The sequence below is a fragment of the Strix aluco genome, chromosome 6 (genome assembly GCF_031877795.1).
Source record: "Strix aluco isolate bStrAlu1 chromosome 6, bStrAlu1.hap1, whole genome shotgun sequence".
In the NCBI taxonomy this organism is placed as follows: Eukaryota; Metazoa; Chordata; class Aves; order Strigiformes; family Strigidae; genus Strix; species Strix aluco.
Window position 1 is genome coordinate 24221897 of NC_133936.1, and position 144179 is coordinate 24366075.

The 144179-nt window shown below is 42.0% G+C and overlaps 2 protein-coding genes across 5 annotated transcripts; both read left to right on the top strand.

The window, feature by feature from the left end:
• Window positions 1-420: 420 nt before the first annotated feature.
• On the top strand, window positions 421-92685 carry MAP3K20 (mitogen-activated protein kinase kinase kinase 20). Of its 3 annotated transcripts, XM_074829134.1 has the most exons (20): window positions 421-637; window positions 7184-7373; window positions 31085-31172; window positions 35438-35539; window positions 36335-36400; window positions 37380-37408; window positions 37522-37659; window positions 43697-43783; window positions 47355-47429; window positions 52815-52921; window positions 59126-59261; window positions 70674-70718; window positions 71656-71686; window positions 71806-71945; window positions 72702-72764; window positions 73731-73823; window positions 84926-85042; window positions 86548-86622; window positions 87671-87821; window positions 91698-92685. In XM_074829134.1, the coding sequence occupies exons 2-20, from the start codon at window positions 7215-7217 to the stop codon at window positions 92375-92377; spliced, it is 2382 nt and encodes a 793-aa protein (XP_074685235.1). In that variant the 5' UTR covers window positions 421-637; window positions 7184-7214; the 3' UTR covers window positions 92378-92685. The 3 variants fall into 3 exon arrangements, with proteins under 3 accessions (XP_074685235.1, XP_074685234.1, XP_074685236.1); XM_074829133.1 differs by lacking the exon at window positions 73731-73823 and having other exon boundaries at window positions 506-637; XM_074829135.1 differs by lacking the exons at window positions 70674-70718; window positions 71656-71686; window positions 71806-71945; ... (4 more) ...; window positions 87671-87821; window positions 91698-92685 and adding an exon at window positions 63603-68653 and having other exon boundaries at window positions 506-637.
• A 10184-nt stretch (window positions 92686-102869) lies between these two features.
• Window positions 102870-112884, top strand: CDCA7 (cell division cycle associated 7). Of its 2 annotated transcripts, none has more exons than XM_074829137.1 (10): window positions 102870-103014; window positions 104627-104752; window positions 105159-105269; window positions 106762-107013; window positions 107454-107531; window positions 108279-108467; window positions 108889-109029; window positions 109530-109679; window positions 110266-110402; window positions 110718-112884. In XM_074829137.1, the coding sequence occupies exons 1-10, from the start codon at window positions 102907-102909 to the stop codon at window positions 110746-110748; spliced, it is 1323 nt and encodes a 440-aa protein (XP_074685238.1). In that variant the 5' UTR covers window positions 102870-102906; the 3' UTR covers window positions 110749-112884. The 2 variants fall into 2 exon arrangements, with proteins under 2 accessions (XP_074685238.1, XP_074685239.1); XM_074829138.1 differs by lacking the exon at window positions 102870-103014 and adding an exon at window positions 103904-104134.
• Window positions 112885-144179: the final 31295 nt, after the last annotated feature.

Here is a 144179-nt window from a genome sequence, read left to right on the forward strand (position 1 = left end):
AGAAGGCTCTTCCTAAATTTGGCACGGCTGACCGACAAGCACACACCCTGCCTCAGTCGAAGCCCGTCTTCTCTGGTCAGCCCAAACTGCCCAGAGAGCCAACGGTCCCTCCAGCTCACCTCACGGCAGCCCCACCACGGCGGCCCCACCATGGCGGCCGACACGGCGGGTGAGGGGCGCGTAGGCCGTGAGGGGCCCGGTGCCCCGTTACTCATCAACGCGACGGGGACAAGGGTGGTGGGCACGCGGCCTTCCTTGCCCGCCGCCTCACGCACCCTCCCTCGGCCGGGGCGGGGGCGGGGGCCGCGGCCGCGCTGGTACCGGCCGCCGCCAGGCCTGACGCCTCGTCGCCCCACACGCCGCCGGCACCGCGCCCCCTACCGGCGGGGCGGCCGCGCTGCCCGCTCCCCTGAGGCGGCGGCGGCGGCCTCGCCTCCCCCGCGGGGCTCGGCGCAGAGCGCGGGGTGGCGCCGCTGCGAGGCGGCGCGGGGGCGGCGGCGGCGGCTCCGGCTCCCCGGCACCAACCGGAAGCGCGGCGGACGGAGCGGGAGACGCGGTCGCGCCGGTTCCAGCATTCTTCGGCGGCTCCGGGATCGGCGCCGCTCGAGTCCCGCCAGCCCGGAGTCCCTCGGGGAAGGTGAGGAGGGTGAGGCGCCCCCCGCCACGCCCGGGCTGGGGAGGGGGCGGCGGTACGGTCGGTGCGTGTTCGGCCCGGCGGCGGGAGGCGGCGGGCAAGCCGGCGGGGCGCAGCGCGGCCGGAGAGCGCGGCCGGGCCGTGGGTGTCCCCGCCGGGTTTGACGTTTGCCACCCGCTGAAGCAACTTTGAAAGTCCTTGCGGGGGAGGCGCTCCGCCGCCCCGGCGCACGGCCTGACCTTGCCCCGCCGCGGGGAGCGGCCAGTCCCCCCGGGAGGCGGCGGCGCCCACGCGCGGTGGGGCGGGGGTCCCGCGGGCGCCGCTGGGGGCCGGGAGATGGGCCGGGCCCGGTGGTGTCCGCCGAGGGGCGGCCGGCGGGGCGGGGAGCGGAGCGGCGGCTGTGCGGGACGGCCCCGTGCGGGAAAGGCGCTGCCAGCGGTTGTCGTCCGTGGGGCTTGGCCGCGGGACGTGGAGAGCGGGGCCGGGGGCCGCTGTCCGCGCACCCCCCCCCGCCCCTCAGACGGTGTTTCAAACATGTTAGATTTATGTGCACCTGCTGCGGTTTTCTGTTGTTTTGAGCATAAAATCCCTCAGGTTGGGCTTTGAAGCGGGACTTTCCTTCCCCTCCGTTCTTTCCTTTTCCTCCTCAGTTTTTAAGTGAACTGGCATTCGGGTTTTTTTGCTGTGTTCACTCAAGTTAGTTCCTTTCCACCAGTATGCCTTTTTTTTTTTTTTTTTTTTAGCACGTGTGTGTGTGAACCATCCATTACCCCTCTATCCAGCATGCTTTGCTGTGAGTTTTAGCGACAGAGCCATCGGGAAAGCCATGGATCATTACTTTTTTTAAATTCCAGAAGCAGAAATAATTTGAAAGCACTGGATTAACTGGGTCACTGCCTGAAAACATCATAGCTTTCTGCTGGAGCCATGCAGTTAGATGTTTTCAGGACTTTGCCCTGAAATTGTAAGTCCTTGGAAGCCTACTTGTTTTATCTATCAATAATGTGCTTTGCATACCGGTGGTATTGTGAGAATACTGGTAACCCTGGAGAGCCCGGCTCACGGACAGGGGAGAAGGCAGAAATGCTGACAAAACCAAGGCCCAGATCCTGCAGTCGTGCCCATGCAAGGACCGAGCAGCTCTACGGGCCGGGCTGTAGGTTTAGCTGCCTTGTCTTTCTTGAGTGTTGTTGTGTGCATACTCCTGACAGACATCACTGACAAGGTATAATGTAAGCGAAGTGAACAGTTTAGGGTTTCTCCAAGATAAAATGTTTTCTATTTAAAGTGAAGCCTTTAAACCCATCAGTCTGCCATTGACACAGCTTGGGTCAAAAATAGTTCTTTTCCTGAAGTACTCAAACTGTTTAGGCTGAGTTGAGCTCTTTTTCCGTAGCACTGATGGTTATATAAATTCAAATAAAATTAGAAATGTTATTAATGGAAGTTATACAGAATTCTTAGGTTCTGACAAAGGACAGGCTCAAATGTTGTTGCTTCTGTAGCTAAGGTAGGCAGAGCCATGCCTCCAGTCTCACCGTCTGCAGGGCTGCTGCTCAGTCTAATTAAGAAAGTTTAGGAATTGTAGGGGTTGTTGACTTTATTGTAACTCATTGGGAGATTAGAAGATTAGGTTATATTTAATTTGGAGTTGTGCTTGGAGTTTGTTTGCATCTTATCCATCGGTAGTTCATGATATGATTAAAGAATCCTTTATTTATAAAAACTTCTTTCTGCAGAATCTCTTGTAGCTTGATATCACTGTAACTCCTGGTTTTTGTTTAGACAAGACAGTGGTTAACCATGTTTTGACATTTGAGGGTTGGTTTTTTTTTTGTTGGGTGCTTTTTTTTTTATTAAAAAACAGGCTAAATAAATATGCTGCTGCAAAAATCCAGGTTGATATGCTGAAGGACTGTAGGCCATACTGGATACAAAGGATGATTTGGATCTAAAAATGGATGGTCAAAGATCCTGAAAGCAAATGGACTGTTTTGCCAAATAAGGAAACTTGGCACATTCTGCTGTGTATTTTAAGATAGCACAAGTGTAGTGTGCTACTACTTTATTGGCAATATGTTGGCAGGGGGCCTTCCTGAAAGAAGCACTGAATCTGCTTCGTGGAACCACACAGTGAAATGAGGGCAGTGAGTTGCGCGGTTGTTACCTTTAATAAATTACAAAGGGTTTTCCTGAAGTAATTGAATATTTAAGCAGCGTCAGGTGCATGTGCAAGATGAGAGATGCAATTTTCAGTTCAGCAGCCACGCACTAAGCAAAATATGAGTTGCAGTTACTGTGCAATTTGTGCTAAATTCTTTCCTGCCTCCTGTCTCTGACATGCAAGTCCCTTAGTGGAAGCCCTTGGTGCTCTGGGAGCAGTAGCTGAATGACAGTGGTAGGGCCTTCTGGCTTGTCCATGGAATAAGCAGAGATTTGGGCTTGGTGGCACTTCCCTCACTGTGCAGGCTGTTTTGGGGGAGCTGGGAGGTACAAATGCATGTGTCGGGTTCTTTGAGTGTGGCTGTGCTCCGATGCAGGGCAGGGCAGCCTGCAGTGCTGTTGGTTTGCAACCCATCTGCCTGGCTGCTTGGGGGTCCCCTCACTGTGGGGGTCTGGGGGGAGCAGCAGGTGTGGGACCTCAGCAGGATCCTGGGGAGGGACCCCCGGCGCAGGTTACTTGCCTAAAGTGCTGTAATCACACCAAACCAGTGATGGTGGATGGTTTCCTACAGCGAGCACTTATTACTGTACTGAACTGAGCTAGTTGTGGATTAGTAGCTTGCTGCAAAGTGACTCTGTGTAATAGAGTCCTGACATGTTAAATACTAATGTTAAATAATAACTTGACATTAAATACTGCCAAATGCAGCTCAGATCTGTTTCTTTTTGGTGTGAAATGAACAGCTTCTAATAGCATGCTCAAATAAGTTACTATGAGGGGAAAAAACCAATACAGGAGAAAATGGAGATGTTGTTGTAAGATTACAAGCTCATGTTAACCATTAGAAATAAAACAGAAAAAGGAGAGAGTTCTTTTTTTCCCCCAAAAAAGAACCCATAGGAATAATTGAAATAAACGGCAATTGAATTCTTTCTCAAAATACCTGTCATTCACTGTTTCTGAACTGTCATGTTTTCATTTCATCAACGACAACCAGCAAAGTCAGTTCACATCATGTTCCCCACTGCTACATGACAATAGTGGTTAAACACCTGAAACTGTGTTAGTGGGGAAGGGCGGTGCTGACACCAAACCTTCCTTATGCTGTGTGCCTGTGCGCGGGGGGATCGCCGTAATGCCCCCGGCCCCAAGCGTGGAGATGCCGTTGCAGAGGACTGCTCTCCTGACCACAGAAGTGTAAGATGCGAAGCAGTGCTGCACGTTGTTGGAATGATGCACTTGTTTTGGATGCAAGTGTAAGACTGTGGAGTTTAATGAAATACTTGATTTAATTTTTTTTTCCTTAACCAATGGTATAAACTCAGATTGAGTATCTTCTAAAACAGGATGACAAGTTAATAACTGTGTACGGATTTGTCACATGCAGTTGTTACTCTAAACAGTTGTTTTCTCAAACATAACAAAGAGATTGATTTGTCTAATTGAGGATTAACTACCTTGCATCCAAAAACATGGAGTAATGTTTAAACAGGTCTGTTCTTTCATCTAGGAGAAAACTATATACCTAACTTAGGACGTAATTAATTACAGATCTTTAAATAAAGTGTCCCATGTAAATCTCCCCTACTTTCTCTGGAAGAACCTGATACAAACCAATGAATCATTCTTTAAATTATATTACTTTACTGTATGGTGGTGCCTATAGCATCTGCAGCTGATTGACTGCTGTAGATAAATTTGAAATTGTGACAGTGTTAAAAGATGAACAGTAGCTTCTACAAATGCTTGTGTGCCGGGCAGTGCATTGTGATTATGTAAATATTTAGGTAAAGTTTTAAGCAGCAAGAAGGACACATCAGAAAAGTACTCGCTTGTATTTATGAAGTGTCTGGTGTGCATGATGTAGCATCTTGAAAAATCATGTGCTGTCTTTCTGTGAAATCTTGGAATAACATTTTGTTCTATGTTAGCATAACTTTCAGAAGTCAAATAATTTACTTGTTTATACAGATGATTTGGTTCTTCTGGGTGGACAATCATTTAAAATAATTTGACAGCTCTTCAGAACTATTGAATTCAGATAATGAAGGCCAGAAATACTTGTTTCCTGTGATGTATGCTGCTTTTTGCTTGGTTTTCTGTTCCTTCTGCCATCCCAACTGCAGCCATCTGTTATCAGCTGTTCACACTTTCCTGTTAAATTTATGGTCCAGTCGGTGCGTATGCTTTTGCCTATGAGTAACATTACTCTTCTGAATAATTCTGTTGTCAGTAAGGAGATTATTCATTGGAACATAATTATCCACGTGCATAAACGTGTGCAGGGCTGTGGCCTTAAATTGTGAGGTCTCTGGGTTGGGAGGCTGACCTGTTTTATTTGTCTATAAAGTGTCACATACGCTTGAGACACTGTGTACACAGCATTAACTTGGAGCAACTGCCGGAGTAAATGAGGCAAATGAGCTTTTGCTGAAGGCCTGCTAATTAAGCATCACTGGCAAAGAAGTAAGAAGTTGAAACTAGCTTTGCTACCCTCCTGATTTGCAGGAGTGACCAATTTCTTTTCCCTTGATCTTTCTCTAAATAAAATGTGTGCCGGCCAGTGCAAAAGATGACTCAGGGATGGCAGGAAATCTAACAACAACAGCAACAAGGTTAAAACAAGAACAAAAGGTCAGCAGAAGAGTTTAGGCACTTGTATCTGGGAAGGAGCCAGGAGAGTATTGGAAGAATGGACCTTTATTTCATGTCCCATGGGCAACCCCTCCTCTGACTCGCACAGCTGGGGAAGGAGCATTCGTGTTCCCTCATCAAGAGCTTTGCAGGCTGGTTGTCAGCAAAAAGCGTGTGTGAAGCCTGCTCTCTTCTAAACGTGACGCCTTCTGTAAACATAGTACAGTTGTCATGGTGCGGTCAGCGCTTGCCTTTACCCTTACAGGTGGTGAAGAGATGTAAAATTAAGCAGACAGTTTCAGAAAAGGCTCTATGTTATCTTGTGCAATATGTAGAAAAATGTTGGTATCTTCATCTCTCATTTGGAGAATAGCTGCAACCAAATAGTGCCGGAAATTTCTGGTCAAATGATACCTCAAAATTTTAATCAGATTAGCTGCACAATCAGGGAAGCTGGGGAGGAAATTATGTCTTTGTGTTTGTTACAGAAGGGACTGGGATAAAGGGGTTTTGGCAGTTGGCAGTGCTAGGTGTATTACAGGTGCACGTCCCAGCCCCGGACAACACATAATGTGTTGATTCCATCTCAAAAAGCACTATGGATTGGAGGCTCCCAGGAGACACAGTACCTTTAGGTACTGTAGTTAGACCAGTATAATTGGAGGTGTAATTTTCACCAGCAACCCCAAATCTCTCTGTCTTTTTTGGGTTTGTTTTATTCAAACCCATCTCTTTCATTTTGTGCTGGTAAATTTGCTTTCATTAGCTGCAAGTATAGTAACTTTTGCTGGTAATAAAAACTACTTTGTCTAACCTGGTGCGTCTGAAATGATCCCTCAGCAGGCTTGCAGATGGTTCTGGAGGATGCTGTGTCCTGCAGTCCTGTTAAGGATCTGAGGCTTCCTGATCTTACACCTTTAAAAAAAGAAACCTAAAATTAGTCATTGTTCATGCATTTAGGTGATAATGTTTCTTGAAATTCGCTACAGGCGTAAGCTTTATCGCTGTGAAATCTCCGGGAAGGATGTTCTGTTCCCCTGGCCACAGACATGGGATCATCTCTTGAAACTGCCGACACCAACCTTGGCACAGGCTGCAGAATTTCACATCTTGTAACCTAGATGAATTACCATGTACTTGTGCTTTGTCATAACATGCGAACAGAACTGAGTCACTTGGGAAGAGATGTTTAGCGTGGCCAGGTTTTTCCACATCCTTGCGCGAAGCACTCCTACCTCGCCCCATGCGCCGGCAGCGCACGCGGTTCGTGCCGAGGCACTGCTGCCCACCTGGCGGAGGGCTGCCTACCTGGCCGGGGCGGCACACACCTTGTGCGCGGCCGTCGCGGTAGCAGAGCCAGCGTGCCTGGCATGCCTGAGCTCCTAGGCAAGGTCGGAGCCGGGAGCATGCTTCCCGTCCATTGGCATGCTTCGCTCGCATCGGGGAAGGCAGCAATGCCCCTGCCTTTTGCAGAGCTGCTTCCAAGGTGTTTGGGAAATGTCAGTATTGCTCTGAGGAATATTTTTAGTCATTTCTGTCTCCCAGCTGCTCCTAATAGCTCATGCAAATTTTGCAAACGTTTGCACAGCCTGTTGGGAGTGTGAGTTCCCAGGATCTCTTTTTCCTCTGCCCCACGGATTTTACTGTAGCGTGTTTGTGGCAACTGGTTCTGGTTTTGGGGTCTCTGAGCATGGGTAAGAAAGCCCATAAATCTGTGGAGCATGTGTTAATGAAAGCTTTTCTCTTCACAGGTTTTGCTGTGGTATATTTTGTCATTATGAGATGTCGTCTACCAGTGCTTCATTTGTGCAAATTAGATTTGATGACTTGCAGTTTTTTGAGAACTGCGGTGGAGGGAGTTTCGGGAGTGTCTACCGAGCCCGATGGATTTCTCAGGACAAGGAGGTGGCTGTAAAGAAGCTGCTCAAAATAGAAAAAGAGGTAAGAATTTACTTTTCATTCACTTTGCTGTGGAAACAAGGACAGAAATTCTTTTCTAGTGTCTTCCATCCTCTAGCTAATTGAAGCAAACTGCCTTGGGCTTTTTGTTTGTTTAATTACAAAGCCCTGTAACTGGATGGTGTTACAATAAGGACATACGGAGGGGGCCCCAACTTATGGTGTCTCTGATTTAAAGCATTATTGTTTTATTGTTTACTGTCCTTCCCCACTTTTCTTGTTTAGCAGCTCCTCTGTGCCCTGGCCCTGAGGAGGATGAGAACTAGCTGCACCCGTGGAGCTAGTGATTTCCCTTTGATACTGCTGGGCATGTTGCTAGATAGGAAGAGGTAGTGTTCACTGTCTTTGCCTGCTTCTGTTTTCTCCTCTTTACATCTGGTCTCTTAAGCTCTGTGGTTCGTGTCTGTATGTTCACTGTAGACTTAGCATGTGTTGCTCAGTGTTGTCTCTTCCCTGCTTGTGGCAGGTTTTGATCTGCAGCTCCACCAGCTTTGTGATAGTCATAGCCACACTTCGGCTTGGTCTCATCTTGTAGCGAGGTTTAAGCCTAACCGTTCTACCAGTCACCTTCCCTTGCAGTGTCCTGTGCACCTGGAAAGGCAGACAGGTTCTTGGCAATCCTATGGGAAAAGACAGAATTAACTTACTGCACCTTTACCAGGTTGGAGGTTTTTTTAAAAAAAGATTTTCAGGTAAACCTAAAAATCCCCTTCACCCTCAGCTTTTGTACAGTTCCAGCCGAGACACAGTGTATACAGTTGACACAGTGCTCCAGTCTGCCTGCTGGTCACCACCGCTGATGCAGCAGTGAGGACACACCAGTGTAGTGATGGACAGCACAGTCACTGGACTGCTGTTCCAGCATGACTATATCTAACTTGTATAGAATATCATCAGAGTATTTTAGGAAGACAGTTATAAGTTGGAGGACAGCAGAGCTGGACTAGGGATAATGCTTAGTACACCAAAGTTCATCCACTGCTGTAGAAACTGAGTTAGAGTGATTACGACATGCTTAGTGATGTAACAAGCATGTTTGATCATGATTAAGCAAGTTGCTGTCTAAAATAATGTGTAAGGATCTCATGATTTTTCCAGGATGGTTGCAGATGTACACCTTCTGTCCAATGTCAGTTTGTACTGTTCTCTTTGTTTCTACTATTTGTTAATATCAAAAGATATACAAAGACAAGTAAAATTGGTGCTATGCAGTATCAGTAATGCGCTCCTCAAAAGTCAACTGGCTGGCAGATCTCAGTAGTGCTCAGTGAAGTTTGTTTATTGAATAGGTGTGTTTCTGGTGGGATTACACAGGAGTCTGCTAGACGCGGGCTAATTACTTCAAGCATTCTTGAAAGAAAATTTAAAAACAATATTACTACATCTTGTGATGGCATAAACCTTAGTGGAATGGGAAATGATGGAGAAAGTAGGACAGTCATATGTATTGCTTGACACAGTTGGACCATTTGACAAAAATATTTTTTTTAAAACAGCCAAATACAATGTTCAGCTTGTAGTAATGAGGAACACAGGTTGTGCACTAGGAAGAGGAAACTGTATGCTGGAAAGAATTTAGTATATTTTAAGGGTTTATTTAGGGCTTAACGAAGACTTGCAACTCATTAAGAGCTCATATCATGGTGCTGCTAGGCAAATGAGGTTAATGTCCTTGCATATCTAAATGAGGATCAGGTCATTTGTAAGAACCAGCTGTGCTTTATCTGTGGCCCTGGGGTGTCCTGGTTTCAGTGAGTGGTGGGGGTTTTTTGGTAGCGGGGTGGGGGTGGGGCTACAGTGGTGGCCCCCAGTGACAAGCTTCTCAAAGCTCCCCCAGGTCCAAGTCAGACCCACCTTTGCACCAAGGCCGTGCCAGTGAGCTGTGCCTCTGTGATAATGTATTTCAGAAGAGGAACCTGGGAGGGTCTGTGGGAGTTGTGAGGAAGACACCTATGCAAACACTGAGGTCAGTGGGAGGAAGGCGGGGAGGTGTGCCGGAGCAGAGACTCCGCTGTATTCTGTGGTGAGAAGGGGCAGTGAGCGGCTGCATGGTACTCAGTTGCTCAAACCATGACACGGGGAAGTAGGTGTTAGGCAGTAGGTGCAGACCTGGTTCTGTTGTGTTTAAAAGAATGTAACTGAACTGGAGGGGCAGCCCAAGGGGGCTGCAAAACACACTCAAAGAGTGGAAAGTAGGGGGGCTGTGGGGGAGTGTGTGTTGGAAGGGGTTGATGGGCATCATCCATCAGGATGAGTTGACAGAAGGGGAGCAGGTGCCTTCCACCACAAAACTGTTTCTTGTCCTTCAGGCTGGTCATCATTTGCACCTTAAACTATTAAGACTGGTTATAGTTGGGAGCAGCTTGGTGTGGGCATCTTCTCTTGAAAGTTTTCTGGGGAGGCAGAAGAGAGGCAAGTGGTGAAACCTTAATTAAGTCTAGCAAGTTTTGGTCCGTCAAAAACCCTAGAGAATTAAAAAAAAGAGCTTGTTTACAAAAATTGCATTTTCATATGGAGAAAATGCTGGGTTTGTTTAATCTAGTGCAAAAAGTTACTACAAGAACAAATGGTTGGGATCTGAAACTAGACAAATTAGAAGGGGAAATAAAGCACAGATTATAAGGAGTGAGGATGAGTAATGCTTGGAGCAGACTACAAATCGAAGGAGTGAAGACCGAGAACCCTTTCTATCTCTTCATGTCTTCACATTGAGATGTCTTTTTAGACAATTGTTTCTGTCAAGTTGTTGAGCTCAACACAAGAGTGGCTTGCTGAAGTATAGTGGCTTGTGATGTACCAGAGGCCAACCTTGGTGGCCTAAAGGTCTCTTCTGACCCTAATGGCTGTCAGTCCGTTTACATATGTAATACATTTATCTGTCGTGATGACAATAATGAACGTCTGTGACGGAACTGTGCTGAAAGTCATGGTGAATCAATGGCTTTTCTGATAGCAATAGAAAAATAACTTGCTGTAATTGTATATTTCTGTATTTAGTAGATATTTGGATGGTTTGCATTTAGTCCAGAAAACTAATTATTACTCTTTCTGGTTTGTTTGGAAGGAAGTGTCCTTTTAACTCCATGACTGATTGTCTTGTATTTCTGTTAACTGTTGCCAATAACCCGTAACAACTGATTAAAGGGGAAACAGAGGAGAGTTGGGAAAAGCTTGCTCAGAGGAATTTCATGCTAGCTGAATCCAAGGGCACAAGCCAAGTCAATGGAGCTGTGGTATCATTCTGCAAATATGTTGTATCTGTGTTTCATTTTATTAAACAAGCCAATCAAAACCAGCAAAGATCTTGAAGGCTTTATATTAGCCAAGTGGCTAACAAATTCTAATGTGTGAAACAAAGCTATTTTTGTTCCAGTATATACAGCATATTATACTAAAATATGTGCTCAGAAAAACTTCCAAGTACTTGGAATGGTGTTGCTCAGACAGATTTCTTGAAAACTCTGTAAAATTTGAGAAATGGGAAGACCTCTGCAAGGCACTAGCTTTTTATAGACAGGTAGTAAAATATGACTGTGTGGAAAGAGGTGTGTGTTTATGTGAATAAAATACAGCTAAATAGATGTGCTGAGAAAAATAAGTACACTGAAAGGCCTTGATTAGGATATCAGATCTGAAAGTCTGGACAAGACTTCTACTGATTAAGCAAACCATAAAAGTGTGTCTTGAGTGATTAAATAACAGCAAAACCAAAATTAAATTCCCATTTTACTATCTAGTACAAGCACTTCAGCAGTTTTAGGTTTTAAGCAAGGAACAGGAGTTCCTTGTGAATTGTTTTATGGAAAATCAAACTATCGGCATGATGTTTATGATGCATATGGGGGGAGTAGAAATGCCTCCTGTACACTTGCTCCTTTTGCCCTAAGTGATAATCATGTGCACTCATTGAAGAAAATTGCACACCTATTACTCAGGAATTTATTTGGTATTTTTGTGAACAATTTATATGAATTATTGGATAAGCCCATAATTTGGCTCCCACTGAAATGGATGGGAGAGATTGGGCCCGAAGGCCTTATTCTGCAAATTGCTAGCAGTTCTTTTGACTCTATTATCTTGAGCAGATAACTGCTGGAGTGAAATCTTACAAACGTTGTTTTATGCCTTGCCATGTTAGCTTTTCACTGAATAGCACTCACCTCCTTCAATTGTCTGTACATCTCTGAAGTTCCCCCGTTATTTGTCACTGCTTTTGAAGGCTGTGCTTTTGGTGGCTGTTTTTTGGCAGCTGGCATCTGATCTGGAGTGTGGTTCTTCAGCGAGACATTTGTTCTGCTGGAATTTTACCTGAAATTTGCATTTAATTTTAATGTCACTGCTCTTTGGAAATACTCCATGATCTGTCTCCATACTATTGATGGACAGCAGTATTGCATCTGCTTTGCTTGTTTCAGCTGTTAGAACCATGGTACTTAGGTACAAGATCATTTGGTTTCATGCAGTACAGCTGTTCCTGGATTCCTTCAAAGTGATGGCAGTGGTCTGTGCAAACTGTAGGAGAATAGCGGAAAAAACCCCAATAAAATGTAACTGTAATCTTACTGGGAAATACTTCTGGTGAACTAACAGAACTAACTTGTGGATAAAAGATGTTAAATTGAGTAGGGTTAACCGTGCATGCTTTGTTCAGTCATGTCTGTGCAATGCATCTGAGTTTTATGAGACTCAAAAATAAAAACATGTTTTTACTAGTTTAGATGCTGTATTGCTGGAATTCTGACTACCATGGAAATTAATTTTACATTGTCAGGTTTTCTTGTATGTAATACATGTGCAATAAGCTTTAGGGGATCTTTTAATGCTTCATAAAACTCTTCCTATGGAATATAATGCAGCTTGTTCACTTTTTTGATTTTATGATCCACTTCTGGAAGGGACTGTCCAGAAAACATGGATTGTGTCTGTACCTTCCAAAGGGGATGAGTTAAGTATAACCACATGCATGTCACTGGACTTACCTCACTCATGTTTGTAGTCCTAAAGGAGAGCATGTGGTAATTTTAATGTGAGTCATAAGAGTAAGGACTGGGAATGACTTTCAAGAGTAACAAGAGAAAAACAACAGAGTAAAATAGAGCAAACCAAACCAAACCAAACTGAAATTGATACTTAGCCCTGACAGGACTAAAAATAGTAGATGTTCTTTTTGCTTGTGGTTTATAGCTGGTGTGGGTGCTTGGGTGCCAGCTTGGAATGAATCTCCACACTGGAACTTGACTGTAATGAAGGGCAATTTTGATGGTTTTTTATTATTTTATTAGCTCCTTCTAGGAGCTCCTACTTCCTTACCCCTCTCATGTCTGAGTCAGCAAGTATTGAGAATGATTCAAGGTAACATCTGCCAGGAAATGTCTGGATTTACCTGGTTCCAGCTCAGAGCCAGGGGAAAACAAACCCTGTGTTTCCAACCTGTGGTCCTTTGATGCAGGTGCTATTGCTAATGAATGGTGAGAGAGGGCTTAGAGTGTGTGCTATATAAAGGAGTCAAATACATGGACTTTTCAGAGACACCTGCGCCTATACTGGAAAAATCATAGAGTTCAGAAAAAAAGAAAGGTTGTATGTCCCTAGAGTAAGTCATCTCATGGGAACTCTTCCAGTCCTATATTCATTTAAAGAAATCCTGCTGTATCTTGCTAATAGCTAAAAGAAAACACTGGATTTATTATACCAGAGCGATGGCTTTGCTTCTGTTCTACAGAGTGGTTATTTTGCAGGGTTTTCTGCTTCTTTTTTATATTTTGGTAAAGGAAATGGCTTAGAGCACTCTTCTTGGTGCTGATTAGGGTATTCCCAAAAGGTATCAAGAGGATACGCGGTACCCTTTCTAAACTGTGGAAGTTGTCAAAATGGGTTCAGATACTCCAGCTGTTGTATATTCTGTATCTTGCAGAATAAATTGTTTTGGATAGGACAGACTTCTGCAATAAATCTCTGATTGCTTTTGAGTTTGCCCTTCTCTTGGCTTTCATTCAAGGGATATTTTTTGGAAGACCTTATTTTATAAATGATTGTCATGTTTTCAGGTGTCAAGAAAGTCACTCCCTTAGATTTTCTTAGTGAGTGCTCTGGATAAGACTGTATTGTAACTGTTGAGAGGCATATGTATTGTAACCAAAACTATATCAAAACTCCATTGGCATTTGGGAAATATCAGTATAATGAAAGATGATGTAGCATTGCCAGAATACAATTATTCTTGGGAACAACAGGCTTTAGTTTCATTTTGTCTGTTCTAAGAAGAAACTTCATTCTCTGCATCTCTGCTCCCCAAAATGATCTCAGAAACGTAGCAATCCAGGCACAGAAATGTATTTGTCTGTATTTTGCTACATTTTATTGTAGTGGATTTTTTTACTTGTGTATTTAAACATTTTTATACCAAGTTTTTCATTAGATGAGTAATGTCTTTCAGAGTTGCTTCATATAAATAATGAGTATTTGTAGTACGAGTTGTGTGGCTTACTGAGGTTTTCTGACCAGCTTAATTTGAGTTTCTTACACAGGCTTGTGCATACACGTTCTTTTAAATCAAGCCAATTTCGGCTTAATTTGATTTAGACATCAGCTTCAATAAAACTGGCATGTCAGGGACCAGACTGGCAATTTGTGACTTCAAAAGGTATTTTGGGTCACTTGAGACATAGTGACTGTCAGCATTGACATCTTAGCTTACAATAAATGAAGAGCGATTTCACAAGTGCTAGGAATCTGGCTGTAGCTGTATTTAAGAAGTTGCCCTATTATTTTTTTTTTTTTTTTTTTTTTTTTTTGGCTAAACCACCAGACTTTGTACTGAAATTGTAAAAGGTTAAGAGCGCATGTTCTGTTGACTGGTGGGCAACTTTGAACAGTTACTACATAAAAAAACTTAATAAACAGGTAAATTAATAAGCTAAGATGCACCAGATCTGTCTGTTTCTTCCTTTTGCTTGACTCTTGATTTCCCTGAACTTTGTCAGTGTGAAGTAAAATTACCTTGTGTGTACTGCTGGTCAAGAATACATGTGCAGTTGCCATAGCTTTGTTAAGGCACAGGATTTTACCATGAACCAGATGCTTGGATTAGGAATATCTCTGCGAGGTTTGGACCCTTTTACCTCAATTATGTTTAATTTTGTTTTTTCAGAAGGTACAACATCTGCAGATGAACCAGTTTCCTACAAATTATGAATAAATGTTGTTTAGAATAGGGAGAAAATCTGTCTCTGTTGATTATATAGAAAGCACTCATGCTTTTTGCTATCCACAATATGCAGCCTCTTAGGATATTATTAAATATTCTTTAGTTTCATAATTAGTTTAATTCCACTGTATATTGTCTTAAAAATTATGTCAATCTGCTACAAATTTGTGTTCGACAGTGGATTGCTCCAGTTGCCAGTAGATACTTGGCCACAATTGAGGGTATTTTTCCTTTTTTTTTTTAAAAAAAAAATTTTGTGCTAGATATGTTTTTCCCTTTTCTGTTTTCTTTTTGTTTGGGCTCAGTTGTTATTTATAATTTGGTGGAGAGGTTGTGTTGCTTATTTCTCCATGCCAGCAACCCTTGACATCGAATGTGAGCTCTTTTGTTTCCCCTCCCACGACATTCTCTGACCTTGAGCTTCTGTTGAAGTGATCAACTGCAAAATGGTATTTTTGGATGTTTAAGCTGTCCTGAAGCTTTGCTGTAGAAGTCTCATGGATATGGAAGAGGTCCTTTTCTCTCAAGGTGTGGTGGTTTAGGCTGTTGCAAGCAATTGAGGGTTGATCCAAGTTAGTCTTGGCTGTACATTTGTCTAACTATATAGTTTTCTTAAGGTTACAGCAGGTGAGATCTAGTGGTAACTTTAGAGTATGGTAAGTGATTGCACGTTTAAGTCTTGAGTGCTTGAGGGAGAGCTGACAATTTAAATGTCTGTCACCCACATTGAAATCTGTTGGTGCTGCAGTCCCTGGGGACTCTAATTAAATAATTTATACTCACTGCAGCATATAGAATGACAAATTTTTGTTTCTTACAATACCGGAGTTGCTGTTGAGGTGTGTGGAAGTATTATTTAAATCTAAAGTTTCTGGCTTGTTGCACTCCTATGTGATGGTTCAGATGAAGTCAGGGATCTGTGCTGGAGTTGATGTGATCTGAGTCTGGGACCGTCAGTCTCCTAGAGGCCATTTTTTACAGGCGTATTCAAAGCTGAGCATGGGGTCCAGAGTCTTTGGTTGGGGACCCCAAACTACTTGCCACGCACATGGTAGCAATGGAATTTTGAACAATATGTTTTGTCCTCTTAAGAAGGCAATAAAACACTTGATAGGACTAGACATGCCCTCCTTTACTTGCCTTTTTTCTCCCCCCCCCCTTAATTTTTGACCCTTTTGTGTAAGGGTCTGAGGCGCAAGATTTCATTAAAAACAAAGTTGAAGAAAAAAATATAAAAATAGATATCCTAACTTTAAGGGAAGCATCAAAATCAATCTTTTTCATTGTAATGATACAACTAAGACTGTAAAAGTTATTTCACATTTACCTATTGCCACTTATTAAGGTGCTGATAGAGAAAGTTTCCTTTTTAAGAGGACAATGTAAACAGTCACAAGGAAACATTCAGACCTGTTTATGTTAGCTGGAGGCTGCAGAGGAGCCAAGAGAACAGCTTCAGCATTAACTCTTTTTCTCATACTCAGTTAATTGCACTAACATGATGGGGAGATGTGGCCAGTAAGGGCAGATATAGAACTGCTCTTCTAATCCAGCTGCCTCCAAACTGCCCTGTTTGTCTTTTTTAATGTGTTTCATTTGTTGCAGTTCAGCTACTGGGGAAGAATCCTATTTGCAAATCCAGGTTCATTTATTAGATGAATGTTTAGTGAATCTACGTTCTGCATAACTCTTATTTAGGAAAGCCAGCGCCACTGGGAAACTGGGTGACTCAAGTAACAGTGGCCGTTTCTGGGCCTCCTCGGTCCCCTCTGCAGCTCGGCTGCCTGATGGCCCGAGAGTGGGGCAGCCTCTTGCACACTCAGGAGGGGCCCCCCTACGACTGCACCTCCTTGGAGAAGTAGTGCCTGGCCCCTGGATGTCACTGAAAGGGGACAGCAACACATGTCTTCCACTTTTTTTCTTCTGCCTTTGGTTGCTCAATTGTTTTACTCCAAAACTTCTGAAAATTGAGGTTCCTTATGGCTAAATGTTGTAAGCAGCAGAGAGAAAAAAATCACGTTGTGATACCCACCTGACCACATAGCTGTGAGTTTTGTGTGTCAGGCATGTGAGTTTCCAGTAGCTACATCAAAAATAAGCATGGTTTGTAAAAACCCTTGAGCTGCTGTAGGACAAGTGAGGAAGCTATTGGTAGACACAAGAAGACAATATGCAGTTGCTTTGTACAAAGTTCGTTTTCAGAAGGTGGAAAAAACAAAAGACGGGCAGGCAGGCTGGGCGGGTGTCGGCTTTTCCATGAAAGCTGAGGCTCTCTGCAAATTTTTGTCTGGCAGGGGCAAGATAGGAGAGGCAAGTAGGTGGTTGTTCTGGAAACTTATTAAAATAATCTAGTTGCTGCACCCTTGAGTGAGTGAGTAACATTTTCCAAGAGAATATCTTTTCCTCTTCCTTGGAAGAATCGCAGAGCAGAGAAAATGTAGTGCGTGCCTGTGTGCAGTTAGAGGGCGAAAAGCACAGAAATCACTTTTTGTCTAATCATATAGTAACCTGAATTTTAGTAATGTCAGATGCATTTGAGTCAGTCCTGTCAAAGATGATGACTGATACGTAGTGATTGGTGGTTTTCCTTTTTGGTGAACTGTGTACTTTTAATCTCCCAAACCAAGGACAAAGCTTTTAACTTTGACCTCTTTGCGATGTGTCTGTGTATACTGAGGTGCTGCATGTGATGTAAGTATGTAGCAACAGATGGCTGAAAATCACATTGCCTTGCTAGTACCCCCTGTAAGAGTTTGCGAGGGCCCTAAAGGCAAGTACAAGATCTAGAACCCCACTCATTAGGACCGTGCATTTTGGAGTTCTGCTCTTAACTTTTGCTTTTTCGGTTGTTTATGTATTTTTCCAAAGTCTGTATTGTAAAGTCTTCTCTCAAAGCCAGTGTCTCATCTGCCCTGTGCAGAAGTTGGCAGTAATGTGGTTTCTGGCACTGTGTCCCCAAGTGGTTTACTCTTTTCCTGTTGCAAACCACTTCCCTGTTAGCACTGCAATTCTGGAAGGAGTCCTGCGATTTTTCACTGACTGGGAATAAAGCTTGGCCCTCCCAGGGTAAACAAGTATACTGTTGTTACTTAATAAATTTGAAATCTGCAGTATGAAACTTCCTGCCTTTTCTTTACTGTGTTTCTGTGCTATACTGTGAGAAGGGAGATATTCCCTGCCTGTTACAGCTGTTACAGAGACGAATGTAGAGTAACAGTACTAACAGGGTGCCTGGCTCAAGAAATTCAGGGCAAGTGACACTTGATTCTGTAATGACACTGGCATCAGCTGTTAGTTCTAGTGACATGGTTGTTGCCTTGAAACTGTGACCTGAGTTCCCTTTTTGGGAAGGAAAAAACCTGCAGATCCATTTCAAAGACTAGGGCAGCTGCTTTGTTTGTCTTTTAAAATCTGTATTTCTGCCTTTTTGCTTGGTCAGTGTTTAGAACCATTAAAAAAGTAAACGTGACATGGGGACTGAGATCCTGCAGCTAGAGCTCCTTTATGATTACATATTCAGCCACAACCGTACAAAGGAAAATGAGAGTCCCTTTTCCTTTATGTACCATATTTCAGTTTTCCCTTAGGTTTAAATTGGCATTTTGGACTATGTTCGCTGGAGCCACTGAAGAGCTTATCAGAAAAGGAAGGAAACAGAGGGAGGGAAAGAAAGATTTCCAAATGACAACCTTTTGAATAGTCCGAGTTCAATCCCTAAAACAAAAAGTGGAATCTTTTTTTTTCTAAATAATGTGCTCTACAGTCTTACCTCTCATCTTGAGAAACATGAAAGAGCAAGTAAAAGAGATGACCCAAATCACAGAGTTCCTTTGAAAGAAGAAATTCAGCTGTTTTGAACACTTACAATCAAAGGAAGTGGTTTCCCTAATTACATGAACTATGTGAAAGCTCTCAGAATAGCTCTTCCACCCCAGGATTCCTTGCACTTTAGAAGTTTGCATAAAAGCTCACATGGAGAATCAGATGCAAAGTGTTTGATTCAAATTTTATTAGGCAGAAGTGAGCATACATTCGTATCTCTGGGTTTGACAGCTGGTTGGGTTTGGACCACAATCCTGGGTTTGATGGATTTCAGTCCTGTACTTTAAAATCTTTCACTCTTCAGGTTCTCCAGTGAGACAGCCCTTTCAAGGGAAAAAGTGGAAATGAAAAAAATGGAGAAGGGATAGAGGGGTCCCTTTGTGAGCTTTCAGTTGAGGATTCTTCACCTGATTAGGCTGTTCATCATTGTGAAAATCCATCCCTGTATACAGCTGTTAAAAGAATGAGGTATTTTACTTCCTCTCATTTTAAAGAAGCTGTATATTTGGAAGAATTGTGATTTGAATTCTACAACTTCAGTATTATTCTAGCACCACCATTTACTTCAACCCATCAAAATTCTGAATTGAGTAGAGACTTTGAACAAAAGAGCAGTATTTTCAGAAGGCTATTATACCTTGTGCTTTCTTTTTATTCATACACAATAATAAAGGTATGTTAGTCTAAACTAAACAGTGAGGACATGAAAAGACGCAGGACACTTTTAAAGGCTTAAGATCTCTGTTCCTCAAGATTTCCTTTTCAGAAAAAAGAGTTTTGCTTTTTTTGTAGTTTGGGAGTAATGGGAGTGAGGAATGGAGAACTTGAAGCACTAGCAAGATCATTTTTGAATGTAGGCACCTAACATTAGAGATGCGTCATTGAAATGCTTGGTTTTCTCAAAATTTTGGCGAAGTAGAGTATGATTTTATTTTTGCTTTGTAGGAAATGTCTTTATTTCTCATACAGTTCCTGGGCCCTGGATCCAGCTTGTGAGCTCAGCTCATTGTAGAGAACATTGCCAATCTAATCTATCACACTCGAAGCATAAATGAAACAGTAATTGTGCAAGACTACGGGCATTGCTAGAATAGGAAGAGATGCAAATTCTTTCTGCTGCGCTCAGATTCAGACTGGAATTGTCATTAGCTGCAGCACAATGCCTTCTCTTCAGCTTTTCAGGTACAGCCCATGGCAGAGCGGTTTTGTTGGTATGCTGCATGACCTGAGCCCAGTCCTGAAGTTCCTGTGCGCTCATGTAATACAGCGTTCCTGCTTCCTCTTTGCCGTTTCATTTATTGCAGGTCCTCAGGAAGCACAGTGCAGGGTGATAGAGGAAGTAGTGCAAGTCAATTGTTTTGTAATCACAAAATAGATGATCTCCATTTTATAACTGGCCTTTTAAATGTTTTTAATTCCCCATTGGGGTATGTATGTGATGTTCCTCATATTTATTTTTGATGTGTCTGGTATTTTTCTAATAAAATGATGAAAGAGAAAATTCAAATTAAGTCTGAAGGTGCCAATTACTGGTGTAGAAGTAGAAACTCACAAACAGAGAAATGTCAAAGCTGAATGTGGTTGCAAGATGTTCTTTCCCTTCACATGTTTGCCCTAAACTGTGGTTATGTTGTGGAGCATTATTGCTGTACTGTTATTTTTGCTTTCAACTGTCTTCTCTTTACCACTTTTTCTACATCCGTATTCTTTTAGAAATTTTTGTCTGTTCATGTGTGTGAGAGAGAGCAGTTCTCAGAAACATTTTTGTACATGTTGGAGAATGAGAATTAATGGCATGCATGATGCTGTGATTTTTCCATGTTTCCAACTCTCCTTAGAAGAAATGCTCCTGGTTTACATGTACTCTGTTACACCAAACCACTGCAAAGGTATTGGAGCAGGTCTCAGGCTTCACATTCTTAGTTTGGCTCATTATTCAGTTTTTTTCTTTCTGGTGGGTTTGAACTGCAGAGCCAAGGTTGCAGCACAGACATGAGTAGAGATTACGGTACCTCTGGTCATTCTGTCGTAACTTTGGGGAAGGAACTGGCTTGGAATTGCCTTTTGGTTGGAGAAGAGCAGTGACAAAGTCAGACTTTTGGCTTAATTTGCTATCCTGTGGTGGTACAAAAACTGTGTGAGTTTTCTGCTCCTTGTAAGTCTGCTGTTCGTGAAACTCAAAGCCACCACCTTCATAGGATACCAGGTCACTCTCTGATTAGTCTGTGTCACTCTTCTAGATAGGTTTTTCTAGATTTCCACTTTCTACAGAGTTCAGAAATACTGGTATTCAAGTTATTGTTTTTTAAACAATATATTTTGAGGCTGACCACTTGTATTCTTACATAGATATGATGTCAACATAATTTATAAATAAAGATTTTCTTTTCTGAAACCATTTTTTTTATAACAAGGATTACAAATTAAATAGTTGCTATTGACATATGTAAGCAGATAGCTATAAAGAAGTCTAGATAAGGAGTTCTGCATGCAAGAAATTAAAGAGAAGAAGAGGAAAAACTGAAGTTACTTGTCAGAAACATATGGTACAGTAATACTAATAAATGTGTTTTTATAACACTAAAACCAATTTTTAAATATTGCTAGTTTTCCTCTAAGGTTTTTATCTTAGCCATTGTTTTATTTGAAAATTTTTAGTCTTAATGGAAAAAGATTGAGCTACCGTGAGGTAGCCTGAAGAATCCCAAGAAAAAATAAACAGTGGATCTATGTTGCATAAAGCTAAAAGCTTGAAATTTCAGGAGTTTTGTCTAGTTTCATTTTTTGACCATTGCTACCCAGTAGGGGTAGCATTTGAGCCAAGTTTCTAAGTGAAATACAATTTTCAATCTTTGACAAAGAAGAGTAACTATTCTGAAAGGCAGGTAAGGAATTTATGTCCTGAAACTTGAGTTTTGCTGGGAATGGAGACTGATCCATAGTGGTCTAGGTGGTAGTGCGGACATAGCCAGAGAGCTCCTGTGAATTCTGTTGTTCTGGCTATTGCTTGATGGCATAGTCCTGGCTGAAGGGCAGTCCTACTTAGTTGGAGAAGATACAAGTCAGATTTTGGTGGACTTGGGAGTCCTGTGTTCCCAGAGACTCTTCTTGGCAACCTCAGCAAGGTGGAAGGGAGATCTGGCTGTAATGTGAGGAAGGATGCTCACTGCTTACATCATGGTAAAGAGAAAGAAGACTTGGTAAGTCAGAGACAGCTTGCTGCACTGGTTTCAGGAAGGAACGTGATCTGTCACTAACACATGGTAAAACCAAAACTGGAAGCAGATTCATGGTGAAAACTTCACCATGGTTCACGGTGGATTATTTGGACCTTTGCACATAAAACCATGGTGTGCATCATGCAGATAATGCATTCAGCTAATGCACGGCAGTCAGAGATTCAGATTATGGTGACAACTCATTTTCTTGAAAACCCCGGATTTTGTGATCTTGTGTGATGGCATAGGTAAATGTGGCATGAAAAATGCTTCTCATCCATGGAGGACTCTCAGGATGCTCCAGCGGAAGAACATCTGTAGTTGGCAGCTGCTTTCTCTCCTTTCTTTTGTGCCAGCTGGTCATAGCCAGAATTTCTGTGCTCAAAGTTTTGTGTCTTTTTTAAGTGGGTGGTCTCTGGGTAGGGAGCAATACTTTGCTTTTCTTCAGGGCAGGTAATTTTTGAGTTATAATCGGAGAAAGCCTTCTACAGAGCTCTGATAGCCTGTGTGGAATGCAAAACCCTACATGGTCCCCAAGCTGTTGTTGTTAACATATAACAGGAAGGCAACACATCTTGTGATGTGCTGTTTTCATGAGGGTGGGCTCAGCCTGTCTGGTTGAGGAACATTTTCTGGAAGTATACTAATCACTGGATTTCCAATAAGAGGGATTGCCATCAAGTGCTGTCCCTATTGTTAGCTACAGTAGGTTGGGTTTATCTCCTCTAAGACAGGCTTAAAGTGAGTGCTCATCAAGAACATGATGATTTTTCTCCTTGGTTAAATTACAATTTTCGTGATCAAGTTTGAGAAAATACTTCAGTGGAAAGATCATAGCTGCTTTAGAGATGTGGATCAGGATCCATGAGTATAGCTGCTGCTGCCTCTGTTGGAGTCTGTGCTAATAGTTCAGCAAAAGCGGCTGGATAATGAGATTAGACTTGTTCTTCTGAGTTATCTAGATTCATTACTGATGCTCTACAGACCTCAGAAAAATCACTGCTGTAGCTGGAGGACATGGCCTTTCTCTAGATACCATTTCTTTGACATTATTTTCTGTTGCTCCTAACCACTGCAAGAGACGCCTTGCGAGGGGATTGGTTTTGCGCATCACTGTTGTACTCAAATGTCTTTCCAACAAGGTGCTCATGAGACTTACAGTGACTTTGATCTCAGAAATAATTTCCTTGGATATTTTTCCATTTGTTGGGTCTGGAAAGTTTAAGGTGTTGCATATTAGCCATGATACCTGCTCACCTGTGGAGTGAGCAGGGAGTCAGAAAGTTTCACATTTTGTCATTCCCTTATATTTTAGAGATGTTGTGAGTTTTGTTGCTGTACTCTATAGTCAAAAGATGTTTGTGTTCAAAATGATTGGGAGTAAATCGGAAAATTTCACAATGTTGAGAAAAGAAATGATGATTGCTGAAAATAAAGTGCTCTGGGGGAGCTCAGGTATTTCAAACCTGCTGTTTAGTCCACTCATCTATTGTTTCTATTCAATTGCTGGTATTGCTTTGCAGCTGGAGGCAGTTTCTTACTCTCAATCTGCCTGAATGAAATATTTATAATATTGCATGATATTGCCCATTTCTAAGCTCTTTCACCATTACAAATACATAGTTTGTGTTTTGAAGGGGTTTACTAACTCTGAATAACACTAGTGAAATCCAAACTACTCCTCTTGTTCTTGGCAGATCTCCTTTATCAGGTATCTTAATATTAAATGCTGATATAATCTCAAGCTGTATGCTACAGAACATGATGCTCCTGTGGGATGTGTTTGGACATTGTGGATTTCAAGTTGAAATCTCTGTGAAAATGACTTACTTGTCTATGATCTTTGTACTGTTTTTTGCCTTTTGGTAAATGGCAGTGTAGTTTTAACTCAAAATGTTGTTTTCAAGCTTATTAAACCTTCTGTAGGGATTTTCTGCGGAAAGTGCACTTGCTTAGTTTTATCCTAAATGCTGCAGCTTCTGTTAACTTCCTCTTCTCTCACTCGTGACAAGATTTTTACCCCCATTATGAGAAAGACCAACACCATGATCCTGCAATTGCTGTGTTACTGCTGTGTGGGCTCCATGTGGTTATCGTACTGGGCCGATGTATGTCAGTGGCAGGATCGATCCAGTTAGCTTGATCTAACTCCCTCTTACTGCATAAGGCAGAGGGTTTGCTGCCACATCACAAGGGCAAATCTCCCTGTGATTTGTGGAGGGACCAGCCTGCTTTCCATGAGCTGAGCAAGCCTTTGCAGTGTTTTGATGGGCTTGTTCTGAATTCACCAGATAGTACTTCTAATCCCATAGCCTTCAAATTATCCTTAAAACTGCCAAGTTATGTGCAAAGGTTGCTATAAAAAAATTACAGTAGAGTATAAAACTCGGTTTTCTTTTCAAATGGTCAATATCCAATACATTTTACTACTAACATGCCCTACGGTGTTCTTTATCTCCAAAAATGCTCATACACATCTGCTACTGCATGATGCAAATGAAATATTTTAAAGTAAATTACGTAAGATGGAGCGAACCTGTAACAGCACATAATAAATTTAAGTCCATTTTCCTTCAGCATGATACGTTATGACAGTTCAACAGAATTGACGTATCTTTTTTTTCTCTTTCTTCAAGATTGCAACCTAAAAGTCACTACAAGGTATTTAAAATGTGTGTTTCTACCACTTTATTTCAAAAAATGAGATTGTGTGGTGATATAAAACAGTGGATTTAAAATACTAAGATAATTATATAGCAGTGAGTATTTATTAGTTTCCTTTATATTTCTACTTTTAATCTCTGGGATTTGTAACAGTATAGGACATAATTTTGAATGCAAATTTGATGCTTTGAAATATTTGCTCAAAGTGCTTTTAAGTACCTGTTTTGTATGTCATTGTAGGTGTACTTATGAGAATTTAATTCTGTTATTTACAGAAGTGCTGGTGGCATCAATCTGAGAATGTAATTGAACTCTTCAGTGTGGTTTATGAAACAGTTTCCCTATAACTGAATATATACGGCTGTCTTCTAAGACATAACAAATGCTGACAGAGTTTTAACTTGTTAATGGGCTATAGAAAATAACTTTTTATATGGGATAAGTTATCCTTGAAATGACTACTAAAACAGAACAGCTTTAAGTGATACGCAACTGTAGTTTTAAGAACTGTGATTGCCTTTTGAAAGAGGTGGTAACGCATTTGTGCTGGGAGAGCACCCACAGCATTCATCAAAGCACGTGGTAATTCTGCTTATTTGCAGTTAAAAGATCTCACTGAGGATTCATTGGCTTTGCCATGTTGGTGTGGTTTTTCTTTTGCATTGTTAATATCAAAGACAGTTTAATAGGTTTAACAAACATTCCCTGAACTGGATAATCAGTGTGCTTTGTTTATTGTTAGTTTTCTTCTTGGGGACCCCAAAGCACAAAACCTTTGTGTTTTGTTTTTTTTCTTACAAAACTTTGAGAACAGACAAAACAGTAGGCAAAGTCCTCAATTTTTATTTTGTATCTGCTTGATTTTCATTTTAATGTTTGAAACTGTAATAATTGTGTAACTTCCCACCTGTATAATCCTTATTAGTAGTTTTTTATTTCTAAAATTCTTTAAATATCCCTTTATTTATTGCATATTGAGAGGATCATTTGTTAGCAATGATAAAATGGTAGTTGTCTAAGACTATGGCATGTTAATAAAGAAAGAGCTAAATTACATAAACTGTTTCCATATCCTGCTCATTAAGAATTGTATTCAGTTTAACTTTCAGGAGGACAGCATCAAGGAAGTAGTAAAAATTACCTGCTGTGGGTAATTTTTGGCTTCTATCAAAACGGTAACCATTTAAAAAGAATCATCATGTGGCTGTATAACATTTATGTTAAAGCATATAATACATAAATATCTTGTGAAAAAGTGTGCAGATTTTTTTTGGCTTAATGATTTGTTAGCATTATGTTAAAAAAAAAAATCCTAAGCCTGTAGGATTCTAAGATGTGTATTTTACTAGTGTTTTGTAGCTGAACTGTAGCTTTAGATGCTGATTGTCTTAGTATTGCATCTGTGAAATGTTTTGGGTTTGTTTACCTAGTGAAACTAGTGTATTATGAGAGACATCATCCCTGATTAGACATCAGTGAATTCACAGGAGAGCATTCCTGAGACACTGAAAATGAACGCAGACTGTATTTTTGAGCAGGCATCTGGAAGTAAAGGTTTGGGATTGATTTGTGTTAGCATTCTATATCTTTTTTTGTATGTGGTTGTCACTAATAGAACAATTTTAATAAAACATCAGCGGGCCTGTTCCAGCTGCCCTTTTATTAGACTGTAAAACCCCCTGAGAGTAGCTAAGTTGCAGCTCTCACAAGAACATGAAAAGGTCAAAGCCTTTGAAATGCTACAAGACTTAGGGAAAAAAAATATTTTCAAAGCTGCCTTAAATGTGTCTAAATATCTCCTTAATAAACATGGCAAATGTTTCTTTGGAAAAGTAAATAAACTATTGCACAGTGTAATAATAAATATTACAAGGCAGTTAAGGAAGTTGTGTTAATTGGATTCCTTAGGTAGCTAACCACATCTAATCCTGTAATTTTGCATGGAGCGAAGGTGCCTCTTGCTGTGCAATTAACTGATTTATTAACAGGAGAGTCAGTTGGCTGCTGGCTGACCCGATGGTCTCACAAGGGGCTGCAGCTATTTCCCATGCTAATCCTAAACCAGCGTGCTCAGACCAAGGTGGAATGATGGCAGTACTTTTTCCTTTCTAGCCAGCTGCTCCAAAGGCACCTGGAAGAAATGGTAGTTAAGTTGCTTGTGGGCCCAGTTTGCCTGGACTCAAGCAAAAAAGTCTTGATACTGAAAAAACTGCAAACAGATGTTCTTTTGCAGATCCAGCTGTGCTGCTGGAATAGGCTGCTAGCCCAAACCCTTGATCACTTTTCTTGACTACAAATGTGAGCGTAACAACTTCCTAGAGTATTTCCAGGGAGAACCAGAGTAACTAAAATATGCTGAGTCGTTTGGTTTTTTCTAACTTTAGCTGCCTTGGGATAGGGAGCTCTAACAAGAGCAGCTGCGACTGGTGTGAGTAGCTGGCAGGCAACAACACAGCTGTATGCAAAGTGCCTCCGTCCACATCCTTACTGCCTTTGCGGCTGCAATTAAAGATCTGACGACAGGGCCTTGTCTGTGTTCCCAAGTAATGCCAGCTCAGCATCAGGTGGCCATTACCCACATCTGCAGTCAGCACCGACCTTGAAGATCTCATCAGAGCTAAGCTGTGTTTGCTGCTCTTGCTGCACTGGCACAGGACGGAGCAAAAGCAAGCTAGGACTTGTGTCATCCCAGTGAGCTGAGGCTTGTGCTGCTCATAACGAGACCACACTGTCCAGGTAGCTTGCTTTGACTCCATCTGCTGCTGGCCACACTTCAATCTGTTTTGGTGGTTTCTGTCCAGTAATTGCTGAACACAGACAAGGCCTAGAGGAGGACCCTGGTTTTACCTGCTGAAAATACCAAAGATGCAATTATTCATGCATAGTTGTTTGTACTAGAAAGTTAAGAGCAGTACTAGCAGGTCCAGAGGCAGCTGTAGGGTGATGTCAGTCATAGATGATGTAATTGACATTTTCTTATATGTCAATAAGCAGAGATTAAACAGGCATAAAAATAAATTACCCCTTAAGCACTGTGATCCACACCATGGTTCATAGGACACAATTAGTTTGTACGGTGAGGGATTACCTGAGTTCCTAAGTCTTATACTGTAGTTGTCTTATGAATTGGGTTTGATTTACAGTAAGGTTACAGGAGCTGGTAAGTGAAAATTAAATTAAAATGTTTTCAGTGTAATTTGCTCTGACCTTGTATTTTGTGATAGTGGTTGAATTAGGTAAACAGTGGATTAGGTTTGTTCAGACTTCTAAATCCCTTTGTGCTCAAGGAATGGCATCTAGTCTGTAACTCCCTTCAGCAGGGCTTGAGAGAGGGACATAATTTCACCCATACCTGTGGTGTACGTACAGGGTGAACGGCTTCAACATGGTTTGATGATAAGTGCCAGGCTGTGACCAAGCTTATCATGAGACTAAGCATAATATTCCACTCTATTGCAGTCACCTTGTGTGTCTGTGTCTGTTATGTCCAAGGTGTTTGTATTTATGTGTTTGGGTTGTGTCTTTCCTTCAGCTGAGCTCCCTTTAGTTCTGCTTTGATCCAACACTAAAAAAAAAATAATAAAATCCTGTCTTTCACACAAAAAAAAAGTAATGTAATGAAGTAATTGAAGACTTGTTACTTGTTATCACCATGGCTTTAGGAAGGAAATTGATGCTCATTTAAGTTGCATAGGATAGATAGCAGCTTTACTGAGGGAAGTGTGTCATGCCCAGGCCAGTGAGGGCTGGCTTCTTCAGAGGCAGGATTTTCTTCCAAGCATTTAGGCATTTTGGATTTAAGCATGAGTTTGATGCTTGAAGGTGATTCTAAATATTCTTGTAAGTGCCTAAGAGACCTTTGAAATACTGGTCTTTAACTTTGTAATTTGCTATCTGAAAGTCAGTTTTCTATTGAAATATGGCACCTTCTTGTCAAAAAAAAGTACAAAAGCTTCAAAGATGTGGATTGACTTGCATCTTGTTCTCACTGTAAGGAATAAGTGTCTTTAAATTGGCTAATAGAGTTCACAGCTGATCTACAGCAACTGAAAAGAGCAAAACATGAAAGGAATAGTCTAGAATCGCTAGTGCTAACAACAGCAGAGTGATTAAAAGTGTTTAGAAAGGATTTCTTTCAGAAGTAATGGTCCTTAGAAAGAGGTGGCAATTTTTCCCCCCCAGTTCTTAATTTGGGATATCTGTGGGCAATTAGTAGGTGCCTTTCCTTATTCTTAGATGGAAGCTTGCCTTGGTGTCTGTTAAATTGCAGTTTAGAGTATGAACATCAGTGTGAAGATGATGGTATTAGCTATGGTCAACACAGCATTTCTTCATACTCCTGGAATGTGATCTTAGTGTGTAATACACTGTAAATAAGATAATCTTAGAAAATAATTATTTCTGAATCTCCAAATACTAAAAGCACTGAGTGTCAGTATGCCTGTGGCAGTAAAGGACTCGTCTCTTGGCCTGGTGCTCTTATCTTGCTTGTTGTCCATTTCATGGCAGCACTGGGTGATTGGTAGGCCTGGGTTTGCTGGTGCTGCAGCACAGCCCCTCCTGTTGTCGCATGACTCTGATGGGCTTTTACAGCAGCATCTTGTGTGAGACAGTGGGCAGTCACTGGGTTCTGCACATTGCTATGGTGGAATAGGGAAGTATGGCACTTGGATGTGTTCATCATGTGGCATTTTTAATCATTCTTAAAAAAGATTCATGTAGGACTACTCCTGTAGCCGGGACCTAAATACATTATGCCATGGGAAAGTTAAATGTGAGACCAGTTGATTTAATTCTAATGATGTGTTGAGGTACATGTATTGTAAACATCAGCAGATGGTGTGCACAGTGTTTGAAGATATGGATTTTTAAGTATTGTACAAGAGGTTTTATTCCACTCCTCTTGACCGAGGTGTTAAAGAAAAGATGGTCTAGATAGCTTGTCTAATGTTTGTGGCCTGGTATTCCTGTCTCATTTCTAACAATATTCAGTAGGCAGTCAAGGTGTATTAGGTCTCCTGGTTATCTGTCAGTAATGCTGCTAGGAATTAGAGGACATTCACCAATTTAATACTTCCTAAAGAAGACAGAAACATAATGCAAGAGTTCTTGAAATATCGGGGTCTTGGGTTTGCTAGCCCATGGAGATGGAGTTTTGAATGAGTAGGCTGTCATCTGCATCCTCCAGGCTACTGAAGGAGGTTGGAGGCACCGCTTGTGAAACGGGCAGTGCTGCTGCTGCTAGAGTCCCCTGCCTTGGGAGGCTGGTGGCACTGCAGCTGGACGGCAGAGCTGCTTCTGCTGACAGATCCCTCGCTGATCTGACAGATCCCTTCTTGGATCCCTTGACTAGCAGTAGGAGTGTTTCTGTTTACCTGCAGGTGAGTCTTCCCACATTTGCTTAGATAGCTGCTAATTAAATTGTTTTGTGGACTAGTAGGTGAGTCAGTTTGCAGTATGATTTGCTGAAAACAGCATACACTTAAAAATTACTTTTCTGGTATTGTGAAAAAAGATTACTCACTTCATGGTAACACTGTTTCCCTTGCTGAGCAGGCTAAGCAGTATGAAGAACTAGTGCGACCCAAGTTAAGTTCAGTTCAAAGCTGTAGTTAAAGCTTTAATTGAATATGTGTAAATGTCGGTGCATTAGCTAAAGGTGAAGGTCTTAATTCAAAACTGTGTTGAAGTTACTCAGAAAAGGCTTTAAATAACAACTGAAAAAATTGAGCCATCTGATGCATTTATCTGTAATCATGCAGTTATGCAAATGTAGCAAGTCTCATCTCCAGGTAAACAGCAACACTCCTACGGCCAGTCAAGGGATCCGAGAAGGGATCTGTTGCATCAGATACTTTTGATAAGTTCAGAGGAATTAATTGTGATTTTGTTCATGCTCTTGACTGGTACTGAGTTAACATAATCTCAAAGTGGATTGCTGTAGAGAAAAATATATAGCTGTATTTGCATAATATGTATATTTGTGTAAAAATATGTCTAAAATCTCTCGAGTATTTTAATATACTACAGAGGTGAAACTGTTGAGAGGCCTTGAAGGAGATATCTGACCTTTTTTCTCAGAAATTGCAGGGACTGTATATCTTCGTTTCTGTGACTACGTTCTCATTGTCTTGCATTCTCTTCCTCAAACCTAGAAGCATTGTTCAAGTGGAGTTTGAAGGTTTTGTATATTCTTCCAGAATTTCCAAACATCTGCAGTCTATCCTGAGGAACAGTTTCAACTGCACTGCTGGCCATTTGACAATCCCAAGCATGCTTGCTGTGCATATTCAATCAGACTCTACAGCGCATGCCTGGAGACTCCACGTTTCCAGTAAACATTGGATGGAGCTGTGTGTGCATGGTATGCTCTAACAGCCTGAAGCGCTGGACTTGCTGAACCCATAGTACTTTGTGCATAAACACAAATTCTGGATAGGACTGCTGCAACTCTGCCAAAAATCCCAGCTCTTTCTTTGAACAAAGTTTTCCAAGGCCTTCAGTTTTTCCAAAGACTTAGCTTTTACATCTGTGCCTTGGCCATGAGAGAAGAGTCTGGAAATTTTAATTTTTTTTTTCCCAAACATACAAAGCATTCATCTGCCAAACTCTTACAAGGTTTACAAATGTCAAGCATTTGTGAACAGTCTTTCTTAGATACGTGTGTGTGTGTGTTTATATATGACATTATATATATGTATATACCTGCTTGGGTATAAAATAAACTGTCATAGTAAATGCTCCATTCTTAATTGTCTAACTTGTTTGCTTGTTTTCAACAGGCAGAAATACTCAGTGTGCTCAGTCACAAAAACATCATTCAGTTCTACGGAGCTGTCATTGAACCTCCAAATTATGGCATAGTTACAGGTAAGGATTTTTGTCTGACCTTTGTCTTGATTGTGTAAAATGTTACAAGGTATTAGCTTTGCCCCATTTCAGTGTTTTGCTCATTGTTCTGCTCTTCTTTGGATGTCAGAGAGCTCGGCGCCACCTGCCTCAATGTAAATGGGAGTGCTGGAGGTGGGAACCAGGCTGGGAGCGTGGCTGGTAGCAGCACAGAGGCAGTTGGAGCTTGGGGCCTTCTTAACACACAAACTCAGCACTCCTTTAAATAGAAGCTTTCACTGTGTTCTCTTACCCTGTTCTGTGAATTGCTTTTCCATTTTAACTGATGTGTGACAGAAGTAGAGGTTTTCCTGATACGAAGTTCTGGCAAGGTCTGTGAAAAGGGAAGGCTGAGAGTCTGCTCAGAGCAAAGCTGCACTGTGAATTCTGCCTGTATTGAAAATAGGAGAATCTGCATTGGGAACTTCCCAGCTGTGGAAAGAGCTTGAAATAGAGTCAAGGCTTTATTAGACACCATAAGACAATTCCCTTTATTTATTGGAAACTAGGTTTCATTCGTTCTGGCATTCCTAGAATTATGTGGAGGTTAGGTTTTGTGGTTTTGTTGGTTTTCTTTTTTCTCTTTTTTTTCTATCACCACTTTAATCTTCCTTTGCTTATCTTGGGAGTTGGTCCAGATACAAAATTGCATTGCAGGTACTGTAATTTCTCTTTCCTGTATGGGAGAAACTAGGTAAGATAGTAGTAGAAAATAAACCCAAAGCAAAGAAATCTCCAATCTGCTGAAACAAATGTTTGGACAGGTAAAAACCATGAAAGCGTGGATTAGGAAGCTTGTTTTGGCATGTCTGTAACACACCAAAAAGTTTGATGCGAAGAGTAGTCTTTGCATGTGGCACAGTCTAATACCAGTTTGCAACGCTGCTGTTCAGGTTTTTATTGGTTCTCAGATGGTGAACAGAACCTGTGAAAATTGTTATTTCTACCTGTCGTTTTAGACGTCTGATTATCACGGTAGATGGCAGTGTAATCCGGTGGGAGCGCATCTGAGATAGAGTACTGTTCAGAGCATGGGAAGCCTTACTTGTAGCACTATCAGCCTACTGGAGGTCACGGTGTTGCAACCAGTACTGCAGAGGTGCATGGGGATGACCACAGCCTGCACCACTCAGAGGATGCACTGGTGATAGCATACAGACAGGAACCTGAATACCTTCTTGAAGCAATAAAAATAATAGAAAGCTAATAAGTAATGTAATCCTACTGTAATTTATAACATAAGTGTAGTAAGTGTAAACCAGCAAGCAGAGCAACAGAGGAGATGTGTAATCAACTCAGGATGGTGTCTGGATCAGAAAGTCCTCAGTTTGATCTCACAAAAGGTCAGTATTTGGAGGATATCTGACCTACTTGCTAGTCAGAGGACAGACAGCAGCTAAAGTTGTTCATTATGTCATCAGGAATGGGGACTCTAACCATCTGTGAGAAAGAGACTACACTGTAGTCCAGTCACTTGGGGAGCTCTGATTCCACCCTGGCTAAAGAAAAAAGCTTTTTTTTAACAAACTACATTGGTTCTCCCTGCAACTTCCAAGGAATCTGGAGTCCTGTGGTTTGGAAGGGAAGCAAGGCTTTATTTCCCCACACCATTTTCAAATGAGAGAATGGCTACTGGGAAAATAAATGTTAATTGCTCTGGAATTTAGAGGGATTTTCACTCTGTGATCTTCTGGATGGCCTTCAGTGTTGCAGACTTAATCCTGTGTTTAGTCAGAGATCCATTTCTTATTGAGGGAAAAATCCCAAAGAAGAAGTAATCCTGAGAAACTAATGTTTCTTCAGAGTGATGGAGGTGAGGGCATTCAGCCAAGCATGGGCATGTGCTGAGCATTAGCTGCACATAACATCTTATGTGGGATCGTGAAACAGTTCTCTGAGAAAGGCTACATCTGCAGTCAAAACACGTTTCCTTGCTGGGATGTATGTCAGTGTTATAACTGATCATCCCGCCCAGCAAGCTGCTAACGTGGATCACATCGTTCTAGATGTCACTGGCTGTCTCTTGTCAACAGCGGTCTCAATGTCTAGCTTTCAGATCTGGTTTTTGACCACAGCTGCCTCCTTCCAAAACGTTCTCAGAGCTTGTGCCCCCGTCTGCACAGAAATGTATGGTATTCCACAGCCCAGCACAGGGTGGGTCCACTCAGGCATTCAGAGCTTTTCTTTCTAAAGCAAATACCTCCTTTCCATTATTAACAGAAAATTATCCTCGTGATATGATTTCCAAATCCATAAGCTCCTAGTAAAATCCTGTGGCACAATAAATACGTAAAAGAAATACTAAAGGATCAAGCTTTGTTGGTTGAAGCTTGCTTGCCTCCATTCACACAGAGTGGCAAAGGGCTCGGGGTGCTGAGTTGTCCCTGACCCTGGTGGATCAAATTATGCATTGTAAAGGCACGCAAAGTGTGCAGCCAACCTATTCCTGAAGAATCCATTTATAAGACAGATGATGACATCATGGGTAAAAAAAGCTTATGTTTTAATTCAGGAAATGTGCAGGTCAGCGGCTTACTCCTCTTTCGGTGACATCAGAAACACTTCTGTCTCCTGCAGAGGCTCCTTTCAGCGGGAGGTCCCACAGTAATGATCCAAAACTAACTTGCCACTTGAGTGTTTACTTTCAAGGGACTTCCTATTTTCTCGCTCTTTAATTTAGCGCTGGAATCTTCTCATATGGCCTACCTTGTTCTAGGCAGCAGATTCAGTCTTGTCCCAGAGTTTTCTTTCCCATGCAGCAATCTCCCAGTGGTTCTGATTTCCTTGGTGAGGAGCGATGTTTATTTTTTATGCATTTAGCCTATCATGTATCATTCATTGATTAATATTATTATTAACAACAATTAGCATATATTTGATGTACTCTTAGAGGAAATGATTTTGTGGCTGCTTTGAAATGGCTGAAATTAAGCATTTCAATTGTATACCGGCTGGTTTGCCACCTTAGGTATGAACATTTTGGGAGTCTTGTAAGTAGATTTTAACTTCTGCCCAAGAAGCACACTGAATAGCCTTGGAAGAGAAGGACGAAAGACCTGAAGTTGCTCCTTGCATCCTCCCGGTCTTTGTGCTACTTGGGCTACACTGGGTGGCATGCGCCCACTGTGTCTTGGCAACCAGACAGAAGAAAATGTATCAGCTCCTTCAACTCATGAATCTCCTGTTGTGTTTTTGGTGAAACATGAATCAATACTAAAAAAGCATCAAACTTATGTAATAAATACTGAGCAGAGGAGCTGCAGTCTGTAGACTGCTGAACGTGCCTGCAGCACATGGAAGTCAGGCCTGCTTACCTCAGGATTAGACCTCTAGTTTCATCCTTCTGTTTTTTTCATGAACAAATTATTTGATCTGCTACTTGGTTCCTTCATGGGGAAATAGGAAAAGAAAATTTTAATTTCCCTTTCTACTTGCAAACCCTTTCTTCCTAACAGAACATTATACATTTATGATCTGGTTATACTTTTAAAAAAAAAAAATTATCCTTTGTTATGGGATATCATTTATACACGGTACTGGTCACCAGTGTGGAATATCCTCTGTCTTTGGAAACAGTAAGAAGGATCTTATACCACCAAGCTCATTCGTTAACAGCTCCTCTGATCAGGAGCAGCAAAAGCACTGTTTAAATATGTAAGAATTTCAGTTTATATAGAAGTGGCACTGTGGAGGTTTCAGTTGTCTCCAGTTTCACACCTAAATGTGTGTAGGTGTAACTAGCTTGTTATTCCAGCTCTCAGACCCACGAGCACTGACAGTCGGACTGGGTTCCATCTGCCACACTTGCGAATACCAATGGGTGAAACAAGCCCTTGTTTGTACCCATATAATCCTGCTGTGGATTTCTGTAGGTGTAGTTGAGAGAGGAAAAAGGTTTGTTCATTCTGAACAAGGAGCATCCAAAAACCTTTACTCTGGAATTTGAACTGCTTTGCCTGAGCTTTCTTGATGCCAGACCTTTCTAATGTCTTTCCATTTTAATGCCTGTTGTTATATATGATTTTACTTTTTTTTTTTTACCCTTAACAGTAATTATGTCTGTGTTGGGATAATCAGAACAAACTGCCACTCCCTTACTACACTACTAATGATATTAGCTGCTGAACCCAAATTCTTTGTCATTAAGCCAGAGATTTTGGAGCTGGCAGAGTTTCCATTAGATCTTTCAGTTTAGGTGCAATGTTTTAAAATGTCATGTGAGTTTGTTTGTTGTTGTTTTTTAACAGAGTATGCTTCTGCTGGCTCACTGTTTGATTACATTAATAGTAACAAAAGTGAAGAGATGGATATGGATCATATCATGACCTGGGCAACTGACATAGCTAAAGGTAAGCAAGACGAGCGGTGCGTTACTATCCTACATGGCCAGCACAGTGTACAGCTGGAGATGCTTTTCCTATGAAGTCAGGAAAGCCTTCCTATGCTTCCTTATTCAAATTGTAAAAAACCCAAAAAAACCCCCCAAAAAAACCCAAAAACAAAAAACCCAAACATAAAAAAAGCAAACCCCATTCACTGGGCTTTTTAATATGTTCCTTAGTTGTTATGAATCCAAAATAATTTCTGGAATGAAAATTACTTCTGTAAGCCAGTTTTACTTCTGGTTTGCCCCTAAGTCCCAAGAGAATAATTTTGCTGATGTAGAGTAATTATGAGGTAAAGTGCATAATTATCCTTACATTTGGTTTCAATTGAGACATTTAAGGAAGCTAAGGGCTTATTCTCAGCAAACATACTGAAATTCTTCATATAATAATGCAGAACAAGCTGTTTTGTCATTTGTGTTCTCTGTGACCCTGCAAGAATTACTGTAAACTAATGAATGAACAGTAAATTCATATCTTGGCTTTCCTGTGTAGACAACACCTTAGAGAAGATAACTGTGACATTAAAAAGCATTAACATACCCATATAGATGCTCTGAGAGATATATAATCTTTGCTTAGTGTTTTTCACTCAAAGCAAATTATGGGAAGCTTTGCTTCTCCTGCAGCATGTCAATATGGCATATAGGTATGCCAACTCATAATGAGGACAGTTAATGGGAACCAGAAAACATGACTGCTGATATGTGATGACCACACTCAGCCTGCCTAACTGGATTGTTCCCTTGCTTTGTGTAGGAATGCACTATTTACACATGGAAGCTCCAGTCAAAGTAATCCACAGGGATCTGAAGTCCAGGAATGGTAAAGTAGCAAAACATTGAAATGCTCTGCATTTGCTGTTGCCTGTTAATGTAGTGTTTTAAATCTGTACCTGAGCTTTCTGAACATGCAGAACTAACACACACCTTGGCTGTCATCAAGCTGCATTAGAAGTTGTTGAGGCACAGAAGAACCTGTTCCCTCCTCCCCACCCTGAGCCTGTCTGTGCTTTGTTACAGTCCCTGGCATCATTTTAGAGCACTGTGGAGGGCTCTTTGAAGTTGTGTCTTGCTGACCATGATTGTGCCCATCTTACCAGCTGTCAGACATTGCCTGGACACTCCTCACTCCTTTTTTTCTGTTTGGAAAGGTTGAGGTCCAGGAAAGGCTGGCAGACACCAGACACAATAGACTGGATAAGGCCTATTATTTGTTACCTGAAAATCTTGTCTTTACTGTGGCCTGTTTTGAGTTTTGACAGGTATTCATGCTTTTGAGTAATATGCACTCAGTGTGGAGCTGCACTGGTTAGTCTGTACTTGGCAGTTGACCATTTATGAAACTTGCTGAACACTGCCTTTTAACTGAAACTTTCACTACTAATAGTGGGATAGGAGGGACACAGATTTTAATAATGCACGTGGGGAGATAATAGTTAAGAAGAGTCTAGATCTCACCTCAGTTGTAAGTTTTCTCCTTTTATTAATAAATCTTTCAGAGAGCTTCTTGTTAAGCCTAACTACATTGGGGAGAACGGAATTTATCTGTATTTTAGATGTAGTTGTGTTGCTACGTTTGAATTCAGTAAGGCCTGAAGGGTTTTGCATTTGTTCAGAGGCTTGCAGGTATTTAGCAGATGTTGTCTAAAGCTTCTGGAAGAAAACAGGACAGTCCTGCATGTGTGCCTGTTCAGGTGCTAGCTCACTATAGGATCATTTTTCTTGATTAAATGCAAAGCCTTTGCTGTGAAAATGTATTCTGTTTATTTTTGATATCAATCTTGTAACTTTTTTTTTTTCAGTTGTTATAGCTGCTGATGGTGTGTTAAAGGTATGAACACTTTAATTATTTGCAGAGAGATGCTGCTGCTTGACTCAATGTTTTGATGCCTAATGAATGAGGTTGATACTCTAATTTGTTTATTTTTTATTTATTTTTGCTAGATCTGTGATTTTGGTGCCTCGAGGTTTCACTCCCATACAACACACATGTCATTGGTGGGCACTTTTCCATGGATGGCCCCAGAAGTTATCCAAAGTCTCCCAGTGTCTGAAACATGTGACACATACTCGTACGGAGTGGTGAGTGCCTCTCATTTCCCCGTGCATAGTAGCAGATCTCTAGTGTGACAGAATTCATGTGATGCAGGAACAACAATTCTAAATAAGGACAACAAAAAATAACGACACTTTTTTTCAAGACTGACCCATAATTTATAATTACATGCTTGAAAATGATAGGAAGAAGTGTCTTGCATGTTTAGTAAGATCCTTATCTGATTAGATTAGCAGCATGCCAGTGTGGGAAGCACATGCTTTACGACAAGTATTCAGCATATGTCCAAAGGCTTTCGGGAGCTGATGAACAATCTGCATCATGAATCGCTGCTTGCATTTTTTCATGGAATGGAAGAGAAAAAGGTTGTGTTGTAACAGGTGTATAACAGGATGAACTGATTAAGATTCCACTTCCCATAAAATGGGCTGTCACTGGTTTTATTTTGAAAAGTAAGCCACTTCTACTCCATGCTTAATTGTTTAAAAGACCCTGCTATCATTAGTTGTGAGAATAGAGACTGTACCTCTTGTGGAGGTAGAGGCCCCATCTGAAAATATAGAAGAGGCCAGCGTGGCTTTGCCATTTTTCTGAAGGGGGAACAATCAGTTATAGTTCATCAGAATGTCAGGTTTGCAGGTACACTGATGTGAATTATTTCACTCTGTCTACAGTTAAACTCTAATTTGGTTTTGCTCTGCAATATAAAATAAGCTAGGAATAGCCCTACTGGTCAGACCAGTTGTGTGCCTAAGTCCCATAGCATTTCCCATAGCCCCATGGCAGAGAACAGTAATGAATACTTTGGGGGCAAAAGGAAAAGGACGTGGGATTGTACTTTTCCTGCATATCTGTGTATTAACCAGTTTTGGTTTTGGATTCAACAGTGGGTGGCAGAATGATGAATTGTTTTAATGCCTGTCAAGTATTGCCTCTTTCTATTTGAGGGGTGGGAGGAGATAGATGTGAGGGAGACATTATGGTTTTAAGCTAGCACCTATCCACAGCTAAGCTGATGTCCCAATGGAAGATGACTTAACGTTTTGCCAAACAGTTGTTTATAGTGGAAAAAAAAAAAAAAATGAGAGATGATGTGGCATCACCAATGAAAGGTTGAAGGTTTGCAAGGAGGGAGAAAAAGCCTGTATTGGCAGATTCAAAATCCTTGCTTGCTTAACTGAACTAGGTCACAAACAGAACATAAACTAACAAATGTAAATGATAATGTAAACTGTTACTGAAAGCAATCACATATTATCCACCGAAGGGAAACATTCCAGTTTCAAAACAAAGCAAAAATGTTAGAGGAGAAATTCCAAACATGGTCTTATAGCTCAAACTGCTTATTGTCATCTTGGTGCAAACTGACTGTAAGTAACGTTCTAAAACTGGGAGAAGGTAAGAAATTGTTTAATGTCTTATCATGTCAAGTATTACCAGAGGCTTGGGAACAGTATGTCACACGTAGTTTATTTTTCTTTGTCCAAAAAGTAAAGCTCCTTTGACAGTTCTGTGCTTGGAAGTAAAACTCAACTACCCTCCATATGAAAACAGTTCAGTGTTACTAGAATATTTTAATGTGCTTATGGGTGTATAGTGCTACTTTAGTATGCCTAATAATATTTGACCCACATTTTTTAATATATTGGTTTTGAGCTAATTTGTTCTACTGTGGGTAGAAGCTTATGAATTCATAAGCACTTAGGAATGAATTAGTCTTTTTATAACTTCAGTCTTGGAACACCATTGTTTTCAGAGGAGATACAGGGGTGGAAATGAAGAATGGCGGTGGCCCAAGTTCTCTGTTGATGAAATAATGGGGTTATACCAGCAAGAAATTGTCCGAATATAACACTGAAAGTTGGAATCTTCCTATAATGTGTTGGACTATCACAGAATTAGCTAGGCGACTGAAAACAACAAAAAAAAAAAAATCTTAGAAAGGGTATTTTTGTCTGTTCAAATGATAATCATCTATAAAAACAAAATTTAAAGAATCCCTTTTCAAAGTGTAACACTTGCCAGCAGCTTTTGTGCTAGAGACAAATCTGCTTTTCTTTACTTAAAGTCCTGTTAACAAAGAACAGAATCCTTTCAAATGTAAACTAGTAAGATGCTAGGAACAGATACTCTGTTTGCAGTATTTGTCGCCTTCCCCATGGTTTTCTTTAATTTCTTTTTTCCGGACTGGCTTTTCTTTCTACAAACCAGGCTGTGATTTTAAATATTCTGCTTAAGATGTGCGAGAGTGTTTTTCCATGAAGTGTCAGTCTTTCTGCAACCTTATAGGTCTGAGTTGCTCCTCAGCTGAAATGAATTTTCCTCTTTGTGAACAGTTGCATACATGTTTATAGCTAATGTTACATTAGTTTGTCCTGCTCTTCATGGATGGTTAAACAGGTCCATGTATTCTCTTTGAGATATATAGTAAATAATTTATAATACTGCCATGAAATGCTAAAACTAAATGTTGCAGGAGATTTATTACAACACAAAGACAGATCTTGCACTTTCCTTCAGCCGTGCTGTGATTCTCTTTTCTCATCCATTTCCAAATCCATACTCTAAACAACAGATACCAAGTGTTACAAGTGATCAACGCAGAAATTGACTTGCATGTCATTGTGTGTGTTGCTCAAAAATGATTCCTTGCGTCTCTTCCAGATATGGAAGTGTATGTGGAATGAAAATGTTCACTCTAAAAGCTGTTTTGAAATCATGAAGATATATGCTCAGAATATGTTATGCTGACAAAATTGTTTGTAGTGCACTGTAGCCTGTGTTTGTGTAAGAGTATCAATTAATAATCAGTTTAATCATAGAAAGCTTATGCAATGTAGCTGAATTATTTTAACACTTAACAAAAAAGTAAAACCATTAATTTGCTATTGGTAGCATAGAGACTGCCATTAAATGTAGCAGCTGTTAAGCTCCTAGCAATAGTTCATACATTGCTTTAGCTATGAGAACATACGTTATTTATAGAGGGAATGTTGGCCAGCTCTAGGGGTTATCCCTTACTCTTTTTGAAAAGAATTATGAGATCTTTAACTTCCGCTTGGATCAATGCAGAGAAGGCTGACCTAATTTTCATGCCTAAGAGTGCGACACTTTTTGCTCGTGCTGTACTTCTGCTAATTGTGGCTCCTGACCGTCATCTGTGAACACTTGAACATTTCTTTTTTTCAGTGAAGATGTTCAGAGTGTTTGCTTTTTCTCACATTACTAATTTGGATGTTCCCTATCCTATGTGGCACTTTGAATCTTTGTTGGCTTTGCACTGTGGGGAGGATGGGGGGGGTTTGTGATTTGGGTTTTTTTCATTTTGGTGGTTGTCACATAGTTGAGAGGATAAGAATTGAAATGCACAGCTGAGCTGACAGAAGTAAGTGTGTGAGCTTTTTCTGAAGACCATGTAATTTTTATTCTCAGCTTCATGTATAGGATGAACATTCATACATTTATCTTTCCTTTCTGTTTCTCTGTATGCAAAGAGAGCCCAACATCTTCAGTGCCTACAGCTTTCAAACCACTACATTAAATGATCTTGCTTTGTTTTCCATCAGTGTCTAGCTTGGCTGTTTTTCTGTGAGCACCTGCTGTCTGTTATCACAGAGATATGATGTATCAGAAAAGCAGGTGATCCTCACCATCAGAGATGGGAGGGGAAGTGAACCATGTCAGTATTGATTAAATTACACCAGAAATGGAGGATAGATTGATTTCCATACGAGGTGAGCTGGGGAGCCAGTTCTGAAAATGAAGAGTGTATCTTGCAATAGAAGCCCGAGTAAGTCAGGTTGAGGTGCTTTTTCTGCTGCTGAATGACCCTGGGGACAGGAAGAGACAAATGGGAATGCAGAAGATACCCATTTGCTGCTTTTTAAAAGACTGATAATGCAATCATTCACCTTAGCTGATGATTCAGGGTAGCTAATTCGTGAGATGGGGTTGAAGCTCCTATAAAACTGAAGATAGACATGTGACCGTTGGAAAGACAGGCTTTATCTCTACACCATTGGCCTGAGCATGAAATTTCTATTGTTGTTAGAACATTTTCAAAACCTGTGTAAATTAATACAAGGATTTCTGACATCCCACTTTTCTATCTTTTACTTTCTTCTGCTATTAGTAAAAAAAAAAAAGACATTAAGAAAACATCTTTGTATTGTGTCAGATTGCTGTTTTTCTCTTGAACTGTGTGCAGTCTTGAGGTGTTTTAAGCTAGCACTGTTGGTTTAGGAAGGCAGTGATCCATACAGACAGTGGAAATAAACACTAAAGGTGTCATGATGAAGGAATTCAGTGCAAAATGTTCTGCAGAAACTTATGTGCATGAATGAAACAAGACAACCGTTACAATTTATAGTCTTCTGAAAGGAAGGTAGAGCAGTAGTTTTCCTGCTCAAGGCTCTTGGAGACATTTAACATGTATTTCGTTATGTTCTTTACTTGAAAGATGTATTTAGATACTGATGTGCAAACTTGAGTTTCTTTGTGGTTTCATGGTACAGCCATACACATGAGGTGGTTCTGCAAGGCTGCTCTAGCTGCATGTTTGATTTGGTCCAGAGGCTTTTGTTTTAAACTGGCTGTTTTGTACACTGCTTTATCTGAAGTACCTGGGACTGCTAAATTATTTCCTTCTCTCACAGTTAAATTTCCTTCTCGATCTAGAGAAGTGATAATTGGAATTACAAATTGAGGTGCCTTTTTTTTTTTTCCTTCTAAAAGGAATGAATTGAGGAAAACAGGAGAGTTGAATACCTTTATGATAGCTTTCCCCATATATTTCTTAGGAAAACTGTCCTTTTACATATTTTTTTCCAAGATGCCCTTACCTTTACTAATCAGTCTTCTGACTCAAGCAGAATTATTTAAATAGGTCTATTGATGGAGTACCCTTGTCACTTGATTAAAGGCCCAACTCTGCTTCAGTGCATTTTTTCTGCTTGAGCAGCATCTGCCAATATTCTCGCATTTTCTTTCTAATTACCTTCACAGCTGGCCAGAATCCATTCAAAATGATGAAGCTGGAATAAGCCTGGGTGCTAACCCAAATAGTGAGGATATATAGAGACTTGCATAAGGATCTTAATGCATTTGGTCAGATCCTACATAAATTATGTCTTTTTTTTGTTGATATGCTTGGTCTATGAGCAGCAGCAGAAGTTTGGATGTAGATATTTGTAGCAAGATATGTATATGAAGATTCTGATTTAAGAAAAAAAAAAGAAAAAAAAAGAGATACATACAAGTGAAGGTACAAAATGCCTGTTAATTTGGTTGAACTCCAATGTGTATTCCCAATAGCAGAAAAGCAAGTTGGATTCATTGACTTGAAGCCTTTTTGTTGATGCCAAACTCTTTTCTACAGAGAAGCTTAGAGTCTCGGGTACTATGTTACCAAAATGCTAAAAGTATGTGAAATTAGGAGATCTTTCTATATCTTAGGACAGTGTGTCTATAAGATATTGAGGAGAACAGAGTAATTTTCTGTATGGTGTATATTGTTTAGTTTAACATAATCACATACTTGGAGATAAGCAATTACAGTTTTGCTTGCACAATTATATTTAATATGTTCATAGGCATATCACAGGAGCAAAATACCTTTTGGATCATATTCTGACTACTGAGAAGCACTAGTTGCAATCATATAGAAATATTTTTAAATGCAAAATGACTACAAAGCAAGGATGTGTCTAGTTGGGACTGAGAAGGAGAGGAGGAGTTCATTGTCTTCCCAAGTCTCAACTGCCAAATGTGAACTTTATAGTGTACAAAGAAAGCAAAAAGCATTTACCATGGCTCTAGCAAAATTGCAGGCATTAGACCCCACACAACCCAGTTTTTCATCTGGGCTTTTCTGTAGAGGAAAAAGCAGAAACATTCAAATTAATTTAGTGATAGGATCTTGCACACAAACACTGGTCCAAGTTCCTGCAAATGGAAACTGGTTGCCTGATAATTGGATACAGAATAGTGCTGTATCAAGGTTTAATAACGTATTTAAAATACAAAGTACAGAAATAAAAATTCTTTTCTTTTTCTCTGTTCCAGGTTCTCTGGGAGATGCTAACAAGGGAGGTCCCCTTTAAAGGCTTGGAAGGATTACAAGTAGCTTGGCTTGTAGTGGAAAAAAACGAGGTAAGACTACGTTTCTACATTCAGGTACATAGATCAGAAAACAGTATTGGGGTTTTGCAAAAGACTTTTTCATCTTCTTCAAATTGAAAGTAAGTTCACGCGTATGGAAAGATTAGCAGTAGGAGCTAACACAAAGGGTCAAAGTGATGTTATTCCTCATGAATGGACCCTTTACATCTAATTGTTGCAGCTTCACGTCGTGATGCTGTAGATCAAAAATTGTACAAGTACTGTACTAGTTTCTCAGTCTCAATTGTAAAACCTAGGGGTTTGTTCTTAGTGATGAAAGAAGCCATTGCGTCCAAGGTAGGGGAACAGTTTAACTCCATCTCCTGCGTTTAGGACATCTTTTTACTGGCCGGGAGTTGATATATCTGTAAGAGACCTTCAGCTACTTCAACTTAACTCTCCCAGCAGGAGTCACTATAGTACAAGAAACTGCCGCTTAGATGAAAATTTCAAAAATAAAAGAAGAAAAAATAGTTTTAAAAAAAGAGAGAAATTACAGTTTTGCCACCTACGTTCAACACTACATTGAAGATGAGCTCCTCACTGGTATCGGCAAGGCTGTGGCATAGCTGCAAGCCTCCTCATGCAGAGTCTTTCCATTTCAAAAGCACTTCAGTGGTGTAAACACCGTTTGTACAGTGTCCCCAGCCTCGCTTTTCTTCTTCTCACAAATTGAGGCTTTCAGTTAGTTGGACATGTGAGCGTATATCTGAACGCATAGTCCCTTGATATCAAAGACAGTAACTACATTTAAAAAACATTTAAAGTTGTGACTGTACCACACACAGACAAGCATGGAAATCCTCCACAAAGATGAAACCTCCTCTATCTAGACACAGCGGAAGCTTGGGAAACGTTACAATGGCGAGGCAGTGGCTGTACAATACAGATTCCTATTATTCTACATAAACTGTTTCTCAAAATGCTTCAGAGTTAAACAGAGGAGTTAGGTTTCCTCCTCTTAGTTTAATATTTTTTGTTGGTGTTTTTTTTCCCCTCTCTTTTTAACTTCTATTTGAGGACTGGATTAATTCCAGTGAGTGATACTTTGATACACCGATTAGTTGGAAATGCTACACTAACAGCATGAAGGTTAAGACTGTGGTCTTCTACAGTGTTTATCAGAGCAGGAGGCACAATGAGACTCTTTCTCATAGTTTAGGAAAAGCCTCATACATCAGTTTGAAAGAGGAACCATAAAGCCTTCCATCAACAGTATTTCTTTCCTCTGACTCCATGTGCAGTTTTATGTAAGGGGTGCAGAGTGGCATTGGGAGTGTTGTAAAGAGATGTAGTCATATGCTGAAAGATGTCAGAGGGTACAACACACATTTCTCTACAGTCTTCCACAGCAAGAAACTATGTAAAATACAGTATGAACAAAATGTGTACATGACAACTATTTGACTCATGGCTGAAGAAACCCAAGGGGTGACATGTTCAGAGCCAGCTGTTTGCCTGCCAGATACCACTAGCCTGTTGCTACCATCTTCTTTGGAAGGGTGCCAGGGTGCTTAGAGGGCATTAACACTTGCTTACATAGTTTTTACTTTTTCTGGCCATGACTTAGGGAACATGCCCAGCATAAGCCTTGTAAAGTCAGCTTGTGCTAGTTTTCTGCATAGTTTCTATGTCCCAAAGCAAGTGTGAGGTTCAGGTTTTGCTCTCAGTTCAATCTGTTAGCATCAGTGGAGTTGCATGGTTCCAGTTCACAACAGAATTGAATCACTGTTGAGCAAGTCCTTCATTTTTTGCGCTGAAAATCTCTTGTGCGTGGGACTGAGGCCAAAGCGTAATTGTGTTGGGTGAAAAATCCCCCTTTGCAAAGCCTGAGCCCAACAATTGAAGTGGATTTTAATGATTCTGTATGGGTCGTCTTTGACACTCTGCAGAATTTCACAGTATTATTTTTATTCTGATAGAGTTTCTATATTATTTTTTTTTAATCCAGAAAATCAAAACACAATAGTTCAGATTATGCTAGGTGTGATCTCATAATAAATTACCACTGAGAAATGTCATATTTATTATAATACAACACTTCTGGAACCTGGTATGTCTATAATACAGGACAGATAACACTCTGCACAAGTGAGACACATTTGCAACTGATTGCAACTGATTTTCCAGCTCCTGGAACAGAGAGGGTTACAGACAAATACTGTAGCAAGACCAGCCAGTGTATTTTTAGGCTAATGACTCAACCAGAGATCAAGCACCAGTACAATTTGTTTATGCATTGTACAAATTTCTGTGTATTTCTTGCACAGAAAGCTTCGTACCTTAAAGTATTAGATTATTTTAATAATCCTACTCCTGTTTATCTCATGTTTCCAGTTTTCATGGTGTTCACATGCTTATACAGCAGAATTTCCTAACTCGGACTTCGGCTGCTGTGGCTTGTAAGGCTTTGCAGGTCATGTTGCAGTAATATAATGGTACAATTTGAGACAACTTGCTCTGCTTTGCTTCTGAAATGCCAGGAGTGGGACAGATCAAAGGGTCTTCCTGACAGATTTGTCTGAACAGGGCTGTAATACCTGGTTCTCACCTGTTACAGGACAGGGAACCCTTTTTCTAGCTTGACCCCTCTTATATTTGAACCCATTTTCACCGAGGAACTGTTTTTTATCTACTTTTTTTTTTTTTTGTATAAAACATCTGAAGTCAGTTAACTGCCTTAGCAAGAGCAGAAGGATCTCCTTATATGTGTAATGTTGTTGGGATGCACATTTAATCTCAACTGGAGAGGCTTTGGTATCCGTGTATGTGTGTGTATGTGAGAATGGATTTGCTTTTAGGCTTTCCAGTGGGGAGGCAGAGTCTTTAAACTAAAAGTCCTCTAAGACTGACTGAAGGAATCTTTGTATGGTTTAAAACTCTCAGCAAAGGAAACCAAGTAAGCTTCAAACTAATTCTGTGTAGCCAGTGGTCCTGGCTATAACCAGCAGCTCCTTGTCTTCAGTCATCAGGAAATATTTATATGAGTTCACTGTGCTCTGTGAGTGCTCTCTGAGATCTGCATGTCCTCATTAATCCTTCTGACCACAGGCTCATGAAACGTCTCTTGTGTCATGTAGAGCTTCACTTAACTCTTTTTAACTCACTTACTGTAACCTATATTTCAGCCATATGTTTTATCAGAAGTGGTTATAGTATTGTACAGCTGGATCGCTTGTGTGGGAGAAAGGAATTAAGGCAGGCTGTACATTACACCTATCTTGACAAGCATCTTAGAATACCATGCAGTAACCTTCACAAACTATTATGTTTTAGTATTAAAAGTTGTTTGCCTCGTTTTTACTTCCTTGTCTCTGAGCTTTCTTAAGCAACTCCATTTGTGCATTTGATCCATTCCTTCTATTAATTAATTTGTACATCTTGCTAGTGTTAACAGTTTTGATTTTTCTTTTTAATATGTCAATCATCAGTTTTTATATTGTATTTAAAAGAAAGAAGAGTCTGGTTTATTTCTTTTAATTACATTGCTTTTATAAGAAATCTATTATTAGCAGCTTAAAGGGAAATGCTTCCAATAACTGGTACATTCTCTCTCCTTTAGAGATTAACCATTCCAAGCAGTTGTCCCAGAAGTTTTGCAGAGCTGATGCACCAATGTTGGGATGCTGATTCAAAGGTAATGGAATTTGTGTTTGATTTCTACCACCCCCCCTGCCTTGTTTTGCTAAGTATGTCAGTGTTTTTTTGGGGTACATTTCCCAGCTAACACCATTGCTGCATGCTAGTAGACACATTTCTTCACAAAGATAGCTGAGGCTGTCTTTTTTTTAATGTGTTTACATACTTACATCTAAATGTCTCTCCTTATTCAAGAGTTACTATGCTACTTACCTGACTACTCAAGACAATGAGTATTTACAAGCCTGTAAATAGGGTGAGATGGCAAGAATGTAGCCATTTTGGAGCACGTGAAAAATTGTTTTTTTCTGTTTTCTTTCAGTAGTTAATAGTTGATCTTTCTTGGATGTATGTGAGCATCACGTATGAAATATCTATTTCAAGGTCTGACTTTGATGTCTTCTGTGTGTTGAAAACATGTAAAAAATAAGTTAAACCATAAAATGTGGGTAGGAACAGCAGCAACATACTGTAAATTGATGTTAAACCTTTCCTAATCTTTTCCCTTAGGACTTCGATGAGCTTTATAATGATTATACTGTAATAATATAATAATCAAAGTACTGTAATATACTGTTTAACCATGAAAACAGAGTAAAAATGCAAGTTAAAGAGGCAAACCATTGTCACTATTAATCTGCCTCTACGAGAATAAACTAAAAAGGAAATTAAAGAGAGTGTTTACTCCATAAAAGCTTTTGTAGATTATGGGAGTTACCTTCTTTAAATTGATTCTGCTACCATCCTGTTGTACATAAAACTGGCTGGAAAGAGCCTGTGGGCATGCTAGCTTTATTACCAAGTATTAGCATTCATTTCCTTTGCCTATGAAGGTATTTGAGAGAGGGAAGGATGGATAAGAAAAGGAATTATGCTCTTTTTTTCTAAGTCAAGGCACCAGCAAGAACTTTGTTCCTTTCAATTCAGAAGAAAGTTAGTTACTACTTCAGAGAGACTAAGTTTAATCCCAGGGTGAATTATAGCACTTAGGTGCTCTAAAGCTAGAATTTATCACCAGAGAGTAGCCATAGAAGAGCAATATGGGAAAGGAGATTTCCCTTCTTGGTTCGGTTTTTTTTTAAGCAAGGAGTTGCTTTCCTGCAGAATGGATCTGGAAGCCTGACATCCATCATCAGTGTGTGGTTTCCACATGAACACCCATTTAAATGACGTTCGCCTACTATCTCCCTCTTTATCCTCTCCACAGAAGGGAGGGGAGAAAAATGCCTTGGGTCTTTGAATCTACAAGTATACTGTTTAAGTTCTAGGTTAGTAATTACTGAAGAGCACTTTCCAGTGGTAACTACGTATCTTCAATAACTACTCCCGAGCTTCAGCATCGCCACCAAATGCCACAGGACAAGAATTATTTGAGCTTCTTTTCTGTAATTGCAAGACATACTATATCAGCTTGCTGTCTGGCGTCCAGAAGGCTGTTGCTGTTTTTCAAGGAGAGGGCTGGATCTGCATGTTATAAAAGAGGGATGTCCAACCATCAGGCCGAGTTCCGTCTGTGCAAGCAATTCACCTGGGTTTAGGCTGGTTCTGGGAGCACTGTGCCCAGAGGCATCTGATGTGTGCGAAGAGTGAATCTCATGTTAGTCAGGTTTTTCTGACAGTCTGCTCTTTGCTACTCTTTTCATGCAGCTTCTCTTCTGTTAGGCAATTATAAATACATTGTTCACATGACTGAAATGGAGTAATCTCTGGTCATAGTTTGGGCATGTGACTGACTTAGTCACGTGTTGGGAAAGGATCTCTACTTAAAGCTTTCAAAATGCCTTGACAAAAGGCTGTGTGGCCTGCATGAGCCAAAAGATGGAGCACACTCCTCTAAAATACTGTTCTGTGTAACATTACCTTTTCACCAGGATTAGCTTTAGAAAATCAGATAGTCGATGCATGAACAAGTTACTGGAGGTCAAGCGGGGTGAGCTTGAGGATGGCAGCTGCTCAAAAGCAATTGCTAATGTGCATACTTCTAGCCTGCAGAAAGCACAAGATATCTGTAGGTGGCTTACCCCTGAGGAAAGAGGGATGTGCATTTACAGTGGGGCTAAGGAATACATTTGGAGAGCTGCCGCAGAGCAGCTGGAGCGTCAAACACTGCTCACACTGTAACTTCCTCATGTGAACAGAGTTATCAACGTTGCTTTGAATTTTTAAGAATTTCTTCATATGTGGAGAAAAATGTCCGTAGTGCATTGCTCCACCTGATATTTGTAATGGTAGTCTTTATACTGTTTAAACTGTGCTGGTTGAAACAGTCTCCAGTAGGTTCAAAGCATTTTACTAAAATTTTTATTACTAATTTTTTTAAGTCAGTAATTATTAAAGAACAATCTCTGTGGTAACTAAGTATCTTAAATAACTACTACCACATGTTAAAATCCCTAACAAACAAGCTGCTTTTGCTTGGGTACTAGATAATTGTACAAACAAGGTTGCTCATCACTAATGCCTTTGTTTACTAGGGATACTTGTTTTTGAAACACAGGTGAGTAGTTCCTTCTCATTTCATCTGTTCCTTCAATTTATGCCCACTTTGACATCAAAGATGTTTATAAATTACTGAATATTTTAATGGAAATCAGAAACCTGGGAGCAGAGCAGCAGCAATAAAGGAAGGCCATATGGATTAAATATCCTGGTTTTATGCAGACCTGTTTAGTAAGAAATACTGAGTGGAAGGAAACAGTGAAAACATTAGCCAGAATTATTTCTAGAGGGCCATATATTTTAAAGATTTTTGTATGAGGCAGCACAGATATAAAGGGAAACAATTTTCAAAGGCGACTCATGCCATGATATTTTAAGAATCTCTTGTAAGGAATGACTTGAGATGCCTGACTTTCTAGAAAGTGCTAAGCAGTCATCCACCAAAAATAAGACTTTTTTTAAAAAAAGCTTCTCAGCTTGGGCTTCCAGTTTCAACAATTACTTCTTGCCAGTTTTAACCAAGGTATCAGCCTGCACTTAGAATGCATTTATTAAATCTGAAATTATCCTCGCCTAGGGGGAGGAAACCAACAAAACCCACATGGCAGTGTAGGCTTGTGTCTTCCTGTCAGCTTCGCCTCCAGGGAAAGCTGGTACCTGTAAACTTGTCAGTACTGTGTGACTGTGCATTTGTTCCAGCTCTAGTTGCACAACTCAACAGCTCCTTTGCCTACAGCGTAGGACCCAGAGTGTGCATAGCTGCTCCTCCCAAATCAGTCAGTTGGTGCTTTCACCTGCCCTTTGTAAAAGCCCTGTTCTCTGTCATTATCTTCCCTCAAGTTAATCCAGGCAGGCCTGACGGTAGTGTTGACTGTGCTCGCTTAGTGCCAGCCCTGCCCTATACTTCCCAGTACCCCCGAGAAAAGAGCAAGCAAAACTCATTGAAGTGTTTTGTAAAAGAACCCTAATTAAGCCATAAAATATTCTAATTATCGCAGCATGGGGGGTGTTTGCCCTTCATCTCTTCCTGAAACTAGAGTTAGTTCAGTAAAGGCACATTACGCACCTACCAGTACATTGGACAGTACATAGCAGCTGCAGTACCCTGGTGTATTGGTGGGGAGACACAGTCTCTTGTCTGGCAGCTTCCTCACCATTTGGGAAGCTCTTGAATCACCTCAACAGTTCATACCCACCAGAGTGGTTACAAGTGCTGCAGCTGTAGGAATAAGAAGGGTGTGAGGCCTGTTGGAAGGTTCTCCTTCCCCAAAACTGTACCAGTTTGGTGCCAGTTGTCCGTCCGGGTTGGTGCCAGTGATTAATTTTGTGCTCTGTACCCCCAGCATGGCACACTCCCTGACCAGCAAGGTCTGTGCTCTTCCAGGGTATGTTCAGAGGGTCCGCTCAGCCATGGCAGGTCCAGAAGCACCGTCCATGTAGGGGCACAACTGCTGCCTCCCCCAGCCCCCCCATAAATGCAGGGGCACTCTGCTGGGTTTCCACGCTGGGACTAGATTAACCAGTGCAAGTGATGTGCTGCTGAATAGGCACCTGCTGCCATGCTGCTCACTGCGCCCAGGTTGCTGCTCCATGGACGCTGGGCTGGGGGCCAAACCGCATAAACACGTTGTGGCTGGGGCAAGCACTGTCTGTTGCAGAGAAAATCTGCATAGCTGATCCAACTGCCCGTTGCCTGAAATCATGGAGATGGACAAAAAAATGACAGGCAAAGCCTCCAGTTACAGCCAAATAGTGCAGCATTATAGTATAAGAGAGCTTGTCTTTTTTTTTTTTTTTGTTACGCATTTGACACTTTTTCATGCTGTTTGACATTTAAAATAAAGAAATTGTCTTTCTTTTATAATGTGGAAATCACTTGGATCTTCCTGGGAGAGACACCTCAGCATTGTTCCTAATTGTTTTTGTGCTCCCAAATTAAAATGCACGTTTTAATTGCGGCATCTGTAATTTTAGCAGAAATGGTATAATTACAGGCGCGATAGAGAGAGAATGTGCATCATCCCTTTATTATGTATCTACATTTTGTTTCAACCTTTTGTCTCAACCTTGTCTGGGGTCTGTCAAACAGACTAACAGAGTCAGCATGCTTTCAAGAAACACATTTAACTGTGACTTTTTCAGTTACTATCCTACCTCATAGCTTCATTTTGGGACTAAGGGGGAAGTAGAAAATACAGAGAAGTTTTAACTGCTCTCTGTGACTAGTGAGCACAGTGGGTGCTGGATGGAGAGCCGTGGAACAGCAAGTTCAGTAAATGAGCCCAAGACAGAAAACCACAGACACTGCTGACATGAGCTCGGCTGCCAGGCGAGACAACCTTGTTTAGCCTCCACCTTCACTTCTTCCCTGGATGCTCCTGAGGTAGCTAAGCAAGAGGTTTTTCTGGAAAGTCTGTCCTTCTCTGCAACAAGGAAACTGCAGCCAGAAATCCATTTTTGATGGGCAGCTAAATAGCTTGTTCACACATTAAAGAGTTTGGGTTACTACCTGTAAAAGGCCAGCTGTCTAATTACCAGTTGCTAATGGGTCCGGCCTTCTCTTTTGGGCAGTATTTTCCTTCTTAGCCTGAGAAAAACTTTAGAGTTAAGAATCTGATGGTTATTGATGCTGCTAATGTTGTTTAATGCTCTTAAACCAAAAGGTGTTACTGTTAGATACTGGATACTAAGCTAAGGCTTGAGTCATACTAGCTTATGTGACTCTTCCCAAACTTACTTTTTCTTCAATGGGAAGAACAAAAAAACCCCCATTTACAAATTTACAGTCCTCTTGTAGGATGCTGTGTTCAGAAAGCAGCATCCCAATTCCTCTTGCTTGCAGTCTTTCAGTTGAAAAATTCCTGCAAATAATTTTACACAGTAGTACTTGTATATGAATGAAAATGCTATGTTTTGTTTTGATTTGTTTTGGGTTTGTCTTCAGAAAAGGCCATCTTTCAAGCAGATCATTTCAATCCTGGAATCTATGTCAAATGACAGCAGCCTTCCAGACCAGTGTAACTCATTCCTGCATAACAAGGCAGAGTGGAGGTAAGTTTCCTTCCTCCCAAGATGAAATGATGTGGTTTTCCTTTGAAATGGTGTGAGTCCATATTCTTTTCAGAAAGACATCAGACTCCAGTAATATATTGGTAGAAAATATCTGTGCTTGAGGTATTTTTAGAACATAACTTACCTTGTTTTTCAGGAATGCCTAGAATGTTGTGAAACTTGTATTAGGAGCCAATACACTTAGCTGTACCCTATATTTATTATTAAAGTGGTTTAGGTATCATGGTATTTATGGTTTTGTGATTCACATCTTAAAACTTTAAAACCCATTAACGTGTTTTCAGTCAATAGTGTGAGGGCGAAACAACTCAGGTATATGTATGTTTGCTGCAATTTTCATAGAAAGTGTATAGGCATATGTTTATAGCTAAAAAAAAGATAAAGGGCATAAAAAATAACTTGTAAAATCAAGCCTCCGTTTGTCTTCACTTGTGTTCTGTCATTTTTTGTGTATTCTCTCCTTTGTATTTACTTCTGTGTCTACACATTGAGCATATGCCAGGGTTAGCCCTGTTTTTGCATAGTGCGCCGGCACTACTTGAGCATATGATTCACCTGTTGCTGATTGTAATTTTTATTCATAAGTGATTATAAATGACGATGAGATTTGAGACAAGCTTATTACATGACACAGTTTTACAGTGAAAGTTTCAGCCTATTTTCTGTACGTGCCAAAACTTCAAAAACCTGTCCCCGAAGCTTAGTTGCCAGTTAGAAAGCTTGCTGCTTCGCAGTACATCCCGCTCTTTGAAAAAGAAAATTGAAGACAGATCTGCATAGGCAGAAGATTTTTACCAGACGATCGTGCTTCAGTCTATATTAAGAAGCGTTGGCCCTGCTCCAGGTAAGCTGGGAGCAGAAACAGGGGAAGATTCCCTGCCTGCAGTCAGCGCAGGAATCGAAGAAACGCAGAGCAGGGCTGGCTGGAGGATGGGGAAGGGCCCGCGGCAATGAGGCTGGTATCAAAAGCAGCAGCCCGCCTTTCCTCCGCGGGCTCCCGGGGAAAAAGCACGGCGCCCGGCGGGAACCGGGCGAGTGGGAGAAGTGAGCTGGCGGTGGGGCGCTCCCCCGGTCACATGGCGGGAGTATAAATAGCCCGTTCCGGGGCCGGCCCCGCTCCTGCCCTGACTCAGCAGCGCGGCGGCTGCAGCCCCGCGGCCTCGGGACCGGCGGCGGCGGCGCGCCACCTCCTGGCGACAGCGCCGACCTGCGCCTCACCGCCACCGGGCGGGACGGGACGGGACGGGACGGGACGGGACGGGACGGGGCGCCGGGCCGCGCGCTCCCCCGCGGCCTCGCTCCCCCGCGGCCGGCGCTGCGAGGTTCCCCCGGAGCAGCCCGTTGCGGTGTGTGCGGTGTTCCCTCTTGCCCTACCCGGCTCTCCAATACTTGTTGATGACTTCATCCGCGGCGGTGCTCTTACAACGTACCAGTATGCCCTCTTGCCCCCCAAATCCGTATTCAAAGGCTTGGGACAAAGGGCGGGTATTTAAAGTATAAAAACGTGTTTCTTGGCCACCATTATTTATGCAGGCTCTCGACATCATATGCTGGTTTTGGTAGCAGACAGACTACGAGGAGGGTTGGAAGAAAAGTATCTCCTAGAGAGTGATTTCTTACCTCTATATAGTAAAAATACTTATTTAAAAGATGAGCAAGTACTCAAACTTAGGAAAAATAACTGCTTAAAGTTTGCCAATACAGCAGCATAAAAGCTGTACTAGTTGACATTTGGTAACATTAAACTTCTTTTAGTAAATTGATTCATTTCTTGGAGTGTGACTTGGGTAGCCCAAGTATTTCTCACAAATCATATTTTGATGCACCTAAATTGCTCAGGTGAGGAATGGCTAACAAGGTGTTAATGAAAAGCCCTGTAGAAACAAGTTCTTTGGCACAATTAAGTCATGGAAAAACTTCTTACTATGGAGACTCATGTTAAAGGTAAATTTAGTTTGTTGGGGGTTTTTTTAATAATAAATAACTTGGAGACAAAGAAATATGAGAGAGAAAATACGAATTCATGATGGGGCATGATTTGCCTGAAAGCAAAGATGGTTTCTGAATTAAGCCAAAAAGAAAACACAAAGTGCAGAAAGAGTACAAGTTGTGTGGGGACTTGTTCAGAAGCTGGGTAAGAGGGGCACTCTCTTACCTGAATTCTGGCAACGCCTGCCTTTGCTGATGGAAAAGACATGCCTGTATGGAGACACTCATGAAGGTTAAGCCAAATTAACAGAAAGTATGCAAAAAAATGTGCAAGTTAAAGCAGATGAAAGATTTGTATGCATAAAGTGATCCCAAGGAATAAACTAAAACAGACCAAAACCATTTCTGAGGACAGTTGCACAAAAGTTTAATATATTTTAACTTCTGCATTGAGAAGTCTTTGCTTTTACTCATTGCTTTATTTTTTAAAATATTTTTTATCCCATAGTGATTTGCAAAGAGATAGTTGAACCAGCAATAGGGAAAGAATGAGATGCAATACCAAGAAATAGGGAATTTTAATGAAGCCTGGCTATCAGAGCCCTGGAGAAGGGTGGGCTTAGGAAAAGCGAAGGTTATGCTTGTTCCTTTGAGGGACCTCCAAATTAGTGATCCAGATACTGAACTTTCACAGGAATACTGCACTTACCAAAGCATATCAAAGCTCAGACAAGCTGGATTACATTTTTTCCCACTCTTAAAAAAAGGCAAGGTGAGATTCTTTTTGTATAGACTCGTGCAAAAAATGCATCTGTAGCAAAGAGTAACCAGTCTTCAACGTCTCTGGCTGGTGTGAAAACTGGGAGTGGGCTGAGGCTGTACATGACCTGGGCCTGTTGGACAGGACATGGACCTGCTAGAGTGAGTCCAGGGGAGGATCACAAAGATGATTGGGGGCTGGAGCACCTCTCCTGTGAAGACAGGCTGAGAGAGTTGGGGTTGTTCAGCCTGGAGAAGAGAAGGCTCCAGGGAGACCTTAGAGCAGCCTTCTAGTACCTAAAGGGCATCTACAAGAAAGCTGGAAGAGGGACTTTTTACAAGGGCATGTAGTGTGATAGGACAAGGGGTAATGGCTTTAAACTGAAAGAGGGTAGATTTAGGTTAGATACAAGGAAAAAATTCTTTCCTGTGAGGGTGGTGAGGCACTGGAACAGGTTGCCCAGAGAAGCTGTGGCTGCCCCCTCCCTGGCAGTGTTCAAGGCCAGGTTGGATGGGGCTTTGAGCAACCTGGAAGTGGAAGGTGTCCTTGTCCATGGCAGGGGGGTTGGAACTAGATGATCTTTAAGGTCCCTTCCAACCCAAACCATTCTGTGATTCTACAACTGGGAGGGGTGATAAGACGAATGGCACTTTGACCTACCTTTAATGTGGTCTTATTTGCAACATTTACTGGTCTTGATGTTTATATGAATAATACATTTTAATCTGCCTGTTCTGTCATTTCCTTAAATAATTCAGTATCTTATTTCCTAACTGTTCCACACTTCACATTTTTATTATTTAATCAAATAGGGGCACTGTCTTATGACTAAGTCGCACAGGTCTGCCTTATGTTTAAGTTCATATTCTGTGATCTTTTTTGAGCTGTTTCTCAAGTCACTTTTATTACAGAGGGAAAAAATTACTATGGAAGTAATGATGTTCCATTTCAGTGAGATACCACATTTGTCTGTGTTTAGTCATATATACTAGCTACATTTCTCCTTCCATCCTCTCCCCACGAGTGGCTGTTCTAATGATTAAAATAGTCTATTAGTGATACTTAGTGTATCAGTAGCAATTCAAGACATATAAACAAATGTCAGTCATTGTTTTTAATCTGCGACTGTTTATCATTATAGTTTCTAATAATACAGTATACATTCTTCAGTGTCACAGAATGAGAGTATTCTAGAAAAGCCAGTAAACTCAGACTGCAGAACTACAGAAGCAAACAAATCCACATGCCCTACCATGTATAATGTTTCAAGCTGCTTCATTTATGAAGTAAGACTCATTAACTGGGCAATGTACGGTAGCTTTCTCTTTAATTACAGTTTTATTATACAGTAGAATTATTTTTCAGAATGCAACTGTTTTCGCAGACTGACCTTTTATTATAAGAGAAGTTTCTGTCTAATGAAGAGAGCTAATTACAGCACAAAATAGACTTTTGACATATAAAAAGCTATTGTTACCAGGACTTTCCTAGTGCAGAATGTTATTTAAAAGATAACTTAATTTACATATTTTAAAAATTACAGAGTTGCTTATAAGTAGCAGTGATGTTGAGAGACAAACTAAGAAAAGCAGCGCTTGCAGCTATCCTCAAATTGCTCTGTAATTCCCGCAGTAGATTGCATAGTATATGTTGCACCTGACAGAAAGGGTTTATGATAGGGAAACGAATGTTTGCAGAGGAGTCACTTTATGACCTTCCATCCAGTGCTTTTATTTTTGTTCCTTTATTGTCTCTTTACTAGTATGTGTGACCACTTCCCACCCAGCACAGACATCAGCCTTGACCTTTGCATGCCTAAATATGAGAGAAAATTTTGCTTGAAATCTTGAAGCATAATAATCGTGAGGGGCATTTGTTCTGACCACCACATCGAACAGCTCACTCAGCAGGTTTTAAGTGTGATAAATGCCCTTGCCCCAGGTGGCTGATTTTTGCAGTAGAATTAAGTGTGGTAGTAGAGTTTGCTAGTTATTCCAGCTCTGAATCCTTTCACTATACTTTGTAAGCATTACTCTCTGACAGAGATGTCTTATTAAAATATGAAATCTATAAGATCTGGAGTATTTAAATTATTTCTTTTACTTAAACAGGCTATTTGGGTGTGGATTTTCCCACATTGAGACCCTGAACTCCTTTAGGCTGATACTGGAGAAAATCTTAATCATTCCATGCTAGGACAGGAGGTTTACAGGAAGAATTTTTTTTTTTTCCCCAGATAGAAAGACAACTCTGGTAGTCTTTTTATTTTCTTTTTGAAAACATCAGAAGGAGCAGATTTTGTTTGCAGTGTGTTTACAAAGGCAAAACGTTGTGAAAGCTTGAGCAGAAGATTTGGCATTGCAGAGTCCCAGTAGCTACAGCTCTGTTTAGGATCTCTGTCTCCTTAGGAGCGCGCTCTCTCTAGGAGGAAAAGGAAATGCTGTGATTCACTCTTTCCACAATGTGAATGGGAAACAGTTGAAGTAATAGTCTGGACACGGGTGGCAGGCAGTGCACAGTCTCCCAAACAGTCACAGAAACAGTTTGTTAAATGCAAATACAACCTCTGGCACAAATTGGAGGTTTTTCTTTGGTTATCTCACAAGCAAAAAATGTGGCTGAATTTAGTGACAGAATTATTTTTCTGTACCTTCTAGTATACGCCCGTGCATTTGTAGCGCAAAACTTGTTAAACTCTTTCCCAAGAGCAGTTCAGGTCATGTGTTTAAAAGGTACTGTCCATCAGAAGGCACGTCAAAGGAAACCACTGTAAGGGATGAGGTACATGCAATGCAACTCGATAAAGACAGTATCTGAAGCTTCTTGGAGTAGTGCCTTCATTCCTGCCTTTCTTATTTTTCACACCTTTGCATATATGGTGAGAAGCAGAGAAGAGTAAACCAAATTCTTTTATTAACTGTTCCTAACTTGAGAAGCTTGTATTTGTAACCATGTGCAGGGCTGGGATATATCATGGTGTTTATTCTTGCTCTTATATCTTCACCTAGAGAAACAGGAAGGTAGGTGGGACAAACACCCCAGTGCTATTTCTGTGTATTTTGAGTGTAAGTCCAAATAATATTTATAGCCAAGTTATAAACCCAGGCAAATGGGCTTCTTAGACTGCCCATCTTGTGTTGTTAGTGATTGTCCTGTTAACAGTTCCTAATGCAGTTTCTTTATGGATAAGATCATGTTTCATGATGTTGAGGGAAAAGACAGCATTTTAGCTTTTAAAATGTTGTTATTCTATGGCATTTTACTCTTCTAAATGTTACTTTTCTTCAACTGAAGGTATTATGGTTATTCTCAAGTATAAATATTGCCAGCTTTTCTTAAAGCTCTGAAAGGCTTTGCATTTGGTAATTAAATGAACTGCTTGAGTTAGTATTGTACTTTTCAGCCTTTCACATTTAATTAATATTCAGGTGGGAATTATGAACAATTTATATCTGTCAGGAAAAGACAAGACGTAACAAATTGTCTCCGTGCAGATGTGAAATTGAGGCAACCTTAGAGAGACTAAAGAAACTGGAGCGTGATCTAAGCTTTAAAGAGCAGGAACTAAAGGAACGGGAGCGACGTTTGAGGATGTGGGAGCAGAAGTTAACCGAACAGTCCAATACTCCTGTAAGTAGACAATAATTCAACCTTTCATCTTACTTCAGAAAGCATTTGGAGCTTTGTCTATGCAAATCCAAAGACACACCAAGAAAATAGTGCCCCTGTTTTCTTTAGTTGTTCCTTTGGGCCTATTAAAGTTTTATTACATAACTGTGAATAACTATACTGCTTTTAAAAATTTCATCTAATACATCAATTATCAGATATTGCTGATAGTTCATATTGCGCCATGGGGACTTAAGTAGTTCCCATTGATTTAATTACAGTTCTCAGCTTTAAAAGTTGATTGCATTCAATAAATTAATTTTTAAACTAGTAAGTTGTTTACTTTAATGGATGCAGGATTTGATCTTAAATGTAAGAATCATTTGTTTCTTGCAGAAGAAGGCTTGAGAAACCTATGTAGATTTTTTTTTTTGTTCTGTTCTTTGAGAAGAAGCAAATTTCCATTCTGTGAAAAAGGGGGTCAAAATTTGAAGTGTTAATTTAGGGCTTTGTTCGTAATTATAGTTAACATACTTGTACTGGCCAGTTATTAGCTGTTAGGATTGCTGCATTTCTATGAATAAATTGAGCAAAAAAACTTCCTTGGATTATCTTGAATTTCTTAACGAAATATAATTGCTCTTGACTACTGATTGGCAGAGGGAGGACCACAGGGTTAGTGCATGGCTAGACATATTACAACAGAATTGTTGTTAAGAAAAATACCGCATTACCTGCTTGTTTTTAAAGCACTAGCCAAAACAAATACCAAATTGAGATTGCAGTAGCATATGATTTTTCTTATGCACAATTTTATCCTACTTATAACCTTGATTCTGGCCAGACCTATTTACATACAACTTGTTTTTAAGGCATAGCTTATTGCTATTGTTTGAATGAAGTTGCATTCGTGTGCCAGCTGTGAACATGCAGTAATGAAATCATGAAGAATGAATGTTTTCCTATGTGCAGATACTGTATGTTCTCAGTAGACATCTGTAAGCCTGCTCTAACGCTTGCAAACTTCCAGTAACTGAGCTGTGGGCCATCATCTATCCTGAGCACAGCATGAGACACAGCCTTAATGAGCAAATCTTTTCACAAGCAAGGCCCTAGGGTTTTTTATGCTGTACTTGCTTATGACTTCTACTTTTCACTTAGAGCTGGCATTGCTGAAAGAATAAAGCATTGTGTTAAGGCCTATTGTGCTAAGCATGAACTATCTTTCTGCATAACATTAACCCAACTCTCCTATTGCATTTAAATGCAATTTCTTCTAATAGAGAAATATAGGTTTGTTTTTTCCATAGATCTTTAGTGAACTGTTACACGGAACAGCTTTTAAAAAAAGCCCTTTTGTTGGAAAAAAATTGACATACTGGCAAAAATTGGCTTGTTCAAGCAGGATTGTTTTTTTTTCATAGCAAATGCAGTTCTACAAGGCACTGGTTACAAATACAACTATAATTTAAATTTATAGCTGTAAATCATTTGCAAAATATCCCTAGGCATTCTGCTTGCAAGCTGTAATCCTTGAAGTCAACTGTCTGTCTCCCTCCCTTGGTTCAGGGTATGTCTGCTCAGCAGTATCAAACTGGAGGATTGCAACAGGGAGGTGCACTGCTCCATTTTAAACTACCCTGGCTGTAAAAACAGTAGTAAAGATTTGGCAACCAGAGATAATAATGCAGCTTAGGGTGCCCACTAGGCTTATACCTGGTTCTTAACCAACACTAGGTCTTGTTGTGTCTTAGCTGGTACTGTCATCTCTGCTCTACGCTCTGCAGTCACTTCTTCGTTTTGCTCTGCAGCAAAGACCAGAGGCCAGCAGATACTATTAAACTGGCATGCACAAGGAGAAACTCAAACCAAGTGAAAGAACAGGGAAGCTGTCTCTGCCACTTGATTCTCCAGTTTTTTAGGGTTGGTAGAAGCGTCATCCTGCATGGTAGGTGGCTACGAGTGGCAGGCTGCTCCTACTCCAAAGAATAAAGTATATAGCTTTACAAACATCAGCATGAAAGAAGGATGAGGTCAATCTTTAGAAAGACTTCTGTGAAAGTAGTGTTTCTCCCTGCTCTTGTTTTGACTCTGTTTCTGCTGTGTCATATACAACAGACACCTTTGAGGCTGATCTCTGCAAATTCCCTTTGCCCAGATTTCCAAGAGCATCTTGCACAAGGGAACCTGGAACCTTTTGGAGGACTAAACTATGTCCACAGCTGTAGTGAAATGAGAGAGTTCTTTTGAAAGAGGACCTGACTTAAGAAGGGATTGTATGTAGCTAAGCTAAAGCTCATATTTAGAGGAAGATAGCGAGCAAGATGTGAAATCCAGATACACACCTGTGGTGCCATGCACTTGCAGGTGGTCATTTAAGAACAATGGCTTGTGCAGAGATTGGGGATCCCAGCCATCTATAAAAGTATCTTCATGATAATTATCATATGCAGTGTCACTCCAAAGGCAGGTCCTGTCGCAAAGAGCTCCTAAGTTCTCCAGATAACGAGATGTCAAAATATGGAGGAAGTAAGGTGATTATAACTTGCAGAATGAGCCACAGTTATGGCCCATTTGCAGGTTACCCACTGCATTGCATAAATGCTGACCAAGAAATGTGTTTTAGAGGAAAGCTGTTTTGCAGCTTTGTTGATTTTTATAGGGAATTCTTCCCATATACCAGGAGATGCTTTTCCATGGATCTAAAGTAACTAAAAGTCCAATAGCCAATGGAAGAACTGCCTAGCACTGAATCGTGTGTGCTGGGCATCGCATTTCTCTGGCTAGAGCTTGTTTTTAAAATATGCCTTCTCTTTATCAGTAGGAGCTTTTGGTGTCCTTGATCCAAGTAGCACTCTGATGATGGTGTAATTGTGTTTTCCTGTACAGCCAGGTGTACAGAAGCTTAGCTGCAGGTTCTTTCATCATTTAGCCATAGGATACACAAAGAGTATTTAGGGCATCCCATCTCCCCAACTTCTTAATTTTATTTTAATTTCTTAAACCATGATCACTAACTTTTGTGAACCACAACATGAATAGAAAGCCTGTGTGAGTAGGGAAAACTCGAGAGGAACAAAAGATAGATAACTGTCCTTTTTAATGATAGGCAATTTGTCAGTGTAAGTGGTTTTGCCAAGAAATGGACACTCTTTGAGCAGTCTGGCCGTGAAGCCTTCTGTGTTACAGACCAGGGTATCACCACAATCATCTCTGTAACCTGTTGTGACCAACTGGTGTTGACTTTTCAGTTGGTTTTCCAATTAGGTTAAAAAAGACGTGGAAAACCATGAATTTTGGATAGGTAGTTTTGCAAACAGCTTTGGAAAAAAAGGCCAGTTCAGGTGTTCACAGAGAGCTCCCTTGCTGTTGCTTTGGTAGGTAGTTTAATTTGGGATGAAACTCCTGAGTTTTTACTCCCTGTGGAGAACAGGCAAGCATGTCATAGAAGTTACTAACCTGACCACTCTGAAGAGGCATTAATCATTGTTTAGCTGGAGAGGGCATATTTCATTTGTTATTACAAACAGACTGGGTCAGGAAAATGCCATTATCTGTAGGTGAAGATTAAATCAGTAGAGATTTAATATGATGTACAACCAAATAGCAGATATCTATTGATATTGCTGAAAAAAAAAGGGGAAAAAAAAAAAAGCAACCAGCTGAAGAAGCTGACCAGCCGACCAAACAGCCCCTCTTCCCCTGCCTGCTCCTCCCTGGGACAGCTTCCAGAAGCAAGGTGCTGGTGCGGGCGGGAGGCCAGTTCCCGTGTCCTTTACGTTGGTGAGAGGCTTGTTTCTGATTGCGGCCGTCGCAGGGTGACCCCTTCCTCTCCTTTTGAGCATATGCTCAAAATCAGTCTTTGCACAAATAATACTGCTGCTGTTATTTCTGGTATTAAGAGGGCTGCTTTTTCTGCACCAAACTTCAGGAGCTCATTTGGGTTCTCTGATCTTAATGTGATCTGTTCTTCAATCCTGAAAGGTTCAATTAAGCAACTCACTCAGACTTCTGTTGTACCCGCATTGCCTTAGGAGCCAGTCCGCCTGGCTGGGAAATGTCACATTCTGTTTTACGCTGTACAAAATGAAGGATTGAAGAGTTTAAACCTTCTTTTTTCATGAAAGCTCTGCTACCTGTGGTTCTTGCCATGCGACTCAGTGATTTTGCACTTTTGTTTAAGAACAATGACCCCAGAATGAAGCTGTCTGGTTTAATGAATTCTTACCTGATCTTCATGTTTAGATTCACTAATCGTTGTGCTTTCTGTTGATTGCCAACTAATCTGGTGGTGTCATTTTTCTTGATTTTTAAATTGGTTCTAACTTTCACTTTTGCTCTGTCCTTTCCTCCTTTAAATAGTTTTTCTTACCTCTTGCTGCAAGAATGTCTGAGGAGTCTTACTTTGAATCTAAAACAGAGGAGTCAAACAGTGCAGAGATGTCATGTCAGATCACAGCAACAAGTAACGGGGAGGTAGCTGGCATGAACCAAAGTCTGAAGGCCTTGATGATGACGGGCTTTGGGGATATCTTCTCTCTGAACCAAGCAGGATCTGTCCTGCATTCTGGAATGCAGATAAACATGCAAGCCAAAAAGAATTCTTCTAAAACCACCTCTATGAGAAAAGGAAAGAAAATCAACATGGCTTTGGGTTTCAGTGAATTCGACTGGTCAGATGACGATGATGATGATGATTATTTTGATGACACAGATGATAGCAGCGAATGAAACCAGTTATAGAATTAACCCTGAAATCGGTTTTAGCAAAGCAAACCAATAAAGTTTTAGAACAAGAATCCTGTCAGTTTGGTCTGTTTAAATCCTGTAAAAGAAAAAAAAAAAAAAAAGTGAGACCTTTTCCAGGCTGAGCATGTTTGTGTGTAGAAAGACATGTTGTTTTTGTTTAGATTGTGCTGACTTATTTCTGCTTTGATTAAATTTGGAACTAAACTTTCCAAACTAATTATTATTTTAAGAACCATGATTATATCTATAATTCTTGATGCCTGATTACAGAAACTATGGCTTGATAACCTTAAGATCTGAAAACATTTGGGGAAACTTCAATGCCTTTAATGCCATTAATGTACTTCAAATTTTTCATTTGTGTTTTTTGCCATTTCCCTTACCCCTTTAATTGTCAATCATATGGATATACTTGCACTTCCAGATTTGCTATTCTCTACGATCCATTCTTTCTTACTGTTGCAGTGAAGGGATTTCTGTGTTTCTAATTTAAAGCCTTTTTCAAGGCAGCATTGTGGGAAGTCACAAGTACGTTTCTAGGAAGAGAGAGGCTGGGTTGAGGGGAAGAGAGGGGTTAGTTAAATACACAGTTTAAAAACCAAATAGCAGCAGAATCCAGATAATTCCTATTAGTAGATGATTTGTATAAATGTTCTTTTTTCCCTCACGTGTATGTGCATGTGTATATAATTCACTCTAGCAAAGCGAACTGCAATCACACCTCTGCATCTATTATCAGATATTGTGATCTAGAAGCTAATTTTCAGTTATGTTGATGTAAATGCAGGAAGCCTCATTAACTTTAATGGACTTATTCTTGTACCTGAGAGTAAAAAACCGGTGTTAGTAAATTTGGATTCTGTTGCATCTCCTAAAACGTATGTCCTTATGAAAGGACAAAGAGAAGCCTCAATGACATTTCAGCTTGGGCCCTACTACTGTGGCTTACGTGAAATTCTCCATGATGTTGGTAACGTGAGGAATATTTACTAGTCTCTGCGTACTTGTTTTTTGCAGCTAAATCACTTTTAAAGTATTGCCACTGCTGTTATGACTTACCGTAAAACTCAGTGTGTAACAATCTGCTGCAATAATTGCCTGCCAGGCACTTACGTTGAGAGCAGCGAGTATGTTTCTCCTGATGACCCCTTTAGTGGTGATGCAGAAGGAGGGAGGGAAACCAGTGCAAACACAAATGCAGGTTAGAAAAGAAGATGTTGTAAAATATTTGCCCAAGAAAGAAGGGCAGCATTTCAAAAGAAAAACATTGCTGTCTAGTTCAGCTGTAGTGGGAATAAGCCATCAAAATTCCATTCTCAATTACTGAAGGGGTTTCTTTTATGAAAACTTCTGTTTTTGAGTGGCTTCTTTAATTATAGGCTTGCCTGTTACACGGCTCTAACCTACATATTATGGTGAGTGTTTTTGTAGATAGCTTAGAGAAAAATGGATACATTAGATAACAGCAGGCCTGAAATCATTACATGTTCACTCAACAAAAGAGAAAGTTCTTTGAAGGAGTTTTTCTAGTGTGACAAGTGGGCACCTCTTTGGGTTGTGAGAGAGAATTGTTTTATCCTTAAGCATCAGCACTGGTCTAGTAACCTGCAAGGCAGCAAGTGCTGTGCTTTGAGCTAGCCTACTCCACTCTGTTTGCACAGGATTAGACCCTCCAAGATGCTTAATTTCTGTAGGACATCATTCCACATTCCACCTTCTTCCTAACAGTTGCAAATTCATTGGCTTGAAGTTAACCCTCTTGTATCAGGAAGCTTTTCTCATAACAGAATTGTAATTTAAATGATGTAATAAGTTTGCAGAGTATCCCAAGGAGAAACTTGCTCCTTCGGCACAGGTAGGGATGGCTTCTTAGGTCCATCAAAGCAACCTCCTTTTAGGGAGAAAAAGGGACATTGAAGGGCAAATTATTAAATGGAAATAAGAGCAAATAGGCTGTTTCCAGTGCAGATTTGTACTATTTTTGTAAGTCTACGTCTGCTAACACCCACAGCAATGATACTATTTTTGTAACTGCCACTTTGCACCCAGGAAAATTTGATGGATTTGTGTAATCTAATATGTGCACTTTAGATCTTAAGATGTGTGTCATTGTGCATAAATTACTGTACCACATAAGCAATATAGGGTTGTACAGCTTTAACTGAAAATGAAATTTGGTTCAGTACATTTAGTATTCAAAAAAACCCAAAAAATCTGTCCCTAGCATTGGTGTTTTGCACTTTTCTAGCATCTGACAATCTTAGAGCACTTCATGCACATTTATATTTGCATGAGTTTTAACTGAATTCATAAATTCACTCTTTAATCTTTACAGAAGTAAATGTAGTCCTCAAGTAGTATGATACAGGGTTTCATAATTGCAAAATCACAAGATTTAAGTCTGTCTTCAAGGTTTTGTTCTTAGCCAGGTATGTAACTTATTTCAGCAAAATACCATCAGAATTTGGTAGCATGCTCATAGGAATTTCCGCTATCTACTTAGTTCCAGTATTTTTTAATGAAACAAAGATAGATTCCCCCCCCCCCTTCCCATTTCTTTCCCCATACATTATTTGTCAAAGCAAATTAAGCTATATTAAAGAAAAATTTAAGCTCTTGTAAAACTTGCCTGTGCGTTCAAAGTAGCAGAGGTTGTCTCTGAATTGTAGAGAAGGTGATAACTTAAACAGACTCTTCTGATGCAGTTCCCTTGAGATAGTGTTATACTTAGGATATTGGCTATGCTTGTTAAAAAAATAATGGTATTGTTTGCATTTTTACTTTCCTGTGATGACTTTCATACCAGATGTCTCCAGTTTACAAGCCGGAAATCATATGTGAGAATCAAACTGTGTTGTTTCTGCCTCTGGTATGCTTCTCACTAGATAAAGGTTTTGAAAGTGGCTCTGGTGGGCAGGTATTTTGGTTGGAGGTCAGAGTATTTCATCTTCCATACCTGATTTTGCTCTGAAGTGCAGCCCCATCTGTTTTCTACCTGTACCATCACCAGGGTATATAGATCCCCCAACAGTCCACAGCCACATAGTGTGTCAGGTGATGAAAGCATTAACCAAACCCAGAAGGTTTTCCTCTGGCTGCTCTGGGCTGTGAGCAAAGCCACCAAAAACCTTCCCATGCCTTGTACACCTCTCAGCTCACTAATCCCCACCAGGCCTTTTGGGATCCCAGTTTTCTACCTTCCATAAAGCCCTGGAGGTATTTGCGGTAAAGTAATATTGCTGCATTTGGTGGAGGGGAAAGGCAAGAACCAGGCCTGAACTTCTCATTTTTATCAGGCTGTTGTATTGTCAACATCGACTTAGATGGGTAAATGGCCTGAGAGAATAAGTGAGGATTGGCTTTTGGCATGCTTAAAGATACAGGGTGAGCTGGGACCAAGACAGGATGTCCAACTCCCAACTCCCTTTCTTTTCCTTCAGCAGTGGGGAAAAAATGGAAGGGGGAATTTATAGAGGAAAACTTTTGATCTAGTCATTTTTGTGACAGTCACACCACTAATTCCTTGGGGTAACAAATGTCCTAAGGTACGGTGTGTAGGTGTGCTGCACCCCCAGCCACCTGTGTGCTGCCAGACGTGGAGTTTGTCCCCTCCAGGCAGGAAGGGCTTCCAGGAGGAAGGCGCAGGTCTGGTGCAGCTCTTTGTCACACAGTCATGTTCTTGTCTTGACATTTGTTTATTGTTCCAGCGGTTTTGTTAGATGTTGATTCCCTTTCTTTTTGTTAAATACCTGATGCAATAATGATTTATATTGCTGTCAGCAGTAGCAGTAAATCCATAGTGTGCATATAGCTGTTAAGTATTCAGCTGCGTTACTGTGTGTCTTTAGTACTGTAGTTCCTTTTTCTGTAATCAGGCAGCTTTTACAGGCTTTTAATAAGACCTCTAACTTGACAGAGGTTTTAACTACAGTCCTAGGTAGAACATTCAGGTAGAAAAGTAAGTTCATTTAGTAATTTTCACAGCCCTTAAAATGCACTGGTAGGAATCTGGAGGAGAGACCTTTCCCTTTTCCCCCAGACTTCGACTTAGTGTACACTGTAAAATCTGCACAGAGATTTCTGATGTGTGAAGATTTAATTTTAAAAGTGTAGAACCAACAATCTTTAAACATTTTATATTGTGTGCTAAATATTCATATGCCTTTTAAAGTCAGATATAGTCCACTGCATTTCTTGCTTTTGCACTACTGAAGAAGTTTTGTACTGAATACTAGGAGTCAATGCTACTTACACTTCAGGTGTGAACCGATGAAATTTGAATAGAAAATATTTTCACAGTGTTAGAAAACTTAATTTTCCCTTCTGAAAAAACAAAGCTGAGCACAAAGCCTGTGCCAAAACTCTTGTGCTGTAAACTGAATATATCATTTGTGTGGAACATGCGATGTTACACTTCTGTGTGGTAAAACCTTGCAGCGTCAGTTATTCTCTTTATTGCACTTGACATATGATGTCTTGTTTTATTCACACTGTGGATTTGATTTTCCAGTGTAAAACCAAAGCAAACAAACAAAAAGAAATCATGCAATGTATTCAATTTCCTCAATTGGTGTCATAAACTTTCTTTTGATGTGAACTTTTTCCTTTGCTTCTCTTTGTTCCAAACTTCTATTTTGCAATAAACATTTTGACAGTAAATTTTATGCATCTGTGTCCCTGTGTAAAATGCTGGTGTTTCAAGAGGTTCCTTATTGTCTGCTGGTTTAAGTCACTTTTTGTATTGCTCACTGTGTGACATTTCTCCTTTATTCTCCCATCTTTTTTTTTAATTAAATAATATAGAACATATTCTGCCACTGGTTATATTTAAACATGGGAAAAGCTGAAAAAAATCCATTGTGCAACTAAAAATGCAATATTGGACTTATGCGGTAAATGATCATTGTACAAATTGTTGTGCCGGGCTCCTCCCGCAGTACCAGCTGGTTTGACTATAAGTACCTGCAAAAGGCATGACCCACTGCCTTCCTAAGGACGTTTACAATTGCCACTTGCCCTCCCTTGTGCTCAGGTGTTGCCTCCAGCACTACTTTTGCCCCACAGCGTCCTGCCCAGGCTGCAGGTGGCTGTTAGCATAGGGAATGCCTGACTAACAGCAGGTAGGTTGAGAAGATTGGCTGGAAGTATGGTGTAGTAGAGAGAAAAAGTCAGGAAGGTCTCTTTTTCTCTGGCAGACACATCTTCCCTCTGCTACTTTGCCCTGATGCCTTTGGCTCCATCCCCTTTGGGGAAGTAGTGGGCAAAGGGATGGGTTTGAGGGTCCACTAGGTCCTCCTCACAGAGGTGGCTTCAGCTGGTCTCATGGGTGGTTTGTGGACAGCAAGGTTTGGCTGAGACACTGGTGGAGGAGGCGGAAGAGGATCTGAAGAGTCCTCAGAGTGAGGTGGGCAGTGAGAAGTGATAGATGTGGAGGCAGAAGTCAAGGGGTGTTGGGCAGTCACAAGTTGTTCGATGGGAATTTCACATGGAGGCTGCAAAGGGTGTTTCACCGGGATGGCTTACAGCTGTGGGAGGATTACACTAGAGCCTGGTCTTATGCCTGGAGAGGCAGGAGTTCAGCTGGAGGCAGGCAGGGGTGAGTGCCTCAGGGGTGGGAGGGGCATGCTTGACCTGGGGGTGGGGGCTGGAGAGCTGCTGCATGGCAGGGCTCTCTGGAGGAGGTAACAAAGCCTTGGGGGCTCGTGGGTAACTGAGCTGAGTCTCTCATAAATCAGTGTTATGTACATCGAATAAGTTTGCAACTACACCATGGTATTGAGCCTTTGGGAGACACTGCCAGTCTAAATATATAACATACCAATTAATGGTAACCCTTTAGCTGGATAAAAACGCCAAGAAGGTGAAGCTTGGGATACCATACGCTTGAATGAGTGAAACGGCAATCGGTATTACAGTGACATCTCCTCCTGTGCCAGTTTTCAAGTCAGCCCAGAATTTCACTTAGCACAGCCATTCTCCTGTGCATCCTCCATGGTTTCCTTGTGCCTCAAGAGCTAACACCATCTTACGTACAACAAAGCGTGCCCCATGTGTGCTGCAGCGCTGGAGGAGGCTGGGAAGTGCTGCGCTCCCCCAGCCTCAGGGGAGCAGTTACAAAGCATTGGCAAAAACCAAAGGAGACTTGTCTGTACAGGAAGACTAGCCACAGTGGCCCGACTGTAAATTCTGCTTTCACTGCTGCCTAGTGATAGTTTTCCTTCCTTTTGCAGAAAATACCCATAATTTGGGAGAGAGTTGTAATCACAGCGTTATTTTCATTGCAGAAATCAGGTGGTACCAAAGCTGTAGCAAAAGCTAAAGCCGTCCCATAGTGTCAAAGCTGAGAGGGGAGGCAGCTAGAGAATCCCTCACCATCAGATGGTTTACTTTTGCTTCCTAAATTGTTTCTATTGGAGATCTGCTGATAGTTTTATCTACGTATCTTATGTAGTTTTACCTACATAAAGTGATGGCATCGATTTAGCGCTGCCACCCTGCTGTTGGAGCCAGCCCGTGGTCAGTGTGAATCCAGGGGTTTAGTATGTCAGTATGAAAGTTGCAGCCTGAAGTCCTGTCCTTTGCAGGGGAAAGGGAACTGAATAAAATCAGCCACCAGAGTAAAATTTGGGTGGAGGGGCAGAAATGGTCAGACAGTTTTCTTTTCAATTCATATCTCTCACACAGTTGCTGCCCTCCTTTGATATTTGTGCATGGACTGAAGAAGATGTGGTGAGTATTTTGTGTTAATGTGGTCAACGTTGCACTGCTGGAGCTCTCTAACAAATTACAGTGGGTACAGAGGGAGGAAAAGCTGGATCAGAACATCTAGGTGAGATTTCACCAAACAGCTAGCAGTAAAACTTGTGTCCCAGAAAGGCTTTAAAATGACCATGAGTAAGTTAAGGACTCAAGCAACCTTCATAAAACAGCCACATTCTCCAATGTCCAGAAAATAATTTGTGCTGGGAGCTGTCAGCAGCCAGGAGGGCATTTCTGAGTGATCTTCTAACGAATGTGGAAGTGCCCCAAGACCTGTCTAAGCAAGAGCTGTCCTTGACAGGACAAAACGGGTTCAAAGGTTTTATCCCACTGTGTGCCACTGGAATGGCAATTAACAGAAAGAAAGTTAAGGGGTTTTTAGGGCATGTGGAATCTTTCTTTCATATAAAATAATGGTATTGAGTCTTGTTACCTTTTTATTCAGTTAAAAGGCTAAACAAAACCATTAATGATTGATTTCTAGCATAGTGACGTGTCATAGTGATTTTAATGCCCCATCTAGTACCCTCCTTCTGTGTTGTGTATCATGGGGTTGTTTAGCTAACATTTACTGGACTGTCTAGAAAGCCAGTGCAAAAGCCATAATAGCCCTGCTCCTTAACTTCAGCCCTTTTAGTATGTGACAGATTGCTAGGTTTTTGCTTCAGTCATTTATGTTGTTCTTCATAGTGATAAACTGAGGAAGGTGGCTGCAAAATAGAAGGCAGTTTAAAAAAGCTAAATAAAAGTAATTGCTTGCATTGGTGAATCTTGAGTCCTTTAACCCAAAGTTAGAAATATTTTTAAATTTTGTTTTAAAAAAGAATGATTATTTGTGAACTTCAAATAACTGTAATATAAAATTTTGATAACATGAACTTCAAGACTTGATTCCTCTTTTTTGCAGTTTTTCTGGATGCAACAACTTACTAGAAAAGGTAAAAGCTGTTCATGTGTTCTTTCGTATTCACATTTATGAATATATATGCTCTGCCCATCTTTTTCTCCCGCCAGTAAAGCACCCTATGGATTTCTGAATAACCTCTCTTATCTTAAGGCGATGCTTCTGGTGAAATGAGTGTATATGCTAGCTTGTTTAAGGAACATCATATCACTGGGAAACGATTGCTTCTTCTAGAAGAAGAGGATTTAAAGGACATGGGAATTGTTTCCAGAGGACACATCATTCATTTAAAGGTATTTAACAGTGTATGTTGAATGTTGCAATAGGTTATAGTGTGAATATTAAGAAGGAGTTTGTGTGTTTTCAGTAGCATTAACAACAAAAAAAGTTATAAAGCTAAGTAGAGAACATGTCTGGTATAAAAAAACCCCCAGAGTTACAAGTTCGTATGGATCTACAACTATTACTAGCAGTAATAGTATTAATACTGTAGCACAGGAGAGAGTTCAGTTTCCTGGCAGTCAGCTTTGGAAAAGGATTTCTCTAAAAACAGCATCTATGATTCTGTTGTGTGTCAATGATTTTATACCACAAGTTACTAGTAAAGAGTATCCTAATTGCTAGTCCTGCAAATTTAGCTTCGTAAGTCACACAGATTTATTCCGCTTTTGCTCATCTGCCGTCTTTTCCATGCCACACACCAATACTGATATATTTAATTTACATTTCCTACAGGGAAAATTATTGAAACTTAATAAAGTCAATAATGCCCAGAAAGAAAGATTTCAGCTTCCTGGGTTGATTGAGCATAAATAAAAACAACCAAAACACCCCTACACATCTCTTTCTCTGATTAAGCAGATCTGATTCTGAATGCAAAATGGGGCCAATGACAGTTTCCAGAACAGGGCTGTATTTTAACCTCTTCTGACATGCTCTAATGTATCTACATTGGAAAACACGGTGTACATGGAGTTGCCCTGTTGATATTTTCAGTATGAGATACTGAATAGATCTCATCTGAGTTTGTTGATTTTTTTTTTTTCCAGACTGCTATTGAGAAGTTAACCCATGACTACCTAAATCTGTTTCATTTTCCACCATTAATTAAGGCAAGTCTCATTGTTTTATATAAGAAGTGCTTATCGTGTTGGTGTGAATATTTTACTGTTCTCATGTCTCAACTTTCCTACCATTCGTGGGAGGGCGAAGCAGCAGTTCCTGAGGGTTGTGACAAATGCGGAGGGTAAACAGCAGTGATGGGTCACATCAGAACAAGTAATAGGATAATAATAATTGTTTTCAAGGAGGCTCTAAGTTTTTATTGTGGAACTGGTAGTATTAAATTAAGACTAGTTGCAATTCCTTTGCTGTCATTAATCAGAAATTACTCTTAAGAGCCATTCCTGCAAACTGATGCCACCAACTGCTCACCACTCAACAGCAGACCCCTGGCCCGGAATGAGCCCATCATTCCTCAGTTTGTTAATGTTACAGGAGAGAAGCGTGGTTTATAATATCTGGTCACCCTTGTGTTCACCTGTTGGTTTTCTGATATCAGTAACAAGAGCCATGCAAAAGGGAGAGTGTTTGGGAACCTCAGGGTTGCCAGAGTAGATATTTGCCTGATTTAATTCAGTGAGCTAATCAAACAATTCTAGACCCCAAAGCCTGAAGTAACTTTTTTAGTCATAACTTATTGCACAGCTGTAGAATGAAATACACTTAAAGTGAATTTACATTCCCGAAGGGGAAAATGAAAGTCGGGGCTTCGCCGCCGTGCTGGCCGCAGCTCCAATGGCAGTGGCTGCCACGATGCTCACGGCGGCACTGTGCCTTACTGGAGCGGCTCAGGCAGGAGCAGAAATCACGCAGCATCTCCCAGGTGCCATCCACTGCGCGCAGAAACCCCGGCCCCGCTTGGAGCGGTGTGATTGGCACAGAGTGATGGCTCCTTCCTGCTGCCTGCCAGACTTGAAGCATCTGAAAGGCAAATCCTTTCTGCCACCAGAGGCCTTGCTCCTGTCTCCCAGGGGGTTGTGGTAGATGTGAAGTCTCACGTTGCCTTTTTTTGTCAGGATTCTGCAGGTGGAGCTGAAGAAAACATAGAGAAAGTAGTGAATCTTGAGCTTGTTTTTGGTTATCACTTGAAGCCGGGAAATGGTCCAAAGGTAAGCTGGGAGCACTAGATCAGTTGGTTTGGTTAACGGTCACTACCCAGAGGGTCCAGTGTCTTCTGGACACAAACAGATAATTTGCTGTGAGAAGCCTCTTGTTTTGGAAAGTGCTGACCAAATGTCAAGGTGGCAAATGGGGCTGCATTGGTGATGGGAAACCGCAGGCAAGGAAGAAGAGTGGCACAGAAAGCTTTGACTGAAAGCTTTTGTTTCCTTGTGAACAATTTTTTTAACCATAACTTTTGTAATTCAGACTTGCACTTTGTTTCTTTTATCCCAATGGGTGTGAAATAACAATCCATTTATGCAAAAAAACCCATTCACACTTGAGCAGTGCCATATGCCTGATGTTAGCGGACAGACTATTACTTTTGTCTCGGTAGGAAGGTGGTGTCTTTTTATGTAACCAAGAGGAGTTTGGGGAATATGTGGTATGCATGGCTGCTGGATGGGGGGGACAGGACTGGTTGTGCTGGTGACTATGTTCACTGACGGTACTGGGGAAGGAGGGAGGGGTAGGTGCAGCACATTGCAGATGGCAGAACGACTGTGCAGCGGCTGGTAAAAGGCAATTACCAGCATGCCACATCCTAATCAAACCTCAGCTCCAAGCTGAGCTGGTTCAAGGATCTCTCATTACACCCTGTGTAACGGGACTGTTGACGACTCCAGATGTTCCAGCAAAGCATTGCCACCACGTTGTCTTTTCTCGAGAGTGAGGTTTGTCCCATGCTTTTTGTTTTCTTTATCCAGCCTGCCGTCGACTCTGAGTTCAAGGGTTTTAGAATTAATCATTTATGTGGAAATGGTGTGCAAAGCATTTCTGAGTTAGAGTCAGGGGTTGTGACAGCAGGATTTGTTTCCTTTTGTATTTGACAAATCTGCATTGTGTGTCCACCCTAAACTTGTGGGTGGCTGACTTTCATCTTGTGTTATCTGGCTGCTTTGCTTTCAGGGCATATTGTTTGTAGAAGTCTCTTGATTTCTGTACTTGGTGGTGCTTGCAGAGAAGGCATTTAGGTTTGTACTTAGTAGGAACTTGGACTCGTACTGAAATCATTTCATCAATTTGAAAAAGCTTTTTGCTTTTTGTCTGGAGATTTCCTTTTTTTGTTTGTTTCTTTTATCCTAAGCACTTTTTTTTTCTATGAAAATCTTCTTTATCACTATGTGAATTACTTAGACTGTCTCAGTGTTCTTGAATGCATGTAGCTTGTAATGCTGTACAGCTGCTTTTTTGTAGGTGTGCATCTTTCTCTCCCGTCTGCAACTGTACAAGAAACTAAAAGTCCATGAAGTAGGTTGTATCTCCCTTCCATTTCCAATATGGGTTGTGAGTGGTAGTGCAGGGAGGTGGGCAACCTCCCCTAGGAAAGAGCAAGAGAAGGAGTGAATAGAGCTCTTAGCGTTGCAGAGAAATTCAGGTTGCACTAAACCCTGCTAAGTTTGAGGACAAGTACATATTTTACCCATGACAGCAAAATCTGCAAATGAGACAGTGTGCCAAAGTCTATGGGACAGAAGCTGAATTGTTACAAGAGGATGGGGCTAGTTCAATGGGCCTGCATAGCGCTGACATAAGCTTTGCAGGTTTCTGATGTACCAACTGAGAACCAGGTATTTTTGGGTCCTGCCTTCGCTGTGACCTCCCAGTTGGTTCTCTCTGCTCTGTGTACTGTCGGGCCCCTTCCCAAGGAAGCCATTCCCTCCGCAGCCGTGGGCGCGTGCCAGGCCTGCCTTCCCTGGCATCCGCCCTGCCGCAGCACCCCCGTCTCTGATGCCATTCCAGGGAATGCACAGTCTGTCACCTGAGTTTGTCTGGGCTGGAAACTTTTGTCCGAGATCTGCTTACTAACTCATACCTGCCTTTAAAGATGTTTCAGCTAAACCAATTTTAAAAAGTGGACTGGAAGGAGTAGATTGACTGAGCTTTCAGGCAGGATGCTAGGGCCAATGTGAGCAAGGCAATTTGCATTAAACATAACACTAACAAAGACTGGTGTAGTACATACAATATAGAAAATTTGGCAAGCTTGCTTCTTTGAAAATCCCTGGATGCAATCTTCTAGCTCCCCTAGAGGCTGATTTAAGCCAACTACTGCTGCCATCCAGATTTGTTCCAAAATGAATTGGAGATACTGGGTAAACCAGGATCGAAGGGTTTAAACTTCTTTTACTGTCCCATTTTTGTAAAAGAGTGGTGCCTGTTCCTGTAAAACTGGGTCAGCAGAAGCACTTGGGATCGTACCTTCCACCATCTTTACAGCTAAAAAGCTGGCCTACATCAGTTTAAAAATAAATTTCTCAAAGGAGCTTTACTCTAATCAGTCCCTATAACTGGCTGCCTAACTAAGAAGCATTTCTCCTGTTGTAGCCACGAGGAAAAAGAGGCAATAAGCTCAAATCTGGGTTACGAGTTGAGAATGTGTGCTCCCCCGGGTGACGTGTAGACTGCTAGACCCATGTACATCAAGGGAGGTTATTAGAGACCCATGTACATCAAGGGAGGTTATTAGAGACCCATGTACATCAAGGGAGGTTATTAGACTCATCTGGGAGCTAGTGCAGCGCAGCAGGAAGGTTTCTGTACAGGGGAACAGGTCACACAGGGAGGTTTTACCCCAGGCTGGCCCTGCGCTGGTCTCCTGGGCTGAGTTCCCATTAGTTATTGTAGTGTGGATCTTCTGGCGTAGTTGGACTTGGAAGAAAGCCCATCCATGTGCTCAGAGGTGGCTCCACCAAAGCGTGCGACAGGATGGACACGTGGGATAAAAGCATGCTCCTGATCCGACCTAAGCTCTGGTGTGGGTGCAGCCTCAGCATGCAGTGTGACATACCGCAACGCCACAGGGCATAGAAGTGCTAGATGAGCTGGGCCAGGACCCAGAAACCATTTGAGGGGTGCAGGTTAATTCAGATGCATTTGGCTGGTCAGAGCACAGCACCGGCTCAGGTGTGAAGATGGTTCCGTGGGGCACAGGTGTCCTCTCCCTGCCACTGCACTGAGTCCTGTCGGCACAGCCAGTGCACCTTCTCCATAAGCAGGCAGAAACTTAAGGGCCTTAGGAAGGGCAGTGCCTTTTAGCAAGGATCCTGGTGAATATACTTCAGGGTGGCATTCGAATGTTCAGCCTCGTCTGTACACTTAATGAAACATTGGCTTCCCAGTACGCAACTTTACCAGCCTCAGATTTGTTATCTAATTTAAACTGCATCTTCTAGTGGGATTATGTTGGTTTCCACCAGCTGACAGATGCAGTCATTTCATTATAGTTTCCTTCCCTTTTTAGCTGCATCTTTGGAGGTGATGAAAGCTCCGTTGACCTTTGTGCTCTCCGAATGCATCAGGAGTGAGCGCTGCAAAGCTAACCTGGTTTTTAGAGGTTTCTTTTCCAACTCTTGTAGTTCGAGTTATGTGGTTAATTCCATTCACTTCCTTTTAATGACCTTTCTGTACACAATTCCCACTGAGCTGAAAGGAGATAGATTTAGACATTTTGTATGATTTTTTTCCCACAAATTAAAAAAAAAAAAAAAGGGGGCGGGGGGACACCAATTAACTCCAAGATACCAAAGAGGGTAAAAAAACAAACCCTGGCAATTGTGGCTTGGGCTGATTCGCAGAACTGCAGAGGGAATTTTCAATTGCTTTCTCATCCTAGGTGGCTCATTAAAATTTCCCAATCAGGGAAAGGTGTCTGAGCTGTGTCGGCTCTGCACTGATGAATCACCCAACCCCTTAAGAAGGATGGTTCACAGTCTTTTTTGTCTCCTGTTGATGCATTCTTTAGTTTTGGTCCTCAAAAGGGGAGATTTCACCATGCCTTTGAACGTTTTCATTTTTTACCGAGTGTGGCACAATCTGACCTATATCCAAACACAAAGCCTTGAAGTTGGCTCACCATTTTGCCTTATTTTTCCCCAGTTACCTCTCCCACCATTTGACAAGGTAAGAAGCAGAGCCTCTTTAAAACCATCTGCTAACTGTGTGAACTATTTTCTAGCCTTGAATATCCAAATGGGGGTATATTTTAATGCTATTATTTAAATGTGTAGTGCAAAAGTGAACATATTAAGGCTACTTCAGGGGGACATTGTGACCAGCTCTTCAGGTGGAGAAACTTGGGCTGGCAAAATGGAGGCAGTACCAGACAAAAGAGTACTGCAATAGTTGTTGTAACTGGAATGCCGTTTCTGCTGCTGCTTCTTCTCCACCCTCGCACTGCATCAACACTCAGAAAACCTTTCTTTACTTTCTTAAAAAAATTCCTAGTTCAGACAGACATGATATAACGTCACCAGTTTAATTTGTCGTGTAAGGTACTTCTCCCATTACAAATATGGCAAAAAATAAAGCAAGGGCCAAGGTCTGGAATTTTAAATTCCAGTTTTGTAGTTTTTCAGTTGTATACCTTCCCCATGCTCTGAAAGTATTTTAACCCACTTCAGTAAGTAAAGCTGGCAGAAGAATTGGTTTTATCTGACCCTTCCTTTGCAAGATACTTGGAAGTACCTTGACTTTCTAATGTGGGGTTATTTAACCTTATCTCAAAACCTTATCTTCTAAAGCCTCTCTCTTTAATTACATCTCAAAGCACAATGCTTTACTAAAGGCTAATAGTTAATGCAAGAATCAGAGTAGCTGTGTTTGTGTGCAATTATCATGGATTTGCTCCTATTCTAATTAGTCATCAATAAAGGGGTAAATACTTTGTGAAAGAAAAAAAAATTACCTAAGCTGCAAAATAAAACCACAGCCACATTTAAATATAGCTAGCAGCATTAAGAACTGGTTAATGTAGTCCGCTGAGGAGGTGGATCAGTGGTAGGGTGTTATAGGTTTCACACAGGTGATACGAGCTCCTTGTATTTTCTTTCAAAGAGGCTTTTCTGGACCATGTATTGTTTTTACACAAGGTGGAGCTGGTCTAACTCCATCATCTCCACTGGGATTGCTCCAGCTGTAGCATCTATGTGTAACTGAGGTAAAACTCAAGCCAACACCTATTAAAATCCTTGTATAGGCAGTGCTGAAGCAGGGATTCCCATCAGAAATTATTCCGTAATCCTGAAGAGGCATATAGACTTTTCAGCTAGTTAATCTGCTCACTTGACTTTCTAGATGTTTTAATCTCAAGCTTTCTTTTTACACCTTGGCCACTCTGAATTAACTTGATGCTTTTCACATGCTGTCTCTCAAGTTCCCAGTGGTCTGTAGGCTTGGCACATCCTCTCCAGACAAAAGCCTGGAAGAGAAGCCCCTGTCCCTGGCATGTGCAGGACATGTCCAATGGCCCTGCCGTGCCTTTCCTGAGCTCCTGCACACCCTTTTCCACATGGCTGACGTCCCACAGGGCTGCGAGCCCCCATGTATGAGCTGTAGCCTCCATGTGCTGCCCCACCGTTGGTGGGGACATGGTACCTGCACAGCTCCAGCACGTTGTTCCCACAAGCAGTCCGTGGGAAATGCCACTGGAGGACAGGGCTGGCTCAGACAGCATGGGAGGGCACTTGCACAGCCCTTGGGGAAGGACTCGGGTCTTTCATGCTCCACCTTTACAGTCCTGCTGTTGCAAGCAGGCTGCTCATGTGGATGATGATGCCTCCAACCGCAGCAATCCCTGTTCATTTCTGATGACATGGCAAGGGTTGCTTTTGGTAAACACTATGGCAAGGCTCAGGACCACTGTTATCACAGAGCTCTCCGTCTTGGCTTCTGCAACCTGCTCTTCTTGGGGCACCAGCCCCCACCACATAGCAGCACCTGATATTTACCATTGTGTTCCCCTCCGTGGTGACACAGAGCTTCACAACACTGGATATTAAAGAAGGGTGAAGAAGGGTGGTGCCAAGGGGACAGATATTTTTGGTACTGCCAGGTGGTCTGCATAGGTGTTAAAAAGGCTTCATGCTTCTCCAGGCCAAGCTCCAGCCAGCCAGTGCCTGTTGCCTCGCTGAGGAGTAAGGGCTCCGGCTTTCAGAGGAAGGCACCCAGGCAAATGATAACATAAATATATCTTTCGCTTGCTTTGTTTCTGTACGTTTTAAGACCATCTCTCTCAGAAGGCCTCCCCTCCGCCCCTGTTTTTTTCTGCCTGCACAGCTGAAACAAAACCGGCGGTGGAGCCACCTTCTCTTGCTGGAGCCTGGCTGGCAACAGCCTGCCCTGACCTGAGACACCAGCCATTGTTAAGGGTATAACACATTTACATATTTTGCAATAAAACATCAGTTATTTGCATTACTGTGTCAAGTTTTATTTGATTCTTTCACCTAAAAATGACTCATTTTCCTTTCTTGTATTTTAAAAACCAACTACTCTAAGCTTGTTTGAGAATAATCAAAAATTGCCCATTTAGCTAGAAGTCATTTTCTTTTCAAAAGGCAAATGTTATTTAATCTTTCAGCTGTTCATTGTGCCATCATAAATACTTTCTTTTCAGCACAGTTGTGGGGACTGAAATGAGCCCACTAATTGCCTCCCATTTCGACTGACATGTGGTGGTTTAGTGGAAAGAGAACACAGCGGGGAGAAGGAAATAGGAGGCTGAGAAAATGAGAGCTAATTATTTTCACTGCCTCATGTCAGGCTCTGTGTCAGCCTTGTTTTTACAAACTGGAAGGTTTAGCACTAAATAAAACAAACTGGCGTCATGTTTTTATATACTGGCAGTGTCATGGAAGCAGCTGCACATCTCAAAGACAATATAATGCCTGCATTCGCATGGACACCATCTGACAGCCACTGTGAGCCACTGCTAATGAGGATATCACAGTGGTGCCAAGTGAAAGGTGCTGAATTATGTATGATTCTTCATCAGTGCAGCAATAGTCCTGTACATCATTATGAGACATTGTTTTGCTGAAGAGATTAAAACATTCTTAGTTCCAGACCCTGCAACCTATACACGCTACAAGAGGTTATTAATGGAATTTTTAGGGAGAGTTTCTTGTGGATTTCTTTTTGGTTAAAAATATCTCATGGGACAAAGCCGTGGTGGGTCATGACACTATATATATAAAGAAGAGAAGCAAATTAACCATAATTGTGTTATCTTCCTTTAAATCCAGAATAATAAAATATAGTGTAGCAGGGTGATACATAATGATAAATAACCCAAGTGCTGTCACTAGATGTTCAACTCTAATGCCTTTAAAACAGCAGGTTTCAGCAGCTGAGATAGATAATAGCTAAGAATGTAAAGGAGCTTCTGGGGACCTAAATCATCAACATGCTACTACTTTTAGTACCAGCATGACCAACATTTTTTTCATATTTGTTTCATCTTGCGTTACATCTTACTGTTCTTCTAATATCCAGTTGCCTGCTACAATGCCGTTTCCATTTTTTCTTCAATCTTTAAAAAAAAAAAAAAGTTTATTGGAACCACTGATTTTAAAATGAATCCTGGATTTGGGCCTCCTTGAAAAATGAGGTGTCTCCCCAGCAAGAGTTTTAAGTGTTGTTGCAGGAGACATGTCTGTTGTTTAAAGCCCGTGCTGATCTTCCATTTCCCTTTTGGTTTTTGTTGCAGGTGTTAGTACATATGGGGTTAAAGGAGTATTGTCACCACAGTAAGCAGGGGACTTAATTTTTAAAGTGTTCTTATTTTCTGTTTCGAAGCTGAGGAGAAGTGGCTCAAAATACATGTGCGATTTGCTTTTATTTTCTACAATCATTTGCAGAGCCTGCTGATTTATTGGGTCTGTCGAAGTGTTATTTGGAAATGTTTTTCACACAAAGTTTTGCTGGTTGTGCCTCTCAGTTCTGAAACTAGATTTTTTTTTTTTAAACAAAAAGCTGAAATTCTTTATTTAAATCAATTGTGAGCAGGTAAATACCAGGAGGTATTTAAATGCTTGAATTACAAGATGTCCAGGGAAATCTCTTTGAAGGACTTGTGTAAGTATATTTATCAACCAGATATTTTGAACAAGCCATTTCCAAATTATTTTCCCACATATGTCTGACACTAAATACAGTCTCGATCCAAGAAATCTTATGGCTCCAATTCATCAAAGAATTGAAATACATATACTTAGTTATTCTAGCCAAATTTTTGCTTAAGTGGCTAAGCATCTCTCTCCTATTCATTGCTAAACAAGAACCTAGGACTGGATTGGAAAACAGGGAAATACGTCCCTTTCTGCAGCACACAAATCTTGCATTATTTACTGTGTGGTTGAACAAAATCATTACCAAGTTTGTAAGACAAGTAGCCCCACCTACCTATCTTAGATATTTCCCAAGTGCCTTCATTCAAAAGTCACCTCAGCTACTGTCTTTTCTCCTTCCTTCTCCTTCCTTCCTTCTCTTTCTGTCTTTTCTATCTTTTCTCTTTTTCTCCCAGCCTCTCCCTCCCTATCTCTCCTCTCTTTATTTCCCTGTCTTTCTCTCTCTGTCTTTCTCTCCCCTTTCCACTGATGATTTTACAATAACGCAAGATGAAAACCTTTCCAAAGGAGATGTATTTCTGAGTGACCAGAGAGGGTATGCATAGTGTGGTAATTTGCCCTTTTGGTATCTGCATGGTGTGGCTGGAGAGGACTCCCAAGGAGGACCGAAGGTTTGGGGGCTGGATTTGAAGGACGGGAGAGTGTATTTCTTTCTCTGAAGCTGCAGTTCGGAGCTGGGGAAGGCGGTGTTTGTGCAGGGCTCATGCATCCACAGCTGCGTGGGGCAGCCTGATTCGTTACCACACGGAGAGGGCTCCTGCGTGCACGGCGGATCCAGCGAGGGGCTGGGCGCTGGCAGGTGCCCACCGCCTGCCAGACCCTGGGCTTACACAGCTTGTCAGCCTTTTCTTTAGAGATGGTCGTTTGATTTATGTGGTTTATTAAAATGAGCTCACAATTGTCAGATCAGGTCTGTAGGGAGATGTGAGTGAACAGCACAAAATCCTGAGTCGTGAAGGCACAGGAGCCCTGCACAAGGTGTGGCTCTGGCTCCTAGGTGCTTGGCACTGGTCTCACGGCAGAGGATGTGCTGAATTAACTGGAGGGATAGTATTTAAGTCAATTTTTTTTTCTTTCCTTGGCTCAGGTGTTTTTGTAAAACTTATAAATGTCATCAAGCATCTTGTCTCTAACCTCAGGTTTGATCTGCAATAGGGAATCCAGGTAACATGAATTTAGGAAGTCCTGAAAAAAAGTCTGGCAACAAGGACAGTGTGGGCAGGGAGAGGAGCACAGTTTGAGAGGCGAGGAGGAGTCAAAGACAACTCACTTTGCTGTTGCTGTTCACTCACATAGCATGTACAGTCCTCAGCTGACGTCAGGGCTGGCGCATTGGCTGTACCTACCTGGGAAGAGACAGGCGTAACCCTGGATTAGCTCACAACCCAAAAAAGCAGGACTGAAAAAGGATGTGCAAAGAGATACAGTCCATGATTAGGAAATGGAGGCACAGGACAACTTCAGCACCTTATCAGTTTGCACAGGACGCTGATGGCAGAACTGGAAACTGAACTCGGTGCCTCTGAGTCTCGGTCCAGTGCCCTGACTGCTGAACCATGGTTCCCATCGCTCAAGCTCACACCAGAGCGATATGAAAACCAACTCACACGTCCACTCTGCTCATAAAATGCAGAAGCTTTCAATGAGGACAGATGGACACACAGGGCCAAATGCTTTCATAAGCATAATTTGTTGTTGCGGTTCGGAAATGATTATACTCCAGTTTTCTTTTATCTTGGAATTGCCAATTCAATGCCTGATTGAAAGCTTTGAGACTTCTGAGGGCTGAGCTCCTAGGTTACATTTATGAGAGATGCACGTGCAAACACTAGCAAATGATTGCATGTGCAAACGGATACTTTTTAGTCTGCTGTACATTTGTGTGTGCAAATAACTGCTTACGCAAGCCCTTGGCCATAAGCGGCCATCTGTGTCCCCATTGAAAGTTTTTTGCATTTTCTGAGCAGAATTGAGAAGACTGCCTCCTGCAAATGCTGAGACCACACCTGCCGGGCCAGTGGTGTGTGGCAGACACAGACCCTCCTCAGGAGGGGAACCCCCGGCATGTGTGGAAGAGCTCCTGTCTCTGTGAAGGGCAGACCCCTCCTGCCTGCACGGCGATGGAGACACTCTGCTTCACTGCAGCCCTGTTGTCCATCAGGGGACTGATTTTTGGAGGAGCTCAGTGCACTGGTCAGTATCTAGTCCCCAAACCACCTGCTGGGCACACCAGCAAATGTTGGCTGGTTTGCACCATGGACAGGCAGTCTCTGGTTCCCAGTGGGAGCTTCCCTGGCCACAGGCACGAACCCCAGTCCCAGCGCTCAGCCCATGTGGGATATCCTGCAGGATGCTGCCAGAGCCGTCAGCTTCTGCAGGCTCACACCTTTGCAAAGTGTTGGGTGCTGGCCCCATGTGTAGTTCATGGGATAATTTAAGGTACCTTTCGTTGCTTTGGTTTATTATACTCACTAAGATTATTTTGTAAACTGAGCTAACTTATAATTAATAGTGCAATTGGAGGTGAGCAGAAGTTGAGGATGCTCAGTGCCTCGCTGGGCACTCAGTATCTGAAATAATTGACTGTAATAACCAGCTCATCCTCTTGCCTGTTATTTGAGCGACTGTCTTAACAGTGTTTCACAGACCCTCTGGTCATTTGTTCCCGGGTTCACTGGGAAGGTGCCCTTGGGGCTGGCTGCCAGCACTGGCTGTGACCCCAACTGACAGCTCCCACTGCTGCCCTGTGCCTCCACCACCATGCGGGAGTGCAGAGCTCCTGCGCCACCTGCTCGAATGGGCTGGCTGTCTGTCCAGATGGGTGAAGCCACCATCCCCCTGGGGACCTTCAGGGGATCCACACCTCTGAAGACATCCAGACCTGTCAACGTGGTGACTGTCTCTCAGAGTGAGCTAAGAGGAAAGTGAACAAGAGAACCTGAGGGTTTTCCGTTATCAACACTTCTACTGGAAAATGTGCATATCCTAAAATATGTTTGTGTTCCTTATCTTTCTTGTGGGGTTTTCCCCCATATATTGAGGATTAGGTTTTGGGTTGGTTTGGCTTTCGGTTTTGTTTCATTTTGTGTTTTTTTTATTTGTATTCTAACAATCCAGCATTCTTTTTTTATTATTCATAGGATTGTAAATGGAAAATGTACATGGAGATGGACGGGGATGAAATTGCAATAACCTACATAAAAGATGTGACATTCAACACTAACCTACCTGATGTAGAGATTTTAAAGATGACAAAGGTATTTACAGCCTTAAAGCTTTCACAAATTCACAGATCTCAAACAAAGACATTAAAATACCACAGCAGTCGACTTTTGTGCTTGTGGAAGCTCAATCTCTTGACAGCTTTTAAATAAAATGCACATTTTAAACAGATTTGTATCATAATAGGAGTTAGGTATTTTGGTTCTCTTTTAAGCTGACAATAATGTTAACAATAGAAAAATAAGAGAAGGAGCTAATTTATATTTTCTTGTTTTAATTCCATGTTATATCCTCTGAATTTATTATCCCTTTTAAAGAAGAGAATGTTCAAAAAATTACTTTCCTTTTCAAGAGAAGAAAGTGATTTAAATGTTCTAGTTTGAAACTTCATGTGATTTGTCTGGGGTTTTTTTTCTCTCTTTCATTTTTTATGACATGGTTTTAGAACTTTTACATGGTTCTAAAACTCCCTCTTTCATGCAACGATGGGTTGCAAAGACCGAAACCCATCAACAGACAGTACAGCACTGCACATCTGCAATTCAGTGTCACTGAGCATTTTACCTTATTTCAGAACCTGCCTGTAAATATTTAGCAGCCAGCATTTAAGCTACTTTTACCATAAGCAACAGAAGCTTTGTTAATGCAGAGGGCATTCTGTTTGCTGTTATTTTAATTGTTTGTTTTTATTAATATGCTCCACTTGATAATAGCTAACAAAATAAATTTCTAAATGAAAAAATATACAGCTTGATTACCAATTAGAATGCTGCTCTAATGTGCACTGATAAAAAACCCCAAACTCGTGAATGCTTTTAACGATGAATTTTTTGGGCAAAATGTGGGGGGAACCTTTTGTTATTTTTTCTAAAGGAAAAATGGAAAATCAGATTCTCAACAGTCAGAATTTTAAGGAAAATGTGAAAATATAAGTATTTGCCAAAAAGAATTCTCATATTTAATTCACGCTAATACTATTTCTATAGTTAGTGATTTCTGGAACAACACTTGTGGTTTTTTAAAATTATTATTATTTTGTTGCAAAATGGTTTTCTGTTTAATATTCATCTTGGACATTTTAATTTTTTCCTGAAAAATAGAAAAGGCTTAAAGTTAAATAAACTAATAACTAGATACAATAACATCAACTTTTCACATACTTCAACATTTTTATATCTGTCGGGGAATATCTCTGAGAATCTCTAGGTATTTGTTCTTGATGGCCTCTGTAAGTCTAGCAGGAAAAAAACTGTACATGCACACAAATGAAAAAGCTTTATGCCCCCTTGAAAACATTCCATGTTGTCTGACCTACTGTCTGTTATTTATAGAAATCTATTCTCAGTTTCCTTTTGTAAACAAGGAAGTAAATAATTCCAAAATATATTGTTTTGTCTCATAAGATTTTAAGGAAAGTACTGATCTTAACAATATGGAGACAGATGAAAAAAGGCAAATGTTGAAAATATCTTTGGGGTGTTTCAGAAACGAGTCAGGAGATGAAGAGCACCTTATAAAACTCCCACCATGTTTTTTTCAGCCACCGTTTGTAATGGAGAAATGGATTGTGGGGATAGAAGAACACCAGTCTGTAGAATGTGTTGTTACGTATGAGGTAAGCTCTAAGAAACAAATAAAAAAAAAATGTTTATCCAAGGTAAAACCTACATGGGAGGTGTGGAAATAGCATCCTCTGGCTTTGTTATATCCTATAATCAAGTCTCAGCAGCCTGTAATTAATTATAAAACCTAAAGTTCAGAGCAAAAGCTGAACAAGGTTTAGAGACAATGTCCTCAGACTGCTGCCTGGGGTGGCTCTTTTTCTCAAGGATGAAAACTCCTTTTGCTTGAAGTGTAATGGTCAGTGTTTGCATTACTTAAAGAGACTGTTTTTTACCTTTTCAATGAAGTGCTAATTAGGAGAGCAGAGAAGCAACAGAAGAAGAAAGAAAATGAGAAGTCAAGAGTAAAATAAGATAAAATAAAACCCAGTAGACAATTTAATGTGATAGAAATCAGCCTTTATAAAAAGAGTTTGCAGTTACTTACAAAAGTGTTTTTATAAAGACCAAGGCTGTGTGTCACAAGAAGGCTAATAATTGAGATTCCAGCTCTGTCCTAAGCAAGGATTCAAGTAGTGATGGAGAGACAGGGAAATCCTCGACCTTTCTTGCCTGTCTCAGAAGTGAAGAACAGTAGTTTTCTTTCAGCCTGAAGTTTCTCGCAGGAGTCATAGGCCCTGAACAGCAAATTGAAGACCTTGATACTCCAGGAAAGTTTTGTGGAGGGTCCCCCTGCAAAAATATCTGCATAGTCCTACCTCTTTTAGCAGAAAGCACTGCCCATTTGACACTCACATTAATATAACTAGTAAAATATATTTTTATGCTTGTAGAGGAAGGCCTTCAGATCTTTCCTCCACATGGTACATGAATTGAAACAGTTATTCACTACCACATTTTTAGCATAATCACAAAATACCAGCCAAAATTATCTAGAGTCTAAAAATACTTGAGAACTGGCTAAGTGGTTTTGCAAAACAGACTCTATATTGAAAACGCTGCTGCCACCCAGGCATTAGTGGAAGTTCCCTTGTAGCTTAGTGTGTTGTTGTGTCCTCATGCGCATTATGTCCTCATGTGTGTTGTGTCCTTCCTGAACAGAGTGATGTTAGAGCACCCAAAAGCACCAGGCACATCCAAGCTATCTGCTGGAGCAAGGTGAAAGCACAGGACGAGGTCGAGACAGTCCAGCTCATGATACAAACCTCGCTCCCCAACTCGGAGGGGAATTCACGTAGCAGATCCGACTCAAGTAAGTCAGTACATGCAAACTTTATTGCTGACATGGGCAAGGTGTATATGGGGAGAACAGCAAAAAATCAGTGCCATTATTCTGTTCCAACAAGAGAGCACGTCTTGCAGAGTCAGCTGGCATTGTGGTCCCTACGATGTCTTTGTAGATGCATGCAGGAGCACCCTGGCATGTCTGATTTAGCTTAAAGGCTAAACTTTGGGTAGTAACATGTTCTATATCTCAATGTGATTTAAGGGGGATGACCTGTATGCTCCTGTAGGAAGCATGCTGGAAGCAGTCCATGACGATTAGCTACAGATCTTTCATCTACTGTAGTCACTTGCAGTTGCACATCAACAGCAGACATAGAGCTCAGATTCTTCTGCTCCAAAACCCTGAATACTTCACATCTTCCGGTAGTAAGCACCCTTAAATCCTGACACTTTTTCAACCCCTTCCTTAGGTCGGCTTTAGGTCAACTTTTCAATCCCTTCCAGTGTAGGAGGTCATTGGGAGAGGTGTTTCTGCCTAGGGTCCAGGCTTCTTCCCCTCTCTGTTGGCATATGTGTACACATCCACGGTAGCCTTTCCATGATGGCAGGCCTGCTCTTCTCCAAAGTCTGCTTGTGAATGCTGGGTGGGGGTAACAACTGGCAGATCTGCCCTTCTCCTCCAAATCTGCCCCTCTTCACCAAGAAAAGAGAGTGCTCAGCTTTGTGGAGTCAAGTGTATTGGCATAGCAAAAGGATTTGGACTGAATTATAACACCCGCACAAAGTGTGCAGGGCCTGTGGTTGAAGATGTGTTTCTCAACCAGGATGTCAGGAAGGCATTTGCTGGGAAAGGAGACAATCTCACACATCTCTACCCTCTATCTGTTGGCAATAATGGAGTTTGAAGAGTGGAAATCTTCCCACTGCACTCTTCTTCCACAGCTCAGCCTGCCCATGTGAGCCAGCCCTGGCTCATCATTATCTGACTTCTGGAATAGTGTTTGTTATGGCTTCTGGGGCTTGACTTGTTCAGTGAGATACATTTAATAATACCGTGGGATCTACACTGCAGTCTTCATTTCCTAAATAAAGTATGCTGCTGACATAGTCAAACTCAACTGAGTTGACTCTAGCACAGTTCTGCCTTTAAGATCTGCTGTTCTTTTTGTAAAGGTGTTTGTTAGCCAAAGCTGGTTTTCTGATTGAGTTCACAGTAGGGCTGCAGAAATGTTTGAGTTGGGACAGCACAGCAGCTAGAACAAGATACCAGTCAGCGGAGGGTGAACTTCTCCAATGTTGTACACTACTGCCAAATGTAGAAGAATGGCTTCATGAATTGAGAAGTGCTGAGTTTAGACTACAGACACATCTAAAATGGGTGCTCTTATTCCTAAGCAGTTGTGATCCATTTGCAACACAACTGTGTTTTTTAATGCAGATGGAACCTAGAGCTTGTCTTAAAAGATACATCTTCACCGCAGATTAGCTCTGCTGATGGAGGTTACCCTCGTTTCAGGGTGATGAGCCATACAGCCTTACCAAAGTGTGGTGTATCTTCACAGGTTGGCTCTGCTGCAGTAAGCTGAGCTGCTTTCATTTTTTTGCGGTGAGCGCTGGGAGAGCTTGTCTGTCCTGTATGCACATGGAAGAGTTACACAAAGGCACTAGTGTATTGTCAGCACCCAAGTGAATAGGCACAGTTCACAGGAGGTGGGTTACCAGCCATTGTGGAAGTTGTGCCTCAGCCCTAGCAAACCTTCTGACCTGTCTTCTTTACCAGACCACCTGCCCCAGATTTAAAACACCACCAAATCCAAGCACAAAGGTAAGGGTAATACCTAAGAGACTAAAATAACCACTAGTGAAGGTACTACCTCTGTGGGCTGCCACATAGAGCATTTAATTCAGTGTACAGAGTTGGTGGCCCAGAGATCATATGAGGGAGAAGCTCCCCAGCCCACGAGAGGTGAGAGGCAGCCCCACAGGGCTCACTGGGAGGTCCCTGCTGGGCAGCTGATCCCTGGGCTGGCAACCGCAGCTGGCTGTAAGGAGCAGGGACTGAACAGCCTGAAGGTGCTGGAGGTAGCCCCTAGTTCAGGACACCATCCACACTGGTCCCACAGGGCATGTGGTGGCTACTTGAGAGTTGATAACAAATGAAGACTCAAACTCAAGTCCTGAGCCTGCTGCTTCTGGGTTTGAGGCCTGTGTTTTACATCCACAGCCTTTGTAGGAAGGCACAGGGGAATGGCAGAGGAGATGGTGTCTAGCAAGTACATTTCAACATGCATGTTTCTTTTGAAACTGTGACTTTCAAGGAGGTTAAGAGGCAGAGAAGGCAATTCCCATCTGTCTTTCCGTGAAAGGAGGTTCATTTCTCTGTGCAGCCAGAGCTATCTGCTGTGGCAGTGTCACACTCACACTTTGACAGGAAAGACAGTTTCCTTTTGACATATTTGACATTAAGTTGAAGTGATTTAAATTTATTGGGATTCAAGCAAAGTCTGGGGAAAGGAGGAATGGAAAAGACCATCCATTACAACTTAACAGGAGCGATCCTAACGAAGACAGAGCTGCTACCCAGCTCCCACAAAACTCCCCGTGGCCGATGCAGCATTGCAGTGAGAGGTCCCATGGCATAGGAAGTCTTTCCTGGAAAACCTGGAAAAAAATGCAAGAGAGGAGCTGGGGTCTTCTGTTGAAGATAATAACATTTCGGTCATGTTTTTGCTGCTTCAAGCTGGCGGGGTTATGCTTTCCTGTTGGAATGATATTAGCAATCTTTAAGGACAAATCATTCAAATCTCTCTAGAGCAAAATTATTTAAGCTGCTCCCCATGGGTTTTGGGCCCGATCTGTGGCCTTGGATAAGAGGAATTCCTGTCTCTGCTCTACCCATAAAGTAGCAAACCAGGCAGCCCTCACAGTTCAAATGAAAAATTTGCAACTATTCTATTTGCTATAGACTTTCATGCAACCCACAGGACTGACTTTCAAAAGCACTTCAGTCTGATCTCTGGGAGCTACAACTTTTGTTACGACCCCGGGGCTGTGACAGCAGGTGTGAGGAAACTGTAATACCCCGAGTCACTCACAGTTACACACTGTCTGAGCTATCCTGCCTGAAGCCTGCTGCCTCACTGGCTTTTCCACAGAGAGAGTTGATTTTCTGCATGAAGCTGGATGGAGCCATGTAGACTCAGTATCTGGAGAATTGGATTGAATTCTGGATTTGTAGTAATACTAACAACTGAAGTGGCTCTGGTTGTTGTGGTGTGTAGCATTTTGAAGAGAAAATGGAGCGAGAAGGGGTGAATCTGGCTGCTGCAGCAGAGATTTGCACTGGGGTCTGCACTACCTCTGTCTCTGTGCTCAGCTGTGAACAGCATGACTATGCCAGCTGGGAGAGACACAGGTGGAGGGCGATGCTGCAGTGGTGCCGGCACTTTGGGGTGCTGCTGTGTGCCTGCTCTGGAGGTCTCCAGGCTCTTTTGCAGTGAAAGCTGTGGAGAAATCTGCTGAGACTGCCAACTGCATCACAGGAAATGTTTAAAACCAGGTTGGGTTAAAAACACTGGGAGGCACTTGGGAGTGGGAACCCACCTGAACAGCCAAATGGCTGATTCAGTATGTGTATTCTAGTCTAAGCTCCATAATCTGCACTAACATCAGAACTATTTGCATCACTTGCTATTTTAAAAGTCCAATATTATGTTCATAATGCTGGACATACTCAAATCTAGGACTATTTGCTGCAAAGTTGGGAGGGAAAAGGTGGGTTGTGATATGTCGAGGTTCTTCAGAGAGAAACCCTGGTACGTAACCTCACACCTTTAGTAAACCAGAGAGCTGTTTTCCATCAATTCACAGAAAGCTGACTCTGTTTCCATTTCCCTACCAGGCATTGACAGCCAGTGGATGCAGACGCTGCGGATGCACCAAATAGCAAAAGCTATTTCTCTCCAGCATGGCCACCCCCACAGCCCAACTACCATCACCCACTACCTGCCCTACCTTCACAGCCAGGACTCCTATGCCGCTGCCGTGAGGAGGACGCGCGGTCCCATTAGTTACCAGTTCACGTCCATCAGCCACTCCAGAAACTCCTCTCCCTTCTCGCACAGCTTGATGAGAAACATCTCAAATCTGCACCTGAACTCGAAAGGCAGCAGCACCTCCAGCACAGCCTCTGATACCCCTTCGGAGAGGGACAGGTCCGCCGGCAAAGGCAGAAATGCCTCGCACAGTGGTAACTCCCGCAGCTCCTCGGATGGGCGGCGCAGCGGGACCAGCTCCCCAGTGCCCCCCCGGCACTCGGGAAGAGCCTGCAGGACTTCCTCGCCAGCGGTGCCCCTGGCCTCCCAGCACCGCAGGTACCCCCGCAGCCCTGCCCAGCCCGAGGCCATCCCAGGCATGCCCCCGCAGGGCGAGAGCGAGCCCAGGAGGGGCGAAGGGGAGAGCAGAGTCAGCGAGGGGGGGTGGATAAAGGTGCAGCATGCAAGGAAGCCCCACAGGCAGACCACCGGCAAGTCAGGGAACCAGAGGCCCAGGGGGAGCTGGCGGGGCCGGAGGACGTTCTGAGGGAGGAATTTGCCCCTTTATTTAACTGAACAATGTTCAACCTAGAGAAGATATGCCTGCTCCTATTTTATTCACCATACCAGAGCCAGGACACCACCTCCCTTGCTGGCTGGCACGGCCTGGGGCCTGCCAGTGGAAGGGGAGAGCTGCCTGCCTCTCCTCCCATCACAGTCAGCGCCGAGGGATTTCATTTGATTTTCTCCCCTCCGTTTGGCTGCTCATGTTCTCAGCTGACCGGGTATCCACTGATTTGCTTAATATTTCAATAATAAAATCAGTATAAGGCACAGCCAGGTGCCATAACGAAAGGCTCTCTGTTTCATCCTTAGGGAAGGAGTTGTGCTGCTACATCTCACCTCCCTTATGTCTCCAGACACTGAGTCTGGCTCTGAGCCAGGTCTCCTCATGCCTTGTTCAGTCTGTTTCTGCCACAGCTATAGGAAAAGGTAGTATTTTTATCAGACCTCCATAGTTTGAAAAAAACAGGAACGCAAAGATTTTTTGTCAGGTCCGCTCCAGTAGCTTCACTTCTCCACTTCCAGCTTGCCATCCCCTCTCAGGAATTTCTCACCTCACTCTTTACTAAAAGCCCTGACACCAGGTACCCTACACCACTGAGCACATTCTGTCACATTCACAGTTGTAATCAGAAGGAGAAACAGAAACTAGGCTTTGTTCTTTTGGGGAAAAAAAATAAAAATAGAGGGAGAAAAAGGCATTGCCTTTATCATAGTTATATCTAACCCCACTGAGGTCTATGATAATGTTTATCCCTGGGCAGCAGGCATTTTTTAATTGAATTTTACATGTGGCCAGACTGTGTCGCTTTTGTCTTTCAGTCTTCAGGTAGTAAAGACAAGGTCAGCAAAGTTTCTGATTAATGTGGTCTTTAGCTCCACTGAGAACAAAGACACAGCTGTAGACTCACTTGTCGCCAGAAAGTTTCTTCTTGGCCTTTTCACTCCAAGTTGATTTCACACAATTAAAAAGGAAAAAAAAAAAAAGAAAAAAGTTAGGGTTTCCCAAGATGCAAGAGGGGGAAAAAAAAGGAAGAAACAGATAAAGGAGACTGAACCCAAAGCAATGCATGGTACCCTATGAAAGTCAAGAAACTAAATTAGAGGTGTCTTCGAACAAGATGCTACATACCATCCATGCTGAGCGGTGCTCACTGGCATGCAGCTGTGAGCAATGCTGGAGGAACTGCTGGCACGTCAACTCCTCCATCACCGTAGCCCTGTCACCAGACATTCAAAAGGATATGTAAATTCCCTGCTTCACACAAAGGCCACTCCTAGGGGTACATGCAGGTCTCTTCGATTCCCACCAGCCCAAATGAGGGCTGACCCTCGTGGTGGGTTTCCCAATACCTACCAGAGTGAAATGGGACTGACATTTCATGAATTCAGGACAGGGTCCACCAAAACCAATGGAGCAGGACAGAACCAATAGCAGGTGTCAGGAATTTGATCTCTGTCATTTAAGCACCTTTTCCTCTGATGACAGTTAAAAGCAGAAAAAATAGTAAGAAGCTTTACTTCTGCACGTGAAGCTCTGTGATAATGAAGCTTGCTGCTTTCTTGTGGCTTCAAACTGGTTGAAAGCTAGTTAGTAACTCAGCTTCTGGCCCTGGTTTACTGAACCTGACAACTAATTTGAGGGATGTGGACAATCCACCACTGGATGTTTCTCTGTCACAATTTAGCAGGAGACTGGAATTTTGTCTAGGTTGGGTATCCTTCTCTAACATTGCTTGCTGTGACCAAAATGGGCTGGAGGATACCAGCTGACAGTAACCGCACCGTGAGAGCACTTGCTAGAAACATGCTTTTGTTATTAAAATTTGGATATGCATCTCAGGAAGTGAGATCTTGTTTCATGGCTGGGCCTGCACAAATCCTAGAAAGAAATTGCAGGAGTTTGGAATTTCTCTTCCAGGGTGATGAGGATGGTGGTGTAGTTGTACAAGCCTGAAAACAAGGCCCTACCCAGCAGACACTGGGCTGGTGGTGGCAATTCAAGATTTATCAGCTGCCTGTGGTTGATTGTCAAGATGTCCAGCAGGATTCCTCTGCTGTTTGTAAGCAATTTAATGCTGTGCCTAATTTTAATCTGCAATGTACTGTCTGTCCACATCTGTTGTATTAAAGTGTTCATTAGCATTTAAAGGAGGAGCGGATGGTATTGATCACGCCTATTAAAATTAAACAATCATGCAATAGTGACTGATTAGAAATCCTCTTGCTGCACCAGCACTGCTGGTTAAAGTAACAGTGAATGAACTTGTCAAAAAAAAAAAAAAAAAGTCTCAGCAATATCTAGTTTTCCATCTCATTTTTATCACTCTTAATGTGGCTACTCCCTGTCTTGGTAATAATTCATTATAAGTCAAAATGTGCTTATTTTTTCACCCCCCAGTACTTTACGAAGCCAAGCAATTTATTTCCATGCTTTACCAACACTCAGCTAGAAGACCACACACAGCAATGTGGAAAATCAGTGTCTTGGGCAACTACACCTCAGCAGATGTCTGTTCTTTGGAAAGGAGCCTTGTTGCATTTTCTTAGGGTCTTCTTACAAGTCTGTTAAAGCCAATCATATTTAAGTACCAGTATGTCTAATTTGCACACTAGGAGCTGGACACGCTGCCCTCCATCCATACACATATCCTCAGCAGTGCTACACCCTCCCCCCACGGCTGACTGCAAGTAGCACAAAATACCACTGCTGTAGAGCCGCCCCTTGTTTTCCTGGCTCTCCTTTCTCTTGGTCTTTGTATCTCCATGCACTGATGTTGCTGTTTTCTTAACTCCCAAAAAGTACCTGTGTTTTCCTTTTCAACAGTTTAAAATGCTCTGAATTATCAGAAGCCAGCTCTGGGATGGCTGCTGGAATGGATGATGAAAAATAGCAGGGAATTCATGAAGGCAAATTCAGAACTGGACATCCAAAGTGAGTTATTTGTGTCCAATAGGGAGAATGTTTACAAAATTAGATATAAATTTTCTTTTTTTTTTTTTTTTTTAATTAAAGTGTGGGACTGACTGTCAGAGCTTACACAGAATTTGTTTCTTTGTTTGGCAACATTTTACTCAGGATCTTGTGGGAATCACAAGAGTTGCCCAGCTCCCTCTGGATGCCAGACTTCGACAGAATGGGTTTGGGTGAACAGCCGCTTCTCTCTCCAGCTGTTAGTTCTTAACCCTGCTGGGAGGGAGGAAGTGATGTTCAGTTCAGATAGGAAGAGCAGGTTAACCGCAGCATTATGATCCTTGGTTTTCTGAAGCCTTACAGGCTTTCCCCCAGCAGCTGACGTCCTCATGGCATGGACAAAAATAATGCTGAGACTTCTTTCTTTTTCTGCCAACAAAATGTTCAATTTTTGTAAGTTTTTTTTATGTCTCCCATATACCTAAGGATTTATTTAAAAAAAAAAAAAAAAAAGAGGAGAGACGAAAACCAGGAGGATGGAGAGCAGGCACTTAACGCTGAGGTTAACAATCATTCTTCTTTAGCTCAGCAAGGTGTCCCAGAGCTGGGTCTGACTCTGGTTGATACTGGCTTCCTACGTACACAAATTTCCCCCACAGCGCGGGGGTACCTGCTGCTACTGTCAGAGGGACTGGCCGTAAGAGACAAGTGTCCTGGGGACTGACAGCCAGCGCAGCAGCCTGGCGTGGTGCTGCATGGGGAAGGGGCCAAGCAACTGTTCTCGCGGAGCGCGTGTTCCCCATGTCCTGTGGGTCAGAGGCATGGATGTTGCTGTGCTGCAAACCACCTGGCAGTTCCTGCGCCCGTGAAACTCGGCTCAGAAGCATAGTGGACAGCACGTGAATGTGAGACTCCCTGGAGCAAAAACATTGCCCAGTCCTGCAGACACAGACTGCTTTTGTTCACATGCATACAGGGCTCGAGGGGGCTGCCCACGTGCAGCTTGCTCGACAGAGCTGAAGGCATTTGTGAAAGGGGGAAGCTGCTCAGCTTTTGTAGCTGCTCATCTGCCTGGATGGGGAAAAGATGAAACGGCACAGTAATCCATGTCCCAGCTCGACCCCTCACACAAGCCTTTCCTTTTCCCACAGAGCCTTTGCAAAGTCACAGAAGGATGATTGTTGCAGAGGTGACAGCCCACTGAACAGTCCAAGGGGCCCCAAAATCACAAACAACCCCAGGCTGTTCCTCACCCTAACCCCTTGTGACATGAGTAGACTGTCAATCCATCCTGGAGCAGCAGAGCTGCAGAGGCCGCTTTTTATGGTCTGGGCAGGAATTTCACCCAGCTCAGTGTTTGATTTGGGCACTGTTGTAATCTCTCTCTCTTGCAACATTTCTAGTTGTTGCTTTGGGCCTCGTATTGATTTCAAAGCACATACCAAAACTTTATGCCTGCACTGTGCTCCTCAGGAAGATAAACAGAAGAAACGGTCAGAGAGGGAAGATGGCGTGGCCATCTGACCCCTTTTCACTGGGGAATGCAGCTGCCAGCATTTCAGCCTGTCTGACTGCTGCCACAGTGTGCTGGACCTCTGTGCTGGGGGGATCTGGTCATGCTGCCTGGGTGGGATGGGATGGCCAGGGGACCTGGTCACCCTGTGCTGACGTTGCTGAGACCTGCCTGCAGCAGGGGGGATGCCCGTGGCCCCTCTGTCTCCCAGTCTACACCCGAATCTCAGTGATGCCATGCCAGCAGACAAAACACTGCCATGCTCCCAGAAATGGTGGTTTTCAGGGCTGAGGTTCACAGGTGTCGTTGCTGCTGGTTGATTATTTCCATGAAATGCTAGAGAAACCAAACCCAGTTCCTGTTCAGCTGGGGTGGGAGAGCATCTGTTTGTGCCTCCCCCCAGTGCTGCCATGACTGAGCTAATGCCCTGTGAGAACCTGCTTTCTCGCTGGCATCAGTATGAAACAGGGATGGGTGGTTTTGGACATTGTTTACTTTTTAAAGAAAATACTTGCTACTGCAGTTTTGCTTTCTAACCTGCTCCCACTGATTGTTTTCTAGCAGTTGGCCTTGTCTGATAGCAACACCACTCTCCCAGGGCACACACCAAAACCCCATATGCTGACCATGATCTGGCAACTCGCTGAGCTGATTTAAGGAGCAGAAGTCGCCCAAACCCTCTGCATCCCCCCTCCCTTCTCACTCAGACCAACAGGCCCCAGCCAGGACACCCCTTACCACTGTCCTCCTCTCCTGCTCAGCCAATGCCTCTGAGGATCAACCCCCAAGTATTTTAAGACTTGCTATAAACTTGCTGCCAAGAATACTGGACTGTGCATCACAGATAAGCACTTGATTTTTCTGATTGTCCTACAGAATGCACTTTGACCTTATTATTATTATTATTACTACTTTACACTGGGAAAGATGGGCATTTGCTTTTGTAATTGTGGAAAAACCCCAAACTGAGAGACCTCCTGACATCTCACGTCACTAAAATGGAACCAAATAGCTGTGCTACCTCTGAAAATTACATCTGACAGAATTATTTTCTGTATATGTGTCCACCATAGAAGGGTTTTTACATAATTTTCTTATCTAATGAAGTGCCAAAGCGTAGCAGTTCAAGGCAGTTTGTTGCAAAAAGTTGGAGGTTATGGAGGAGAAGTCTATTACGGCAATAACACTAATAAGGGTCTGCCAAGCTCACGTTTGAGTACATGTAAATACAGGGAATTTGAGATGAACATCTCAGAGGACAGAGGAACGGCACTGGGAGGCAGTGGCGGCTGGGGGCAGCTGAGAGTCGGGGGCAGAGCGTGTAGGCCCCCTCTGCAGCTCCCACCCCAGCACCACCTACGTTCCCCCCCAGCTGCATCCCACCGCTCCTGCCTGGACTACAGCCATGAACGCTATGTAGAAAGAAATGGCTTAATATACCTGGGGCTCAACGTAGACATTTATTTTCCTGCCTTAGCATGAAAGGTGAGGGGTCCCTGCAGCAGGGAGAGGGCATTTCCCTCATGCTGTTGAAAAAACACAAGAAGGGCCTGAGTCCATGAGGTGTGCCCTGGGGACCCCCCAGCTGGCAGTAGTGAGCCTCAAGTGAGGCTTTCTACCTGTCCCCTCGCTCTGTCCCTCCTGAGGAAGCTGCCAAGAGAGAGGTGTTTGGGGAGACGATTAAGCCACCGCCTGTCTCCCCACTCCCATCCTCTCCCAGCAACCACATCTCACTGAAGGTTGGTGGAGGCAATGCAAATCAACATTCACAAAGAGGCAGTGGCAAATAAAAGGGCAAAAAACCAGACTGCAGTAAGCATTTCTGATTATTTTCTGATAGCCTCCTGTTTCCCACAGCTATGCATTTGCAGAACATTTTGTAAGCAATTTTTTTATGATGTGACTTAATCTATTTTGTACTTTCAAAGGGAAATATAAATCAAAGCCCAAGAGTGAAAGGACTGGGATCTTGAGCTTTTAAAAGTGACTACTGCATATCAACGACAGCTACTTTTGATAAACATTTTTTGCTATGCATTTTATGGAATGGCTACAGGATACTTGAATGAGCATTATAATTACACTCCCATAATGTGTATCACAATGCTCTGGGCTCCGAATGATCTGCTTTGATGTATACTTGGAATAATCATTAAGATTTCTATCAAAACTGATCACATTTCAGCCAGTCTCTTAGTGCACTGACAAATATAGATTCCTAGAGGTATTTATCAACTGCACTTTTACTCTCCCTGGACTGTATTTATTCCTTTGGTTTTCCTTCTCTTATTCTTTCAATTTTTATGGTCTTGCCAGTTTGTGTCAAAGAAACACGGTATCGAGTAGGATCAGCCATGACCACCTTCAGCTCAACATGCAGGATGCATCTGCACCCCGCCTTTACTAATTAGGAACTTACAGCAAAGCACAAGGAGATACAAACCTGTTAAATTAAAAGGGGAAAATCTATTTTTCCTTGGAGAGAGAAAAAAGGAAGAAGATACTAATTGCATTGTGGAGGTATTTTGTGGAGCTGGTACAGTTGGTCTTGGCTATAAACTGATTATACATACTAAATATTTAAATTTACATTTATTTTACCAATTCTGGTTTTACCTATCAGAGCACAATTTACAGTAAAAAAGTACTTCATAAAAATTCATGTCCAGCAAATATGTAGAGATCTGACTATAATTAAATCTCCAAAAGTGGCCATCCTCCTGCCTCTGTGTAAGAACAAGTGTCCTTTCTGGGTTGCAATCAATAGCAGGTTACCTGATTATAATCCTTATTATGTCTTGCATAGTAGTGTTAGCCACTGGAGGGTGACATGTGAACAAATACCTATGCTTGATCAGATCTTTTACGGAAACACACCTTTCAAGAGAAAGAACAATTAGTGTGTGTTATAGGTTACCGATTTACAATTTACATCATAAATCAATGTCTGATTATTTTAATGCAAAATGTTTTTAGCTTCATGCTATTGCACTAACGGTTTCAATAACACTATAATTTGCTCAGATGAAGAGGTGATTGGACAGCTCTTACAGAAATTTTTAATTACTGTCATTAGTAGCTGCAATCTTATTCTTTTCTATGGAGCTAAGATACGTGTTACTGCATTATGCTACAGGTACTCTGTGGTCATGAGAATCCAGACTCTCCCTTTCCACTGAAATACTTACATCTATAAATCTGTGTCACAGGAAACTAGAGCACCAAGTGTGTTGTTCATAGTTAAGATAGGAAGTGTGTAGGAGAGCCAGGGATAGGGCAGCAGGAGTCCTGCCACCAGAAAGAAAAGCTGTGTTGCAATGCCAACAGCTGAAATCTGTGGGGTGACATGGAGGACAGCGCTTGTCCTTCATCCCAGCAGACCAAAGGTCACATTTACTGTTTCTGACAATGGAGCTATTGTTGTTGGAGGTCCATGTTCTTGCTCCTGCTTCAAGCTCTTAATATGTAAACAACTTTGATTTCCCCGGATGGACGCAGAAAGCATTGCACGCTCAATCTACTGCACATCCCTCGGTAATTTCAGCTGATTCCCTTAGCAGGTCTTCTAAGGACCACTACCATGTACTGACAACTCATTTCAAGGACAGATGAGAATTTAAGGGACTATTTTATTGGAAACACCTGATAAAATTATCCAGATAATCTTTGCCAACACGTGAGCCCTGGGGGGTGAGCTTGCCCCACAGCTGGGCAGAAGGGGAGAGGGAGAAGCTGGTAGCACCAGACAGGCCATGCAGGACTCAGACTGGGGGGCTGAACGGGCAGGAATGTCTTCTTCCCCTCACATTAGTCTAATTTGAGTTAAACGTGGTTGAAGATGCAATGCTCACCCGAGTTCAGCTTTGCATGTCCTCAGCTATTGTAAATAGCTGGATGTAGGACAGTGGTGCTGCCTACATCTCGACAAACATTAAGATCCGTCACACTAAAGCCAGTTGTTAAGTTTGTTCTGCCCATCCACCAAGGGCATCTGGGCCCTGCAGGGTAGAACAGGGACAGGAAGGGCATGAAGATGAAAACAGGGGAAATGACAGCAGCGCAGGTCACACCAGCCATCTCCTGAGTTACAGACCTTCATTTGCTGGTACCCTGCACTGTACCGTAGGAAGGGAAGCCCCTGCTCTTGATGTACTTCCCATTTCTCTTCTCCTTTTCCTGCCCCCCCTTCTCCCCAATCCTCTGTAAAATATGTGAGCTGGCATACACAATTTTCAATAAATTAATTATTTTTCACATATTAAAAAAAAAAAAAGCTGAAAATACAGTTCACAAAATGTCCTGTCAGGTTTCCCCACAAAGTCCCTGCTCTGGCCTATTAATTTTAAAGCCATTTGACTACATATGTTGTTTGAAGAATGCTGCTTCCATTAAGCATTAAATGGAAAATTAACTGCAATCTGAAGTATGGATTCAGCTAGCCTCATCAGTACACCATAACATTTCATATGATGCTCTTAAAAGCTGTGAAGGTTGGCTACTTTTCTAGTAAAATCTTGATAACCATGATTCAAGATGTTAAGGGCTGCTACTGTTGAGAAACTGGATCTCTTCTTCCATGTAAGTAAACTAGTATTTGTAGATTTTTTTTCTCAAAGAAGTAAAACTACATCAAAATTCAAGGAACATCCCCACTTCCCAACTGAGCTGTCTTGGTTGGAAACCATCTGGGTGGCAACCCTCCACTAATGTGGATTTAGAGGAATTGAGTGTGGTCTGGTCTCCGGAGAACTGGGTTTAGTTCATCTGCTTTTGTGCCTGTGCTGAGAAGCCGGCAGCACAGGTAAGTATGTAATTACGGGCTTAGTTAAAATGGAGATTCTTTTACACAACAGATTGCAGCATGCACAGGAAGAATAATGCCCACGGGAAATAGAAAACCTCCACGAGGGCTCTTGCACTCTATTGTGCTGTAGCCTATTTACAGGCTTTGGCTTAGAGATGATTCGTGGTTTGCTTTACACAGGCGCAGGTTTGTGTGTGGGCTGCACGCGTGGGGCCTCCTTCCCTGGCGCTGATTGTAGCGGGGACCTGCCTGCTGCCAGGAGGGCACCTGGAAATGCTGAGCAGATACAGTTGCACCCCTATTGAGCCCAGCTCAAACCACTGGATAAACAAAGGATTATAGCAAATGCTGGGGCCACAAATGCCATACAGCTTCTTCAGGGTTTCTGCTGTTACTGTTGCTGCCAAAATACTGGTCATGCAGCAGTTATTTCGCTGTTTTTAACAGCTGTATTTGATTTAATGCAGTATTACAAACGTTACATAAAATGGTGTACAGTCACTGCTGATCTATTTCCTTCTGGCTTGCTTTCAAGTATATTTTGTTTGCACAACGCAGCTCGGCCAACTTCTTTGTAAAATCCTGTTGCAATGTGCTCCCAGGGGAGCAGAGGCAACGGGCCTCCCCCAGCATCTCGCTCCTAACGCTGAGCCGTGCCTGCGGCCCCACGCACACACAGCGCAGCGGGCGCGTTGGTTCTTCACCAAGTGCACTTTTCGCACGCCCGGCGGAGCCGCCAGGGGTGCAGGGTGCCCGGGGGTGCCCGGGGGTACGCGGGGCCCGCCCCAGCCCCGGGGGCAGCCTCCACACAGGCCCCCGCCCTTCTTTCGTGGAGAAACCCCCTCTACCCCCGGAAACTGGCCCTGTCTGGGGGTTTTATTTCAGAGTGGTGGAAACAAAGCCAGGTTTGGCATACAAAAAAATTTTAAAAAGAGAGAAACAGAGAGCTAGAGACTACGTGGACTCTCCCTGCCCCCCACTCCGCCGGGGCTGCTCTCGCCCCCACGCGCGCCCCTCCCCTCTGGCGCGCGCGTCCCGCGGCGCTCCGACCGGGAGCTTTTCGCGCCACAGGGCCAGGCCCTTGCAGCTCCATAAACCTCGCACACCAATAGAAAAAAAAAAAAAAAGCGGGCCTCCGCACTAGCCCCCTCGGGGACGCCCCAGGAGAGGTGCGGACTCCCTAGCAGGAGTGGGCGAGCGGGCGCGGGGCGGGCACGCCGGGTGCCCGATCCCCAGGGGGTGTCACCTACATCTGCCAGGACGCGGGCGCCAACGCGGGAAATGCGCCGCCGGGCCCCGCCCCCCCGCGGTCGCAGCCGCTTTGGCGCGAACCTTCAGTTCCCCGGTGCTCGCCCCGCCGCCGCCAGCATGGGTCCGCCGCGCCCGCAGGTGAGCACTGCCCACGGCGAGGGGCTGCCCGCAGGCTTCACGGCACGGCTGCGGATCGCCGCCGCCGCTTCTGGTGGCCCAGGGGGCTGTGGCGCTTGCGGTCGCGCTCGGCCGGGTCTCATGACCAGGGCAAGCCGGGCTGCGGGGAGGCTGGTGGGGTCGGGCAGGGGCGCGTCTTTGGGCTGGGGCTCGCCGGGCACCCCAGGGGGAGCGGACGCGGGGGCAACCCCGCCGCGCCGACCGGCAGCCCGGGGCCTCCTGCCCCGCTTCGGTGCTGGGGCTCCCCGTGCCCCGCGGTGCCCTCGCCCGCCTGCCGGGGATAGGGGGCCTGGCTTCGGAGCCGTGCTCGGCGTGGGGCAGGCGGCAGTGGTGCGGGCAGGCGGCCCCCCAGCGCCCCCGCTTTCAGCCTCGCGAGGGGCTGCTGGGCGCGGGGGAAGGTACCCCGGGGCAGGGGGGAGGTGGCCCCGCCGTGCGGGCGTGGAGCTCGGGGGAGCGGGGCCGGCCCCGCGGGGGTGGGGGTGGGGCGGCACCATCTTAGCGGGAGGCGGGCAGAGCTGGCCGCGCCCCTGGCTGGCGTGCGGGGCCGCGCCGAGGCGGGAAGGCGTGTGTGCCTGCCGATGGCGGCCCCGGTCTCCGGGCCTGGGCCTCGCAGTGCTGCAGGCCCCTCGGCTCGGCCCGGCCCGGCCCGCCGCGGCGGGGTTTCTCCGGCCGGGCGCTCCCTCAGCCGCGGCAGGCGACGCCAGAAACGGCGCCTTGTGTGTCTGGAGCCGCGGCCGGGCCGGGCCGCTTTTCTGTTCCTCGTCCGAGCTGTGAAGCGTGGGCAAGCCTCAGGGCTGCTGCGGTGCTGCTCCGGCGGAAAGCAGCGTGCCGAGCGGTGCTGGGGGGAGGACGGAGGTCTTTACATTGCCCTGGCTAGTTACTGTTTAAACTGTATTTATAGACTATTTGGCCCAGTCAGCTGGGCATGTGAACTGGTGACAGAGTGCTCGACTTGGGCAGCATCTAAGTGTGGGTGCAGCAGGCTTGGCCTTCGGGTGGCTGCCACCCTGGGGAGGAAAAATGGGTCGTTGCCAGTAGAAACATTCCCTGGGAAATAAGAACCTGAAGCCTATCAGAAAAGGTATTTCAACCAAAAAAACCATGTCTAGAACAATTGCTTCAAAGCTCCTCTTTTCTGTGGATATGATCCTTAGTCCCTTCCTTAAGAGCTGAAGTGTATTTAGTGTTTGTCTCAAAAGTAATTAATAAATCAAAGATTTCTAGGTACTATTTGTGTACTTGTACTTTTTTCAGCATTGTCTATAGTGAGTGGGGAAAGATATGATTTTTGTGTATATTTCCACTTGGCTGTTTGCGTAAAAGAAGTATTTCTAAATACTGAACAAAACTGATATATAACAATGATCAGAAATGTATCAGAGCAGGAACTCTTACCATTTCTAACTTTGGGAATCATTTCAAAGCTGATGATAATTTCGCTGACTTGTATTCAAGACTGTTAAATATCCTAAAATGTTCAAACCTCTTAAACTTCGATTTAAGAATGTTCTTAAAAGCTAGTATGCTACAATAGATCTCTTTTATTAATGATGTTGCCATTGTCCTCTTGCAGCGCCGAGGTTGTTCAGGAAGGAAAAACTTCACCGCATTCCGAAATACGAAACTGATTCCCATGGAAACATCCTCATCCTCCGATGACAGTTGTGACAGTTTTGGTTCTGATAATTTTGCAAACACAGTAAGTACAGTACAAGGACAAATAAAACTGGATGCGCAGTGCTAGTAAAGCCTGCAAAAATGTAAAGCTGGTAAAGCCAGTAAATGTTTTGTGCACGATTAAAACTGCTTGCTCTGCTTATGTTTTTGTATAGTAGTTATAAATCTATGCTATATGCTGTAATTTCACTCTTCACTTGTGCTTCTAGGTGGTAATTGTTGGAAACAGATTAGCTATTTATTCTAGCCTTTGAAATGTCACCTAACCTAACATGCCTGATAATTTGCAACTGTGGTTCTGAAACCCCTTGTTAAATGCCTTAACTATTTTTTTTCTTTATTAAAAAAAGCTCTTTGCTTATTCTGCAGTTGTAAATGTGAATCATTTTCTGTACAACTTAGGCTAAAGGATATTTTATTTTTCTTAGAAATGCAAGTTTAGGTCGGGTATTAGAGAAGAACTGGCAAAAATTTTTCATGAAGCTTCTGATGATGAATCCTTCTGTGGCTTTTCAGAAAATGAGATTCAAGGTGCATTGGTAAGACAGTTGATTTTAGTTTTATACATTCTTAATTGACAAATAATGGCAGCTTCAGCTTGAAAGTCAGATGTTGTCAGAAAGGAAGCATCATTCTGTTTAATGTATAGTCTAAGTAGCCATAGTTTCATTTTCTTTTTGTGTCTGTAAAAAGCCCCTAAGCTCGTGAGTGTTGCAAGTTCAGAATAAAATCTGCCATATAGATTTTGAAATATAATACCTCTTAAAACTGTCCTTGCTGGATGTTACTCTCTTAAATTCTAATATTTCTGGTTTCCTTAATACAAAACGTTGTGCCTAGCCCATGGACTCCAGGAAATCTGAGAAAAACTTGTGTGTATATTGTCATGCAGTCAAACCTGCACTCTGACTGTAACAGGAAATACTGTACTTCTTTAGCAATAGAGAAATAGTGATAGGTGGTGAAATCTGCCTTCCTACTTGACATCAGTGCAAGAGCAGTTTTATTGCTTAAAAAGGCCAACAGTTGGTATTTAATAGAGAAGACAGAAGTAGTACCATGTTTGACGTAAAATTGGTTGGTTGTTAACTTCAGAACATGCTGAGGAATGACTAGAAAAGAATAACGTCTCATTGGAAGAGGACATGTCTGAGTTACATAATACACAACAGTAAAGACAGTAAGTAGGAGACAAAGCTGGAAATAGATACGTAAGAAAAAACAATCAATAACTACACATAATGGGCAGCCAGAACCACAAACCTGGTTTAATAAAAACCCTGTGCCAATAAGGATTGCCATTTGAGACTAATGGTCTGTGCATATGAAGCAGGAAGCCTGTTGTCACCTATGATCAAAATAAGACTGTCTTACTGAGTCTAAACCTAAAAGTCAAAGACTATTGCAAAATGGGCTTTTAACTAAAGAAATTAATTTCTGTCCTCACTGAACCCTTGGCTCTTGCAGAAGTTGTAAGCAAGGCATCAGAATTCAAAGATGAGAAATAATGGGATTTTATTAATAATTGTTTTATTGACTGGCTCTAGGGGAAAGTTTTCGCTTGATTTTGTTGGTGCTGAGAGATGACTGTTCCTGACAGCTTACAAACTTGGGTTTGACCCTGTGCTGAGAACTGTAGTGGGTTTTTTTTATAGCCAGATACAGTATGTTGCAAAATCAAGCACTTTAAAGGCAATTCTCTTTCTCACAATCACACACAAACTATTTTTGTTATTAGAACTGCAAATGACAGCTCATACTGCTGCAACTGAAACTAAGCTTCTTTTTCTGATGTTTTGTGGCAGTACAGCGTGGGTCTCACTGAGAGTTTTTTATCCCTATGCCTCCCTCTCCTCCTGCCCCTTTCCCCCCACCCCTTTAAAATATACTAGGGCACTAGGACTGGAGATTTAAGTATCTATATTTCAACCAGATAGCCTCTTTAACCACCCCCAAACAAAATATTGTTGAACTGTATTTAATTGCAGAGCAATTCACTTGGTTTTATATGCTTCCATTCTGATTTAACAGAAATTGGAATCAGATTCAGACGAGAATGATACACGTGCTGAAAGTAAGGTACCTCAGAGAAGGCAGAAATGTCCTATTCCTCTAAAAGTAGCCATGAAGTTTCCACTTCGAAGATCAGGGAGGAGGAAGGGTGAGATGGAACCTCTTCCTGAAAAGGTGATGCCTGCTCCAGATTCAGACTCTGACTCTGAAGAAAAGGGTGCTGTGTTTTTAGAAAAAAGAGCTTTGAACATAAAGGAAAACAAAGCAATGGCAAGTACTCAGTGTCTCCCTGGTGGCCCCCCCTTTCTTCAGCCCCTTTGCCCCCTCCCTTGACTCTTAAGGGACCTCTTTGGTTGTTCAAATTAACTCTAATGGGAATTATGTGAATGCATTAAGGGGAACTTACACTCCTAATACTTAAATCTGATACTTTTATGTCCACTGGCATGTGAAAATCCATAGGCTAAGTACTTCAGTAAAAATCTGTAGGCTGCAAGCCTAAAGTATAGGGCTTCAATATATGAAGTTTGAACACTTTCAAATTACTTGCAGTCACTCGAACATAAAGAAGACATAAAAGTAAAAAGTTGAAGAGTGACTGCATTTCCTATAATTAATTGTACTTCTAGCCAACTGTCCTAATCTAATAGTCTGTAATAGCACATAAACACCTTTTCAAGGCTCTACTTCCTTTTTCTTTCCCTCCTTAGCTTGCAAAACTAATGGCTGAGTTGCAAAATGTTTCTGGTATCTTTGGTGGGAGAAAATCATTGCCAGCTGTCAGTCATGTAAGTATAAACTTACTGTATTTGCCTTCAGATTTCTGAGAGTCAAATTCTGACATTACAAAACAGGACTTTCAATTAAAAAACATAATAAACCATGTGAATCAAAGTCCAGTTCAGAATTTTATTGCTTCCTAAAACGCATTCTTACCTTGCAATTCTCTTTCAATGTGCCACTGTATAAAGCAGAACAGATTAATTCATAAAGGTTAGGTGTCTCCACAGGCCAATAAAACTAAACAGGGTGCTGTGTAAATACATATTTATCCAAAAGCTGGAGGTAAGGGGAGCTGCTCACACTTAGATGCTCAAGTCTGAATATTCTGTGAGTTTGGAGTCTTGGAAAAAACCTGACGTTTGGCCTAAGTCTTTAAAAAAGGTTGGATTGTGAATTGGCAGTGTAATGAATTTCACTGCTAATTTACCTATAAGCTGTGTGAAGATGGGAGCAACATTAAAAGTTACAACTTCTCATAGATACGGGTACTACTGCTGTGTGGGGGAATTATTGTATCTTATACCTGCATGGACACAAATGTGCTTTTGGCTATTTCTCTGCAGCTAGCAGAATGTCCAAGATTAATTTGCCTAGGATGTTTTTACCTTGTATCTTCTGATTTGGGATGGGAGGAAGACTTCATCTTTGGGAAAAGCAGAAGGCAGGCATGTCTTTTGGGGGAGGAACTCATAGTAGGGACTGGAGCTGTCTGGGTTTCGCCTGTTTCATTAGGGGCTTTTAAACTTTACTAGGGACCAAAGCGACTTCCAAGACGTACATTGCCCAGAAGTGCTTTGAGGAGGAACCCAGATCGAAGTTCTCGGCCTCACACAAGATCCAGGTCCCTGATTGAAGGTCCTCCTACTCCTTTACCAGAAGAGGAAGATGATGACCGGTACATCTTAGTGAGAAGAAGAAAGATGTCTGATGAGTACCTGGAGGTATGTTTTGGTTCTGGTTCTCTTGTTGCAGGTTGAGCATGAAGGTGGTTTTTTATCCCTTCAAGAAAATAGTAATTCATACAGAGTTGATCAAGATTATGAGTATGCCATGCCCTGGGAGGAAGTACAGAAAATAGTATGTTGTATGTGTTCTCCATTTGCCCCTCACCTTATGCTTGAACAATCACTTCCTCTGGTACTCCAGCAGGAATGAAGTAAGATCTAGTAGCATTTCTGCACCCTGAAGGTGACAGATGAAGTGAAGGTGCTAAAGCTGCACCCATATTATATGTCTTCACAAAGGTCTGTATCTCTTGTGTGAATATATAATGGGTATTTGAGACTTTGGCATTGCTTTGAAGATACCCACCTTGTTTATGTAGTTTTTGCTGAAACTAAAAGTATTGTCTTCGCTATTCAGCATGAAGCCCGAACTCCCAGGAGGGGTCACCGTGGTGCCATGGCTTTTCCACACATTGTGCGCCCAGTTGAAGAGATAACAGCGGAAGAGCTGAATAATATTTGTGGATCTGCAAGAGATAAAGTATATAACAGGGCCATGGTAAGTGTATTCCAACTTTCTGAAATGCATACTTGAAGTAATTTTCTTGTTATGCACTGCTTGTGGTTTAGCATCAAATAGAGCAGACTCCGTCTCACTGAGAGGAAGGATGTGATTTTTGGGAGATGTATGCCTGAGGTCTTGAAATATCATCTCTTACCTTTCTCTGAATTCATAGAAGGACTTTTACCGAGCCAGGTAGCTTGCTTTCACCCTGGAACAACTGTAGTACCCAGGCAATACAAGTTGAGGGAAGTGATTAACAGACACTGAAGATGCAATGTTAAAACAGGCTTGATTCAAACTTGCAAGATGGCTTTCTGTTGCAGGATAAACACTACTAACTGCCAAAGAGATTGCTTGTTAAATGCTTGATTTTGCTTATGCTTTATTATGCTTATTTGTGCTTGTTAAATGCTTTTATTTATATCTATTAATGCCCCTAACTAAAGAGTTATTTTTAACGTCTTGTTTCCTGAACTACTTTCCCTGTGTTCTAGGGATCCACCTGTCATCAGTGTCGCCAAAAAACCACAGACACCAAGACAAATTGTCGTAACCCTGATTGCATAGGGGTACGGGGCCAATTCTGTGGGCCATGCCTCCGCAATAGGTATGGGGAAGATGTCAGGACTGCGTTGTTGGATCCGGTAAGACAATTTTGAGTATTGGCTTTATTGTGCTTGACTTGAACAGAGAGGTGCATTGGTTACTCATAGCAAAAGAGTTTTAGTAGGGGAACTGCTTACAGTGCTGCAGTCTGTGGTCCTGGTTTGATTCAAATTGAATCATAGAACCTCGTGTTGTGTAGAACTTGTTGTAGTTACTACTTTTGTAGCTTTATTTGCAGGAGTAAACTATGAGAGCAGAGCAGCTGTCAAAGTACTCTTGTGTTTGAGCATCAGAATAGTGTTCTCTTTTGCCTTGCATTAGTGCTTAATGCCTTATGGAAAGGAACTGTGTTGTGGACAAAGCGTTGCTCTTGTGGGTTGTGGAAGTGGTGCAGGAGTTGAGCAGTGGGATGCTTCCTGTGGTTACGTGCAGGCAGGCAAAGGAGAGTTTAATCACTTACAGACTGAAGAATTTGTACTTTTGTACTGGTGTAGAGAGCTTCTGCAGCGCTGATGTTCACTGCAGAACTTGATGTGGAGCAGGGCCCTCTTTTAAGTCGTGAGTGTGAATCATGTCTGGCATTCTAGTTCAGTTAAAAATGCTTGTTGTCTGTCTTTTGTCTAGACCTGGAGGTGTCCACCATGTCGTGGAATCTGCAACTGTAGCTTCTGCAGACAGCGAGATGGCCGATGTGCTACAGGTGTCCTGGTCTATCTGGCCAAGTACCATGGCTATGACAATGTCCATGCCTACTTGAAAAGGTAAGTATGCTGTTGTGTCAGTGACATGGCTCTCTTCTAAGTGGGATAAGCAGCTCAACTGGGAGAGGAGAGCTCTCCACATCCCAGTTTGTCAGGTAAATCTCAAGATCAGTTCCTGTTGCCTTTAGAATCTGAGATGTTGCCATATGATTTTTCTGACATGTTGGTTCTTAACCTAAACAAATGGTGTATCCACTCTGTCTTTTGGCTCTCAACTTCAGCTGTGTTTATTGTCAGAGCTCCCACTAATTTGTCTAAAGAGTTTCCAAACAGTGTTTTGCTACAAGCTAACTCATGTTTCTACTTCTCTTTCAGTCTGAAACAAGAACTCGGAATGGAAGACTGAAGCTGCGACTGCCTTTAAATTGCATAGTCTTTCACCAGTGTCATATTATTGCCTACAGTGAATTGTTTAATCAAATGAGATTACAAAGCTTGCCTACCCTCCCCTTTTGGGTAAAAAAGGATAAAGAACTTTCACTTATCTCAGTGCAAGTCATACTTGGGAAGAACTGTTTAATGAAGGCCTTTTCCCACAGGCCATTGTTTTCTTTTTAAACAACTTTGCAAATCAGATAGCATCAGTCCTTGCTTTCATGCCAATAACTTTCCTTTGTTCCTGAAAGGAGATGGGGCTTTAAGCCATTAGAGTTTTATTCATGCAGTGATCTGTGCTGCAGGTTTATGCTTTGAAGTTGGTCACAGATGTTCAAAAAAAAGGGCACTGTTGTCCACAGAACCAAGTGCAGAAAGGTATGTGCTAAACTCTTGGCCAACTTCTGCAATACGAACTTACTGAACATAAATGATCAAATAGAAGCCAAGAGTTGTTTAAAACAACAATGCATTCTTTAGTTCAAAAAGGAAGCCCTAACAGTTGCAGTTGAGCAGTCTCCAAGCACTAATATTTGGTTTTATGGAGTATTCAAAGTGCACATTGGCCATTTTAAGGGAGTTTCTCCAAGTGACTTAAAAAATACAGCAGAAGCAGTTGGGTGTGGCACTTTGTATTTTTGCTCAGATGAGAGGAGGCCACTACTAAAAAGCTTCTATAGCACTAGCATTGCCTAGCGATGACAGTGATCTAAACATACTGGCATACATTGTGGAGTGACCACTCTGTCTAAACCAGAATGTACCCTTTGTTAAATTACTGGTTTTGTGGGTTCACTTCTCCCCACTCTTGCTGCAACTGCCAAACTGCTTCTTTGCAGAATCAGCCCTGATGCTGAGGAAGAGGGATGCCTCCAGACCAGGACTTGATTAAGTAGAGGGACAGTGGTTCATGTGGCTGTTGGCCAACTACAAGTGCATGAAGGGTGACTTGCTGAATTTGGTTATCAGGAAAAGGGCCCATGACAAACAATCACTGGAATCAGAAGCCTGAATTTTTTTTACCTCTGAAAAAAAAAAAATTAAAAAACAAGGACTTTCTGAGCTACAGTCCATCTTAAAGAGAGTTATTCTTCCAGTTGCACAGAGCAGCATAAACGTAAATAGATAATGTTCTCAAGAGACACCCTGGTTGTAGTAACATGATGAAGAATGATTGCCTCATCAAAAAGGCTTTTAAAAATAAATAAAAAGGGAGATGTAATGGGTTGCATACAGTTTGCGAGCACTTGCAAATGTGGTTAGTGTTGTGGTCTCCTTAACAGTCCAGCCATATTTCTGTGTCTGGCTCTACATGATTGTAGAAGGATATTTCACATGATGTTAATGAAGCATGAGTATAGCAAAAACAGAGCTGAAGGATTCCAATGTGATGTGTGGATGGGTCTTGTGTACTCAGTGCTGTAGAAAAGAAGGTGCCATGAAAATTGTATCTGGAGAACCACAGTGTATAAATGCGCTTATTTTGGTTATGGAAACTACTGTATAAGCTTTGTATAAGGTTTAGAATGAAATGTTATAAATAATGTACAGTTGAATAGTAGAAGAATCAACTTGCATTTATTGAGCACTAGAACAGAGCTTACCTGTTACGTAGACTTCTGCTTGCACAGTGCACTGTGCGTATACATGATCCACAGTTGATACCTTTATGGGAGTTACATCAGTGTGTGTGGGAGGGGAGGAAAGAGGAATTTAGAAACAAAAGATATTTCTCAGACTTGCAGTTCTATTTCATAAATCATCTATTTCATAAATCATCTGTCCTATTGAAAATCTCCTGTCCTCTCTTTGTTTTTTATAGTGTGAATAGCTGTACAATCTGAGGTGGAGAGTGCTCTACCCTCTAGGTACGTTTCATGAAGAAGGAACTCTAGAAATAACATGTTCTGACAGATAAGGGCGATTTTTAAAATTATGTTTTTTCCCTAATTGCTGGGCTTGCCTTCTGATTGCTAGAGTGAAAGGACTGTGCTAAAAGCAAACCCTTGCATCGTATCATGGAGACTACTGTATTTAGATTTACTTGGATCTACAATGTTCTGTACAAAGTTTCTTATTTTGAAAATAAAAATTTTCTGAGTTAGAATTTCTGCCTCTTAACTGTTTTCAGAAAGCCTATTAGAGCTGTACTTTTTGATTTTACCACCTTTCAGGTAAACTTCTGTTGTAAAGTAAAGGAGTTGGTTTCTCCCATCACACCTGGGAGAGCAGTGGGATTAGACATCTTTCTCTCCCCAGCCCTGTGTCCCTGACCCAGGCTTGCTCTGATATTCGCGTTGCTTGGATTGAATTGTTTGGTGCCTGGCGACTAACCTGTGCTGAGTTCAGGCCAGATACAGACTTCACGCACATGTTCCATGTTCTTACCCTTTTGTGCTTTTTTCTACTTTTTTTTTTTTTTAAACTAGAAGCCTGCATCCTGAGCTGAAAAGGATGAGGAAGATATTATCGTTTTTGACACAAGTCAAAGTCAGGTGCCTGCCACTATATATATATAATCTCCCCCACACCCCCAAGCTCTTAAGTAACTTCTCTTGGGAGCTCTGTGCTGGAGCAGAGAATTACCTGGGGGGGCCTTAATCTCAGTGCTGAAGACGTGTTGATACTTGTGCTGCTTGCTTTTGCATCAGTGTAGCTGGGTCTAGAGATAAGAATTAGATGAGACTATGGCAGATTACACGAAGCTGACCTGTAATGAGAGAGGAAACAGGAGAGAAGTGATCAAGCAGAGTGACTGAGCTGTACCAAGGTACTCTACTGGTAAAGTTTTCATGTTGTTATTCTCACCTAAAAGCTTTGTTTAGATGCATTACCTTTCATCACACTGGTGGTGATGCAAGAATAAATTTGTATGTAATTGTGTAGTATGTTAGCTTATGGTTTACACGATGATTTTGAGGTGTCTCAATACACCTTTTTTCCCAAGCCTCTATACCACAGCTACTTAAGTACTGTTGATAGTAACTTGACAAATAGTTAAAGAGCTCATAGTTTATATCTGCAGAAAATGGCCAGCAATTTAAGAAACTTCATGAGGAGAAGTTCTTAACTCTGTCAGCTTTAAAAACAAAGATGCATGGAAATAGTGTCACTGTTAAAGGAAGAACTGAAAAATGAAATACGTGTGTGAGGTAGAATGTTAATTTGTTATTGAAAAAAGCTATATGAGTTGATAGTCCCTCACTCCTCTCAACTTTAGGGCCAGATGATATCGTGCCTAGGTCTGATATAACTTTTAATTTTTTTTAAGCTGGTATTATCATTTATAACTGCTAGAAATAGAATACTGAAAAGACTAATTGGCAAATTACACCCTTAGATTCCTTGGACCTTTGTTCCCTGTAACAGGAGGTGGATGGGAAGGGCATTTGTGGCTATGTAATAGTCTGAAAGAAGTGACTATGCTGGAAGGGTGAGTGATAGCTTTTTTTAAAAAAAGTTAAGTATGTAAATAAAACCACAAGCTTGCTTATGAGTGAACTTTTTACTGCAGTGATATAGTATCTACTGATGGAATTGGCCAAAACCTCCTTACTATCAGAAGATTCTCTTAGACTGGTATATATTAGTATATATGTTGTTTGCTTCTTCCCTGTCTCACTTGCTTTTTAATTGAGGCAAATGTTGAAGCATTAGGTCTCTTCAAATCTTGAGTGAAGGATTTTTGTCTTCCTTACCTATTAAGCAAACTTTTTTGTCGTTATATGTAAGTTACAAAAATAGCATTGAAGTGTTGCTTCACAGGCTGATGAAGTAGCATACGCTGTACATTCCAGACCAACACACTCAGCCGCTTAAGCGGTTACATTAGTGTAGGGAGTTGCAATGGAAATTTTAAAAATAGGCACTAGCTTTGGAAACTACTCTGTCTCCCTTCCTAGCCTCGTGGACTAATATACCTTTATTTTGTCTGCCAGAAACCTAAAAACATATTTTGAAGAGAAAAGCAAGGAGATGGTAACATAACAAAGTACATCATTTGCTTGGGTAGGCTAATGGGATCAAAAAGGGTAAAATAGTTGCATCTAGTCAAAGAATGGCTTTCCGTGTTCCAGGGTGAGGGAGCATAGCTGACTTTGAAACTGTATCTGTAATACACAGTGTGCATCTGAAACATTTGGCAAGAGAGTCACCCACTGACCTCTGCTGGCATAAACCAGTTTGTTCTCTTATGGCTTTTTGCTAGCGCAGCTCTTGCATGGCTAATGGCATAAGCTAGTGTGGAGATTTTGGAAACACTGCCTGCTGTTCTTTCATGTTCTTGGCCTTGCAACTAAAACAAAGTGAGATAAAAAAAAATACAGCTTTCTCTTGAGATACAGGCTGGCCAGTCTATGGGGTCCTAAACACCAGCACCCAGGTAATACTGGGCTGTGTCAGACATACATGAGTGCATGGGCTCCAAACGTTAAGAGAACAGCATCATGGTTTCATGCTTGGGTCTCACCCTTCTTCCAAATAATAAGCCTGGGGCTCCTAGATGAGTGTCAAAACCCCACAAACCCTTTGGGGTGGGGGTGACAAATGGGAGGGAAATTGTCTGTTGGAACCCAAAAATGTAATGATTAGAGCTAGTGGTAGGAGTCCTGAATTTGGGAGGTGAGAGGGGAATTGGGAATCCTATTGTGACTGGTATTTATAAGAAGTTGCGGATATTGAATTTGTATGAAAACATGTCTAGAGCATAGAGCTACAATCATATTAAACAAGATCTGCTTGCTGCTGTTCAGTACAGGCTTTCTTCCAGCTAGAAGTGATCATGCTCTGGTTGCAAGGATAGCAGACAGTTCTGTTATGTGAAAAAAAAAAAAAACCCAAAAAAGAAACCAGAAGCCATGGTACAGTCAGGATGGGGTAAGTAGACATTGCATCTTGTCTCTTATTAGCAGTACTTCAGTAGTATTTGTGCTGATCACTTGAACTAGAAAAAAAAAAAATCAGTTGAACTGTAGATCCTGCTGCATTGAGCCCTAGTCATACAGTCTGTCGCCTTGCGTACGTCTGCAGGTAAAACATAGATCTACTCCTGAAAATGAAAAAAAAACATTACTGAAATTATAGATTTGTGTTTGGGCCCAAGTTAGCTTTATATCCTTACCTGTCTGTTAATATCATTGCAGGCAGGGAGAATGAAATTGTGTGCTAGGTTGTGTCAAGAGGTGTAAGTAGCAGAAGCCTATAACAAGCATCCTCATCTTCTTTTAATCGCGTACACAAAGCAATCCTACCAGCACTCCTTTTGGCCTTGATTTACCTGCTTTAAGCTTGAGTGCCCACATAAAAGTGGTATGTTTATGAATTGCTGTATAAACTGGGCATTAGGGCTGAGGATGAGAGAGCTCTCATATATAAAATTTTGTATTGTTTGTGTTTTCAGAGAATTAGCAGTTATGTCTCCTTCCTGAATACCCAAACTCCTGTTTGAAAATAAAACTACTAGAAAGACTATACTGAAAATTTAAACATTTTAGACTTCAGAGATATTTAGATGTTTTCTATTTTATTATATAGCTGAAGTAAAACAAGAAGTTCAATCAGTGTCAACCATTTTGTTTAATACCTTGGTGAGTCACCATCTTTTAGATGTGCTCTAAAGTTCTAGATCTAGAGGCTCAGCTATGTTACTACTCAAATGTGAATGAACATGGGCACTCTTATCTTACATGATTCTCTTCTTATATAGCTTATTAGCAGAATTTAGCAGTAGGAAAGATCCTATTTGTTAGTGCTTTTGTGCTATGGTTTTTTTGTTGTTGGGTGTAGGGGGGAGTTGGTTTCGGTTTTGGGTATTTCTTTTTGAGGCTGGTTGTAATGTGAATACAAGTGATAACAGTGAATCATCAGGAAAAAAAACCTTTGGAAATAAGCCAGAGTCAAATTCTTTTCTCGTGCTCTGTTCAATCTGCTTCCTCTTTAAAAGAAAACTTTCACATTAGCAGAAAAATAAATGCTTAGCCAGAGTTCTTTTTGTGTCCCTTTCAGCAGGGAGAAGGGGATGAGTGTGCCGAGCTCAATGCCCATGCTGGCTTCCTCCTGCCGTGGAGAGTTAACACTCTAAAAGCTTTTTCTTCCCCCTTTATTTCTGTTTCTATTTAATTCTTATGAAAAAGTTGTGATGTTACAATTTTGGTATTGGAAATCAAGCACAGAGTTTTGTTGTGAGGAACTGAACTTCTTTGATATAATCCCAGTTTTCTCTGGAAGAAGTAACTTCTAGTTTTTAAATGGCTGCTGTGGCTAGAAAACAGCATCTGCTCTACAAAGCTCTGAAGAGTACCTCCAGTAAATAAAGATATACCAGTATATAGAGTATCTCTGTGCCCATTACAACATACAGATGCAGTGTTCTGTCAAAGCCTTCTGGTACGGTCTTAAGTCAATTTTTTCTCAGCTGTAAAACCAAAACCCATTTACCCACATAGCTAAGGACTGCTTTAGAAAAAAAAATATCAACTGAATGTTCTTAACATGATTACAATTAATTTTCATCAAGACATGCAGACTTACCCACATTAAGGAATAATGCTCTTTTTTTTTTCCTTCAGTGTACCTTCTAAGCAAAGACAGGAGATAGACACCCTTTTTTCTTGCAAGCAGAGTTAGTCTATTTCTTAGACATACTTGCTATTAAGTATATTGTGCATTATAGCTGAAACAAGGGAGTTGAGAGTATTGCAATCTATTAGGTACCATTTTCTTTCTTTCTACCCATTTTTCCAGCTTCCAAAAGCTCATGTCTAGCATCTGATTTTTTTCAGTTCTGAGAAAAAGTTATGGATAAGATGAACAGTTTGGCTGATATCAGGTTTAGCTAACGTGCTAATTAAGCCTGACTGATGAAATCTAGCTTCTGTTTTTCCCTGTATAGATATCACATTACACTTTTAACATGTTGGGATCCACAGAGAGATGTGATTCCTGCCAGATCTTAGGGTTCCCTGCTATCTAGTGAAACAGCCAGCCTTGCTGGAGTGCCCTTGTTCCTCCTGGTGTGCCATGGCTTGCTGTATAATATGCAGGAAGACATGGATTTAGTAAAAGGGATTCTCAGAAGTCCCTATGATAAATGGCTTTGTTTGTACAAAGCACTCAACTTCTCCCCACAGTTAAAAATACCTAAACCTCTGTCTGCCTCAATTTCTGAGCAATGTTTTCTTGGTGTTTGCCTGGCACCTAAAACATGTTGACCTTATCCCTCAGCAAATAAAGTCATTAGAGTAGAAGAGAGGTACTGGAGGTGTCAGACCACAGTAGCGTAGGCCACTGTTACTATTACTTTTACCTACGGTTGTACTGAGCTCTACAGTGCTGTAGTTATCATGTTTCTAGGACATGGAGCACCAAAAACACAAAGGAGGAAGAGAAGGTGTCTTGTAGTTGCTCTGTGCAAGGATCATTCAGCAGATGCCACCAAATCCCACCACTAGTGAGATGAGAGGAGTTATGTCTTGTTCTACAGCCTATCTGGAAGCACAGATATTTGTCAGCTAGTGTTGGTGAGACTGGGGTTCCTCCACAACTGTCACAACACAAACCTGGGTTCTAAAGGGACTTTATGAGAGCAAATGTTAAGTGTCATGAAGTACAGATGCTATGGACTGGAGCACCAATTAAGGTGGATCTAGTCCTAAGGTCATATGTAGAGTTAGTTGCCTGCAGTTTACTTGTAGGTAATGTGTAAGGGGGAAAAGTTGCACGTTGGTGAAAGTCAGAGGCTATTCTGATGACATAGAGTTGCAAATCACTAACTGCACTGTACTCATTCCAGTGAAATTTGGTGGAGACCAGATCACAGTTTGGCCACAGCAAGGAAACTAACTGGGAGATACTGAGCTAACAATCTCAAGATTCCCCAGGTTTCCTTAAACTAAACAACCAAGGGAGAAAATGCAGCTCATTCAAAAATGTGCATTAAATAGGAAAAAATCCCTTTAGATATATGAATTGCCCTCACTGACCCCGGGTTTACCCACACACCTTTTTCTCTTGCCCTAAAAGACAGACTCACTTAAACAAAAAAACTGATGGCACAGGCCAGGAGTGCTATTTGTTGATGTAGATAAATTTACTTAAAAATTATTTGAGTAGTGCTTGAGCTATGGAATTGGATCTATCTAATGTGGTACCAGATACCTGGAGGTGCAGAAAACATTCTTAGATGACAGAAATTTCAAGGGTTTTCTCCTGATGCTGAGCTCCTCTGATGTTGCCGATGCATGCCTTTTGTTACAGTTCAAAGAGGTTTGTATACTAAAGTCTGCAAGTGCTGAAGAAGGTGTAAATGATGCTGAAAGTAAATACAGTTTGCAGCCTTGGCTTGAACTATAGGTTCATGTTCAGCATATTACATATTCCTGTATTTTTTTTTAAACCTGTTAGAAGACTGTTTCATCTGATCAATTGATCTAAAAGTGAATGAAATGTAAGATGTCATTGTTCATTCAGTTCTCTGAGGTAAAATGCTGTGTTATATCCTGCTAATATATTCTAAATTTTTTGGTATCACTGACTTACAAATCAGAGACACCAGACTAAAGCAGTCTGCTTTCATGAGGGATAGGAGAGAGATTCACATTGGAGCACTCCTCCTTGACCTCCGGACAAACCCTTTATCTTTGCTAATGTGTATTATTTTACTTTTTGCAACAGATATCCCAATTTCTGTTTTGCTATCTGCTCTGTGGCAATTGATACTTCATAGGGCTAGCTATTTACTACTTACTAGCCACGGATAGGAATACAGTAAATTCTTTACAAAATAAAAATCAATACTCACTGACATACTGCGTATTGAAGAAAATAATTGTTTATGGCACTCAGCTTAAGCTGTTCTGGTAATCACGTTGAAAAATACAATATTTATTCATTAGATCAAATTTAATGAGGCCTCCTGGCAGTAATTATAAAAATTACTGTAGCAGTAAATTACTAATGAGTTGTGATGTGCTTCCTACCTGTGAGGAAGGACTGGGGGTTGAAAAACCTGATATCCAGACAACACTAGGGAGGGTGAGATCTTGAGGCTAGGAGTCAAGCTCACAGCAGCGCGGAAGTTGTTCACTGCACCTGAATGGTAAAAAAAAAAAAAAAAAAAAGAGAAGAAAAAGAAATAGCAGAGAGACTCATAATCAGGAGTTTCACTTTAAATAGACAGTAACTCTAGGTTCGTTTCCAAACCAACACGTATAGGCAAGGGAACAATGTTATCAATGGGAGGAAGAGACTTCTTTGCTGTATGTACATCATCTTGTCTACAAAAGCAGCTGAGGTGACCTAATTTACTGTAGTAGATCTTAGGCTAGGAACAACTTCGTGCTTTCTAGTTGTTATAAAGTTTCATGCAAAACGCAGCAAAGAGGATAATGTTTTCTTAGTGCCCTTAAATCTTCAGAACAGTCACCTAAGATGTGGAGCTAAGACAAAGGTTGAAATCCCCCACCAGCTTGCTTTGATGCAGTGAGTTTGACCCGGGTTTCTTTCTTCTTCCGAGACAAAGCTTTAAGGAATGCAGAGGCTTTTGGTAGCAAATGGTACACAGTATGAATAACACCAAGGCATAAAGGTGTAAAAATGGTGCCACTTCTATCAAAAGTCCAGGTTTCTGCTGAGTACAGGGTGTTACTGCAGTAGCAGAGGCTGGCTAGAGAAAGCAGTTTCTGCTGCATGCTAAAATTAACGCACAAGTGAATTGGCATATAATTATGCTTCCTTCTGTAGCTTGAAAAGGTGTCATAGATTTGACAGGTGGCCTTTGGTATTGTAAAACAGTGAACGGACTAGCTTTTAGAAAATATTTGCCACAAAAGATTGATCCTGGGTTCAAACATCTACCCAGAATCAAATAGAAAAAGGCTGTGAATTTTAATCTCTCACAGCACAGAACTGCTCTTAAATATACTGTTGAGGCTCGAAAAGGAGTGAGGAAGTCTAGCACAATTTATCTCCTCCTTATGCTGGTATGTTGCATTAAAAAGGACCCACTGGGCATGGATACATCCACCCTTGAGCCATCTTCCAAACCCCTTGAAAGAAGCAGAAATGTAGGTCCTTTGCACACAACCTATTTCTGTGCAGAGATGCTGTACAGAGATACTGGCTTTTGCGGAGCTATGGGTTTCTTAAGCTGAAAGAGCCCCTAAGAGTCAAGCATTGCAGTCCTGAACCCAAGACCCTTTGTGGCTTTAGCCTCGTGCCTAAATAAATGTATACTCTGAAAAATACATACAGCTGGGTCTTACAAAACCTTGGGCAAGCTAGTAAATGAACAGCAACAGGTCAGCATACAGCAGGACTATTTTGCAGTTTCCATAGTTTCAAGAAAAAGGGTACACCTTCATTACCCCCTCTAAAAAGCAGTGGTTTGCAGTGATTTAGCTAATTCACATTACCTAGCTTCTTGTTATTGAAATAAGGAAGGAAAAGCTTTTGCCATGATGCAGTTACAAGAAGACAACATCTTTCTGCCAATCAGAAATTAATCTTATCTAACTTCACTGCCATAAAATCCACAGAGCCTGCTCTGTCTGTGCTGTTATGTCACCACAACAGTGCTAATGCAGTCATACTGCAGAGAAAAACTATCCATTTTTGGCTGTGAAGATGGTATCTCGGCTGCTTGAGTGCTGAGTTCTTTTCCTAGCGCTGCCACATGTTTCCCCAGTGACCTTAGGAAATTCAGTCTCTCCCTGTTTCCCTTTTTAAAGCATGGAAATCCTCTCCAGGCTTTCCCTTGCAGTCTGGTCCTGTCTGGAAGAGAAAATAAAGTGTGTCTTTTTATTATTAGCTAAACTGAATTTGGCAATGGACAGATGTTCACTTTGCATACAGCTGTGCTGGCTGGAGATGCATTTTTCTGTCTTTCTGGAGCTGTTGTGAGGCTAAATTAACACTGATAGAAAATTCCGTGGTCTTCAGATAGAAAACACTTTAGAAATAGGAGTTACTGTGGGTTAGATTTTCAGAACTGCTGTCAGCCACAGCTGAAACCGGTGGAAGCTGTGGGCTGAAAAAGCTGGAGCCCTGAACTACAATAGTTTACATGAATGTAGTAGTTCACGGCTGGCACAGGAATTTGTATCAAGCTACATTAAAAGCTCTCAGGTAAATACAAAAGTTAGACTTGGTGGAATGATCTTTTTTTTTTTTCTTCCTTTTTTTTCTTTTTTTTTGCTTGGGCTTTTCTTTTTTATTTTATTTTAAACTAGAGCATGCAGGTCTGAGGACTTATGACCAGAAGGCTACAAGCTTTCACCACAGGATGGCTGACTATTGTCTCATGATGCAAAATAGGTTTTCAGTTAGTATTGTGAATTCTTATGGAATTTCACAGTGGCAAAATGGGAGCAATTTACCTAATGTTTCTTCTTCTGCACCTATGAAATTAATTTAATGTGTGTAGAGGGGGGGAAACTGTGGAACTAAACCTGAAAAACTAAATAATAATGATAAAGCTTTTAAGAGAGAATGTCTCACAATCTGACATAAGCAGTAAAATTGTTGCTGTGCGCTATTACTATAATTAAATTGCATTATGCTATTGCATTAAACTAATCCATCAGTAATACTGTACTTAGCAGTAAGATTTTGTCACATAAACATTATGAGACTTTAAACTTCTGCATTTTGTCTTGCAAAATGCAGGGAAAATACAGAAATTGGATCAGCAGAATATAACATGAAAAGCTATAGCAGTGGAAAAAGGCCAGCTGGTTCAACATGCCAGTCCTTTTAAAGCAGGTAAGTTAAGAGTGTTAGAATACATTTACCAAAAGGGTGGAACATGAGGTGTATGCATGAGGTGCCTGCTATTACTTTGACAATATTAGGTACCGATCTAAAAATTCTCTTTTTAGCATTTTCCTGAACTACAGAACATGTAAGTTTAAATCAGAAGCTGCTGAGAGTAAACTGTTAAGAAAAACATGCGAATAATAACCAAAATGAAGCTGCAATCTTTTTTCTCAACAGAGACAGAAAAAGGAGGAGGCTCCAGATCACTTAGACTATGATCAGTGAAACAGGGCAGCTGATCAGAGGGATGCAGCCTTTAGAACAGTGTTAGCTCTTGCAGACCCAGGAAGCAGAATAATATTTTTCAAACTGAAGACTTCACTCCCATCGTAACAGATCAAACCATCATTCAGACCAGCAGATCCTGTCCTCTCTCAGCCTGGTAAGCTGTTGTACATTTATTCTGGTGCTAGATCTTTTCCAAATGGGTTACTGGAGCTTTCATCCACATCCCGTTGACAGCTATCCCTTTCTCACCTTTGCAAAATACAGACCATCTTAATTGTTCCTTTTTGTTATTATGCACAAACAGTTACTTGGATTTTAGCAAAAATTATCAAGGAAAATGACAAGCAGATTTCTGTCCCTTTGCTTACCTCTTCCATAGATAGCAAACAAACACACACTGTAAACTTACTGTATGCCACACTGTTGTGCCTGGAACTACAGCATTCACTGTACTTCCTATATTTGCCTCTGCCTTTAAGTGTTCACTGAACCATCTTGGTCTGCAGTCTGTGTGATCTGATTGTGCACGCAATATGCCGGGACAGCCAGGCTATTCATTAAGGATTCAGAATGTATACACGGGTCCTCTTCTAGCTCCTGGGGCTAGGAATAGGGTGAAAACATTATGAGACTTTATTAAGTCTTATAAGACTGCCACCCCTTGCCTCTGGCAGCCTCAGGAGTGGGAATTAGCCTTTACAGGGAGGTTATCACCCATAACATATCTATGCTGTGTCCATCGTGTATAAGAATGCTCTCAGTAAAACTTAGGCTAGGCTATAATAATACTTTGCACTTCTTTGTTGCCTTTCATCTGAGGATTTCATTGTGCTTTTAAAAGCTTTCATTAAGTAAAATTCACAACCCTGTTGTGCAGTAACTGTGCATTAACACCTCCACCATATGCAAAATACAGTTTAGAGAAGCAAGGACTGGTGTAAGTGGTTTAAAAAGCTGGAAAGAATGGGGAGAAAAAACCCCTGGAATTTATTATTCCCACATCTATGTGCTAGCCCTGTGTTTTCTATCTAAAATATCTTAGACTTCGATTGATGCTCTGACTGCACGTTGCTGCATTTTAAAATGCTGATGTGTGTCAAATTTAGCATTGTTTCAAAATTCTCAAGACATTCATTTCCAGGTTCATTTATTATCTGCTGGAAATCTATCCTTTGATAACTGGATGCAGATGTAGCAATGAGAGTGATATAATTGCCTGTGGAGCTAGGTACGCATTTTCACTATCGTTAAGCTACAGGGTCTAGTTTCCCCAGGATGCGTATGACTCTTGTGAATGCCAGTTACACACATTCCCGAGAAGAGAATATGCCCCTAATGCTACACTGTCCTTCGTGCATAGCCTCCAATCCTCTACAAAGCTTACATTTCACAGGATTCAACAGTATTGGTTCTTTTGGGATCAATGGGAAACTCACCACCCATCTCCAGTATCTCTGAATTACAGAGCAGAACCAGATCAAACACAGAAGAGTTCCCTCATTTATCCTGCCTCTGTAATACATCAGAGTGTGTGCTGCATTCATTTTGTGTAGGCGGGCTGGTGTCTAATGTACTCTGTGAACATATTTATAAAGGATTAACCTGTGCCTGGTATTCCTAAAAACTGATTTAGTTAAAATACATATTTTATTCTACTTGTCTCAACCATACAAATTATTCCTGTTTAGCTTTGATATTAGTCATTTTTGCTGGAGTGTAATATACTGCACATTATCAGTAGTCCTGCTATGTATGACTATGCTATGTTTTTTTCCCCAGCCAATACTTCTCATCACCTTGTATGATCTGCATCTGAGAATTTTAACCTGCAGTGAAAGCGTTCGCTGATAGAATGTACTACTGCTTAGAAAACACTGAGGATTTGAACAGGGTGCTCTTGCTTTAAAAGTGTTTAGAAGCAAACCGGGAGTAGAAGGTCAGGAATCACAGGCTCTGGGAAGGACCTAGCTGCACAGTGTACCTGGGGTGTGGTGTGTGAGCACACACACTCTGACCTGACACCTGCCACGCTAGGAAGGATCCAGTAATGTGAAGCTCCTTGACTGCAAATAATTGCAGCTCACCCTCCCACCAGCCCCAAGTTAAGCATGTATGTTTTCAAATATTTACTTTGACATAGGCAAAATTTAGATATTTGTTTTGTGTAGGAGAAGGATTAAAAAGAAATATAAATGAATAGCTTGGCAATGGGGAATTCTGACCCCCATCTGCAATATGTGAAGAAAGCTCCAAAATGTTAATGGCAATTTGAGAAGTTGCCGACTAGTAACTTGGCAAAAAACTGAAGAAGGGCAGACTTCTCATGAAGGATTAGGGGTAATTTACTAAAGATCACAGCCACAGGGAAAATGACCAAACCAAACACTGGAAAACCTATTACTTCAGGTATGTGACAGCCAGACTTAACGTTTCTTCTCACCTTGATTTTCAGGCTGGAGTTTAGGGCTTGGTTAGGTTTTTGTTTTGGTGTTTTGTTTTCTTTTGGTTTTTTTACTTTATATCAACCTGTACTTGAATAGCAACTATGTGAAAAAGCTTTGAGAGTTTTCAATACCTAACATCTTCTGGTAGAAAGGAATGGTGGTAGTTGATTATATTTTTGCCACTTATCTGATTGCCTTTGAATTCAAGGAGTTCAGCCCATTTTGAATTCTGTTCTTGATACCATGTTTTTTGTATAACTTGTGTGTCAGATATTATTTGTTGTACCAGCAGTCCATCTTATCCGGGTATAAGAAAACATAAAAATCAGTGTGTGTAGGGGGGGAGGAGGATTCTTCTCAGCAGCCCATCAAGCAGTTTTTCTAGTTCATTTTCTTCTTCATTGTTCAAATACCATCTCAGAAGCTTGCAAATGTTTCTTTTTCTTGCCAAGACAGTGGTACTTTTGCCCTGGCACACATTAATGTTTTTTTCCCTTTTCTTGTGTTTTGAGTGCAGCTGAACAACAAATTCCTCTCTGTTTAACAAGCAACTTCCTCATATTACGTTTTGCCATACCAAAGTGTCTTTTTTGATTTCAACACAGCTCTGCACTTGTATTTGTTAATTAAGTACTGACAAGCGAATAGCAGCAAGTGCAGCAATATTGTGTGCTTTTGGGCTTTCAGAACAGCCCCACTGGAACCTGTGCCCGTCTGTCTCAAGAAGCCACGGCAGCAGCCGCGCTTCGAGAGGTAGCCAGTAAGTCGGTATTCAGCAAGTCAATATTCAGGAAACGAGAGTGGCTCCTTCAAAAGAAATCTAACCTCTTTTCTGCTATTCCATGTGCATTAGACTTAATGGTACTCTCAGAAATTTTCATGCAAGTTACACCCATTTCATGTTCCTCCCTGAAACTTACATAATTTCAAGTTTTACAGCAGCAAAATCATTTGCTGCCTGTTTTCTCACCAATGTAAGAGACTTTCTTTAAGTGGAGGTCGGCTCATCGGAGGCCATAGGAGGCCATGGACAGATGGATGGATGTGTATGTACATGCATCTGGAGTTCTTTTGTTCTCTCCCAGTTAGCTTTGATTGTTAAAACAACCGTTTCAGTAATATCTTGGCTGGCTTTGCAGGGAAAAAAAAATCTTGGTCTTTGCTGCTCCTGGAAGAGAGGTTGTCATAACATTGCTCCCCCACTTGACTGACAGGCACCTTTGCGAACACACAGCATGTTTCATCTCAGAGCGCTCGATGAATATCCTTACCCCCCCCCCCCCCCGCCCCCTCTGGACCAGCCCACCTCTACTTGCAATGCTCCTTGCTTTTTCTTGCAGGATTGCAATCCCTGCCTTTTGTTCCTCCTTCTCAGGAGTTAATACCTCCCCACCTTACAAGTCAGCAGCAGATTCTGTCAGTTAAAAACCCCAAATAACAAACCCTCCTACCCTGAAGGCCTTTTCCTTTCAAGCATGTATTTTCCTAGCCTGCAAGGGAATCAGTGCCATAACCCTGAGCTTTCATGGAATAGTTTCTAAGCCTGTATCTGTGTATTATGAATATCTTCCAAAGGGGGAATGAACATCCCCTCTTCTGGCAGCTCCTACGTTTTGTGACTTCCTGCCCTTCCCCGCTACCCTCTGCTCCTTACAACCTCCTGCACTTCCTCCCCTCTGCATCTAATGTGTCCTTTCAAATCCTCCCGCACTGCTGCTGTCACCTCAGCCTGCTCCAGCCATTGCCTGCCAGTGCAGTCACAACCCAGAACCCAAACATATTTGCCTCTGTTAAGACATTCCACTGTTGGTCTTTTGCAGATTTCCAGAAAGCTGGATGACCTGTGACGCAAGCTTCCAAACTGTCTCTTCCATCCACACTCTTTTTCCCTATCGGATTTTTTTCTGATTTCTGTGGCCTGAAAAAGAAAGCATCAACTTGTTTTTTTTCGTTTTACCCCGTTTAACATCACTGGCATCACGTCCCCACCTTTCTAGCTGAGGTCGTCTTTTTTTTTTGGTGCTATTCAGTGTTGCTTCTTGCTTCCTAACAAGCTACTGTTAAGAAATGCTAGACACATCTTCTGCCCTGGGGATAAGTTGACTGTTTCTAACCCAGAGACAGGAGACTGCTGGCTCAGGGGCAAGAGGCAACTCCTACACAGAAATGTGAAACACTAGGTGACATATAGGGCCAGTTTATAAAGGGAAGCGTTAACAGAATTCATGTTCGTTTCAGAGACGTAGAAAAGGATCCTGAAGACAAACTGAAGATCTGAGATTATTAGGTGATCTGACATAATCTCCTTCATTTAATCACTCGCGTTTGCTGTTTCTGACACATTTGCTGAGCCCACGATGCTTAAACTGTGTGTGTATTCAGATTTTTTCCCTTCACCTCCTCACTCCATCTTACCTTACGTTGAAATGGCATCTGTTTAGAAATCAAAGGGTTTTATCTGATGTCTCAGATGGTGGCATGTCAGGTGGGTATATAAGAGAGGGATTTAAAAAACAGGGAGGATAAAACTATCAGGATGACTGAGGCCTTCTCATTCTTTGCAGTGTGCATAACAGGGTGGTATAGAGAGGACGTCCTTCCCTGCAGGAAGCTCACGGCTCCTGCTACTGACACCAATTACTGAGGGCTTTTTAGATGTGACAGTGATTCAAGTTTTGTTTTCAGTCTCTGTCATTTTTTTTTTTTTTTCATCTCCCCAAACCCAAGGGACTGATGGCCAAGCAGAACTGGCCACTCCACTAGTCCCATCCATGTGTAACCTCTCTGGTGCTCATGACAGACCTCCCTTTCACCTGCTCCCCAGTTCCTCCCCATACACGTGCTGTTCCAGCAGGGAGGTTGCGTTGGATCCCAGCTGCATAACACAGCATCTCCTGGAAATGTTTTTGCTCCCTAGTGACTCACTGCATTTTGCACCTGATGGCAAAAGATAATCTGTCACCTCAAATCCTACTAGTTCTGCAAGACAGCTTTTATATAATCAGTGGGTACTTTTACCCTTTTTTCTCCAAACATGAATATAAGGTCCAGCTTGACTCCCCCGTATGTTTTTTTAAAGAAAGCAGCTGTGTTGTCCTTCAGGAAAACAGCTTGTAATTTAGCATTACTGCATTATATCCCCTAGGCAACGCTTTCTGTCTTCAGGACATATATTTATCACAGACATCACAGTATCTCTATGGTGCTTTAGTTTTCCATCAAGGGAAGCTAAAAGAGCATTTAATTCCATAAAGCTCTGATTTATCTTCACCACAATGTACCTCTGGTGCTTCTCTCATTGTCTCCTCTGCTGAACGAGATTCCTTCTTCCTCTCTTGATCTCTCAGAAGTCTGAACTGAGCTCCGAAGTGTGGACTTGTTTTGCCTTCTAGCGCTACCTGTCTTTGTGCTTGGCAGAGCTTTCCTGTCCTCTGGTCAGCTCTCCAGTCCTGGTTAGCTCCATTAGCCAGCAGCTCTTTGCCTTACTCAGGAGACTCTTGAGGAGAATTGAAAGCATGCAGCAAATAAATAATTTGTCAGCACTGGATGGCTTTTCACATTTTGTTCTCAGTTTCACTTTTGGTATTACAAGACAGCCATGGAGAGCAGTTAGATGGACACATCTTAAAATGAGTTCAGTTAAGATGAACAGAAATGTGATGGCCCCCCTACTTGCTCTTAAACTTTTCTCTAAGTTCTTAATGCAAGCTGCTTTGTTATTTGCTGCTCCTTTTGGTGACCATTTCACCCTTGAGCTCAGAGCAGTACCCTTCTATTACAAATTCTGATCCCAAATGACACAAGAAACCAAGCCTAGTCTTCTGAGTAGGAGATACGATGTCCTACAGCACTCGCCAGACCTATTTGATCAGCATACACAGCCGGGGAAAAAAGCAAGCAAGCAAGGAAGAAGTGGGAATCCAAATTTTAGAGAAATCTGTCAAAGTCTGCAGTAATTGGCAAGGTAAATGTAAGGTTCTTTCTGCTTTTCATAACACTGGTAACATCAGTTTATGATATAAAGCTATTATGAGTTACACAAGAAAGTAAGATATTTGCAAAAAAAAATCTTTAGTTTCTATTCTGTTTTTTATGATGGACAAGAAGTGCCATCCATACTGATTGACTGTTGGCATGCGACTTACCACTGAGCAACTGTATGTTGATGGATAAGCCAGTCTCATCCAAGTGTCAGGAAGATTATCAAAAAAAAGAGCTGTCTGTAGTTGCTCCATCTCTGAGGAGATTGCCAACTCACCCTAACAAAAGAAAACATTAGTGTGCTATTTGCGTCTCACAAAGAGACTGTGATAAGATGACATGATAAATGATAGAGGGCTTTTTTTTCCCCAGTAAAAACACATAAGGTAGCTAAATCGTCAAGTGTAAAGAATATCTTGGCTCTTGCAACTGGGATGAGTCATTTATTTTTTAAAAAGGGGAAATGGTCAGAAAAACAAGAGTGTAGTTTCTGGGTTTTCTGTATTTCTTAAATTCACTCTAATTGCATTAAGTAATTATATGATATAGTAATTCATATACATACACACAGAAGCACCCACCTACGCATATGTACAGGGAGAAAATGTTAAAGGGCCAAATTACTAACTTGCTTTCAGATATCCCATGGAAAATTGTACACGCAATCAAGCTACCATTCTGCTGGCTTGCTTGCACTAATGGCTATTTGAGTGCCCATGTTTTGTTACTCTGAATTAAAGATCGAAAGGAAGGTAATTCTAGGTGGCAAAAAAGGAGGTCCCTTTAAAAAACTAGCCATGTGAATTAGATTTTCAGTACCTAGTCTTGGAGTGGTATGCATTAACTACAGCTGTGCGTGCATATACCATGACTGGCTGTGTAAATTGCTAGCAATGCCTAAGAAGCTACTTGGCTGCCCAATTTCATGATTTGAACATATATTAAATGTTAGTGCAGCAGATACATCGCTGTTTGAGATTGCTGGATATTATGAAAATTTTGCCGTGCATGGTTAAGAACATTACATGTTGCTATTCAGCACTTTGTCAGCATTGAGAGATACATTATTACCAAAAAATGCCAAAGATGTGTGATGAGTTACTCATGTCCTTTATACCTAGCTTCACTGCACTAGATATGCAGTGAGATCAGGACTTGGATGTTACTGTTACCCACCTTTACTCACAGTTAATGGCCATCTCTTAACGATGGTCAAATGCCACATATTGATGTCTTTGAACATGTTCATTTAACACAATCTGAACCACGTGCCTCATCCAGTGGGGATCTATATGAAGTAGAATTTGTTTTCGGCATCAGAAGGCCTCTGAGGTATCAAACAGCTGCCTCCCTTCTCTCCTATGGATTGCCTAAACCACAGGTGATCACACACCATAACTAGCAACCGGCTCTGTTTGCGTTATAACAGAGAAGCCAAATTTCTGCAATGGCAGAAGAGAATGTCCCTATCTTACCTCCAGGTCTGCACTGAAACAGGAGTCAGACTGTAATCAGAGGCCTTGCGGTTTTTTTCCTAGCACTCAAGAGAGAGGGGATTTCAATCTCCTGAGCAGTTTCATGATAATTTTTTTCACACAGATTAAAACAAATAATTTGATATACAGAGACAAGTTATATATTTGGAGTAGGCAGTTTATGAAAGCACAATTTTTTAATCAATGAAATCAGAAAAAAGCTCCCCAAGTATCACTCACAACTGCCTGTTACTGGCCTCTACACTGATGCTATGCTTAGACCCATGCATCCGCTGAGATTAGCAAAGCAAAGCACACATATCCTCAGACCTGAATTAAGTTCTTGAAGAGAATGTCTTACCTCATATATTAGCAGATCCGGTCTCTCATATTCTGGAAAACAAATCGGTTTATGTGAGGAGCATTCTGCTGGTGTTTGGATAAAATATCTGATCTTACTTTCTTCTGAGAAGGTTTTTTTTTCTGTATGTCATCTAGCTCTGCCTTCACCTTCAAGAGATACCATATTCTCATGGGGCAAGAGTCAGGTGCACCCACTTCTGCGATAATGTAAAGGAAAGTATAAACTTTGTGTATCTTAACTTTATGCAATGAATGCAGTTCTGCTGCCTACATATCGTAGTATGAAGGATATGGAGGATGTGAAGTGGAGGAGTGGAAGACCTGTGCAGCAACATTTCGTGCTGTTAGAAAGAACTGAAAATTCTGCCTTGTAGTTTGCAAATAATGGCATTTTGCAACCTAACAAAGGATCCTAAGTGGCCCAACCCTATTAATATATTGTAACGCTCCAGCAAAATCTTTTTTTCTGTGTGGTGCAAAATAATGCATCTATTTATATCTCGTGTATACTAAAGATCCCTCATTACAAATTTCAGATTGAATCCCTGTAAAAATCAGGTATGAAAATGTCTAGAACTATTGAAATGGTGGCCACAGGAGAAAAAAGCATAAAACCAGAAACATCACACTATCTTCTGACAAATTTGTAGCCTGCTCTATGTTTTGAGTGACCTTGTCTTCCACAGCTTGGGAGACTCCTTCCTCAGTGACTGAGTATTTGAATTGCAGCTATAATAGCATATGGAGCACGTTGTCTGCAGTTATTATTACAAAAGCAATCTCCACATTGGGGTGTGGGCCATAAGGGATGGGGCTTTGGGGAGGTAGCATTTCATCCATATTTTTATAGTAACCATCATAATCCAGGTTTGAAGAGACTGCAAACGTAGAAGCAAGCACTGACTTCCTATCAAACTGTCAAAGAAATAATAAAAACCCTGTCACCAAGACACTGGTGGCAATCCTCACTAGACAGAATAAGGAACCCGCTTAGGCATAAATGAAATTGTTCTGTTACGGAGTCATTGTTGAGAACAAGACTTTTATAACACTTTTATATCCGTGGAAATTAATCTAATTTGCTCCCCATTTTAATTAGCCTCTTTATGTCACACCCAAGATCCAGTGCTTGCAAGAAAAAAAAAAAAAGAATTTTCTAATAATCAGATTATTCTTCATTTAGAAAACAGCAGAGATATAATTTTAATTTAAAAATAAAGAGACAGAAATATTTTAAAAGAAAAAGGTTATTTCTTCCAAATTACAAAGTGCTGCTCTCTGGTGTAACATTATTATTCTGTGTAGCAACTTATTAAATGAAGCAATTTATGGTAGCATCTCTGAAAAATGCCATCCTTTATTGAAATGAAAGCGAGTAATAGCATAAGGGTTGTAAAATAAAAAGGCAGAATATCTTCTTTTAGACCATTACAAAAATACATGTATTGTCTATTTGACAATCAATACACTACCATAAAATAAAATGGAGCTGTGGTATCATCATCATAATTTCTATTTCAAATGGTTTGCTGAGAGCCAAATTGTGTCTTTTATGGAAAAGAATGACAAATTGTTTAATTCAGTATCACACACGTGTATATATGAGCTGAAATTCTGTTGCAACTCAAAGCTGTTAGGCAAATATTTTAGTATCATCACAAGTTTAAAAACAACAGACATGTGGGAGTACATCCATTTATTTACACTTGTACTGACTTAAAATTCAAAATGTTATTTGATGCTTTTAAAGTACTGCTGTGGGATGTTAAATTACTGCTGAATTCTTACTGTTTTGAGATACCTTTCAACCTGCCAAGATGCATGATGATGATGATGATGATAATAATAATAACAACGGTAGTGTAGGGATTTTTAAAATAATGTGGGGCTCATTCCTGTAAGATAAATACCATTTTCACTAACCCCCATTTTATGATTCAGCATTTCTGATGCAACAAAGTGAAATAATGAAAGTAAAATAACAACAGGTTTGTGTGGGATGAGAAAGGGAAAATGAGCACATGCATTGTCACAATTTCTGCAGAAATTTTTCGGAAAAAAAAAAGCTCTTATAAATGGCACCTCCCCCCCCCCCCCCCCCCCCCCGAATATTCCTCCTCTTGTTTCTACTATTCACAACATTTCCTTCTTTTATTCCTTTTTTCTGATCTCGTCCTTTTGTTCTCCTTCCCTCCTCAGATGCTTCTCCTTCCTCCTCGCAGCGGGAGGCTCCTGGCAGCTGGGGACGGAGAGCCACGGCCGCGGGCCTTGCCGGCAGGTGAGCTGCTGCTGGCTGGGCCACCGGTGCTCGGGGAGAGAAGGAAGACGGGAGCCCACAGTTTGCTGCCATGTATGTACAGGGCCTGGTTCACTCCTGCCTTCCTCTTGGACGTGCCTCTTTCCCAGGGACACGGTGGGTACGAACTCCACGAGCTGTCTAAACCTCCCTTGCTCAGGGCTGGGGCGCAAGGAGGAGGAGGACGAGGTGAGATGGCAAATGTGTTCTCAGGTGGGGATGGGGGCGATGAGCCACCCCTCTCGGCCACGCTCGGCGTGGGCAGGGAAGCGGAGATGCAGGTGCTGCTGCTACCTGCTCCCATCTCCATCCGACAAAACGCCGCGTTCAGCGAGCGTCCCTCCGGCCGTCGGGCACGGCCACTGCTACAGGCAGCGACAGCCACGAACTGCCCCACAGGGACGGAAGGGAGAGAGCTTTTTCGCCTCTCTCTTACCAAAATAGTTTGATCGCCCGCGGGCACTTTGTCAGGATCGGCTGGGCCGCGGCCTTGCTGGCACAGCGCTGCCAGAAATCTTCGCTTTGATCGGGGACGAGAGGTCACGGCTGCAGGGGATCGGGGGCTGATTTATTAAATAGCTACATCTATTTAAGATTTAATTCCTCGAAAAGAGTACTGTACTTGCGGCCATTTAAACCAGTCAGAAAGCATGCCAGCTAGGGCCTGCATCTACTGTCCCCGGGCAGGCACAAAGCCCCGGCTCAGCGGGCGGGTGCGCTCGGCGGGGTCGCCCCCAGCCCCGTCACTCCCCCGGGACTGGCGTCCGCTCCCCTCGCACCCCTGACCCCGAAGGCGAACTACGGTGCGAAGCGCAGCCCGTGCCTCGATGTTGCTGACCCGGCTGCAAGCACGCCCGCTGGCTGCCGTGGGTGGTGTCCGGGCTTACGGCGGAGCCCGGGCAGGAGCCTCCGGGACGGGGGCGGGTGAGAAGTTTCCCCGCAGGCACCGGGGTGTTTGGCAGTGGTGGCGGGGCCGGGGGCGCGACCCGGCCTGGGGAATCCCGTACGCCCTAGCTCCAGCGGCAACACAAACGCGTGCGAGAGGAAAACCTCCCGAAGGGACCGGCCGGCATCCCGGCCCCGCAGCCCTGGCCAGGCTCAAAACCGGAGGGTACACGCCTCTGCCCCGGGGCCTCCCTTTCGCCCGGGGCAGCTCCGAGCGCTCCGCCGGCAGCGCCGGCCGAGTCACCTCCGGCCATGGGGCCGCAGGCCCGGCGGGTCGGGCTGCCGGGGCCGGCCGGACCCCCCCGCCCCCCGCCTCGGTGCCCGCAACGGGCGGCGCCCGCCCGCGCCTCCGCCACGGCCCGCGGCGGCGGCTGCCGGCAGGGGGCGCTCTGGCTCCGGGAACGCGCCGGCGCTCCGGCCGCGTCCAGCTCCACGGGTCCCCCCGCCCCCCGCGCGGCACTGCACGGCGCGGCGCGGCGCGGCCCGCTGCCGCCGCCCCACGCTGCACGGGCACGGGCGGCTGCCCCGGGCGCCCGGCAGGTACCGCCGGTTCCGCACCGCACCGCGAGCTGCCGCGGGGCAGCGAAGAGGTTACGACCTCCCGGGCAGAGCCTGGCCGCCGGCCCGAGGGGCCCGGCCCGTGGCGGCGCCCCGCAGCCGCCCGGTAGGTGCGGCCCGGCCCGGCCAGGCCCCGGCAGGCCGCCACGCCCCGAGCGCACCTGCCACAAGTGGCGCCGGGCGGCGGCGGGGGAGCGCAGCCGCCCCGGCGGGCGGAGGGGCCGCCCGGCCCCGGCCCGTTGGGGCCCGCGGGCGGAGGCGGGCAGCGCGGTCCCGCGGAGGGGAGCGGGCCCGGCGGAGCGAGCCGCCGCCGCCAGAAGTTAGTGACAAGCGTGGTTTGGCCGTGCCTGCAGCCGGCGGCTTTCTTTGTGCGTTTGTCAGCACTTTCGGTGACATTCCTTCCTCTGTGCAGTTGGCTGGCAATTTTCCCTTTTTTATTGCTGGAAGAGATTATTCTAAACAAGAGGAAAAGAAGAAAAGCCTTTGTAATTTTTACAAAGGTTTTTAAGAACATGCTGTTTAAATGACAGTCGAAAAACAATTTTTTTTTGTAATTGGTGAGTTTCTTAGCGTTCAGGTTGATGCTCTTTCTTCAGTACAGATACGTATTCCGAAGAGATACTTGATTTCTTTGACCATATCTTTGATCATAGCTTATCATTACTACCTACATACACCTTTGTTTGTGTATTTATCTTTTGAGAATCGGTAACAAAAATTTATTTTATTAAAAGCCTTCCAAAACGAAGATGAAAAAGGACAGAGGAAAATATGAAAACCTGGAAGCCAAAGTACTCTTTCCTCTTGCATACAACCCAAACATTTCGGACCAAATCCTTAGCAATATAAACTGACATAGTGAACCTCACTGATTTACCTCAGCTGAAAACCTAATTCCAGTGCACAACATACTCAGAATATGTAAAAGATACTTCAGAGACACAAAAAAGTGTGGTCTCGCATTTCAAGAAAAATCAAACTAAGCTAGACTAAACCAAAATAAATTCTTATTCTGTACTACAGTAATTATCTGTAGTGACTGCAAATTCTTTGTTTCCCGTGCACCCAGGCATGTTTTTAACCAGAAGCTGTATGTGATGCTTTAAAATGAAAAGAAATAATTTCTTGTTTGATTTTTTTTTTGGTGGGAGATGGGTGGTTATTTCACTCTAGGATATGTGAACAAATCTTTAAGAAATGAAATGCGTTCTGCTTTATTATTACATATCCTGTAAAAGCTTTTAGTGACTTCACCATTTCAAGTGGCTTTAAAATGAGAAGTTTAATAGTCACATTTTTAAAGTTTAATTGCTGTCGTGTTTTACTTGCCTGGTCAATTTTTTCCAGTGCAGCACGGTGATCAGGCAGCGTTTCAGGTAGTGGCTTGTCAGTTATTTTAATAGGAGGTTTCCCAAATCCCCCCTGGAATGAGATGCTCTTTAGGAGAAGGGGCAGGTTCCCCATGCTCAAAACCGATCGCCTTGCTGACTTCCTTCCCTGGGTTTCTTCAGTAATTTCTCTAATGTGTCAAGCCACTTTGCTACAAAATAAATATTCAGAGATGGGGAGGGAGGGGGGGAGAAGGGAGGAAAAAATAGGCCTCCCAGTGAGCTATTGATTTGAAATATGAAACATTTTATTGATACAAGAAAAACCCAGACATAAGGAAGCAGTTTCGTATTGCACAATATTTGAAAAAAATCGTGTGCATCTGTTTAGCACAATATACTGCATAATGACAGCAATCTTCCCTGTTTGTATCTATTCATCTGATTATGCAGCATAACAATTCTTTTTTGCTACACATTTATTTACTAAAGGATTTTTTTAAATGGATAATAAATTAGTAAATCAGATATCATGTGCTTGGGAAAATACGTTAGTTGACTCCCTACACACAAGATAGTTGCAATTCATATTTTATGTGATATTCAGTGATACTTGCATATACAGATGAAGTTACGTACTTCCCTTGTGGCAAAGACAAAGGAAGTTTTAAATCACTATTGAGTACTCTTTCATCTAGGCACATGTTATTTTGAAAAGCTTCAGTTTTTAACACTGCAATGCAGCACTGATGTAATGAAGAGCTTTGACTTACTTGAAGTATAACCCAGTGGCCTTCTTTTGATGCTTTTTCCATAGCTATTTCTGCTACAGCTTCCTGTCCTTGACCCAATGATACATTGTGAAGTTCTCCTGAGTCAATGGTAAATTCAAACTTGTTCCCTAAACAGAACAATATACTGTACTACTTTGAGCCAAATAGTGAAGTGTTCAAACAAGCATGTGTTCTACACACGTTGTTTAAATGGCACCACATCGCATGAGTCACCAAAGTAAAAAAACAACCCTCAAAAATACAGTTTCAATAAATCAGCTGAGCTAGGATATTGTATTGCTTTCTGGCTAGGTAGTCTATATTAGCGAAATACTGCTGTCTGAAAAACAGTCCAGAATTGGTACAACTGATTCCTGCTAATGGATTCCCTACGTATTGCCTATATAAATATTTCAATGCACACAGAAGTGGCTATGTTAGAAATGTATCTAAAGAAAAAGCTAAGAAACTAAATTAATGTCTCACTAAGGGTAACATTTCACACAGGCAGTACAAGGGGCTAAACAGAAGTCCTTACACTGGCACTAGGAGGTAGTTTGGTCAGAGGAGGGCTAGCGAGTTTTCAGCATATCTAGGCAATAGGTTCAAATCTGTTGCTCAGGTATAGTTGCGCGAGGTTGATGACTCGCACTAGTAAAATGCAGAAGAGCAGACAGCTACCTCTTATTTCAGAAAGCAGCCAGCATTCACCCAGGCAGCTGTCTGAGTCAAGCACTGTAACTTTCATCAGATAGAATGTGTTCCAGATGTAATGCCGTCTGTGCGTTAACATGTGACAGCACTCGGCAGTAATGGAAAGGCCTCGTTTATCTCCCTGGTTGTGGTAGTTAGAGTATCTAAGACCAGTGGTATTGCTAACTAATTTGATAGAAATTTCTTTTATTTCGTGGTAAATGCTGTGTTTTCTTATGATTGCTAGTAATAGGCTCTAGTCCAGACTAACCTAATGGTTCAGAATTGATAAGGGGACCAGTCCAGAAGATAAACTCTACTGGGGAGCAGCACTACCTTCTTCGAAAGTTTTTTCTGAACACTGGACACATTTTGTTCCAAGTTCCATTTGGGCAAAGTTTCCATAAATTAAGAATTACAGTTGACAGAGCCTCGGGGAGAACAACAGTTAAGGTGTAAGAGCTATCTATGGGGCATAATATTTTTTCATGACTTCTTTTTGGTAGAGATCCAAGTACAACACACATCAGGGTCACTCACAGTGCAAAATCTGTCCTTCAAAGGGCTGAGACTAGTAATGCAAACTGACAGTGCAAGTCATCCCGGCCAGTCTGCTGTCTCACATAATTATCAGGTTCAGGAGAGAACTTTTTTTGCTTTTCATTCTTCCAGAATTTTCTCTTTTCTGGACATTCCAGCTCCATCGCTTCTGCTTATCCTTTCAAGGAGTCTTCAGTAGCTCTGTTCAGGTAACAAAATTCATTGTCCACACTTGAAAAAATACTATGTAGGGCCAGTACATTTGAGCACAAGCATATAGATTTTGAAAATCAATGTAACTAAAGTTTTTGATTTTTTTTAAAAAAAGGATAATCAAGTACTTTTAATCAAGTATGTAGGATCATTACTGTACATGTACATGTACTGTACCCTGATTTCTCTGCAAGCAGAGGTAGAGAGAAACTCAAGTAACCGTTGAAACAGTGGTCAATGTAAATTCAGAGAGTTCACAAAGCACCAGTTTCTTTTTCTGTAACTGAAAGCTTTAGGACAGAACAGCTGTGAAATTAATAGAAAATATTTGTAATATTTATCAGTGTTTATTTTTGCAAAAGCTTTGGATTTTATTTGTGGCCAAATTCCACATTTAAAACATTTTTAAAGCTTTTAAAGCCACGCCATACAGACTCTGGGTATCATAAGCTTAAATCATACACATATAGAAGCATTCCTCATAGTACATGAATCCATTCACAGATGATGATTAAGTGTGTCAGCTTGCAAGACCAGCTAAGCCTTCACCAAAATATGAACAAAATTCTAAATTTAAGACTTTTCTGAAATGTCTGCCTTCACGAATTAAATGTGGGCTTTTGTGTGTAAGTTTTTTAGTATGTCAACAAGGCTTAGAAACACTGAATTGTGCTGGGAAAGAGTATTAATACAATATTCCAAGGTCAGTTGAACTCAGATTTCTCTAGAAGAGGAACAGTTTCTGTTAAGAGATTGCCAGATCAAAGATACATGGTGAAATGCTTAAAATTATAGAAGTCTGTAAGAACCAGATCTAAATTTTCCACTCTTGTAAAAAACAAAAAGGGAGTTCCACAACATTCTTTATCACCTTGTACAGGGATGTGCTGTGTTCTATTACTTAGTATTTAATCCAGAAGTGCATTCAGCTATGTATTACGTATTAGTAGCGAGCACTGAGCTATAAGCAATTAAGAGCAGCAAAAGATAGGACAGAAATAAATGGTTGGCTGCAACTGCCCTTTTGAAAAAGAACAGGAATTTTGAGAGGGGAGGGAAGGAGTTTCCTTGTCCCTGGTGGAGTTTATTATTCTCTGGAAACAGGTAAACCAACCCTGGCTCATGAAGATACTTTAGAATAGGAAATGTTTTGCCTTTGAAATGTACCAGATTACATGTCATTTCAAATAGTGTTCATGGCGAAGATACCCCTGGGACCACCTTACAAGAGCTTTATTTCTTGCCTGCAAATTAGTCAGTTCAAAACACTTCTCATTTCTGCCTTCAGCTCTTAATACCACACATGCCATTTGTAAAATAGGGGATAAGAATGAAAAGACCCTGAATACAATAGTACAATTAAAAAAATAAAACAAAAGACTGTAAAGGCAAGAACAAGACGGGTTTCAGCCGACAAGGAAAAGAATGAAATTTTGGTGCATTTTTGGAGGCATTTCAATATACCCTCTTTCTTCTGTTTCAGCAGGGGCTCACTGAAACAGCCATGTTTTCCAAGTGGCAGACAGACAATAGTATCTAAATTATTTTTAAGAAAGCACTTATAACACTAAGCACCCACTACTACTAAATCCATCTTAGAGGAGAAGGGTGGAGGAAGAAGAAAGGTCAACAAATGTATCAAGATCTTTGTGTAATGCCTCACTGACATTTTCCAACTCCCTCAGCTGGCTTTTATTTTTTTATTTTTTTTTTTCAGAATCCTGGTAAAATGCAGCAAAGGATTTAAGGTTATCGTCTGTCTCTTTCTAACTTCTGACATCTCTTTATAACAAGAAAGAGTCACAGCCAACTGTAACAGGAGGGCAACACAATGAATCCTGGTAAGACAGGGAAGGGGGGAGGTTCAACTTTGCTGCCCCTTTGCCCCCATTTCTTCCTCACAGAACAGAAGTGCCATCTGTTCCTAGTCCTAACATGCGTGCATTTGATTTCCATTCAGTAATAACTAACACAGGAAAAAGATTATCAAGTGATCTAAAGCACTATCAGCATTAGCAAGTCTTCCCCATCCAGTGTTTTGTTTGCACCTCCAAAGATCTGCAGATGAAATGGATATGGGCAAGTGCCTTAATTGCCTAGAATTATTCTGTTCTCTGGTAGAGGACCATATGGTCAAGGTGTGGAACATGACCAGACTAAGGATATTTAGGTGCTTGGGTCAGAAAGAGATCTAGGAAAATCAAACGAGAGGATGGATGCTTAGATTCTCCAACCTGAGTTCAGCACACTGATCTCTATTACTTGGTGCTGTAATACATCATCATAATAATGCAAAATCAAGTCACGTCGTGTTGTGTGAGGCTAGACAGTCAGTATTAAAGTATGAGCCTGTTTCAAAAGAATTTGTAAAAAGTTTCTTAGGCTTCACAGTCAAATTTGTTGCATTCACAAGTAAAAAGCCCAACGCCACCAAAACCACCAAATACCTTCCAGCCCAGCAAACTTAGTTTAAGATCCAAACCCAATTAGCACATCTTTTTTTCCTAACTCGCTGCAGGTGCCAAAGACCCTGTGGATGCCTCAGTTATGCCCAGTTATGCCTGATGTCTTATTGTTGAAAGTAATGGGGTGCAGCAGCAGATGTCAGTGAAGGAAAGGCACTTAGAATGTGCTGTTTGCAAAACAAGCTAACTAAACAATAGGTGCAGTGAGATTTCTCTGTCCCAGCCCTTCAGACATTTCAATGCTCTTTCCTCTTGCTGTCCATACCTAACTATTTTAGCAGTCTCTCATTTCTTCATCTTCTCATTTTTGCTGCTGCTGCCTGCCCACCTTGTTACTTAAAGGACTTCTGTGGCCATAAACTGACCGTGTTGTCAGATGCCAGCTTTCTTCCCAAGGACTGGGGAAGGACCTCAAGCATGGGAGAAGCATGGCCAGAGCTGTTATAATGCAAATAAACCTGTAAAATTGTTCAAGAGGGCAAAGCCAAGAAAATGGCTAGCAAGTAGCTTGTGCTTTAGACTTGCTTATTTTGCGCAAGTCAAAGATTGTTTAATCTGTATCTGAAATCTGAAGTTGATCTGTCTGGCAAACCTACTGATGTCTACATTGTCAAAATACATGAGACAACATTTCATTTCTCCAAATTTCCATTAATTTCATTGCCTTATTTTCTTTCTTCTCCTCCTACACCAGGCTGACATTTTTGAAGCGTACTTTTTAGAGCATAATTTGATCAAATGATCCAAGGGAACTCCCTATAGACATCCATGATTTAATGCTAGATCTGTTCTAAAGTTTGGCATGCCTGACAATGGCAATTGGTTTAACCCCAGTTAATTTTTAGATAGTAGATATAGTGTGTTTTTTCTGAGTCAGGACTGTATTTTGTTTACACAACTCAATCAGAAATGTATCGAATAAAGGCAGGGCCCAGCCATGTGTGGTGGTGAGCACTCTGAGCATCCTAACCTCAACCAGAGCAGAAGGTGCTCAGCACCTTGCTGGAGCCAGCCATTGTGCATGTCGTTGTGCGAGATGCTTGTAGGTGACTTCCAGATAACCTCAGGGAGACTGGGCTGAAATTCACTGGTTGGCTCATTTCTTGTTCAGTAAAGTAGATACTCTGTGCTCTGAAAACAAGTAGGGTCAGCAGCTGAATCTGAATTTCTTTGTCCTCCCTTTACCTCCTCCATTTGGGATTTCACTTTCCAGCTCACTGGAAGCCAAAGAAGCCTCTTTTATTAGGTTAGTATTTTCCTCCTCATATCCATGCAGGTTTTGGGCTCCTCTGCTCTGTACCCATTTATCACTCTTTTCAAAGGGAAGAAGGAAACTCTTGGTATGGGTGCAAAACTTAGAAGAGATCTGTGCCGAATAAGAGCAAGAACACAGCTGCACAAGACTCAGCATACTTCTCACAGACAAAATGCAGTGAAGGAAAAGATGGCACTTTAAGCTAAATCAGAGATTATTATACAATACTCTTTCCATTCAGCTCGTTCTAGGAGGAATATATACATGCAACAGCAGCACTCAGGACATGAAGAGCTACTTTGAAAGTAGATGCGGTTACTGGTGTTTGAGAAGAGGATGGATAGTGGAGAGCGAGAAAATCGGCTGTCCCTGCAGATTTTCCCCCCAGCCACAGCAACATCTATGAAATTGTGCTTTTCTGTCTTTAATGAGAAAGCAGCCTGGACTGGCTGAGAGCAAACTCAGTTTGTAGAAGACTTTCAGACTGACATTCATTGACTGAGGAGGAAGTTTCTGGGGGCCCAGCAGAGTTGGTTAGCAGCATGAACAGCTCAAGCTACAGCAAGGACACCCGAGCAGAAGTACACAAACCTGTCCATATTCCCTCCTACTGTGGTGAAGCAGGAAGGCAGCAAGTGAGGCCTGAAAATCAATAGGCAAAGGGTTGTTCTGTGGGCTGTGTGGCCACACATACAGGTATACACACACAGAGCTCGTGCGGGGTTCATGCTGTACCGGGAGACCTAACTGGGCTGTGAAAGTAAGATTTTCTCTTTCAAACAGACCAATGTAAATGATAGTTGAGGGTGTAACGCAGGCAGTTGGGTTCTTTACACTCAGCCTCACGTTGTCAGAGTGTTTTGCTCACTGCGCTGCCCTGTGAAGTACAACAGTAAAAGCCTGTGACAGGAGGGAAAGAAAGTTGTAAGCCAGTGGTAGCACTAGATTAAAACAGCAGCACGCAAACACACTGACCTCTTCCTGAGTGGTAACCTTGAGTGAGAGCTAATTCACTGGATTGATTTTATTCAGCTTGTCCATGAGAAAATAGAGCACGGCAGCATTGACTGCAACTGGCCAAAAGTGCTTGTGAGCTTCAGTGATCTTTATGATGTTTATTTCAGTTTCCAGGTCTTTAAAGATATTGGTGATGTTAAGATGTAGTATTACACTCAAAGTCTTCTTATTGGCAAAAGAGTATTGGCAAAAGGCACAGTATATAGGGATCTAAGAATTCATTGCTAGTCCAATTAATGTTTTAAACAGTCTAATAGTCAAAATTACTTAATGAATACAGGAAGGCCTCATTAAAATAGAGTTAAAATTGTTACACAAAAATTTCCCTAATCACTAGTGTTGTGCTTACTCCTCCAGCACTCCTTTGGGTCTTAAGATTGACACTTCAGTATTTCTCAAAAGGAATGGGGGAGTATGATGGTGAGTCATCACCAGGAGAAGTGTGATTTTTATGGGAGGTGGATGTCTTTCTCCTCAGTCTGGTGTCTGCTTGGATTTAGTTTTATATGTTTTCTTAACACTATTAGCTTACTGTGATTAAATGACTGATGTGTGTCATCTGTGTCTGCACTCTTCCCTGCGACTTATTCTAGAGCTATAGGCAGTTCAGTCCACAATGAATAACCATCTGTTATTACTATAAACTAGAGTTAAACTAACACAAATCTAGTCAAGAGTACCTCACAGCTGGACAATTGCTATCACAGCTAAAACAAGTTAAAATCTATTTAGGGCCAGACAAACCCAGGGAACTGGTGAGACCCTGCACTGTCATGTGAATACAAACCTTGTTGCTTTTTACTAATAATGGCAAAAATCACATTTACTGGGATGTAGACTCCCTTTGGATAGCCTGTGTATTGCAGAGTTCAGAAAGGATTTGCAAACCCTCCTGTGACTGCAGAATCATGACTGAGCAGCAGATCTTGGAAGCATTCACACTTTCTTATCTTCTCTTGAATCAGGATAATGTATATAGGTCTGATTGACCTGTATTTCTTCATTGCCATCAGGAGA

Bases quoted from the DNA above. Each gene is read 5' to 3' on its own strand.
- MAP3K20 (XM_074829134.1), top strand. From the start codon at position 7,215: ATGTCGTCTACCAGTGCTTCATTTGTGCAAATTAGATTTGATGACTTG. The intron at 7,374-31,084 runs GTAAGAATTTAC...TGTTTTCAACAG, and splicing joins TGCTCAAAATAGAAAAAGAG to GCAGAAATACTCAGTGTGCT. The intron at 52,922-59,125 runs GTAAGTTTCCTT...GTCTCCGTGCAG, and splicing joins CATAACAAGGCAGAGTGGAG to ATGTGAAATTGAGGCAACCT.
- CDCA7 (XM_074829137.1), top strand. From the start codon at position 102,907: ATGCGCCGCCGGGCCCCGCCCCCCCGCGGTCGCAGCCGCTTTGGCGCG. The intron at 105,270-106,761 runs GTAAGACAGTTG...CTGATTTAACAG, and splicing joins ATGAGATTCAAGGTGCATTG to AAATTGGAATCAGATTCAGA. The intron at 107,014-107,453 runs GCAAGTACTCAG...TTCCCTCCTTAG, and splicing joins TAAAGGAAAACAAAGCAATG to CTTGCAAAACTAATGGCTGA.